Source organism: Colletotrichum abscissum (assembly GCF_030869225.1).
Source record: "Colletotrichum abscissum strain IMI 504890 chromosome Unknown Scaffold_68.1, whole genome shotgun sequence".
NCBI classification, from domain to species: domain Eukaryota; kingdom Fungi; phylum Ascomycota; class Sordariomycetes; order Glomerellales; family Glomerellaceae; genus Colletotrichum; species Colletotrichum abscissum.
Genome location: NW_026850512.1, coordinates 13,958 through 150,520, shown reverse-complemented (window position 1 = coordinate 150,520; position 136,563 = coordinate 13,958). Strand labels below are relative to the sequence as shown.

The 136,563-nt window shown below is 51.4% G+C and overlaps 35 protein-coding genes across 35 annotated transcripts; 18 read left to right on the top strand and 17 right to left on the bottom strand.

Moving 5' to 3' along the window:
• Positions 1-1,117: 1,117 nt before the first annotated feature.
• On the top strand, positions 1,118-2,134 carry CABS01_15530 (inositol monophosphatase; the record flags this gene model as incomplete). Its single annotated transcript, XM_060548865.1, has 2 exons — positions 1,118-1,235; positions 1,362-2,134. The coding sequence occupies 2 exons, from the start codon at positions 1,118-1,120 to the stop codon at positions 2,132-2,134; spliced, it is 891 nt and encodes a 296-aa protein (XP_060391747.1).
• Positions 2,135-3,331: 1,197 nt separating this feature from the next.
• On the top strand, positions 3,332-4,954 carry CABS01_15529 (uncharacterized protein; the record flags this gene model as incomplete). Its single annotated transcript, XM_060548864.1, has 4 exons — positions 3,332-3,385; positions 3,439-3,996; positions 4,062-4,196; positions 4,250-4,954. The coding sequence occupies 4 exons, from the start codon at positions 3,332-3,334 to the stop codon at positions 4,952-4,954; spliced, it is 1,452 nt and encodes a 483-aa protein (XP_060391746.1).
• Positions 4,955-5,149: 195 nt separating this feature from the next.
• Positions 5,150-5,818, bottom strand: CABS01_15528 (uncharacterized protein; the record flags this gene model as incomplete). The annotated part of the gene is made up of 2 exons (XM_060548863.1): positions 5,150-5,335; positions 5,420-5,818. 2 exons carry the CDS (start codon positions 5,816-5,818, stop codon positions 5,150-5,152), a joined length of 585 nt encoding a protein of 194 aa, XP_060391745.1.
• Positions 5,819-6,891: 1,073 nt separating this feature from the next.
• On the top strand, positions 6,892-7,704 carry CABS01_15527 (uncharacterized protein; the record flags this gene model as incomplete). The annotated part of the gene is made up of 1 exon (XM_060548862.1): positions 6,892-7,704. One exon carries the CDS (start codon positions 6,892-6,894, stop codon positions 7,702-7,704), a length of 813 nt encoding a protein of 270 aa, XP_060391744.1.
• An 8,880-nt stretch (positions 7,705-16,584) lies between these two features.
• On the top strand, positions 16,585-26,941 carry CABS01_15526 (uncharacterized protein; the record flags this gene model as incomplete). Its single annotated transcript, XM_060548861.1, has 6 exons — positions 16,585-17,297; positions 17,371-17,614; positions 18,636-19,043; positions 19,096-21,084; positions 21,145-22,702; positions 26,763-26,941. 6 exons carry the CDS (start codon positions 16,585-16,587, stop codon positions 26,939-26,941), a joined length of 5,091 nt encoding a protein of 1,696 aa, XP_060391743.1.
• Positions 26,942-29,217: 2,276 nt separating this feature from the next.
• Positions 29,218-31,002, top strand: CABS01_15525 (major facilitator superfamily transporter; the record flags this gene model as incomplete). Its single annotated transcript, XM_060548860.1, has 3 exons — positions 29,218-29,287; positions 29,446-29,811; positions 29,864-31,002. 3 exons carry the CDS (start codon positions 29,218-29,220, stop codon positions 31,000-31,002), a joined length of 1,575 nt encoding a protein of 524 aa, XP_060391742.1.
• Positions 31,003-31,831: 829 nt separating this feature from the next.
• CABS01_15524 (uncharacterized protein) lies at positions 31,832-33,145 on the top strand (the record flags this gene model as incomplete). The annotated part of the gene is made up of 1 exon (XM_060548859.1): positions 31,832-33,145. The coding sequence occupies one exon, from the start codon at positions 31,832-31,834 to the stop codon at positions 33,143-33,145; it is 1,314 nt and encodes a 437-aa protein (XP_060391741.1).
• A 357-nt stretch (positions 33,146-33,502) lies between these two features.
• Positions 33,503-35,093, bottom strand: CABS01_15523 (APSES transcription factor Xbp1; the record flags this gene model as incomplete). Its single annotated transcript, XM_060548858.1, has 4 exons — positions 33,503-34,371; positions 34,424-34,508; positions 34,555-34,670; positions 34,727-35,093. 4 exons carry the CDS (start codon positions 35,091-35,093, stop codon positions 33,503-33,505), a joined length of 1,437 nt encoding a protein of 478 aa, XP_060391740.1.
• A 4,069-nt stretch (positions 35,094-39,162) lies between these two features.
• On the top strand, positions 39,163-40,773 carry CABS01_15522 (uncharacterized protein; the record flags this gene model as incomplete). The annotated part of the gene is made up of 1 exon (XM_060548857.1): positions 39,163-40,773. The coding sequence occupies one exon, from the start codon at positions 39,163-39,165 to the stop codon at positions 40,771-40,773; it is 1,611 nt and encodes a 536-aa protein (XP_060391739.1).
• A 521-nt stretch (positions 40,774-41,294) lies between these two features.
• CABS01_15521 (acetyltransferase) lies at positions 41,295-41,978 on the bottom strand (the record flags this gene model as incomplete). Its single annotated transcript, XM_060548856.1, has 1 exon — positions 41,295-41,978. One exon carries the CDS (start codon positions 41,976-41,978, stop codon positions 41,295-41,297), a length of 684 nt encoding a protein of 227 aa, XP_060391738.1.
• Positions 41,979-43,136: 1,158 nt separating this feature from the next.
• CABS01_15520 (OPT oligopeptide transporter) lies at positions 43,137-46,261 on the bottom strand (the record flags this gene model as incomplete). Its single annotated transcript, XM_060548855.1, has 2 exons — positions 43,137-44,040; positions 44,088-46,261. The coding sequence occupies 2 exons, from the start codon at positions 46,259-46,261 to the stop codon at positions 43,137-43,139; spliced, it is 3,078 nt and encodes a 1,025-aa protein (XP_060391737.1).
• Positions 46,262-48,136: 1,875 nt separating this feature from the next.
• CABS01_15519 (uncharacterized protein) lies at positions 48,137-48,304 on the bottom strand (the record flags this gene model as incomplete). Its single annotated transcript, XM_060548854.1, has 1 exon — positions 48,137-48,304. One exon carries the CDS (start codon positions 48,302-48,304, stop codon positions 48,137-48,139), a length of 168 nt encoding a protein of 55 aa, XP_060391736.1.
• A 1,463-nt stretch (positions 48,305-49,767) lies between these two features.
• Positions 49,768-49,935, top strand: CABS01_15518 (uncharacterized protein; the record flags this gene model as incomplete). Its single annotated transcript, XM_060548853.1, has 1 exon — positions 49,768-49,935. The coding sequence occupies one exon, from the start codon at positions 49,768-49,770 to the stop codon at positions 49,933-49,935; it is 168 nt and encodes a 55-aa protein (XP_060391735.1).
• Positions 49,936-52,311: 2,376 nt separating this feature from the next.
• On the bottom strand, positions 52,312-55,638 carry CABS01_15517 (copper-transporting P-type ATPase; the record flags this gene model as incomplete). The annotated part of the gene is made up of 3 exons (XM_060548852.1): positions 52,312-55,202; positions 55,251-55,319; positions 55,374-55,638. The coding sequence occupies 3 exons, from the start codon at positions 55,636-55,638 to the stop codon at positions 52,312-52,314; spliced, it is 3,225 nt and encodes a 1,074-aa protein (XP_060391734.1).
• A 1,103-nt stretch (positions 55,639-56,741) lies between these two features.
• On the bottom strand, positions 56,742-58,453 carry CABS01_15516 (uncharacterized protein; the record flags this gene model as incomplete). The annotated part of the gene is made up of 3 exons (XM_060548851.1): positions 56,742-57,385; positions 57,457-58,257; positions 58,345-58,453. The coding sequence occupies 3 exons, from the start codon at positions 58,451-58,453 to the stop codon at positions 56,742-56,744; spliced, it is 1,554 nt and encodes a 517-aa protein (XP_060391733.1).
• Positions 58,454-60,711: 2,258 nt separating this feature from the next.
• Positions 60,712-62,058, top strand: CABS01_15515 (Sec62 family protein translocation protein; the record flags this gene model as incomplete). The annotated part of the gene is made up of 3 exons (XM_060548850.1): positions 60,712-61,177; positions 61,238-61,794; positions 61,855-62,058. 3 exons carry the CDS (start codon positions 60,712-60,714, stop codon positions 62,056-62,058), a joined length of 1,227 nt encoding a protein of 408 aa, XP_060391732.1.
• Positions 62,059-62,406: 348 nt separating this feature from the next.
• CABS01_15514 (ribonuclease T2 family protein) lies at positions 62,407-63,584 on the bottom strand (the record flags this gene model as incomplete). The annotated part of the gene is made up of 4 exons (XM_060548849.1): positions 62,407-62,917; positions 62,996-63,270; positions 63,340-63,422; positions 63,482-63,584. The coding sequence occupies 4 exons, from the start codon at positions 63,582-63,584 to the stop codon at positions 62,407-62,409; spliced, it is 972 nt and encodes a 323-aa protein (XP_060391731.1).
• Positions 63,585-65,185: 1,601 nt separating this feature from the next.
• On the top strand, positions 65,186-66,604 carry CABS01_15513 (uncharacterized protein; the record flags this gene model as incomplete). Its single annotated transcript, XM_060548848.1, has 3 exons — positions 65,186-65,292; positions 65,342-66,234; positions 66,291-66,604. 3 exons carry the CDS (start codon positions 65,186-65,188, stop codon positions 66,602-66,604), a joined length of 1,314 nt encoding a protein of 437 aa, XP_060391730.1.
• Positions 66,605-70,338: 3,734 nt separating this feature from the next.
• On the top strand, positions 70,339-71,929 carry CABS01_15512 (glucose/galactose transporter; the record flags this gene model as incomplete). Its single annotated transcript, XM_060548847.1, has 3 exons — positions 70,339-70,536; positions 70,595-71,599; positions 71,675-71,929. 3 exons carry the CDS (start codon positions 70,339-70,341, stop codon positions 71,927-71,929), a joined length of 1,458 nt encoding a protein of 485 aa, XP_060391729.1.
• Positions 71,930-77,383: 5,454 nt separating this feature from the next.
• On the top strand, positions 77,384-78,275 carry CABS01_15511 (uncharacterized protein; the record flags this gene model as incomplete). Its single annotated transcript, XM_060548846.1, has 2 exons — positions 77,384-77,672; positions 77,734-78,275. 2 exons carry the CDS (start codon positions 77,384-77,386, stop codon positions 78,273-78,275), a joined length of 831 nt encoding a protein of 276 aa, XP_060391728.1.
• Positions 78,276-79,791: 1,516 nt separating this feature from the next.
• CABS01_15510 (alpha-1,3-mannosyltransferase CMT1) lies at positions 79,792-81,167 on the bottom strand (the record flags this gene model as incomplete). Its single annotated transcript, XM_060548845.1, has 2 exons — positions 79,792-80,975; positions 81,029-81,167. The coding sequence occupies 2 exons, from the start codon at positions 81,165-81,167 to the stop codon at positions 79,792-79,794; spliced, it is 1,323 nt and encodes a 440-aa protein (XP_060391727.1).
• Positions 81,168-84,504: 3,337 nt separating this feature from the next.
• Positions 84,505-87,030, bottom strand: CABS01_15509 (ABC transporter; the record flags this gene model as incomplete). Its single annotated transcript, XM_060548844.1, has 5 exons — positions 84,505-86,062; positions 86,146-86,338; positions 86,395-86,619; positions 86,689-86,875; positions 86,941-87,030. 5 exons carry the CDS (start codon positions 87,028-87,030, stop codon positions 84,505-84,507), a joined length of 2,253 nt encoding a protein of 750 aa, XP_060391726.1.
• A 790-nt stretch (positions 87,031-87,820) lies between these two features.
• Positions 87,821-89,173, bottom strand: CABS01_15508 (SET domain-containing protein 5; the record flags this gene model as incomplete). Its single annotated transcript, XM_060548843.1, has 2 exons — positions 87,821-88,686; positions 88,855-89,173. 2 exons carry the CDS (start codon positions 89,171-89,173, stop codon positions 87,821-87,823), a joined length of 1,185 nt encoding a protein of 394 aa, XP_060391725.1.
• Positions 89,174-91,865: 2,692 nt separating this feature from the next.
• CABS01_15507 (uncharacterized protein) lies at positions 91,866-92,594 on the top strand (the record flags this gene model as incomplete). The annotated part of the gene is made up of 1 exon (XM_060548842.1): positions 91,866-92,594. One exon carries the CDS (start codon positions 91,866-91,868, stop codon positions 92,592-92,594), a length of 729 nt encoding a protein of 242 aa, XP_060391724.1.
• A 2,028-nt stretch (positions 92,595-94,622) lies between these two features.
• CABS01_15506 (oxidoreductase family protein) lies at positions 94,623-95,790 on the top strand (the record flags this gene model as incomplete). Its single annotated transcript, XM_060548841.1, has 3 exons — positions 94,623-94,672; positions 94,738-95,083; positions 95,470-95,790. The coding sequence occupies 3 exons, from the start codon at positions 94,623-94,625 to the stop codon at positions 95,788-95,790; spliced, it is 717 nt and encodes a 238-aa protein (XP_060391723.1).
• A 301-nt stretch (positions 95,791-96,091) lies between these two features.
• CABS01_15505 (dihydropteroate synthase) lies at positions 96,092-97,764 on the bottom strand (the record flags this gene model as incomplete). Its single annotated transcript, XM_060548840.1, has 3 exons — positions 96,092-97,058; positions 97,118-97,326; positions 97,465-97,764. The coding sequence occupies 3 exons, from the start codon at positions 97,762-97,764 to the stop codon at positions 96,092-96,094; spliced, it is 1,476 nt and encodes a 491-aa protein (XP_060391722.1).
• Positions 97,765-99,299: 1,535 nt separating this feature from the next.
• On the top strand, positions 99,300-100,619 carry CABS01_15504 (2-nitropropane dioxygenase; the record flags this gene model as incomplete). Its single annotated transcript, XM_060548839.1, has 3 exons — positions 99,300-99,312; positions 99,407-99,668; positions 99,773-100,619. The coding sequence occupies 3 exons, from the start codon at positions 99,300-99,302 to the stop codon at positions 100,617-100,619; spliced, it is 1,122 nt and encodes a 373-aa protein (XP_060391721.1).
• A 1,021-nt stretch (positions 100,620-101,640) lies between these two features.
• On the bottom strand, positions 101,641-103,317 carry CABS01_15503 (uncharacterized protein; the record flags this gene model as incomplete). Its single annotated transcript, XM_060548838.1, has 5 exons — positions 101,641-101,978; positions 102,030-102,739; positions 102,790-102,973; positions 103,031-103,166; positions 103,246-103,317. The coding sequence occupies 5 exons, from the start codon at positions 103,315-103,317 to the stop codon at positions 101,641-101,643; spliced, it is 1,440 nt and encodes a 479-aa protein (XP_060391720.1).
• A 424-nt stretch (positions 103,318-103,741) lies between these two features.
• On the top strand, positions 103,742-104,556 carry CABS01_15502 (uncharacterized protein; the record flags this gene model as incomplete). Its single annotated transcript, XM_060548837.1, has 3 exons — positions 103,742-104,011; positions 104,079-104,263; positions 104,313-104,556. The coding sequence occupies 3 exons, from the start codon at positions 103,742-103,744 to the stop codon at positions 104,554-104,556; spliced, it is 699 nt and encodes a 232-aa protein (XP_060391719.1).
• A 431-nt stretch (positions 104,557-104,987) lies between these two features.
• CABS01_15501 (uncharacterized protein) lies at positions 104,988-105,824 on the bottom strand (the record flags this gene model as incomplete). Its single annotated transcript, XM_060548836.1, has 1 exon — positions 104,988-105,824. The coding sequence occupies one exon, from the start codon at positions 105,822-105,824 to the stop codon at positions 104,988-104,990; it is 837 nt and encodes a 278-aa protein (XP_060391718.1).
• A 2,312-nt stretch (positions 105,825-108,136) lies between these two features.
• CABS01_15500 (uncharacterized protein) lies at positions 108,137-108,718 on the top strand (the record flags this gene model as incomplete). The annotated part of the gene is made up of 1 exon (XM_060548835.1): positions 108,137-108,718. The coding sequence occupies one exon, from the start codon at positions 108,137-108,139 to the stop codon at positions 108,716-108,718; it is 582 nt and encodes a 193-aa protein (XP_060391717.1).
• Positions 108,719-115,580: 6,862 nt separating this feature from the next.
• Positions 115,581-116,254, bottom strand: CABS01_15499 (uncharacterized protein; the record flags this gene model as incomplete). The annotated part of the gene is made up of 2 exons (XM_060548834.1): positions 115,581-115,940; positions 116,048-116,254. The coding sequence occupies 2 exons, from the start codon at positions 116,252-116,254 to the stop codon at positions 115,581-115,583; spliced, it is 567 nt and encodes a 188-aa protein (XP_060391716.1).
• A 412-nt stretch (positions 116,255-116,666) lies between these two features.
• On the bottom strand, positions 116,667-118,521 carry CABS01_15498 (uncharacterized protein; the record flags this gene model as incomplete). Its single annotated transcript, XM_060548833.1, has 4 exons — positions 116,667-116,699; positions 116,767-116,815; positions 116,880-117,090; positions 118,503-118,521. 4 exons carry the CDS (start codon positions 118,519-118,521, stop codon positions 116,667-116,669), a joined length of 312 nt encoding a protein of 103 aa, XP_060391715.1.
• Positions 118,522-128,074: 9,553 nt separating this feature from the next.
• Positions 128,075-129,316, top strand: CABS01_15497 (uncharacterized protein; the record flags this gene model as incomplete). Its single annotated transcript, XM_060548832.1, has 1 exon — positions 128,075-129,316. One exon carries the CDS (start codon positions 128,075-128,077, stop codon positions 129,314-129,316), a length of 1,242 nt encoding a protein of 413 aa, XP_060391714.1.
• Positions 129,317-133,485: 4,169 nt separating this feature from the next.
• CABS01_15496 (uncharacterized protein) lies at positions 133,486-133,750 on the bottom strand (the record flags this gene model as incomplete). The annotated part of the gene is made up of 2 exons (XM_060548831.1): positions 133,486-133,513; positions 133,593-133,750. 2 exons carry the CDS (start codon positions 133,748-133,750, stop codon positions 133,486-133,488), a joined length of 186 nt encoding a protein of 61 aa, XP_060391713.1.
• Positions 133,751-136,563: the final 2,813 nt, after the last annotated feature.

Genomic DNA, 136,563 nt, shown 5'->3' with positions numbered 1-136,563 from the left:
TCTTCGGGAGGGCAACGCGTAACGAGCATCCGTACGGAAAGCGGGCCAGGAAAGTGGGAGGAACTGGGTCTCCGGGACATGTCACGATTGGGAAATGGGCAAGATATGGTTGTCTTGTGAGAATTCAAAGGCGTTTGGGCTCTGCTTTATAACCTCTATTCTCCATGTTTTCTCGCCTGATTCCATCTTTTTTGACGCGGTAGAATATATGAACAGGTTGAACCGCCAGAAAAAAAAGCCTCCCAATGTGTACTAACCTTTGGGGGAAGAGAAAAGTTAGCATGCCCGTTTCCCGGTATCCCGCCGGAGCCGTCGGCCAAGAAATTTGATGGAAAACCCTCCGGGGGAAATGATGAGTCGACCGGGTCTCCACCAGTTGATTACCTAGGTGACGACTTTACGAGACATGACCGATACTGAGAAATCCCTCATATATGGTAAGGTCAGGTAAGGCGTGAATGGCCTGCGCGTATTATGTCGGCCGTTCATCTAATGGGAGCCCCCCGGCCGCATACTCCGTCGACGAAGCGCCATTGTCCCCCGCTGCGGTACATCCGCTCCTCGCTGACCGGCGCAGTGTCCCGCCGAGAAAGCCCGGTCGGTGGGAGACCACCTTCCGAGCTCTATGGTATGGAAGCCGGAGTGGGTCGGGAATATCGGTGACCACTCAGCTCAGGTGATATAAGGTATTTTGGTACCGTACGGAGTACCTGGGTGCGCTCCAATCGCGCCGAGCTGAAGAACACATGGGAGTGGGCAGAGGGTGAGATCCGCCCGCTCTCCCCACAGTGAACCGTTGGAACTTGGACCAACTTTTTGTGACCTCATTCCTTTCTTTCCCCTCCAAACCACCCCGCCATCCATTCCGATTTCCCCCCTCCTCCCATCTTCTGCCCCTCCAAAAAAAAGATCTCCCCATTTGGAGCTTGCTAAAACATTGATCGACAACCTCCATCTTGTAAAGCATTCTTTTTCAAAGTATACAAGACGTCTACAAAGTCTCCAATTGATTTAGTCCTCAATCGGATTTCTTCATACGTCCCGATTGCTCTTCACTAGACGATTATAGCTCGCTAGCTGTACAGATCCATAAGCTCACCACCAACGACAGGACACGATGGCGGACCTCAACCTCCAAGAAATCCACGACACCCTCCTCGATATCGCGACCGAGGCGGGCAAGATGATCATGTCCGCGAACCCGGCCTCGATTGACCAGGACACCAAGCTCAACTGTATGCAGTCCCTCATCCTACCCCTTCACCCCTACATCCATTGAAACGCGCCCTCCCCCCTACCCTCAACACTCTCAAACAAGCCGCAAGATCTGGACTAACTTCTTCCACCACCTCTCAAAACAGCCGTCGACATCGTGACCGAAACAGACCAAGCCGTCGAGAAAATGGTCTCCACCCGCCTCTCCCAACGCTACCCCACCATCGCCTTCATGGGCGAAGAAACCTACACAAAAGGAACCCGCCTCGGCCCCGAACCTACCTTCGTCGTCGACCCCATCGACGGCACCACAAACTTTGTCCACTCTTTTCCCGACGCCTGCATCTCTCTAGGTCTAGCCGTCAACCACGTCCCCGTCGTCGGCGTAATCTACAACCCCTTCCAGGACCTCCTGTTCACGGGCATCAAGGGTAAGGGGAGCTACATGCGCCGCGCCGGTGGTCCGGCACAGAAACTGCCCCTCGCCAAGAACCCCATCCCCCTGAAAGGCCTGGACTCCGCGCTGCTGGCGTGCGAGTGGGGATCTACCCGCGACGGACCCAACTTCGACCTGAAGGCCGAGACGTTCAAGAAGTTGGCGGCGACGAAGGAGACGGGCGGCGCGATGGTGCATAGCATGCGCGCCCTCGGCTCCGCGGCGCTGAACCTTGCTGCCGTGGCGGCGGGACAGCTGGACGCGTATTGGGAGGGCGGGTGCTGGGCGTGGGACGTGTGTGCGGGTTGGTGTATCCTGACCGAGGCGGGCGGCATCATGGCGGGCGGGAATCCGGGGGTGTGGGAGCCTGCTGTTGACGAGAGGGTGTATCTTGCCGTGAGGGGGGCTCCGGGCGGGCAGAAGGAGCTTGTGGAGGAGTTTTGGGGGGTGATGGGGGATAAGAAGTTGGATTACTCTGTTTGAGAGGTGGGAGATGGGAGGGGAGTTTGATGATGGATGAAGGAATGAATGAACGTGAATGAGGTTTGGATAAGGTACCTAGATGAGGAGGAAACAGGCCATAGATTTGATGGGTAGATCTACAATATAGACCATGTCTTGGAGTCTCAAATACCAAACGTCTATTCCCTTACATCACCTGACTGTAATTCCAATATAAGATACCGTATAACCATGCTAGCATCAAAGCAAAGTAAGTTTATTAGCTACATCTAGTAAAAAGAGTTCACCCCCCCGGTGGCGATTGGGGGCTACATCTCTTGGTGCTCATTCCGGGACTCGAACTCGATCGCTAAGCCTGTCGTCGAGTAGGCTGGTTGGCGTTTAAGATTGTCGACCATAAACCACTCCACCACCCAGCCAGTTTGACCTGACCCGTCGACCTAGACGGGCGCCTGCTGGCTGGTGACGGGAATGAGTTTGAGGAGGGGTATATACCCTTTCAGCCTCGTGACGGGCGGTGAGGTAGTGTGTCACGTGTAGAAGACACCTTGTGGTTGATGAGGATAGGAGGGGGAAGGTACGGTTGAGGGAAGGCCCGGTCAACGCCTTAGGCGAGGAAGGCGTAAGGTAGGCGGGCCCTGAATGTGTGAAAGGTACGTACGGTAGACGACACACGTTTGTTTCGTCTGGCCTTATTCATGTGTAACTACCTTGATTGACTTTGCCTCACTCCCATCTGGATGAGAAAAAAAAACGGCGATGAGGCTTGGTGGTTGTGATGAAGTAGATGAAGTCCGCACCATTTTCCCATATCTACTTGGCAAACTTGGTGTAGGTGTTCGTCCGAAGGCTATTTCCATCTCACATTAACCAGAGAGTGTTGCCACATGAACGATTTCAAAGATGTCGCATTATTTTCATCTTCAGACGATTGAACATATGTAATGTAAGACGTACCATTTCTCTTTTACTAAGAAGTCCTATCCGGACCCGGCCCAAAGCCGGCAACCCAACAGCTCCTTAGCGCCACGTGGGGGGGGCCGTAACCGAACGCCGTTAGTGGTCAATGCTGGATGCGAACCCCCGAACACAAAAGGCCCAACAACCCCCGTTGCCGCGCTGAAGACTACGCCCTCCATTGTCGTGGGCCGAGACCAGCATATTTGTGACTGCGGCGATTGGTGTCCACACAATGTCTGGCTACGGCACCGACCAGATATGAAGACCAAACAACTTACAGTCTGCGATGAGTGCAGAAGACGAAAACTTGGCGTAAGAGCCCCGCAAAAGTATGATGACGACCTGACTGACGCTCTGCTTGGCAGTGCGACGGAAAGCAGCCATGCTGCTCTCAGTGTGTCTTCTCTGGCCTCGGTTGTCCAGGGTACAAGAAGCACATTGTATTTCGTCAACCCTCATCACCAGGCTCGGTCGCTTCCGGTCAGCGGAAGAAGCGGGCACGTCAAAGCAGGACACCCAATCCCGCAAGTCAGAGGCCGAAACCTCCGACTCGGGCCTTGACTTGGCCGCTCAGCGACGTACTCTCAATGTGCATACAAAACTTTGTCCCCGCCAACGAGTTAGGTTCGATGTCCAGCACTTCAAAGCCTTCGCAGTCTCGAATATGCGGAGCATGGGTGGAAGTTCTGCCGGGGATCGTCGGGACAGATGGGAGGCATGACGGACCTTTATCCTCCGCCATCAAAGCTCTGGGGATCTCACTGATGGCCAGAGGCCCCAAGGGGCGAGCTCCTGTCCACGAAGCCATTGAAGCGCACTCCTCGGCGCTCAAGGCTGTAGGGTACCTCATCCCACGCGCCAATGATGATCCGAACAACTATACCGAGATATCTGCAGCCATTATGTGCTTGTTCCTGTCAGAGGTAGGAGATTCTCCGTCTCTATTCGGTCTCTTGTAGGTACGTTTACTCACATAAGACTGTCCCAGAAATTCTTTCCCACATCGGGCTCTGCAGCGACAGTCCACGCAAGGGGCATCGGTGAGCTAATTCAACTCCGCCCGCCGCAATTCTACGCTTCTGGAACACCCCACAAACTCTTCGTTGGGTTCAGACCAATTCTGGTACGACAGCCTGTATTCATCGTCACTTCAGGTTACCTGTGCTGATATCTCAGATTCTCCACGCGTTTGACACTCGGAAATCGACCTTTCTTGGGGCGCCTGAGTGGAAAGAAGAGCCGTTTCGGCGTGTAGTCCAAGATCCCCTCCAGGCCCTCTTGAGTGAGGCCTGCGCCATACCCGCTATTTTCGAAATGCTTGATCACTGTAACGACGATAGTGAATCTGCCGCCCGCAAAGCCGCCATCCAGTTTGTGGAAGCTATCAACCGCCTGGACTTTTGGCACAAATCAGCAAACATGGCTATGGGGGACTTGACACGTTTACAAAGCGTTTCACCAGCCGGTACCGCCAGCCTCGAATTCCCAAACATCACCGTGGCTAATTCGTTGAGTCACTACTGGGCGTTCTGGATTATTTGTGCCACCCAGATACAGCGATTAGCAGCACACCACCCAAACATCTCGCAAGATTGTCTTCTGATAGGCGGAGAATACCCCGCAAGCAGAGCGGTGACCCAAAAGGTTCTCCAGCTCGCAACTTATATCCTTGAAAGTACAGGCTATTTGATGCAGGAGGACATGAAACTCTATGGCACAGCATCTGCGTTCTTTCCTTTGCATATCGCGAGGGGTGCGCTGGAAATATTTGGAGGCGATGATGAGGCCATCTGTGAACAGTTGGCGAGAAATGCTGAGATTATACGCCAACAAGGATATGAGGATGTCTTATTACATAGGCGGACAGTGCTTCTTGGTTAACATTTGGTCTACGGTAGACCTCATCAGCTTATGTTATGGCAGACGTAATTATGGTTGCATAGCAAGGACGACAATGGCAGCACAGCACGGACGACGACGGCAACGACGAGAGTAACGGTCCAAGTAATATCCAATGATGGGAATGAACAACGCGCTGCCCGCCCTACCAGAAATATCTGGCCTAATGGCAAAGCGCTATGCAATATCTTTGCTCTTCACCACAGTACCGAATGCATCCGCAATTTCAGCCAACGCGATCTTTGTCAAATCCTCAGCATTTGCCCCGGGGATATCGCGGTCACCGACGGCGTCTTCCACAACGATCACGTCCCACCCCTTTTCACTCGCCTGTCGAGCAGTAGTCGAGATACAAACGTGCGCCTGCCGGAGGAAAAAAAAAAGTTAGTCTCTGGTAACACTTTCTTCCACCAGGCGCCTTTCTCGTCCAATAACAAATCATCGTACCATGTATCCAGTCAAAACCACCTTGTTCCTTCCGGTAGCCTTTAGCAACTCTTCCAGGTTCGTACCCGTGAAGGAGCCTGGAAAATTCTTGGCGACCACGCTTTCCCCCTCGAGCGGCTTCAGCTCTGAGAATTCCTCGGCGAGCTCGGTGCCGGGGGTAAAGAGGGGGGCACCGGCCGGCACTTCGTGGACGACGTGGACGACGGGAGCCCTTGCGGCGCGGTATTTCTCAAGCAGAGAGGCGATTCTTGTTCGGGATGCTTCGACGTTTGAGACTGCCAGCTTGCCGGTTGCGTACTCGTTCTGAGCGTCGATAATGACCAGGATGCTGTCGCTCGTGGAGGTTGTAGACGCTGGCACGCCGAGCATGGAACGCATCGATACTGCTGCAGACGCCATGGTGATTATCTTGTTTGCCGCGAAACTCCGGAAAGAAATCTGAAGAAGGTGTTGTACGAGTGGTGATGTGAGCGGATGATGTTGCTAATCGTCTGGCGACTTGTATTATCGCTGGCTTCTGGGTCATATATTCGTATAGAAAGGTTCCGGGCTTTCTGTGTCTTAGTGTACAAGGGGTCTACAGTGGATGGCGTTAGGCCAAACAAGGTATCATAATCCGCCAAGACAAGAGATCCCCAGATGATGGAGAACGATCGAGGGGCCTCGAACAGATGAGGAATGACCAATCGGAAGCCACCAATGTCTGCAATGACGCCGGATTAGAGATGTCTTGGCGAATTATGAATCCTATTCTGGTCAAGCGCAGAGGTGTTATGGAGGAACGCCTCGTTTACCGCTACTCGTCCTGCAACTACGATGACAGTCAAGCTCGTGACTCAATGTCGGCCCATCCGCAATCAAGGATTATTGTTTCTAAGCTTGATCATCTCCAGGCATCTACAACTGACAAATCCTTCCTGCTGATTAGTGATGGAATGTGACCATGATTCCCAGTTGATGCTACAACAAACAGACATTCCAAATAGTTCGGCATCAAATTTAAGTACTCCGCCTTTTGAAGTTTCTCCCTACGCATCTCAAGATGAAGTCATTTCAATGAAAGGCAATTGACTTTAGCGTTGTTGTTATTGTCAAGCCCACAGGCCAAACCAAGTCAAAAGTGCTATCTACATGTACCTCTGAAGGGACTACCTTACCAATCATGGTATGCATTTAGGTTGGTAATCGGCGTCTTACATGAATTTGTCAAAATGTCTACTGCTGAATCGTGTTTGCCAGTTGTAAGTCTTGGGTTGATCAGACGTGAGAAAGCCTTCTTCCCAATCCCCGAAAGGAATCGGAACTTATACAGCATATAGCCTTCCACATATAAGGAAGACTTTGAAACACTTATTCCAACGAAGATGAACGACAACGACGCTACGCAATAGCTTCTACCTTCAGTCGCATCATCTACCACCAGCCCCTCTCGAGACGTTACAACGACCGAGATTTCCATCAAACCTTCGACAATGTCTTCCAGAACCAACTTCAAGCCCAGAGTGAGCATCACTCACATTGGAACTGCGACGGCCATCCTTGATATCGATGGCGTGCGCTTCTTGACCGACCCTTTCTTTTCTCCAGCAGGCACCACCTGGGACGTGGGTATCACTATCCTCCAGAACACCGAAGATCCTGCCCTCAAGCTCGATCAGCTTCCTCCCATCGACGCAGTGCTGTTGAGCCACGAAGACCACCCCGATAATCTCGACGAGCTGGGCCGCCGGCTCCTCGACGGCCGGCACGTCTTCACGACCGTGGACGGAGCCAAGAACCTCGCTCCTCGCCCGGCGGTCGTCGGCATGGAGCCATGGACAACCGTGGAGAGACGCATCGGCGGAAAGGTCTTCCGCATCACGGCCACCCCGTGCCAGCACCTACCCGGCGGTGAATGCATTGGATTCTTGCTGTCGTCGGACGACTTTGGGCTTGGGCCGAACAAGCTGCCGAACGCCGTCTATTTCACGGGCGACACGGTGTACATGGACGAGTTGACTACGATTGCCGACAAGTTTCACGTTCCCATCGCCATGATGAATCTCGGTTCCGCCCATGTGCAGTTTCCGGACAGGGACGCACCGCTGCAAATCACCATGGACGGCAAGCAGGCGGCTCGTCTTTTCCGAGAGATCAAGGCAGACCATTTAGTGCCCATGCATTACGACAAGTCGTGGGGTCATTTCACGCAGTTTGAGGAGGGACTGGCGAAGGATTTCAAAGATGAGGGTGTTGATGACAAGGTCAGGTGGTTGAAGCCGGGACTTGCAGTTGAGATTATCTGACTAGCAACAACGAGTCCCTTCATGTAGTAGCATATTCTGGATAGCTTATAAACTTTCTATCAATGGAAATGGTCGAACAGAACCTGCAACAAGAATTTGGTCATCTCTCGGTCTCGACAGATGTTAACGATGCTGTGAGTTCGAAACGCCGGTATACATCATGAGGCAAAAACGCCAGTAATTTAGAAAAGAAAAAGACCGACTGTAGCGATCAATTTAACTCTGTCACCGTATCTTTCACTCGCCGGCATGCTCATCTGAGCATGCTAGATAGGGCTTGAGATTAGTGATCTATTCAAGTTCGAAAAAATCTCGACGATTCTATCTTTAGTAAGGTATTCTCATCCCTGTGTACGCCTTTATATGATCCATCAAGAGCTTACAAAGGTTATATTATTAATATCCCTATTATAGGGTAGTTAGTTCGAACCGTAGTTAATAAAGAGATTAATTAAACTATATAAATATTTACGTAATAAGTATAAAAAAGAGGTTCTAACTATAGGTTAGGCTAGCTATAATAATTATAAATAGGGCCCCTAATTAGCCCTTATATAGTTAGCTATATACTATAGTCGAATTAGATTTCTAATTTAATACTAACTTTCTTTTTTTTTTTATTAATTTAATTATTATAATTAGAGATATAATTTAACCTCGGGCCCGTTTACTAAGCTATCTCTTTTTCCTCCTTTTTTTTATTTTTTTTATATAATCTATCCCTCTATTTATATAATAACTTTTCCGCTACTTATAAATTACTTTAACCCCTTATTTAGTACTACTTTTATAAAAGCGTTTATAAAGTTATTTTTATTATTAATTTAATAGATTTTAAGTATCTCGCGCCTTTTATATAATTACTTAAAAGCTATAATATTAATTATAAACCTCTTTTTTTTTATTATTTCTAATTTAATAAAGTATTTATATAGCGAGTATAAATTAGTATAAATAACTATTAAAATAGATAAAAACTAAGTTAATTAGTAATTTTCTTTAGTATTATTAAAATTATATAAGAAAGGTTAACGCTATTAATTATATTATAAACTTTTAACGCTAATATACTTCTTATTACTTACTTATTTTTAGTTAATAAATAATAAATTATATTATTATATATAATAAATTCGCTCTTATTTATACTCTCGTTAGCTAGGATAATAATATATTTTAATTACGAAATAAAGTTATTATTATTTATAAATAACTTATTAATAAAGACGTAAAGCTTATTAATTATAAAGTCGATTAAGTAATAAACGAGGCCTTAATTAAGATTCGTTTATTACTACTTAAACTACTTATTAAATACTTTAATATCTCGTTTAGTTAAATTTATAGCTTATACTACTCTAATATAATTAAAAATTACTTCGGGCTAATAAATACTCGTAATATATACTTTTTATACGAGCTTAGTTTTATATTACTTTTTAATATTAGTTATATTTAGATTAACGAAGTTAATTTTTTTACCCTATCCTTTTTATTAAAAAACGACGGTTTCCTTTTTAATTATTAAAATCTTATTATTAAAAACTAGGGGAGTATTTATTATAAAAACCTCTTTTAGCTTCGCTACGAAGCCTACTTTTTAAAGCTCCTTATTTTCTTTTTTTATAAAATTAATATTAAATAAGCTTAATATATTATTAGTTTATATTTTAACGATCTTAAATTAATTATTTTTATACTTAGAAACTAATAAATACGGGTCGTATATAGAGATAATTATTAATAATTAATTAATATAAAAATCGTAATAAGTAGTTTATTAATAAGTGCCCGATTTTACGAGCTTATATAATAGCTTAAGTACTTTAATAATCGTGCTTTCTAAGTACTTATTAGCTATTTTTTTTAGTAAATAGGCTAGGATTTTTTTTATAAGCCCCGTAGCTAATTAGGTATAGGCCTAGGTAATATTATAGCTCTAAATTTTATATCCCTTTTTTTATAATAATACTATTAGTACTATTATTAATCGCTAGTTATAACGCTATATAATAAGTAATTATATAAATAGCGTCGCTTTTTTAATATTACTATACCTCTAAATTACGTATTTAGACTTCTTATATAGCTAAGATATTCCTTTTTTTTTAATTTTACGAACTATTCGTAATTTAAATATATAAAGGTTTATATATTTTTTTAAGTTATAGAGGATAAATTAATAAACCCCTCGATTATAAAAAGTATTTACTTTAATAAGATTTAATTTTTTATATAGCTTTTTAATAATTATAATTATGCCTTCTTTATATAATTTAATTACTAGCTTAAAATCGGCTTTCTTTTTTACTATATAAAAAGTATTAATTACTTTATTATTAGTAATAAATTACTATATTAGGGCTTATTATTATAGTTTTCTATAACGTCTCGCTAGTAATATTAGTACTCTTTTAGTAATTTCCTCTTCTTTATTATTTATTAGTATTATTATAACAATTTTATTAAAAATAATTTCTTATACCTCTATTACGGGTTATATAGTTTCCCCTAGCTCTTTTTTTTTTTATAAATTAAAAATTACTTTATTAAGATCTATATAATACAGTTTAATTACTATAATTAATATTTTAAGTAGCTAATTATAATCTCTTATAACTATATAAAAGCGCTCTTTAATAAAAATTAATTTATATAGCCTAGCTTATTATTAAGTAATTTTATATTATACTTATATATCCGAATTTAGTAATATATTTAAATTACCCCCTATATTAGGCCTATTATACGTAGTAATTACCTCGTTAACTTACTTTTTTATATTTACTTTATATAGTACCCGTATTATTTTTTTAACTACTTAAGCTCGTTAGCTTATATTTAGTAACAGTAGCGAGGCTAAGGTCGTTTTTAAATATATTTTAAATACTAATAGCGTTAGTATAAGCCCGTTAGGCCTTATAATATTATTATAATATTTAAGTATTATTTAGAAATATTTATTATTAATAAAATCGGGATTTTCTTTTTTAATAATTCTGAACGCCCTTTTTAATTATTAATATACCCTTTTTATTTTTTTAATATTATAGTGCGCTTTAACGAGTAGGACTTTTAGTTATATATTATAAGCTATTATATTTTTTCTAAATTCTACTAATTTAAAACTAATATTAATATCGGTTTTAATACTATTTAGCGGTCCTTAATATATATCGATCTATCCCTTTTATAAGGCTACTTATACTATTTTTATTTATAAATCCTAAAAGAATTGCCCTATTTAAAAAGATATAACTATATTAATTATATATAGGACTAGCTAATTATTTAAATAGAAAATATTAATAACGATTTCCTAATTAAAGTTAAGCTTATTACGTAATTTAAATTTAAATTTGCGTAAGCTTTGCGTATTTATTTAATATTAGTAGTATACTTTTATTAATTATTCTAGCGTCCCTATTTTAATATTATTATTATTTAATTATTTTAAAAAGTTATATAGCCTCGCGACTAACGAGTACCCGAATTTCTAATATAGTCGTTTAAGCTCACTTTCCGTTAAGTAATTAATTAACTTTATATTATTAATAAGCTTTATAAACGTATACCCCTATCGTCGTTTAACTATCTTAAAATACTTATTACTAAAGATTTTATTCCTCGTATTATTAAATATAATACTTATTTAATCTATATTTTTTAAGTATAAGAGAAATAGGGTATTAATAAATAAAATATAAAAAGTTATCGTTCCGAAGTACGTTTTTATTTTTACTATACCTAGGGCGACGATTTCTTTACTTAAGCTAAAACTAATTTTTATAATACCCGCCGTTAATATATTAAGTATTATTAGCGCGATCTTTTATAATACTTAGAATTACCCCTTTTTTTTTATTAACTATTATAATACTCTAATATTTAAAATAATCTTATAAAAATTATCTAGGCTATATTTTTTATTTATATAGAATATTTATATAAGCTTAGTATTTAAATAATTTAGAGAGTATAAAAAGGACCCCTCTAGCTATCTTTAGATTTACTTAGTATTTTATTCTTTTTTTTTAAATATTAAAAAAGATAATATCTTCTTTTTAAACGTTTAAAAAATAGACTTCGGCCCTATTAAATTTATTTTTTTAGCTATTTTTATATTTATTATCTAAGGGACCTTCTCTTACTATCCGTAAATAAAAGCCTACTTATTAAAAGCTTTTATTACTCTTTATTTATTTAGCTTTATATATTTTCTAAAAGTTAATAAAATAAAAAAAGAATAGTTAATATTATTAATTTTATTATAATCTAATTTATTAGTATAGGGGGTAAGATTTTTTTTATTTTTTAAATTTTTTATAGGGGGCGGATACTTTAAGCCGCTATTTTAGTTATTATTACTAAGTTCTATACCCCTAGATCTACTTTTATATATAATAAGGAATTAGTTAAACTAATAAAAACTAGTTTTACTATTTATTACTTTTAACTTTTTATATTATTTATATAATTTAGTACGCTCTTTTTTAAAGTAATTACTTAACTAATATTTATCTTTTTTATAAATATAGTATTATTTTTTTATTACCCTATTTATAAGTTAAATCTCGGCCTATTTAATAAATCTAAGCCTCCTTATTAATAATTATTATATTTAGCCTCTTTTCCTTTTTTATTATACGTTCGATCGATTTAATATTATTAATAAGGGCCGTTATATACCTAGAAGTAGGTTTAATACGGCATTTTTATTTTAATATTAAAATTAGATTTTAGCTTTAAGTATAGCGTTTTATAATTTTTAAGTACTTAGTATAAAGTTATTTTTATTTTTAATATATACTAAATTATAATATAGAAATATTTAATTTTTTATTTATTAGTTCCCTTATTTAGCTAGGTTTTTACTAGCTTATTAATTTAATTAATAAGCTTTTTAAAGATCTCTATTTATAATTTACTCTTTATTATCCTAGTTATAAATATAAAAAAAATCGCTCGTAGTTTAAATAAGAGCTCTAGGTTCTTATTATAAATCTTAAAACGGCTTTAGATTATATTAATAATATTAAAAAAGTCGTTTTAATTAAAATTACGCACCGCTTCGTAATAATAATTAAAGGTTTTACTTACGAGTACGATATTAATTACTAAATAGTACTAATATTTTCTAATCCCGACCTTTTTATAATAATTATAAAATATCGTTAAGGTTTTTTATAAAACCTTATACTTCCCCCTAAAATATAATTTCTTTTTTAAAAAGATCTTTTTAAAATTAATAAATTATTTCGTATTTATTATTATATTTTTAATATTTATATATAATCTTTACATAGCTACGTATTATTAATAACTTTAAATTATTTATTTCTTTTTTTATAAACTAATTAGTACCGAATTTCGTATTAATAATAGTAACGAGCTATAGATTAAAATAAGTAGAATTATTAATTATCGTACTTTTAGTATTATATTTTATTTTTATATATTTTTTTATAATAATAAATTAATATTAGTAATTATAAAAAGGAAATTTGTATCGTTTACCCTTTTTTTAAATTTATTAAAGCGATTATACGCCCTATTAACTTATACCTAGTTTTATAATATAAATCCTTTTTTTATAATCGTCGTTATTAAGATTTTATACGGTTCTTATAATTATAATTATATTAATAATACCCCTTATTTATAAAAGAATTTATTAACTATTTTTATAATTCCTAAGCTTATACTTGCGAACTATTTATCTAGCTAATAACTAAGGTCGTTTACGATTTCGTAAAATAAAGGTTACTCTTATAGCCCCTTTTTTTTATAAACCTTAATTAAGTAAATTAATACTACGTTAATTTACTCGTTATTAAATTAATTTACGATTTTATATATTTACGTCCCTTAATAATCTAAGTTAATATTTACCTATTTATAAGGGATTAAGATTTTATTTAAAATCGGGTTTTATTTTTTATTTTTTACTCTAACTCGTTAAGGGTCGTATTCTAGCTTATACCTATATTAGTAATTATTAATATATTTAATTTTAATAAGGATATATTTAATCTGCGTATTAGCTATAATAAATCCGTACTTTTATTACTTAACGAATTTATTAAGGTTTAAAAAATTCCCGTTTTTTTTTACTATTTTATTACTACTCTCGTTTTTATTATTTTTAACGATTATTATTACTTTTTTAAATTACTAGTTATTATACTTATTAAGATCTTTTTTTTTATTTAGTATAAAAAGGTAGGTTTTAGTAGTTCTTTTTTTTAATAATAGCGGTAGACGTTTATATTACTATAAAACAATATAATAATTAGTCTTAGGATTTTTATTAGTTATTAATTTTTGTTATTTTATATATTTTTAGCTTCTTAAGCTTCGTACTTTTTATAATTTTTAAATAGCCTCTTTTTTTAACTTACTTTTTTTAAAGTAGTATTTTATAAAAATAGTTAAAAATAAATACCGAGCGGCTTATAGAGGAGCTATATAGGTTATTAAGAACTATTTAGGCTATTAAGTATAGTTAACAAAGTTAAGCCCTTTTTTTTATAAAATTATAAATTTTAAGGACTTATTAAAAATACTTATTTATTACTCGTACGTAATAAGGTTAAATATTTTAGAGATCTCGTTTTTTATAGCTTCTTAGTACCCTATTTTATATTTTTTAAGTAGTCTTTTTCGTAGCTTAATTATAGTTAAGTAATTATTACTTATTAATAATCCTTTTTATTACTTAGTTAATTTTTTAAAATTAATAATTTTATACTAAGAGTTAGTATAAAAAGAAGTTTTTTAATAGCCCTTTAAAGGATTTTTTTTTTTCCTTTAGATCCTCGTTTTTTTAACTTTTTTTTAAATTAATAATAACTTTATTAAGAAGTCGTAAGATTATTTTAGAATAGCCGCTTTTTTTTTAAATTAATTTCCGAGATCCGTAATATTTTTAACTTAATATTATTAAAATCTTTAAATCCCCTCTTTTTTTATTAAACTATTTTTTATACTATATTTTTAAATAATACTTAGGGGGTAGTTAAGGGAGCTATAAAGAGGTTATTTAAATTGCGGGCTTAAGGTCGTATTTATAAAATCCTTATAATAATAGACTTTTTTATATACTATAGATTTTTTAGTTTAATAACTCTTATATACTTCTTATTATACTAATTAAAAATATTTACGTTTAGAAATCTTTTTTTAATTACGTAATACTTTTTTATACCGTATTATTAAGCTTACTTATTATACTAATTAATTAGGTAAGTAGTTATTATATAAGTATTTCTTTTTACTAATTTAACTAGTTAATTTTTAATTATAAGCCGGTTATAAAAAAATTATTTAATAAAAGAGCTACTTAAAATAATAATAAAAATCTAGTTATTTAAGCGGTTTTATTAATTAACATAGTTTAATATAATAAACGTTAATTTCTTATAAATAGTAAAGGGCTACGATTATTTAATTCTATATAGTATTTAAAAATTGCCCCTTTTTTTATTTATTTTTATAAAGTTAATTAATATAAATTTTTTATTCTATACGGTATTAAAAAGTCGTCTTTTTTATATAATAAGATACCTTACTAATTTATAATAATAAAATTTAATTATTAATTAGTATTAGTATTTTTATTATAAAGTAGTTAGTTCGAACTATAGTTAACGAAAAGATTAATTAAACTATATAAATATTTATATAATAAGTATAAAAAGGAGGTTCTAATTATAGGTTAAGCTAGCTACGATAATTATAAATAGGGCCCTTAATTAGCCCCTGCGTAGTCGGCTATATGCCGCGGTCGAATTGGACTTCTAATCCGATATGTATAATTACTGAGGGGATAACGTTTGGTTTACTTATAGGAGTCATTAGCAATCAGAGAGAACATTTGCAATACGCACCATCCTTCTTATAATCAAGAACGTATTATTTCTCTAGTCACGTCCACTTACATAGTCCGTCGAACCCGCATCTGTAACTCTATGTCGTTATTAAGAATGATCGTTTCGACTTGTATGCAAAAAGATATGAGTAGCGTAATCCTTTTGTCGTCACTAGTCAAACGACAAAAGCAATTAGTTCAATTGTCTGCTTTCCTCTAACATCATTTCTCTTGTTCCCTTGAAAAAACTCCGCCAACCCTACAATCCACCGATCCATGACCGCTCATCACCCCACTATCGGACTTGGCCTGGTCTTCTAAGAACGAGTCATAACTTCACATCAACCCGATCATGCCTGCGTGGACACTCGTGATCCTCTTCCTTAGCAAGGTTTGCTGCCACTAACCTGAAAGGGGAAGCATATTCCGTCAGTCAAACTTCAAAAGTCGAGGCTGTCATGTTTATCAGCTTGTGGGTACTTGTTTGGTTGTTCAGCTTGCGGGTATTTCAGTTCGATTTGGCAACGTTAGCAGTCTTAGAAATCACAATGTACACTGACCTATAAGCCGTCTCAATCGAGTCAGTTCATGTTCCGGACTCAATTCTAGCTTGTATATGGAATTTCCTTAATCCCACTGACCACTGCGTGGAACATAATGCAGTCCGTCTTTACTCATCGTCGAAACTTTCATTTAGGAGCACCGTTCATTGGCACGAGTTTCAACTCTACCCTTCCCGTCTAGGTCATTCTCACAATCTTTGGAAACCGTGTTGGTCATTAAGTGCTACAGAGCATGGATACCATAGATCGCATCCACGAATCAGGTCGACAAAGCCCGGTTTATGAACTCAGCCTACACGAAACAGCCACGGATCCTGCTTTGGGGGTTACTCCCTATGCTACCAACACCAACACGACACCGCCGTTCAACCAGTGTATACCCAACCTCGATCGAGCTCCCGAATTTGAAGTGAAATGGGACAGTGGAGAAGTGCAGGACCCTCGCTCATGGCCTACTTGTACAAGGCCTTCACCGTCACTAGGGTTAGCCTCGGTGCCACCGTAGTCAGGCTATTCAGCACTATTTATACCTCTGGGATCCCCGGGCTGCAAGGAGAATTTCACGTCTCCAAGCTTGTCGCACTCCTAGGTCTCACCACATCCCTGCTCGGAATGGCTGCCGGAAGCCTGGTCGTCGCGCCCATGAGCGAATCACTCGGCCGGCGACCGCTCTACATCGCATCTATGGCAGCGTTTCTGGCACTCGTCTTGCCGAGCGCTCTGGCTGAGAGTATCGCGACCGTTATCGCCACTCGGCTTTTCGGAGGGTTCTTTGGTAGCACCATGATGTCGAACTCGCCCGCCACCGTCAACGACATCGTTTCAGACAAGCACCGCGTACTTGCTTTAGGGTTTTGGTTCGTAGGCCCGGCGAACGGGCCCGTCTACGGGTCATTGATCGGTGGTTTCGTCTATCAACGTAAGGGTTGGAGATGGACGAATTGGATCGTCTCGATCATTGGAAGTGTGGTCTTTGTCTTGTTAGCCTCTGTGAAAGAGACGTACGCTCCCGTGTTGCTGAAGAGACGAGCCGCCGAAAAGTCCAAGGCAACCGGAGACGATAGATGGTGGACGCGCTACGATCATGGGCAAGGGCTCTGGCCATTGCTGAAGATCAATCTATACCGCCCACTCAAGATGATGTGCACCGAGCCGATCTGGTAAGTCGACCTATACCGACTTCTCAGCAATTGGGAAATTTCATCTATGTCTTGATTGGCTTACTGTCAATAGCATGTTTTGGAACACATACATCGGCATTGTTTACGCGACTCTTTGTCTCTGCTTCGTCGCTTATCTGATTGCATTTCAACAGGAACGGAGCTGGGCGCCAGGGATCGGCGGACTGGCGTTTCTGGGGATCGGATGTGGCACTCTCATTCCCATTGCGGCAGAGCCTCTTCTTCGCCGCATCGTCAACCTTCATCAAAAAGACCCGGCCACGGGCAATGTCAAGCCCGAAGCCAGAGTCAGCATCGTATGCATAGGTGCCGTCCTGTTAGCAATTGGCCAATTTTGGTTCGCCTGGACATGCCAAACCTGGAACACACTGGATCGTTCCCATTCTTGCTGGTGTTCCATACGGTGCCGGAAACGCTTACACTTTCATTTACGCAGACAACTACATGGCTCAGTCCTATGGCATCTACGCAACATCAGCGTTAACAGGGACCATGGTGCTCAGAAGTATAATGGGCGCGTGTCTGCCGCTTGCTGGGCCATCAATGTATGGGACGCTGGGATTGAGTTGGGCTGGGACATTGCTGGGTCTTGTTGAAATGTTATGCGTCTCTGTCCCGGTAGCCTTCTACTTTTATGGCTATAAGATCCGTCAGGGGAGTCCTATGATACAAGAAATCACTAAGCTTTAGATAAATTGAGATTGTACAATAACTCAGGAAACAAAGTAGATCTTAACGCAGTTAATCACAAGGTCAGCCATATTACCTGCCCGGCCACTCTGACCCTGGATCCATATGGAATCATAGTATGAATAGTGGGGAAATTGGTCTCGGTGAGCAACTCATCGCAGTCGGGGCCGTCTGGGCTATGTGTTTGGCGAATTAGACATGAACACGAGATACCACGCATGGGGAGCTGAAAAGCTGGAGACGTCGCGATTATCCAATTGGATCATGTTGCACTCGGCGCGTAGATGCATATGCAATAGCTTCCGTGAACGGCAAGAATGACGGGGATGAGTCCTATTTCGTGCTCCAACAAGGCTATTTGGCGATTGGTCGTAATGCAATAAAATCATGTTTCGAACAGTGGCCAAGATTGGAACTTTTGGGGGACTTTACGTTTCCCCGCAGGCAGCTTGATGCTTCGATTTTCCCTTCCAGACCGTAACAGCAATCAACGAGTATCACCGTCCTCAATTTTGGTTCACGCCATATTTTGGCCAAGAGAAATCGCCAGTCGTCATGTGTCTCGCTTGTTTCAAGTTCAGGCACAAGGGCAAAAAAAGGGATGTCTCCTCAACTCATTCGGCTCAGGCGTCCAATTCTCTGTCGGCGTCCAATTCTCTGTCGGCATCCAATTCTCTGTCGGCATCCAATCCTCTGTCGGCAGACAGCCTGCAGGAGCGCCTGTGGATTGAGGCGTATGATGCCCTTGAGGCCGGGGAAAAAGGCATAGTGGAAGCATACGAGAAACTCCTTGTACACAGGCTTGAGAAGGTCTTGGACAAAACCGAAATTACCCCGGCAATACTGAAAGAACGAGATCAAATGGAGAGATTTGTTGACTCCGGGCTCTCAGAGTCGCAGCAAATTGCAGACATTAAGGGGAATATTGAAGAATTCGGTCGAATCTTATCGCCAGTAAAGAAAGTGATGGACGTCGTCGTTCTGGCGGCTCCCCAGGCTGCTATTGCATGGTCTTGCGTCTCTTTCTCTCTCCAGGTCGGTCGATCTGGTTATTTGAAACTTGGCTTACAATCTCTAACTTCTCCAGATCCTTGCAAACCCTCTGACGGAGTCCAGTATCAACCGCGAAGGCATTACGTACGTTTTGTTGACGATGGATTGGTATTGCAAACTTGTTGAGCTTCTTATCGACGGCGAAGACCGGTCGAAGAAGCTCAGAGATGAACTTGAGAAACAAATTGTCGAACTGTACAGAAGGCTTCTCCTGTACCAAATGAAGAGCGTCTATCGTTACTACCGGTCTCAGATCCTAGTCTTACTTGGAGATGTCTTCAAGATCGATGACTGGACGGGAGAACTCACTGGTGTTAAGGAAGCTGAGGATCATGTGCGGGCCAGGCTAGGCCAGTATCAGAGCTCGTCGATTTGTGACTCGCTCAAAACCTTGGCTGGTGTCATGCAGCATCAAACCGACCAAATTCAAGATCTGTCATCTTTGATTCAGAAGCAGTATCAAGCGCAACAAGACAGAGACAAGCACCGGGATAGGGAAAACTGCTTGATTGACTTTCGTCAGAAGGTTGACCCCCATCACGAAAAGGACCGTATACAGAACGAGAAAGGGGGGCTTCTTCGAGATGCTTACTCCTGGGTTCTGGATCACGATAGCTACGGGAAATGGCACAAGGAAACTCATCACAAGATACTCTGGATCAAGGGCGATCCGGGTAAGGGGAAAACCATGCTCATATGCGGCATCATTGACGAACTAGAGACGGACCCGACTCACACCCTATCATATTTCTTCTGTCAAGCCACCGAGACGACACTCAACAATGCCACTGCTGTGCTACGAGGGCTTATCTATGGACTTGCAAAGAGATATTCGCAGGTCTATCGGCATATCTACGACAAATACAAAGATGGCGGCGGAAAGGCGGCATTCGAAGGAGACAGCGCGTGGGGAGTGATGTGCAGTATTATGAACGCCATACTAGGTGATCCAATGATGAATGGTGTGCTGTTGATTGTGGACGCTCTCGACGAATGCGTGGAAGGTCGCCAGAAGCTTTTGGATTTCATTTGCGAGAGATCACAGGATTCTCATGCCAAGTGGATAGTGTCCAGCCGCAATTGGCGGGAAATCGAGACAAACCTCGAGAGGATCACGGAACGGACGTCGGCGCTGTCCCTGGAGCTGAACAGCGATCTTGTTTCCCATGCTGTTCGCATGTACATTCGAAGAAAGGTTGACAAGCTCGCTGAGAAACAACCTTATCATGACGACTTAAAACTCCGCAACCACGTCGAGAAGTACCTCAACGACAACTCGAGCGACACATTTCTATGGGTGGCATTGGTCTGCAATGCGCTTCGTCAAGACAACATTATAAGACGAAACCACGTCATCGGACCAAAAGGGGTTCTGCGAACATTCCCTAAAGGGCTCGACAAGCTATACAAGCGCATGTTCCAGTACATTTCTGGTGCGATGGATGCAGATCTATGCAAGGATGTTTTGGCCGTCACATCGATCCTGGAACGCTCTGTCACATCTCTTGAACTTTGCTCCATCATGGGGCTGTCGCAGCATTTTGACGGTAAAGTTGAGACTTTACAAGATGCCGTGCGATGTTGTGGTTCTTTCTTGAGTCTTCGAGATGGAACTGTTTATTTCGTACACCAGTCAGCCCGAGATTTTCTACTCAACAAGGAGGAAGACACCTTTGCCAATCTTTTCCCGGGCGGAGTCGAGGGTTTGCATTGGGCAGTGTGTTTGAGATCATTGGATGCCATCTCCAAGGTCATACGTCGCAACATCTATGAACTAGAAGATGTCTGCATTGCCCAAAAGGATATCATCATGCCTAAACCGGATCCTTTGGCCTCTGTTGCATATTCTTGCGCTTTTTGGATGAAACACCTGGGAGAATCAAGTACTGAGAGGGACATCAAAGACTATGAGTTTGTCAATGAGTTTCTTCGAACCAACTTTCTGTACTGGCTCGAGGCCCTTGCTCTCATCGGTGAGCTGCCGCAAGCAGTACAAGGCATACAGAAACTTCAAAATGTGATCGTAGGTTAAACTGCAACTTCCATGAAGTTACGTTAAGATCATAAGCTAACAATAATACAGAGAGGGAAGCCAGTCTCGAAAGACGAAAGTATAGCAAACTTAGTCCATGACGCAAATCGTTTTCTACTATATCACAGAGAAATGATTGCCGAGTTTCCCTTACAAATCTATGAGTCAGCCTTACTATTCAGTCCTGAAGAGAGTGTCGTCAGAAAGCACTTCTTCAAGGATCACGCACCCAAATGGATCTCGATAATGCCAGGCTTAGACTTGACGTGGGATACGCGCTTGCAGTCTCTTACCGGGCATGAATTCAAGGCCTATACTGTGGTATACTCACCAAATGGCCAATGGATTCTTTCTGGCTCTGAAGATGGCACTGTGAAGCTCTGGCAAGCAGAGAGTGGACACTGTGAATACACATATGGTGGTTTCGGCGAAGAACTTTACGTTCTTTACGGTCGGCCCAAAAAACTCCGAAAAGCCGGTGTGCGGTCAGTGGCCTTTTCAGGGGACAGTCAAACATGTACCGCCGCGTCCAGTAACGGAGTCATCAAGGTCTGGGATCTGAAAACCAACCAAGTCGAGAGTTTCAGAGGCCACGAAGAGGAGTTGGTGGTCACGACGATGGCCATCTCGCCAGACGGTCGCACTTTTGCATACGCCCTGGAGGACAAAGGGGTTCATATATGGAGCATGGACAAGGAAATCTCTACGCGCACAATCATGGCTGGTATCGACGATGGAGTCTCGCTAAGCTTCACGACAGACGGTCGATGGCTTGCTTCGTCATCTAACAAAGACAATATCAAGATCTGGGACACATTGACAGGAGACTGCAAGCGAGAAATTTACCATGCGTATGTTTGGGGGGTGGAGATCTCGGGCGACGGACAATTGATTGCGTCATGGAGTCGTGCCCTTTACATTTGGAGGACAGAAACTGGCCAGCTGGTTCGCAAACTCGAAGAAAGCAGCGAAAGATCGTTCCTGTCTGTCAACTTCTCGAATCATGGAAAGCTTTTGGCTGTCTTGACCAGTGAATACATTTCCATATACGACACGGCAACGGGCGACCTTACCTGGAAGACCTTACATGATGGGAGTTATTTAGGCCCGTTGGCATTCTCACCGAATAACGAAAGACTTGTGGCAGGATGTTCTAATGGCACCATCAAAATGTGGGATCTAGCAAAAGGCAATAAAAACATGGCTAGTGGTGGTTTTGTGGAGGGTTTTTGCTACTCTGATGAACATCACCTCGCGGCCTACTACCCTGACTGTCAGGAGATCGCAACTTGGGGCAGGTCGACCGGACATGATGTGGAGGTACAGAAATTCCATGCGGACAATGTGGCTATTATCGCCATGTCCAAGGATCATCAGAAACTTGCGTCGGCTTCTTCCAGCGGTCAGGTTACTGTGTGGGAGACAAAAACCGGTGCCCATACACATCTATTTGGCGCAAACTCAGCGGACGCCAAAGGAGATAACATAAGTGACGACATAGATGAAAGTGGCGGCCGTGTGGAAAAGATCACGTCCTTGGCCTTCGGAAACAGCTTTCAGCTTGCCTGTGGCGGCTATAAGACGATCAGAATTTTGAACACATCCGATGGTACCATCGCGCAAGAAAACTACGAAGCTAATAGATCTATTCATGATTGTGTTCAGCGCATGCAATTTTCGACAGATGGCCAATGGCTCGCCTACGTTTCTGGCACCCTATACCAGCCTCATAGCCTCAGAATTTGGAACACAGCGACTGGAAAACGTTTCTTATTATCCGATCCGTCTTGTGAAGAGACATGGTCACTGAGCTTTTCCATGGATGGCCAGCTGCTTGTGTCGACTTCGCTGGACAGAGTATTTCTGTGGGATGTGACAACTGGTCATTGTATACGTCGGTTGAAAGGGGGTTGGATTATTCAGGCATCTTTTGATGCAGGCATTGACAGACGCCTGAACACTCAATTTGGATCCCTAACTATCGAAGACCCAGGGTCAGGCTGCCTGAGCCCAGACAACTTGAATGCAAACATCTGTGGAGATGCTGGAGCAGCGGCTCAGGGCCTTGAAATAGCACCATGTGCAGGAAAGTCAAGAGAAAGTTCACTGCCACCCTTCCGCGGGTATGGTTTACCTCTCTGGCTCGACTGGCTGGTGCTAGATGGACGTCGATTGCTTCGGATTCCACCGGACTACAGAGCAGTTATACCGGTACACAGAGCACATGGGTCTTTAATAGGACTGACACCAGTCATAAACCAGTCAGCAATCATATGGAAAACCGGGACAGGAAGATTAGTACGACTGTACTTTCCACCACGACACTAGACGTCGAGAGCATTCTGGCGAGGCAATATACGGTCACGATGTGTATTAGAAGCCAATAAGAAATGAAAGGATCGATTGATTTCGCAAGATTGTGATAGTGAATGATAACGTAGACATTGTAATCGCATTCAGTGCCGCGAGCCTCTCGAGAATTCGAGCAGCATAGAGCCACTAACCCAATCCCGTACGGCAAAGTATATTTTATCTCCCCTTTCACTCACCATCGCGCGTCACACGACACAAGACCAACGAACACCACTCCCCCACACCGGAACCCATCAAACAGCATCAACCGCATCATTCACAGCGAAGACAAGAGACGTCGTCAAAGGCGGCTCTGTTCACGACGTCGAACGGGCGTGGGGGTTGACGAGAACGTCAGCGCCCTATAGGATGGCGTGCGCGGGGTGGGTGGGGCGCGCCGCCAGGGACCATGGCACACCCTTGTCTCTGGCCGTTGAAGAGTCTCATTTTGAGAATTAAACATTTGACATCGAAGGATGTCGATGTCGAATGCCGCTCAATCACAATCCCATCAAGTTTCGAGTGGCAAACGTCGAGGTGGCCACCTTGTTGGACAGCGCAAAGTATCACGTCGGTAGGCAATCATGGCGGTGTGTGGTTGCCACCTCGTGATGTGATAGGCGGAGATCAGCGCCGTTGGACGTTTCCCAGAGCGGAAAACTCCTGGAACCTGGGGGGAAAAACACAACAAGACAGACACAAGAGGGTGGCTAACTCTTCTAGCGTTCGCCACAAGCGTTTCCCTCCAGGTAAGCCAGCTTGTGACTCAAGACTGTTGATCTCTACACGTGTGAAAGGGCAACGATAGTCAAAGAGCGTCGTTAGCGACCGAGTGCCACCCACGCCACTCCCCACGGCTTCACACCCCTCCAAGGATTCCAAACGGGAACTAGCGCAAGTTCCCATGAGGAACCCTGTCGTGGGGCCAGCCGGAGGACGATGCCTGCAGATGGGGATGCGGGGCGGCGAAGAACAGATCCAACGTCGCTGAAACGGGGGTTATTTGATGATATTCTGGGTTGAAGGAGCGGTTCGAGAGAATGAGAAGAGGGAGGGAGCTGTGACGAAGCAGCCATCGAGGTGGGAGACGCACTTGGTGGGAGGACAGGTTGGTCGAAAAAGTCGGTGGAGTTGGATGGCGGCCCAGCACTCGTGTTGGGACTTGGGAAGAGGATGGAGGTTCGGCGAGCTTGTTACCGAGGACTGTCCGTACGAAGAAGGATAAGCGGTAAATGCATTTAAGCCGTATTCCGGGATTCTCTAGCGGCGTTGCATGTGGGCGGTGGAGAACTAAACACGGAGCGTAGCGGTGGGTACGGGCTTGCGGGCGGCGCTAACGATCGTGGTGGTGCGTGTCACTCGAGGTGAGTTGCGGAAAGCATAATTTCATGCTGGCGTAAGAATGAGATACCTTAGCCCAGATGTGAGATAAGCTTGCAGGCAGTGCCATTAGGGCGCGAGGACGAGGAGCGTTATCTCGCAGCCGGGTAAAAGGACGATATACCACCTGCGACCTAAGGTGAGGCCATAACAGCCTTGGGTTGACCTCTCTGTCTCTGCCACCGGGCAGGACGCACGCAGGCACGCAGGCATGCAGGGTGCACTGTAGCTAATGTTGATGAAAGAGGTGCAGCTTGGGAGATTTGACGAGCGTCGCGTCGCATCGGCCTCGAGACTGTGGACAGCGAGCTCTTGTTAAACCCGACCTTCCGTAGTGTACGGATAAAAGGGAACGTTGATGCGGAAAGCAGAACAAGGCAGGGCAAAGGTAGGGCAGCTGCGTAGTGCTTCCTTGCCTATCTGAGTACCTTGTTATTAAAGAAAGTTAATTCTTTCTAAGTCATAAGTATAAGAATATAGTTTTAATAAAATAATATAGTACTTATTTAGTACTTAAATTAAGATATTTTTTTAAGTTTATTATAAAAAAAAATAATTATATTATTAACTATTTATTATCGAGGTTTATAAATAGTATTATAGTTTTAATTATTATAGTTTTAATTATAATAACTTTATTTATAATAAGTAAAAAGTCTAATTATAAGTCTTTTAAAAGCCTTTTATTAAGAACTATAAGAGCTTTTAAGTTAAGTTAAAATATTTATTAAAATATTAATAACTAAACTAATTTTATAATAATAACTTTAATAAAAAACTTAAAAAAAAAACGCTAAAATCCTCGTTATTATTAAGTACGATTTATAAAGCGTAGTAATATAGTTATAGAGTATTATTAATATATTTTATATTAAAAAGGGTATTATTAATATTAATAAAATAAATAGGGCCGTATTAATATAATACCTTAGCTTTTTTTTATAATTTAAAAATAATTATTTTAAATAATATTAAAAGTTTATTAAAAAGCTTTTTTAAATATTTTAATATATTTATTATTATTTTTATAATAATAAGACTTTTAGTACTTATATATAAAAATAAGTTACTTATTTTTAAATAATAATATTAGCTTATTAATAAGTTATTAAAACTACGATTTTAGTAATTTTTTAATAAAAAAGAGGGTAGAATAGAAAAAAGGATAGGTAAGAAAAGGGTTAAGGTTAAATAGTGCGGAATTCGAGGGTAGGGTAGCGTCTATATGTACTGCGGCAATCCTCTAGTAATGTAAAACGATGGAGTTAAACAGTGTTCCTTACCTGTTAACAAATGCATCGACGGGGGACTGGGGACCACCGAGGTCGGCGCTGGGGTTGATTGCGCTAAGAGGGCCTGCAAGGTGGATGAACGGGCTTGCGAGTTGCGACCTTGTGCTGGCCCTGGTTTGACTGCCGCTCGTCCACTTTCTGTGTTGCTATTCGCTTTATCCGTACGGAGTATGTATCCGTAGTGTACGATTGTTTTGAAGCTGGGGCCAGGCTTGACTGGGGATGGCTTCTGTTCAAGATCTGCTACGTTTTGAACCGATCGCTTCACTTGTGAGCCCTTGGCCTCGGGCAACCTGAACCTTGAAAGGTTCCACAACATCGTCATAGCTATGGCCCTCGCACACCGCATCTTGTCAGAAAAAGACTGTAGGAGGGCTACCCAGAGTCACAGTCCTTGGAATGGGAGATTGGTATAGTCTGAAGGGGTGGCTCTGCTCGTCCCCAGCCATAAAGTAAGGCAGCAGGCGAGAAGTAAGTGTTGGGTGGCATAGCGGTTTAGACTCGTAAAAAATGACAAAAATGGAATTGGTGGTTGTCAGGCGACGTGGTCTTCGTGGACGCTCCATGTGGGTTCGCAACAATGGTCCGGTGTCGTCTGAAGTGCGCACATGCTGGGTCGCAGTAGCGCATAACACACTCCAAAAGTGGTTGTCGAGGTTGCTGCCCAGGAAATGTGGACGATGCAGTCCATGGTGGCGGAGAAGAAGGAGGAGGAGGAAGAAGACTGCGAAAGACGGCCAAAGGTGGGAACTTTGAGAGTCAACGGGAGTCGGGAAGTGCTGGTGCGACGAGCCTTTGGTCCAATGAAGAGGTCCAATGACTAACGAACTCGCATACAAGGATGCGGCGCACGCTAGACGATGAGAATAGCTGGGGCTTTACACAGTGCAGAGAAACTTGTCCCAATCAGCCGTCCCAAGTGCGTCGGAGCCGCCAGCCAATAGCACCAGCACCCATGGCAGAATTAGGCCATGAATTGGAGCAAGGAGCAAGGAGCATGGAAAGTCGTGAGAAAGTGGGCGACAACGGGCAGGCATCGGCAGGGTATGTAATTTCGCTGTGCAGACGAAGCCGCCCTTGGTGCTTCAATAGACACTCTGGACCGGCCCAAAACTGATGATCCGTGGAGCTCTCAAGGCTTTTGTCGGTCGATGCTGGTCGTGTCATGCAGTATCTTGTGTGCTTGTTGCAATCCTTGCGGTGAAGTCGTTGCATTCAGCCAGGGGGACCGGAAACCAGTCCCCGGCACTCGCGTGGGACAATCGGTAGTCATCCGCTGGTGACGGGTTTCGGTGACGTTGACCGAAATCTTTTGACTGCTCATGATGATGACCGCCGCGGACTGACATGAAGAGAGGAGAGAGGAGGCGGAGTGTGCGTTGGGGCTGGTTGTTGGAGGACGAACCGGCTTGTTTTTCGGTGAAGATGAATTTCCTTTTTGAGTGAGGCTGTCGTGGTTTCGAGAACTAACAACTCATCATCCAATGTTCCGATGGAGGGAGGGGTGCAATGTCAATGACTGGCGGCCGGCAATAGTATGCGGAGTGTCAATAAGGTAGGCGCAGATTGCTTTCTTAGTTGCAGGCGGCAGTAGGTTTGGAAGATCCTTGGAGTAAGCGTGCGTGTGATGTGGTGGTGATGCTGCTGCTGATGGTGGTCAGTTGGGTCGGAGACAAAAAGGAAATGGGAAGGAAGCCGTCGCAAGTGTCTAGTTCGCGCTCCTTCCATCCGACGAACCGAAGACCGACAGCCGGTCTTCTTTCCTCCTCCACCTTGATGCATCGCACTTCACCTTGATCAGCCGCCGTCAAGTCAGAACGAGCAAGAAAACCCACCACACACGACACACTCCCGTCTGAGTCTCTCACACGACACGACAATCGACGGAAGAGCTACTGCATCGATAAGGAATCGTAGTGCAACTTGTAAGCGGATATTCCTCTAGAGCCCGTGCACTCAGCATCCTGGACTCTCTGGAGCTGTGTGGTGGAGAGAACATGATAACTTGGGAACTTGCAACGAGAAAGTGACGGGAGCATAGAAAGAGAGAGAAAAAAAACAAAAAAGGACGCTAAACTAGCGCAAGATCCCTCCCCCGTCACCTGCATGGAGTATCCGTAGTCCTTAGCGGTAGCGGCAGCGGCAGCGCCACTTATGCAACTATCCCAGGCCGAAATCTGCTCTTCTTCCGCATATCTGCATACCCTATCCGTACTACGCAGTAGACTGAGAGTCTGAGGTGCGGTACCTTGGCGCATGAGCTGCGTGAGGTGCATCGTTCAGTCCGTGCAGGCGCAGTCCATCAGTCGAAGCTCCCCCCTCCATGGCTCCTTCCCTGTCGTCGCGCGGCCAGACTTGCTGCTTTCCTCGGATGCCGTCGGTCTGGAAACCGCAATTCCCCTGTTCTCTCCACCTGGCTGTCTCTTGAAGTCTTGCGATCCTTGCAACCTGGATCACTCAGGATGCACTCCATCCATCCCACTTGAGCAGAGAGCCCCGCCACACTGTGTCACTGTGTGCTGAAGGACGGGACGGTGTAAGTCGTATCAGACGAGGAAAGAAAGCGAGACGGGACGAAAAAAAAAAAAAAACATCTCGCTCACGCCGCCCGTCATATGCATTCCTCCCACCAGTGACCTCCGGCAACTCTCTCCCATCCCACCGCGCAACTCTACTGCATCCGCCGGCTTCCTCTCCCGCTTGCATCCGCCAGTCTTCTTTTCTTCTAGCTCCATCAGGCACTCCGGGTTGCTGCAAGCGCTTGTTTCCACCCTCCCACCCTGCGAGACTCGGGAGAAGGCCGTTATCGTACACGGATCCACGTCCAAGAACCAATATTTACCTCCCCTTCTCTCCTGCTTCCGCTCTTTGCCAACATTCCTCTTCTCTCTCCCTCGACAACATCTCTTCTGAAGACGGACGAAACATCTTCTTGTGTAGTCGCATCCTACAAGACGTCACCGCCGCCGGCCTGGACAGGAGGAAACGTGTATAAGCGTACACGCATCCCGACATTTCATTCTTCAAGTTTCCTACGTTCCAGTAGATTCTTCGTCGAGTGTTCTGTCGCATCGTAAGACTTGAACCAAGTCGAGAGACAATGGCCCTAACCATGCAGAAAAGCCCTCGCAACCCAGACGACTTTCCCACCATTCAGCTCTTCCTCCTTGGTACGTCCATCCACCACTGCATTCCCTACTGCCACAACCACATTCCTTCACCTGGCATTCCCTGTCTTGCCGCGTTCCAACCATACACATACACACCCACATGCACACCCAACACCATCTCTTCTCTCCAGCCACGCATACTAACGCCGCACTCTCAGCGATTGTTCGTCTCGCCGAGCCCATCGCTCTCACATCCATCTTCCCCTACGCCTGGGCCCTCGTCAAGAGATTCGAAATCGGCAACGCTGAAGATGCATCCTTCTACGCCGGCCTCCTCATCTCCTCCTTCTCCCTCGCGGAGGCCCTGATGGGCATGTACTGGGGCGGTCTCTCTGACCGTATCGGAAGAAAACCCGTACTTCTCCTGGGATGCGTCGGCACAATGTTCAGCATGGTCATGGTCGGCTTCGCCTCCAACATCTGGATTGCTCTGGCTGGCAGAGCTATCGGCGGTCTTCTTAACGGCAACATCGGCGTCATCCAGACCATGGTTGGTGAATTGGTCACCAAGCCTGAGCATGAGCGTAAGAGTCCTCTCCCCTGACCACCAAGCCTCGCATTGTGCTAATCTTGTAGCCCGCGCTTTCTCGGTCATGCCCTTCGTGTGGTCTATTGGCACAATCATCGGTCCCTTTATTGGCGGTACCTTTGCCGACCCCCACGACGCCTTTCCCAGCATCTTCCCCGTCGACGGCATGTTCTACCGCTACCCGTACCTTCTGCCCAACCTCGTCTGCGCCGGTCTCCTGCTCGTCAGCATCATCCTGGGTTACTTGCTCCTCGAGGAGACTCACCCCGACATGCAGCCTCGCGTCTTCATGCCCGACGACACATACGCTTCCGAGGAGACTCCCCTACTGGAGACCTCGGATGCCATGAAGAGACCTGCCGTTGACCTGAGAGATGACAACTATGGAACTGTCCGCGGTCGCAGCACGCAGACCCCCGCGAAGAAGGCCGACCAGTCCTACAACATCTACACCAAGCCCATCATGTCGCTGATTCTGGCGCTGTGCATCTTCACCTACCACTCAATGACCTACGACCATCTCTTGCCCATCTTCTTCGAAGACGACCGCGCCACTTCCCCGATCACCGTTCTTACCGACGCTTCGAGCCCCTTCTACACCCCTGGCGGCTTGGGTCTCTCGCTCCGCGCCGTAGGCATGATCATGGCGGTGAACGGTGTCATTGCACTCTTCGTGCAGGCCGTCATCTTCCCATTCGCCGCTGAGAAGTTTGGTGTCTACCGACTTTTCATCATCGTCACCGTCCTGCACCCGATCGCCTACGTCATGGTCCCGAGCCTGCTGTTCCTTCCCGAGTCGCTTATATACGCCGGCATCTACTTCTGCTTGGCTGTCCGCAACGTCCTTTCCATCATCTTGTACCCTCTGCTCCTCATCTTGATCAAGGAGGTCACTCCCACTCCCAAGGCCCTGGGCAAGGTCAACGGTCTCGCCGCTAGCGCCGCCGCTGGCTTCCGCATGATCGCTCCGCCTGTTGCCGGATGGCTGTACACTTTCGGAAGCAAGGTTGATTGCACGGCTTTGGCATGGTATGGCAGTGCCGTCGTTGCTGTAATTGGTGCTATCCAGTGCTTCTCCGTGAAGCGTGAGCGCAAGTTGGATGTGAGCGAGGAGGACGCCCAGCCTTGCTTGCAGAAGAAGGAATCCCGAGTCAGCATCAGGGAGGTGTTCTCGGACGAGGAATGAATGTGTTGTCAGATGAATGCGACGAATATGGTCTGAGCGGGGAGATTTCACGAAACGGAGTTCAAAAAAGATTTCACGACCCAACCAAAGCATGAGAAAGGGCTATAGAAGGGGAGTTTGTTTGCTTTTCTTCGGTCGAAACAGTACGGCGTCACGGATGGGGGCTCGAATTTTGGAGTTGGTCTCATCCATGAGTGTCGGATAGACTAGAGACGCTTTTTTGGTCATTGGCGGGCATGGAGTTTTGTTGCATTTATTCGGCGTTGGGAGCGGCTATTACTTGGTCATTTACCATAACTAGTTAATCGCTCTAATAGAATTGAAGTCATTCTGATGAACTTGGCATTTCCACTTGAGTGTGAATTGGCTAGGTGATTTTCATAACTCCAAATCAACGGAATATGTTATTTAATCACCCGAATCAATCATCAGCTGCGATGAATTGTTCAGAGTAACTTCTTCTGCGCTCAAGTGAGGTTGAAGAGTCAGAATTCTACGAGGTTCGCAGCTCCTCCATGAACTCCAGAATTTGAAAGATCTGCCCAATGAAAATCGCCACCGCAAAGCCGACCACACACACAAACTTCAACTCACCTCCGAATTTTTCGCTCAATCACAGGCTCACAAACAACAAGCGACAAATCTCATATGAGACTCATCAGATTCACACCACAACCTGCAACTCATTCAGCTGAGACGAACCGTTGTTTACACAGCCTCTCAGACAGTTTGCGACTTGACCATTGCCAGGCAAACTCAGAAACAGAAAACACTCAGCAACAATCACACCGCAGAAAAGAAAAGCGGGGACGCATCCTCACCCGCAACAATGGTCCAGATGGAGGAAATCACAGACCAAATGGCCGACGCCATGATCGCCGAAGTCCAGCGCCGCGACGCAGAGCAAGCGGCGGCGGCACAAGCAGCTGCCGCCTCCATCCCCGGCGCAGCAAAAGGCGCGGCCCTCCCGCCCGGCCACGCCCTGCTAAGCGGCAAAACAGCCGACGAAGTCCTGGCCGACCTGAACAAGTCCCCGCTCTTCATGACCTCGCTCGAGGAGAACGACGACGTCGCGGCGCTGCAGGCGCTCGCGTACGAGGGGACGGCGAGGGAGAACGGAGAAGAGTTCAAGGAGCGCGGGAACGAGTGTTTCAAGGCCAAGATGTATGCTGACGCGAAAGAGTTTTATGGTAAAGGGATTGAGATTTTGGCGGTGGAGGAGAAGAGGAGGGCGAAGGGGGAGAAGACGTTTCATACGGAGAAGGCCAAGGTTGAGGGCGAGGGCGCAGCAGAGGAGGGAGAAGAAGACGAAGAAAGAGATGTCGAGGTCGAGGACGACGAGGAGGAGATCGCCAAGCAGAGATCCGTCCTGGAGTCGCTGTACGTCAACCGCGCGGCGTGCCACCTCGAGCTCGGCAACTTCAGGTCGTGCTGGACGGACTGCGGCCTCGCGCTGCGGCTGAACCCGAAGAACCTGAAAGCCTACTACCGCTCCGCGCGCGCCCTGCTCAAGGTCGGGCGCGTCGCGGAGGCCGACGACGCGTGCGCGAGGGGCCTGGCGCTGGACGAGGGGAATAAACCGCTGCAGGCCGTGGCGCGGGACATCGTCGAGGCCGCGGAGCGCGCCGACGCCAAGACGAAGAGAGAGCAGGAGAGGAAGGCGGGGGAGAGGAGGCGGGAGATGTTGTTGAGGGCCGCGCTCGCCGCGCGGGGGATCACGACGCGGACGACGGAGCAGCCGCCCGAGATGGAGGACGCGCGGATGAGGCTCGTGCCTGACGAGGAGGATCCGGCGAGCAGCCTGAGTTTCCCCGCGGTGCTGCTGTACCCCCTGCAGATGGAGAGCGATTTCGTCAAGGCGTGGAACGAGACGGAGTGCGTGGGGGATCATTTGGGGTATATCCTGCCTCTGCCGTGGGATCAGAAGGGGGAGTATGCTAGCCCGGCCGGGGTGGAGTGTTACATGGAGACGGCGGCGGGCGGGCTGGTCAAGGTTGGTAAGAAGGCCTCGCTGCTGAAGATTTTGAGCGGCGGGAGTGTGGAGGTTGTGGATGGGATTGTGAGGGTGTATGTTGTTCCTGTGGCGAGGGCCAAGGGGTGGGTTGAGGAGTTTAAGGTGAAGAAGGCTGCGGAGAAGAGGTAGTCTGGCTTCGGGCTGGACTTGACTGCATGATGATTGAATGTGTAGAAGAAAGGCATTTGCTGCGGTTGCGCAGAAGGAAGTCTTGATGATCAGGCATGTTGACTACTTTGTTAAATGCTTCTGTATTTCACCAAACACCGTACTTAACCCCCGACTTTTCGGAAATGAAGCTGGAAAGCAGAGACAATAGACTTTTCAAGTTGATCTGTTCCATCCGGAAACATTATTTGGGCACCCAAGAAACAGAAATACAAAATGAGTGCGCGAGCAAAAACATGGAAATCTAGAATACGTTCAAGTCGTTCGAGTCATCCATCACTTCCCTTCCCGTTCTTTGTCCCGTCCTCCCCAGTTAGTTCAAGCGGACGTGGCCCGCCGCCGCTTGCTGCGGTGCAAGTCAGAGCTGTCCAAGTCGCTCTGGTAGCCAGACTCCTTACGAGACGCCGTCTTGAGCGTCATGAGGCCCAGAGCAGCATTCTGCTCGGCAATCTCGGCGTCCGACTCTTCTTCCTTCCGCCGCGTGTCGAACTGAACGCTCGGCGTGGGGCTGCTGACGTGGATACTCTCGCCAACGCTGCTGTCACAGCCGCCATCGCCGTCGTCGTGATTGACGGGACGCTTTTGTGACCACGGCGGACGAGGGGCCGGCGTGTGCCTATTGTTCAGGGGCGTGAAGCGGGGAACGGCGCTGAGGTACGGATGAGGTGTATGAGCTGTGCGGTAGATCTCGTCGGCCGAGCGGTACGGCTCTGGACGATTCGCAGCCACCCATCCGGAAGTGGGTGGCTGCGAGTGCCGTGCCGGGGTCTGGTGATATCCGTAGCTGTAGCCGACGCCGTCTGAGCCGTTGCTGGACGCCGAGTCTGGGCACGAGCGAGTGCCGCCCTCCCCGTCGTTATCGCTGTACGGGCTCATCAGACGAGTCGTGTTAAGTCGGAGTCTTCTGTCGTCGCGAAGGGGTCGCATGGGGCGCCGTTCAATGTTGGGCATGTGACCGAGGGTCATAGGCGGGAGAGCGCGGTGATGTACTTTTCGTGACCTGTCGGCATCCTTGATGGCGTCTTCGACGATACGGTGGTCTATCACCATGCGTTGGTACTCTGGCGAGCCTGGCGGGACGCACATGGACGGAAATGAAGGGCCAAAGATGGGGATAAGGGCTCCGGCGATATTGTAGCAGAACGTGGCACATACTGCCTTGGCACATTCGTACGGCATCCAGTACCCTGAAACAGTTAGTTTCCAGAATTCATAGTTGGAAGAGACATTTCAGCCAACCTTGAGCTGCTATTGCGCCTCCCGTGATGCTGTGCGTGATATCCTTGAGTCCAGGGTTCAGGCTCAACATCTTTGCCGGAACAGTCTGTATATGTCAGTAGAGTTCGTATCATAGAGTTACGAAGCCCTACCTTGGAATACTTGCAACACTTGAAAAAGGGAGTCATGCGGACGAGACCGACGTTGTAGTCCCACATGACAGTGAAGTCGTTGTCTTCTCCTGGCACTTTGAACTCATACTTGAAAACTAGACAGCTCGATCAGCAAAGGCAGCCGGAGAATCTCGGCATTGGAATCACGGACCTTCAAAGCTTTCACGCCCCGTCTTCTCGAAGAAGTCCTTCTTCCCGCTGTTGTATGGAATATGGGCACATGACTCCTGGATACGTCCAAATGGCGAGACACGAAAGCGATGGACCTCGCGGCGGGATATGTCGTCCAAATTCTCAAAGGGGTAGTATTTGATGACTCCACGAGGCTTGTACTTGGATACTGGAGACGGATCCTTGGACATCTTGAGCTTTGGAACGACGGGTCGGTCAAGATATGGTGACGGAGCTCTGTCTGAGTAGCAGGTTCCCGGCGAGGACATTGCAGGACTTGGGAGGAACCGAGGGGCAGGAAGCGGCCCTGGAGGCGACGGGTTAAGAAGAGAAGATACGGAAAGCATCTTGCCGGCTGTTTGTCGGTGGAAGATGTCTCGAAGGTGGTGCTATGCTGCGATGCGGACAGGACCTTGGTGAGCCGGCGTAGGCGAACCTGTTCCTAAAAAGAGGGGGAACGATGGAAGACTTAAGACAAGTCCTGCAGCAATAGCGAGACCAGGTGTAGAGGTAACTGCTAGGTCTTTGGCAGTCGGCAAACACTTGATGTCTTCGTTCTGGGGATTGGCGACTCAACATCCACGGGCGTGCAGCACGCTGGCAAAGTTTTCCAGGACAAGGGGGTTCGAGATTGTCGCTTTTCTTGGAGACACGGCCAATTCTGCAACGGATCCTGCACTCCAGTACGGGGCTCGGGGCTTCTTCTTGAGTTTCGACGCTCTCGGTGCAGATTTCTTTGTTGCGGTGTCTTGGAATCGACCTCTCAGCATTGAGGTCTCCGTTTGTGACCGGCCACCGCTCTTTCTTTTGCCTTATCGAGGTGAGGCTACAAAGTGATAGATGACTGGTAAGATGGTGGAAGTGGGAGACACGGAGAGTACAGACTGAAGGCGGTCTAATATGTTTCCCTTGGAAGAGAACTCACGAGACCAAGTCTAATGAAGTGATGTTACTGCTGATGCTTGTGTGGTGGTCGCAAGTTACCGCATGTGTCGTCTCGGCGTTGAAGAACCGGGTAGGCCAAACGGCTCCGGGAAAGCTTCCATGCAGGAGGATCCGCAAGTCCGCCCAACTTGGAGAAAACTCACAAAAGCAGCCAAGCTGTGAGCCTGTCGTGTGCTAACATGAGAGGTATCTGAGCTACTGAGCCATACTGGGAGGGCCTATTTGGAAGAGGCCAGAGATCGAAGCTAGGCAGGTTTCATCAGATATCACCAGCTCAAACATTTGGTCCGTTGAGAGGCTTCACAGAAGAATGTGGAGCTCATCCGCCAAAACTCTAGAGTCATTGGGGAAGTTTGCAAGCGCAAATACAGCAGACGCTCCCGCAAAGACCAAACAGGTATGGGTCCCGTTTTTTGGAGGCGCACTGGGGTGGGATTTGCAGAGCGGGTTCGCGGATAGGTGCATAGAGTGCCATCTGGCCGTTGACTCTAACAGCTTGTTCGAGATGGTGGAACAAGGCTGGTCATCCTGCAGTGTTGAAGATCTCAGGGCAACATAAACCTGACTCGGCACGCGCGACCGCGGCCCTGAAGAACAGAGAGTAACCAGAGTACATGCTAAAGACGCCCAGTTGCGGTTTGCCATGACTGAAAGCCTTCGCGTTAGCGGTCGATCGTGAATACTGGACTATTCCTCTCCGAATGGCACGTAATCCTATGAGCGAGCGTGGATGTTGGCCTCTCGTCAGACCGCCAAAGCCGGATCATCTTCTTTGTGGCCTGGCTATGTGCATATCCGTAGGCAGACCAGTGATTTGCTAAGATAATCCTGGTTTCTTCGAGAGAAGCATGATCCGTATCATGCTTTTGTGTGGCTCCTCTTGAAGGGGGTGGCTGCAGCTGTCACCAGAAAGCTCCTTGTTCCCCCACGAGCTTGTCTGCGTACAAGCACGAAGAAAATGTCCGATGGGAAGCACAAGAGTACGGTCTATCTTGGGTGACTGCCCCTAAGATGGCGTAGCGGGTCCATCGGCTGAAGTCTTCCTTACGACAGTGGTATCGACCAGACGGTGGAGACCTTTATTCGAATAGGTTGTCGGTCAAGCACGATCGGCCTGATGGAATCAGCCCTGGACAGATCCGACTGTCTTGACACCTTTCGCTGGGTTGCTGAAGTGATGCTACGAGTGGCAGTACTCACGAATCCACAGCATGTCGAGAATACGGAGAACGGCATTGGCCATAGTCGAGTCAATGGACCCCCTGCTTAGTGCTTCGTTAATATGGTAAGTAGGCATTGGCTTTCTGCGGCCTACCGCGCACCGCTACTTTCGACAAGCATTCAGTCAGGCGTGGTCGCGGCCCCCAGGCTGGGCAATCTTGCAAACGGACTAAATGATGAGCTGGCCGGGGTCATGGACCCTGAAAGACAGCTCATCTACTTTGCAAGGATAGAAGTAGACTTGGACGACAGCCGCTTTTCGGACCCTTGTTGTAGATTGACGAATTGATATCTAGGCGTTTGTTCAAATGTTTCGCAGCGTTAGGCGATGCCGCAAAGAGAGACGGCAACCCCGCTAGATCCTGACGACAACGAGCTGCCTTGGACCGTGGTTTTTGGTTCCAAATGTTCAGGGGCCCAATAGAGTGCCAAATCCGGCGCTGTTGAGGCTCCTGAGGGAAGTACTGGTAAAGATGCCATCGTGGTTTCAGATGGCCATTCCCTGTCTCGGTGACACCACAGTGAGTGACAGGAGAGGGGTGGCGACGTCGCCATGCGTAGTGCGACTTAAGAATAGCAGCGGTGACGGCCGTGCGCATCGTCTTCGGGATACTTTGCTCTTTTTCCATGCAGAATTCGGGAGTAAGTCGTACACAGCGTGGATGAAAAGCGTGATTGTGTAGCTCGACCGACGGATGAGCAGCTCCACCTATGCGGCGGCCAAGAGTAAGGCCATCCGTAGTCCATCAGGCCACGGAGTCAGCAAGCAATGTTAGGGAGTGCTGGTCTCGTCGAGATCTCCTTCCGTTTCGAATCTGCAGTGAAGATTTGGTGTTCGAGTTCTCCGGGCTTGAACATGTTGATAACCGTTGTTCCTGATCACCAGAACCCGATTCTGGTCAAGGCTGTACTCTACGTTCCCAAGTAAGAGAAGCTAACATGAGGCCTCGAAATCCATTTGAAACCAATCAGGATGATGAAGGAGTCCGCTAAGCTTAAGTCGCAAGTAGCAAAGGACATAATTGTCTCTGTGATACTGGCCTGAGGAGGTGACGGCGGTCACCTCTCACAGTGCGACCTGATACCTCGTGGTTCTACGGCTCGCCCTCGATGCAAACTCGTCGTGGCCGGCGCTGCACCACTGCTGCGTTGCACGGCGTCGGAAGGAGAATAAATGTGTGGAGAAGGAAGATACTCTTGTGCGATGTCTGATGATATCTCCGAGAAGCTGTGAATTGAGCGGAGGCTGGCAAGGGTCGCTCTAATGTTGAGGTTGATGTAGAACGAGGGGTTGTGTCACACAACAACGGCTCGAGGACACAAGTATAGCATCCAGACAATTACCGTATCAGCGATTAGGCACCATAGATGCTAAACTGCCTTGAGTAGAGATCTTCTCTTGGCTCATCAAAAAGAAAGCGTCGACATAAGCGACCCGCCTTCCTTAGAAGTCTCGGAGACGGAGAGCGCCTTAGCTAAGCACCCGGGCCCGTCTTCTTCCCCAACGGCCCAAAGACGCCAACTTTTTGGTTGCACACCCTCTCTCATCTCCCGAACCATCTCATGAACAGGCCCGTTTATCCAGTTTCGTCGGCCCGAGTTTAATTAACTCTTTTCCCGAAGAGGCTTTCCATTTTCATCATGACCGGCCGTCGACAGACGTTACTCGAGAACCCCACAAAGAGCCTCCTAGACCACATCTAAACCTAAATCACCAAACTTGCTGCGTCGGGCATCGAGCGCCATGATGGTACGGAGTACTGTCCTCAGTGCTCTGCTACAACTTTTGAACGGGATTTGTGCACAGAAGCCCTTGCCATTCCATCATCACCAGCTAAACTCATCGCCAGGGAGAAGTGGTACGAAGCATTGCAGTGGATATTCTACTGGCAGCAACGCAACTCGACATATTGGTCTTACACGTTTGAAAACAAGACACTCGAATGATTTTAGGACTGTCATACAGCTCAGGCATACTTTGGTGAAGATGTTCTGGGTGCAGCAGCGTTGTGTCTCTGCACTTGGCATGGAGGCGCCATAGTCTACGCGTTTCGCCGGATGTGTGTATGGTGTGTCTCACTACCTCTCACTACCTCGGAGGCGGACTGAATTCCACGCACCATCCCTTTATCGTGGCCTACATTCCTCAGAATCCCCTCAAAAAGATGGCAATGTCCTCCGAATGGGGGGATTTGTTTGTTCGTTCGCGTCAAGTGTTGCTTTTGACAGCGGCCTTGATTTATTGACAAAATGGGCGCCCTTCCACCCACAATGCAGCCCATGTACGCTTATCACAACCATGCCAGGGCATTACACGCGGTAACGTTTTTGCTTGTCCTTCTTTTCATATTGATTCAGGTTGCAAAAAGTCGACAAGATGCTTACGAAGTCATCGACGTCGATCCTCTTGTGCCGGTGGTCAAGACCAGCCAAAAAGAAACTTCTGTACATGGCAGCGACTACCTGAGAGAATTTGCAGAGCGGCACAGTCTTACACAAAACATATCTTGGTACTCTCAGAGGATCAGGGTCGTACCAGAAGCCCCTCAGAGGTTCCCAACGACAAACATCAAGCGCGCGTTTGCCGACAAGGAGTTTCAAAACATTCGTTGGGATGACGAGAGTTTCGATATGTACCCCAAGGGCGATGCAAACGATCTTCCCGTAACCACAAGCATACTACCAGGCGCCGTCGATGCTTCCGATTTGCTGTTCGGCATCTCCACGACTTACAAGCGCCTCACAAACGCCAATGACTCCCTCATCATGGACTGGCAGAGGTGGCTCACGAACGGCCATGGCAAATCGAACGGGGCGACTGTCGTCGTGACGCTTTACCGAGCCACCAGTGGAGAGGCGTGGGAAATATACGAGAAGCTGCAAGCGTTCGGCATAGACGCTACAGTGGTGCCACTAGAAAAGAAACGGGACAAACCTTCGAGATATCTTGACTTGGTCACCGTTCTCATGGATGTCAACGAGGCCTTGACCGAGCAGGAACACGGCAAGAAGTACTTTGGCCTCCTGGACGACGACATCTTCCTCCCCACTCCAGGACAGCTCACCCAAAGGCTTTCCAAGTTTGACGCCTCGAGCCCATACTACATCGGGCTTCCCAGCGAGCGGCCAGACTGGTCCGTCGAGAACGACACAGCAGTCACCCACGGCGGCGGTGCCATCTTCCTCACCCCGCCCGGTGCCCTACTCGTCTCTCACCTGCCGTGCCGGCCCGAAGAAGGGTTCACCGGAAACCACACCAAATGGGACAGCATCCTCCACGACTGCGTGACGACCCACACCGACCTCTCCTTCCACGTTCTCCCGAGCTTCTACTCCCCCACAGACGCCCTCTACAACATCCAAGCAGCGACCTACGACCTGGGCGTCTCCCCGCTGACCCTCCGCCACTACAAGTCCCGCCACCGTTTCGATCCCAGCCAGGGCCACGCGGTGACGTCCGTCTGCGGCGAGGCCTGCTTCCTACAGCGCTTCCGGTTCGCCGACGACTGGGTGCTGGTGAACGGGTACTCGCTCACGCACTACTGCGCCGGGTCCGAGGTCGTGCCCATGGAAGCCGATGCGGATCTCCAGGGGGCTATGCAATACGGCCAGGAGGCCGAGATGCCGCTAGGTGAGGGTATCGTGCTGCACGACTCTACGGAGGATAAAGAAGTCGTGACGTGGAGGGGCACGAGGAACGTATGGCTGTTGCTGGATTCTGTTGTTGGGGAGAAGGGAGAGGTCTGGCAGGTGTATGTGAAGAGGCGAGGCGGTTCGGGCTTCATGGATGGAGAGGAGGAGGGTGAGGATGGTGATGGCGACCATCTTGATTCTGTGATTGTGCTTATTTGGGAGTCTTGAGCTTTGCGTAGGACGCAAGTAAACAACTGACATTCAACTTCACTTCAGTGATGTGTACTCGATGTGATTCGGGTGTTTGTAATCATGCTCTTTTCCGTGATTAATTCCGTGTCCTTCCAGAAACCGCCTACAGATCTACAAACATGAGCTTACAGGCCTGGGTTTTGGAGGCATCGAAGCCAAGACACCATAGGCGCCTCGTACGATCATACTGTAAGATGACTCTAGTCTAACCTTGGAGCCCGCCCAGTAGAATAGTACACACGATTCTAGGTCTCGGATGGGCATCAAATTCCATGATAATCAAGAATGATTTCTGCCGCTATTTCTTTCTGGTTCGACAGCTCCCTACTCAGGGGCAACATCACCCTTTCATTCTTGAATAAACCCGAGCAAGACACTCAACGCGAGCCGCCCCTCAACCAAGACGGGAAACAACAAAGACAGAACGAAACCAAACCCAGATCTCCGACCGCTCTCAAACAAACCTCAGATACCCTTCCCAGTTCATCAAACCCCGTTCACCTCCTCCACGTCTCCCCCGTAACCTCGAAAAACACCTCCCCATCCCCCTCCCCCTTCCCAGGCTTCACGACCCCCGCCCACCCAAACCTCTTCTCAACCAACCCCCTCATCGGCACATTCCTCTCGCTCATCGTAGCGCTCACCCTCTCGAGCTGCAGCCCGCCCTCGGCGACCCTCCTAAATCCCCACTCGACGGCCAACCGCACCGCCTCGGCCGCGAACCCCCGGCCCCGATACCCCGGATTAACCATGACGCCCACGTCGCCGACTCTGATCCTCTGCCCGTCCTCTCCGTGCTCGTTGATGCCGCCGTACCCGCCGAACCCGATGACCGTTCCCTCCTCCCCCCGCTCCTCCTTTCCCCCCGACGATTCCGTGTCCCCGCTACCATCACCAACATGAACCACAACTAAATTCACCCTCCCCGGCCCACTCACAACCTTGCCGCTCGCCTCGTCGACGACGCTCGGCACGGAAGCGCTCTCCCTCATCCTCGCAATCACAATCTTGGCCACCTCGGGGGAGACAGCCGAGGCGTGCGGGTCGTACTTTGTATTTTCCGGGTCCGAGAGCACGGCCGAGACGGCGGCGAAATCGGATTCTTCCAGGGTGCGGAGGAGGAGTGGGTGGGTCGGCGAGCGGAGGGTCGTGGGGAGGTGGGATGCTTGTGTCGGCGCCATGGTTGACGAAGATATTTGGAGGAGATTTGTGTGAGAGGTTTTTTTGGTGGGTAGATGGGTTGTCTTGCTTTGTTTGAGCTGGTGTTGATGGTGGTTGCGATATTTGCTTTGGGTTTGGTGTTGAGATGAACTGACGTTCAAGTTGGAGCGAATTGAGTTTCTGGGGTTGAGATGTTTGAGCTCAACTGTAATTCGTCAAGAACGAGACTTCAAGCAGGACAAACAAGACGAATGGGATGAAAAGTTATCAGCGTCTTTTCAACTCTCGAATCGCCGTCCTACAGAGCCCTCTTAAATCCTCAACTTCAATGCCCCTCACCCCGCGAACCTCCAACCCCTCTCAATATCAACAATCCGATACTCCAAGCCCCCTGCCCATCGCAATCCTCTAAACCGAATCCTAAATGTGCTGACGGCCGTCAGAATACAGGACGAAACCACCCCCCACACTCGCTTCCCATGGAACGTCGCAATCGGCAGCGGCTCCAACAGCACCCGTCAGCCAATACGAGAGTAGCGTCAGCCGCAAAGATCAATCCACCCGAATTTGGCCTCACTGTTCATTCCAACCCCAAAATCGCCTAGCTTAACCTATCCCAGCAAGGGGCAGGCTGACTCATTTTCCTTCATGGCAATGTCAATCTCGCATACAGTTCTCCGACTTACTTGCGCCCACAACGGAAGGATTCAGATGCCGCCCCCAATCCGTTTCGAGAAGGTCGGCAATGTCCCGGCACGGACAGCACCGAGTTGGGTCTTGGCGAGGGGGCATCAAACGGTCTGTAGCCACGATGACGGATTTGATCTTCGTAGTGTACGAAGCTTACGCGCGGGAATAAGAGTCACTGGTTTCTCTATTTGGACCCTGTGACTCACTGTTCATTTCAGATTGTATTCATCAGCACGAATCGAGGCAGGCATAAACCGAGACCCAAAGTGGTCTTTGCATCAAATTTCGCGATGCAGCATCTCTCTATGACGTGCTTCTAAATACGTGAATGATTATCCCTAGGGCTTGAATCAACCCCGGCCAATGGCAAAACTCCATCTCTTGCATCTTAATCCAAAAACTATGCCATCCCTATACCTGCTTGCCATGCCGAAAAATGTATCAAAGAATTTCCATAAAGTCGTTTCGTTTCGTGTCGCCAAAAAGCATCACCACTTGTCGGGGCCGAAATGCCCTCCCTCAGGCACTGTGTTATACGAGCACGCTTGCCAGTCGCAGCCCTGTTTGTACACTTCTGTACCCCACCATTTGAAGCCCTTCATGTGCCCAGGGTAGACGAAGCCAAAGAACACCACGACGATGCCGAACGCCAGACTCGAGTCCAACGCCGCGCTCATAGTCATGGTGTACTTTGCCCACCATGCGCTCTTTCTCCTCTTGACCAGGTAGTTGAACACATAGCATACCACCGCCCATACCGAGAAGTTGAGCCCCGTCGCTGGTGGGATCCACGCCATGGACCCGAAGACGACCGGTAGGTTAATCTTTCGGAGAATGCTGTGCCTGTTTTTGCGCGCGTAGAGCCACAGGGGAATTGGCGCGATGGCTCCAATCAGGAAGCACCACACAAGTCCGCGGTACGTTGCGTTCGGTCCGAAAAACTCGCCCGGTCCAACCACACCCCAGAGAATGGAGCCGTTGAAGTGCACACGCGCGATCGGGCATGTGAACCCATTAACAGCCTCTGGCGTACAAATACCCTTGACGTTGGCAAACATCCAATTGAGAACGCCAATCTGGGTCAGGGACGACACGATCGTGGCCACCATTTGCACCGAAAACATAATGCGGGGCGGAATCTTCATGTAATGGCCGAGCTTGAGATCAGAGGCAAACTTGATGCCTTGAGCTGACGAGATGTAGCCATAGGTGACAAACACCATGTTTGCGATTGGGCGACCAGGGAACACGGCGCCGCAGATGAGCTGGCAGATGAGGTAGATGCTGCTGTGCTGATTGGTCACTGCCATGATGATGCCATTAGGGATGAAGAATATGGCGCAGATCCCCAGTGACATGAGCAAGCCGTACCACGGGAGGTGGATGGGGTAACTATACTGTTAGCCTATAATCGATTCAATTTGTGAGGGGAGTCTTACTATTCGACGACAAAAATGCCCACTGCCAGCATCGAGACGAAGGTTGCTAGATACCAGGAAAGGGGAGCATCCTTGTACCGCTTCATCAGCCGGCAGTGAACATCTTCTCGGAACATCATGCCCTCGAGGTTGGATGAAGATCTTGAGAGACCTCCGTGGCTGCTGAATGATCGCTGGGGTCTGATGTGCTCAGAGCTGCCCGAGACAGGCTGGTAAGCCGCCTGGCCTTCATTGCGAGCTTCCGCCATGGCCGTTTTCCACGTATTCCACATATCCTTGCCATGCCAGCAAACCGTGTGCGTCAGCAGCGCCGCCAGGGCAGCGAACTGAACACCATAGCTGAGCACATAGGTGATGGGCAGGAACACTCGACTGTACTTGCTGTATGCATCTCTGTCGAAGAGGAACTCGGATGTCAGGATCTTGCTCACATCGTAGACCTTGCCCTTGTTGTCGAATACCGCAGAAGACAAAATTGGCATATACGATGAATAGAACACATTGGCGTAGTAGGCGATAGGCGCAATGAGCCACATGACGATAACGAGACCGCCAATGACGTTCATCGCAGCCCAGAAAGGGACCAAAAGGGGAGATCCAATATACGTGACCTGAGCCCAGTCGAATGTCAGGGGGAACAGTCCCAGGCCAGAAACAGTGCCAAATAGGTTGGCAACCACCACGTTTTTCGGCGCAAACCACGTAATGACGTTGAAGTAGCTGAGACAAGGCATCAGAAGGCCGGGAAGGAAGTAAAAGACGAAACCGCCGAACCAAACGAGGTAGAAAAACTTCCACCTCGAGATCCTCCAGCCGTCCGCGATCCTGTTCTCTTCCTTGTGGAGAGTCCCGAACATGGCCGCAGACATCAAGGTTCCGGGCCAAATCATACCGCTGGGTCGAACCAGAAATCGACGCGTAAGGCCGGCAAAAGCGTAGCCGAGGATTTGAGTCGACAGGATCAGGAGAATTTGATAGGTGATTGTGGCTTCCTGGTGGTAAAACCTAGACTGCTCGACAATGACGTCGGTAGCAAAAGCGAAGCCGAACGAGACGTTGCTGCTCACGTAGACGCAAGTATGCTCCTTTTCGTTCCACCGACCTTGCGCAAGCCATCTGCGAAATCGGGTCACGGATCGTTTCGCTGGCGGCCGGTTCACGGCATCAGTCTGGAGAACACCATCCAGAAATTCCTCCGCAGGATCGCTGTGATATTTGAGGAGGTAGTCCCACATGAGACCAAGTGGGTGGACAAGCAACAAGGCAATGACGGGCGTAATAGCAACACTGGGGTATCGTAGCGAGAAGAACAAGTTGGTAGAGGAACCAAGCACTGAAAACAAAAACGACAGCGTCCACATTCTCGGAGTGTTGATGGACAGGGTGATATTATCCGTTGGTGGCACCGAGGCGCGGACGACTTCGTGAGGCGAATTATCAGCCGGATCCTCGTCGGGTTCGCTGCCTGTGTAGTCATCGTAGTCCACCTCATCCTCGGCCGCGTCTGATTTTGCATCCTCGAGCATGTTTGTCGTCACCGGAGCTTGGGTTACACCAAAGCGCCCCTCCAGCCCGGTTGTAAGGGCGGCAGCATCCAACTCCTCGGACAGACGAGAGCTCTCCCTTCTCGAGGCAGTGGAGAACCTCGAGGAAGCTGATCTGGTGGTGTCGGATACATATCGCATTGGATGTGCGTTTCCCGTCCTTGAATCACTCCCGGTAGGTGATACATTGCGGCTGGGATCTTGGGATACGGCGCCGTACGAAGGGGCGTCGTCGCGCGAAGAGCGCAAGAGAGAAGGTTTCGAAGGCATTATGCCGTCGTCTAGATGCGGGACGGGAGACTGAGGGATCGGTTCGATCGTATCGTCACCATGTTCGCCGGCGCTGGAAGCGTGGGAAAGGGTAGAGGGTCGGCTTCGCAAAGTGGAAGGGCGAGATCGAGGGTGGCGTGCCGTGTTATATGGGTCAGAGGCGGTTTGTACGGATGACGAGGTAGTCGAAGGGTTCGCAACATCAGCTTCAGCAGCGGCAGTGCTGTCGTTCGTGGGACCGTCTGCAGGTGCAAGAAGAGGCAGAGGTTCTAGAGCCAAAGCAACCGTATCGGCGTCGGGGTCGGGAGGGAAAGGTGCCTTTGGCTTGCTTTTGTGGCCGGATGCCCTTCTTTGGCTCATGGCTCCTCACCAGTCGAGTGCCAGTGGCAGTAGCCCAGACAGGCAAGAAGAAGCAACGAGTGACGGGTCAGAAACAGAGACGACAGGGAAGCGCGAGTAGTGTGAGTGGACTGTGGACCATGGACCTTGACCGTGGGCTCTGGATGGAGGGATGGAGGGGGGCACCGCGGCGGACTGGTCTGGAGGGAGTGGGCGTGGGCGTGGGAATGGTAGCTTGGTGGGGGTGGCTATCGTCGGGGGTGTGGACGATAGAGGGAGAGAGACTGAGAAAGAGAGAGACTGAGAAGTGTACGGATAGTCTGTTTGTGTGCTGATTCAATGTGTGATGTGGCCCAGCTGCGTTAACGGAACGGCACGGAACCTTGACTGGCCAAAGTTGACACAACTCGGACGATTGAATGGAAGCCTAGACGTTGACCGCAATAAGAGGTCCTGTTCCTGTGAACTGGCCTACCCTGCCCTGCCTTGATGCTGCTCCCTCTCCCTTTCGTGAGCTGAGGCGTGGCACCGGGTTTTGTTTGGCAGTATTGGGCCGCTTGTCTCGGTTGGTAGACGGGGGAAAGCCACTTGGTGGCCAAGAAAAGGAACACTAGCGGGTTTAGAGTGGAATCAGATCGGTGGGAACCCCAAGAAGCTGGAGCGGCAAGTTGCAACTACTGCGCAGGTAGGGAACCACACCGGTGTCGAATTGTTGACCGGCGGCGGTTTCGCGGACGTCTAGGGATGACGGACGTTGTGTGAATGGGCTGAAAAGATGATGCAACGTAAGAGGTGCAGATGGGATTTCGCTGGCGCAGGTTGAAAGCGAGAGAAAAAACGAGTTACGGATTGGTGGACGAATGACAGTTGTCCGTGGGGGTTTAGCCTTGCCCAGAAAGGCCAGTGACCCGGGCGCAGCTCCAAGTTCCTCCAAGTTCCTCCAACCCATGGCCCTAATCCTGGCTGTTGGGTCCATGCTTGGGAGGCCTGGAGCCTGGAGGTGAGGATGCCAGTCAGCGCTCGGATGCGATGCTTGTCAAGGACTCAAGGGGCCTAGGATGAGGGATGAGGGATCAAGGGTCACTGTTTAACTCCATCGTTTTGCATTACTAGAGGATTGCCGTAGTACATGTAGACGCTACCCTGCCCTCGAATTCCGCACTGTTCAACCTTAACCCTTTTTATAAGTTACCTATCCTTTCCTCTATTCTACCCTCTCCCTTAAGAGATCGCTAGAATCGTAGTTTTAATAACTTATTAATAAGCTAGTATTATTATCTAAAAATAAATAACCTATTTTTATACGTAAGCGCTGGGAGTCTTATTATCGCAGAGATAGTAGTAAATATATTAGAGTACTTAAAAGAGCTTTTTAATAGATTTTTAATACTATTTAAGGCGATTATCCTCGAGCTATAAAAAGAAGCTAAGGTACTATATTAATACGGCCCTGTCCGTTTCGTTAGTATTAATAATAGTCTTCTTAGCGTAAAATATATTACTAATATTCTATAACTACGTTATTATATTTCGTAAATTATACTTAATATTAATAAGGATTCTAATATTATTTTTTAGTTTATCTTTTAGTTTCTTTATTAAGGCCGTTATCGTAGGGTTAGTTTAGTTATTAATATCTTAATAAGTATTTTAACTTAGTATACTTAGAGGCTCTTATAGCCCTTAAAGAGAGGCTTTTAAAGGACTTATAATTAGACTTTTTACTTATTATAAGCAAAGCTATTACGGTTAAAGCTATAGCGTTATAAACCTTAATAATAAGTAATTAGTAATATAGTTATCTTTCTCTTATAACGAGCTTAAAAAAGCATCTTAATTTAAGTACTAGGTAGGTACTATACTATTTTATTAAAACTGTATTCTTGTACTTATGACTTAGAAAGAATTAACTTTCTTTGATAACAAGGTACTTAGAGGGATCAAGGGTGCCGCCTGTGCCCTGTATCCGATTCTTGTGCGTCTGTGTGTTTGCGGAGGGATTCCCGTCACTCTTCTCTCTGTTCGTGCCCTTCTGGGACCGTGCCGTACGAAATGGAGCAACATTCCTGACTCGACTCCGCAGTCGGTGGTGTTTTGGCCGTGAATCACTATGATCCAAGGTGCTTTTGGAAGGGGAAGGGAAGCATAGCAGGAAGCTTAGTAGAGCAGGAGGCATGCAATCTCTTTCGACACGGCCAAGTCTGCGGCCAGCCTACCTCATCCCATTCCAGGTTCATGCTGCGTATGCCGCCCGCCGGCTGTCAATGTCATGTACACTATCAACAACCTTGCGGTGTGTTCAGCACAGCGGATTGTGAGAAATGATGGTCATTACAAATGCAAAGACGGTGAATGGTCCCTTGAGAGCCGGGCTTGTGTGCAACTAGAGCAAGGCACAGCAGAAGTTCCTCTAGACCCCGGTCTCATTGGAAGAGCTGTAACGGTAAGGGTGTGCTGCTGCCGCCTTAGCGATGGGTAAGATGGGCTTTCCAAGGGGGAATTGTCGATTTGCGGCGATCCCAGGCTGCCGCGACTTGCAGCTTGCCTCGCACTGCAGGCTGCAGGACGACGATCCAACGAGCAGCCTGGTCCAACGACACGGCATGCAGGCAGACTGGGCAGCCCCAGAGGAGAGGTTCGGAGGCCGCAGGACGTGGTGCAGGCGTCACAGACACGGCACGTAAGCTAAATGGGCAGTATCTATGAAGGTCGAGCCAAGACCCGATCAGAGTTGGGATTATCGAAGCTATCGACGGCTCGGGCGGGAAGCGAAGCCCATGTCCTTGGTCCCTTGGTCTATCAGGATCGGTACGGATACGCCTCTCCCATTACTAATTAGTAGCTCGTGGGTCTCTGGCGGGTAGAATGGGGGCATCAGGCGGACATGGCGGGATGACACCACTCTAACGAGCCGATTCGCATCTGCCATGGCATGCTGCATGGCCTATCCAGAAGAGAGCATGGTACAGAGTATTTGGGCCTATTGGCGTTTGGCTAATAAGCCGATGCAAAGTAGTCGTTCCGGGCAGCCCTGTCAAATGATGGAACCCCCAGAGGCCGTGCGCAACAAGGGGACTGCGGCGTCAGCAGCGGGTAATAAACCATAAGCAAAAGTTGGAGTTGACATACTATAGGTAGTGTACTACGTATGTACGAAGTAGTGACGGACAAACATTGGACAAACGTGAGGAGGCTGAGCTTCCCGTCTGCGGCGACCGGCTGCTGGAAAAGGGCAAGATGAGGCGCCTCCCGTCTGAGCCCGAACAAAAAATGTGCAACGCTTCCCGAAGGATAAAAAAAAGACAAAGACAAAAGAGGAGTCCGGATGGTTACGGAGCTCAGAAGGGCATGATCAGATTAGATAAGCGTTTAGTCCCTCGCTACGTACTGTATTACCTAAGGTAAGGGTACCTTAAGGTGAGGTGAGGAAGGTGAGTGTTTGGCAGTCGCATTCTCGTGCCGGTCCGCGCCTTCCATTGGGTGGGCAGATCAAACACAAACAGCAAGAGCCGTGCCAAGACCCCTCCATGCCTTCCTTTTGCTGCTCAATCTGCTGCTTATGTTGCTTCAGTCCAAGGCACCGGCAGGCACGACATCAGATCGATCGAGCTGCAGTTGCCAGTCAAGTTACCATCCCGAACCTGCCGTCTTCCTGTATGGTGGCCGTGCCTGCCTGCCTGCCCGGACCTGAGTGAAGCGCCGATATACGGAACCAGAAAGTTCCACTCGCCGACCTCGAAACTTCAGACTTTCACAGTCGGGTGTGTTCGCAAACTCTCGGTCAACATCCATCGCCTTAGTTCTCTATACCTTCTCGTCTATCTAAAGGACCTACCACCACTGGACCGACTGACGACGGTTCAGTTGCCCAACGAGTACCCTGCATTAGACGGTCATCCTTACATCCAGTCCACGTACAAATGGCCATCCCTCCTCAACTGCATGGGAGCCCGAAGCCAACAAGCGCCAACGCACTTTACGATCCGCCTATAACCCAAGGAACCGGACGCCAAAAACGCTGCGGGCTTGGCCGGTGGTCACACGTCCGTCGCCAAACCACGACATGTGCACAAGAACGAGATCCGCCCCCACTGCGCATGACGATGCCACTTGCTGCACGCATAAACCCTATTTCGCAACTCCGAGTTATTTCTCTCCATCGACCATGGATGAGACAGCCTGCCATTCTCAGCCTCTTTCACATCGTGGCTCTTGTTGGCATCCAGGGTCACTGCCCTGTCCCCGTGCAAATTCGTTATTTGTTAACTTCCAAGGCAGAGAGTGTCACTCAAAATAAAAATGCCCATCACTTGCAAGTCGCGCATGCGCTTAGAGCGGGTATCTAATCTGTTGGCCAAATCTGTCATCGCAATGCCGACGAGTCAAACCTTGAACCCTGCCCGCACTTCCTCTCGCGTTTGTTTCTTTGCTTTTTTTTTCTCTTCCTCGCCGCCCACAGACGTCGGCCGGACCAACAGCAACCCTACCCTTACCGGCTTACACACCGATCCGGCCCGGCGGTGACTGGTCGGTGGTCTCAAACCACCTCCATCGTGGAACTTACCCAACCACGCAAGTCAGCCTCCGTGGTGCATCAAGACCAGAATCACGATCCCGACGAATGCAGTCCATCCTCCCGGCTCCATGTCACATCCGCACCTTGACCACTCACGTGGTCAACTCGATGTGCCAGGCTTTTGCATGTTGTTGGTTTGAGTTAGTACGGTCTATAGCGACGATGCCACACTTTTGTCGCCACCCAGCCTCACTTCTCGCATCACGACGCCTCATACTTTTCTCTCACCGCTCAGCACATGACATATGCTGTCATCGCCTGCACGACATTTGCACCCTAGCATCGACTCCCATGGCAGCTGTGCAAGGATGCTGACGTTCTTGTATGCTTTGATACGCTTACTCTCATGGCAGGACGCAATAACTTTATTGTATCCGTACACCCCGTCTCGCAGTGGACTGCGCTCGATTCGAGAGTCCGAGATCACAAGCTGGTCCTCCGGGCTCCATGTGGCTGGTTCACATCGTTGCCCTCCGAGTCTTGGTGGCTGGGCTCCTGCGGGGCCGTTCACCGTTGACAGCACTTCACGGTGGATCCGGAGCAAGTCCCGTCTTTTCGGCGGGGCGGTAAGATTTTGTTTGGTAATGCACGTCTCTGGATTGGGCAATGCAAATACCAAAGTGCGAGGATTATTGTTGCAAGACGTCATCGGCTGTAGGTAGGTCTATTCCGATATGGCCAATGAGTGAGGTTGGAGAATGTGTGAATCGTGATTCGCTGTGCAATCCAACATGTCTGTACATGGCACTGGCAAGGTACGTTTGGCGAATCAACTTTGATGGAATCTTCCCTTGAAGAGAATGAAACAACTCTCAGCAGACCTCACGTCCTAAATTTCACAAGACGCTGTTCGGTCACAGTAATAAGACAACTCTGATGTGCTGAGGCTCTTCAGGGCTCTGCGTTCCCCCTTCCCCACACAAGCCGCCATGTCAGGTTCAGCTGAACTGGAAGAGATGGAAAGAGATTAGTTTTCAGAGAATCTGTGAAAAGCCTCATCCCGTGTATCCCATAAACACATCTTTCGACACATGAATGACAATGAGGCTATTTTCGCATCGAGGGCGTAACTTGGCAAGAAACCGTCACACAAGCAAAAGGAGGGTTGGACAAGCAATTGCAGTCTCTTGTATTCATATTCCCGTAACCGATTGGTCACCTCTTCTAGCCATGCACCAGAGTGGCAGACCTCGGCACGTTAAACGTCTTCTTGTAGTAAGAACCTCCTCAGAGCGAGCGGAAGTGAGAAGCCCAGTGGAGCAACCATGTCGTGGTTGCTCTAGTGACTTCATCGCACTCGTAAACGAAGCAAAGTAAGCAAAATCCCAGACCAGACTTCGATCCCTTTGCGTTTGTCGGTGGTGTTGAATCCCTATCCCCCAGAACAGCCGTCATCAACCAGTAATGACGAGAAAGAAAAAATCGACCTATGCCTCAGCCCGCAGGTGTTGAACGTGCCAGCCAGGCCTCACCACACGTGTTCAACACCTGCCCCTTAGGTCTCGGTTCGGATCTTCTTCCCCAACATTGTCAGGGCAGCGACGATGACTGGGATCACGCTGACCATCTCACCCAAGCCCGCATATGCGGGAGGGATCTTGAAGTGGACAGGCTCGAATGCGCCTCCGGCAAGCAAGATGGCGAGCACGTTGTACACGGCCGACCAGACAAAGTTGAACACCATGCGGTGGAAGCTGGCGCGGCTGACCTCAAGCACGAAGGGGATACCCTCGAGGCCTGCAAGGAGAACTACATCTGCAGCTCCGCGTGTGACATCGCTGGCTGAAGCTGCGCTGCCAAGTTGAACGCCTACATCAGCCTGGGTGACTGCCACCGCATCGTTGGTTCCGTCGCCGACAAACATGACGATCTTGCCCTCTGACATTAACGAGGCAACATAGTCACGCTTCTGCGATGGGGTGCGCCGAGACGCCACATTGTGGATGGTAACTTGGGCGGCGACAGATTCAACGGCCCGAGTTTGGTCACCGGAAACCAAGTGAACGGCAATGTTTTGACGTGTGAGCTGAGCGACGACTTTTTTTGCTTCCGAACGAAGACGAGTGCGCAATCCAAATATGGCAATAGGGATAGAGTCACTGGTGATGACGAGGATCGTCATGTTCGACTCTTGGAAGCGGATGACGGAAGGCAGAGCATTGGCGTCAGTCCACGAGGGGTTTCCGGCGCAGACTTTGTGGCCATTGTAGCTTGCTTCAACACCTGCGCCAGGGATGACTCGAGGATCGGTAACCTTGACCTCGCGGGTTGCCCGTGAGGCAAGGTATTTCGCCAAGGCCGTAGACACGGGGTGGTTGTTGCCTGCCACAAGGGCTTTGGTGATGGCACGAGCCTCGTCATGGTCGGCAAGGAGAATCTGTTCCTCGAGAACGTCAAGATCGCCCTCAGTTATGGTCCCAGTCTTGTCGAATACGACATCGCTAACCTTTCGAGCCCTCTCGGTGCACTCGGCTGATTTGATGATGACACCTCCTCTGGCGGCAATGCCGCCGGCCACAACCAAGACCATGGGCACCGCAAGGCCGAGTGCGCAAGGACAAGAGACAGCGAGGACAGCAATAGCGTAGGTGATGGCAGTGGAGATCGACTTCCCAGTCGGTTCGCCATGAACTCTGACACCGATGACGGTCCAGACAACAAGGACAACAATGGCAACGGCCGTGACGACAGGCACGAACCACCCTGCGACACGATCTGCAATGTCCTGGATCCTTGGTTTGGAATTTGCTGCTTCCTCGACTAGTTCGGCAATGTCGGTAACGGTGTTCTTCCCAGGGAGACGAGTAAGTTGGGCGATCAGAGTGCCGGATCCGTTGATGGTGCCTGCGATCACAGTGTCACGCGATGTTTTGAAGACCGGGACGCTCTCACCAGTCAGCATAGACTCGTCGACCTCACTCGATCCAGTGACCACAAGGCCGTCTGTAGGAACAACCGAGTGCGGGAGAACTTTGAACTTGTCGCCGTACTGGAGGAGGCGGGCGTCGATTTGAATATCCTTCCCATCTTCAATAACAACTGCAGTTGACGTCTGTAGCGAACGCAGGGACACGGCAGCAACGGCACGAATGCGTGCGTAAGCAGCAGTCAAGCGGCCGAGAAGCACAAGTGTAATCAGGAGGGTGCTCGTTTCGAAGAACTCGCGGGGATCGAGTGGCCGGTCAGCCATATGAAATCCAAATCCTACAACCGAGTAGACATATGCAGCCGTGATGCTGATGACAACCAGCATGTCCATCTCAACAGCGCCGCTGTGCACGAGAGATGATATGGCTGGTTTGTAAAAGTCTGGCACGGCTATGAGCTGAACGAAAGTCGCCAAGACAATCGAAATAATCGAGCGTGTCTTGGGTTCAAGCTTCTCGCCCCAGGCGAGAACAACGACGGGAATGGTGAGAGTCGCCGCGGCGGCCGTCTTGATCAGTTGATCATACATCCTCTTTCTTCCACTTGCGATGGACGGGTCATCGCGAGGGGGAGCTAGTCCAGTCGAGTGCGGTCCTATTTTGTTGAAAAGCGTTCGAGCTCCAATAACAGCTGGGTCGTAGATGACTCTCGCAGTTCTTTTGTCAATCAAGCTCACTTCGCTTATACCAACGATCGCCAGGTCAGTCAGCGCCTTAGCAGACGGGCCCGAGGCGAGAATGTCCAGCGTCTGATCGTCGCTCGACATTCGAGTGCAATGGAAGCCCGTCGCCCGTTCGGTGTTGCGGATGATGTCGTCGGCCTTTCCTGCAGAACCGTCAAGAGTGAACTCGGCGTTGCCCATGACAAAGTTGACTCGTACACCAGACACTCCAGGTATCCCTTTGAGGGTTCGTTCAAGTTTGTTCCCGCATCCAGAACAGGTCATGCCGTCGACAACGAGGGCAACGTGCTCGGATCCAGCATCCTTCTCGATATCCTTGTCCATGTTGCCATCAATGGCAAGGTTTCCTTTCTCGTAAGCGGATCCAGGAGCTTCAACGTCGTGGCCGCTGCAGCAGTCGGACTGATCATCGCGAATAGGCTTGATGGCCATGTCATGGTCGTGAACGGCTTGCGATTTATTGCCACGTCGCTTAATCCCGTGATGATGATGATGCTTGTGTTGGCCATGAGCATGCGCGGTCGTGTGCGCCTCGGCAGGTTCGCGGCGCTTCTTCCCGGCGGAAGACTTCACAGGAGCGGCTGCGGCTGTGACGGCGGGCTTTTGCTCGCTGCAGCAGGCGGTTGGAAGACCGCGATCAAGAATGCTGCTGCAAATGCAACGGGCCGATTCGAGATAGGCGCTGTACTGCTCGAAAGCCTTGGAGAGATGGGTGCTGCAAGCAGAGGCTGGATGGCGACCGTCCTTGTCATGGGAATGCTCGTGGGCACCTACTTCTGTGAGCTGTAAGCACACTTGACGATGACCAGGATTTCATAGCATACCATCGTGGGCTGTGTCGTCTTCGCAGGATTTCTCGCACTCGACGGCGGCAGCAGCAACGATACACTTCTCTGTCGTACGGTGTTAGACAATGTACACATGACATCACGGGGAATTTCTCGTACCATCGCAGTGCTCTTCCTTGGAGGTGCAGCACTCGAGCTTGATGGAGCGACAGGTCGAATCGTCTTCGGAATCGCAGAAAGTTTCGGCATCGCAGTTCTCATCCAGGCAGTTCACATCCAAAGCATCGTCGCATGCTCCATCGCCAGCACAGCAGTCGTCAAGCCTGGGATTATCTTCATGTTCGTGCCCATGGTCGCTACCGTTTGCAGGACCCGCGCATCCATGGTCCTTGGTAGGCTCGTCGGAGCAGCATCCCGCACCCATCGTGTTCAAATAAGGCTGCTTTATTCGATAGGTCTGTCGATAAGGAGGAGGGTCATGTGAGGAGAGTAAGAAAAATGTTGAAGATGTTTGGGAGAGGAGTAAAATGCTGCCTCGAAAAAGTGTCCTATTAGACGTCCAAAACGGGAGAGCTCCAACGCAGCTGGGGTTTTACCGGGGTTACATGCAAGAGGAAGGCGTGGTGACTTCGGCAGTGGGCATTCCCGGACCGAACGACCCCATGTCGGAAGTTACCATCGCAAACACCATTCGTCCATTTCCTGCTTGGTGACCCTTTGCTGGCATTTGCCGTTTCTGAGTGTCCCGAATATGTGATCATTACGTGATGAACATGCCAAGCTCGGGAACACGTCTTTTGAGATGGCCATCAGTAATACCCACCTCAAGCAGCGCAGTAGCATGAATCATTGCATTTCGACTGAAAAGAATCTGGCTGAAGGTTTTATCTTCGGCCGAAGACCGAACGAGTTAAGATGGACGGACGTAAGAGATGGTGCTCAAGATCTGACTTCAGATGACGCTTCGTCGGAGCATTCGAGAGAAAAAAGACACGGGAGAAAGCAATGTGCACGGAGCTCCAATAATACAGTCTCAAGAAAACGACATTGAACTAATTACTCTGAGTCTAATTATTTGCAGCCAGAGCTTTTGGTCGCCTATAGGTCGTTTGATCGCCTCGGCTGGGGCTCCTCAAAAGGCCACTTGAAATCCACTGCGTCTCAACAACAATTGCGTGCGAGCGATCGTACGTATAAGCAGGTATACTACTGATCGAACCACCGCAGTGACTCTTAGAGTAGCCTCTCACGTAGCCTTGAGAGAGGCGGTTTTGACACCATCAGAAAACGTCTCATCATTCCAATAATTCCCCGAGCCCTGCCCGATCCTATGCTGCCGTACCGTAGGCGCCACTAGCATCATCAGATATCCAGAAAACAAACAAAGTCCGCCTCCAACCCCGTCTAGTCCATAATATTTACAACATGGTATCTTGTTCTTTCCCAATAAAAACCGTTGGTATCATGCAGAAGAAAGAAAATAGGTGGAAACCAAGAAAAAAAGAACCACCGCTTCATCCCAAGGTTTCAAAACACCGCCGCGAAGCCGGTCCTTCTAGGACCACCGGCATCTTTTTCCTTCCCAAACGTAGTGACGCGCTCCAGAGGTGGTTGCTGCTCCTCCGCTCTAGTGGCGAGGGTGCTGCCTGGCGACCACGTCGTCGTCGGGACAGTCTGGCCTCCTCCCGTGTCGTCGTCCGACTCCTCCCACGTCGACACAGTCGACGCCGTGCCCACGCTCGTGCGCCTGTCCCGCGGCGCATGGACACACTGGTAGAAGCCCTCGCGGCCCTTGACGGGGCGGGGAAAATTAGTGATGGAATCGTGGCTGATGCTCCGTCCGTGGTGATTAGTATGCTGCTCTGCTGCGTTGCCTCCGCCGGGGAAAAGCCAGCTGGATACCCGGGAGAATGATTTCTTCTTGCGGAGGGGGGGTCTCAGGACGAGGGGTAGTGGGGGTGGGGGCGGCGGCCGGTTGCTTTCTCTGCCGCGGCTCGGGGGTGGGGTGATGAAGGCGGCCGATGCGTCGGCGAAGGCCGTGCCGCGGTGGGGAATGTGCACCGGCGGCCGGGGTGGTGCCGTGTGAGGGCGCTCGGCCCCGGGGTTGAGGCGCTCGGCGAAAGAGGGTGCAGATGGCGGGAGGGCGGGGACCGTGGGGATGGGTTCCAGGTCTAGAAGCCTTTTTGTTAGTTACAACGCACGCGTGAGAAAAAGTGCTAAATTTGGTATCGTCTGAGCTTACCGTGCGCTGTCAGTGCCATCGAATGGGCAGTCGAAGGCCGGCTGCTGGCGTAGATGCTCTGACGCTCCATGACTAGCTCGATTTCGCGCTGGAGCTTGTCGACCTCAAGCATGGCTCCGGCAATCCGCTCCTTCATCCTCTCGGCGCTCGCGCTGGATGACGTCTGAGACCGGGCCCTCGACTTTGGCGGAATTTTCGGGGGCGTATCGCTGGCCATGGTAGCGAGGGTGGATGGCGACGCCGACATCTTCCGGGGCAAATGGAACGACATGGGGGAATAGTTGGGCTCATGCGAGGGTCCGAATACATCGTCGTCGGGATTCGGCCGGACATGGACCTGAGCAGCAGGCCGCGGCGGCGGCGTAAGCATGTCAAAGTGCGGCAGAATCGGCGAGAGCTCCCTCTTGTGCACGTATATGCTGAGCTCCAGCGGCCTGAAGGAAGAAGGGCGAGGTCGCGGCATGGGACGCGGTGGCGGGGTCCGGCCGACGTGCTGGAGGTTCGAATACTGGGGGAACTGAAAAGACTCTGAATGCAGATGGCGAAAGTTGCTGGGGGCCGATATTTGTAGTCGGCGCGATGAGGAGGACGAGGAGTCTGAGCGAGATCGCTTTCTCACAGAGAACCGCTCCCGGAGCGACGCGAAACTTCTCTTCACTCCTTTCGACTTCCCCTGCGGCTGCGGGCGAGGTCCGGCTGACCTTTGCATTGTTGTCCCAGCAAAAGGCGGCGGCATGGGCACGGGCTGGTTGCGGGTTACGGTGTGTGGTGGTGACAGTTTCTCAGAAATGACAAAGGTGTCTAAGCGGAGTGTGCGTGTTAGTCCCACCGGCAGTTGGATATTTTTTTGTGTGTATTGCTACCAGGAACCCAAAGAGCACAACTCACTTTGACGCGGCTTCTCTTCTACGGAGTCAGAAAATGGAGCGCAGCAGTTTGTGAGGGGCGAAAGCCATGTCGCATAGGCGTCTGCAAGTATGCCACTCAGACCCTTCATACTACCTGGTTTACAGATAGCTTCATGCCGGACATTTGCTGGAGACGGGGGGTAAAAAAGACAAAAAAACGAGAGACGGCCAGCGATTTGACAGGACGAAAGAAGGGAAGATGCAAAGAGGGCGGCAAAGCACAAGAGTCAAGAGAGCGAGCGATCCGATTGAGTTATAATAGAATGGGTACGGATGACCTTGAGGCAAAGCAAGGTAAGGTATGCAAGTACCTTGGTCGTGGAAGGCGAACAGTTCCGAACAGGTAGTAGGCAATTTCAAAGGAAAACCCACTTGGGGTGTGGCCGACTTGATGTCTTTTTTGTCACGTAGTCGAGGCATTTTGAATCCCAATTCCCACTTTGGGCAAGAGATTTGAACAAGTGCTTTGCTTCATAGGTCCAGCTGAGAAGAAGATGGAGGGACATGGAGGGGACATGGGCCTAGCAGTTGTCGGCGAGGTGTGCAGTCAAGATGCAGACGGACCGTTCTGATAGGCCGGGGTCGCAGAACGGGCCAGACACGGCCGGCCAACCGGCGCTTAGGAAGCTGGGGTCTTGTCGGATTCGGATGGCTGGCGGCACACCATCATCCTGCACCAGATTGCAGGGCTCCACCAGTCGTGTAAGATGAAGACGATGGCTCAGCGAGTCGATGTCTCACCTCTGCCTTGCTCTGTGTTGCTGGACTGCCCAGCTTGACCAGCAGTTGCTTGCCACAAGTGCCCCTCCAGAGAGGGCTCCAGAGGGCTAACCAGAGGGGTGTGGAGGGGAGGGAGGCAACGAGGGTCTCGTGCCAGTCAAGAACCGTCATGCTGCGATACATCACACCTTACCCGTCACCGCCCCTTGTCATCTCTTGGGGCGCCGGGCCCACGAACACCTTTGTCGAATATCATTGACAAACAGGGCAACGGGCTGAAGCCTGGGAAGTGAAGGGTAATTCGACGCCGTGTGTGCGTGTTTCCAGTCGGGCAATTAATAAGGCCCTGTGACCAATCACTGGGCGATGGCTGACTGTCTATCCAAACAGAAACCAACAAACCTAGCCTAGTCGCTCAGTGACATGTTCCAACCTGAGCGAACGGGAAGCAATGAGAAATCACTGTTGCATGCAAGGCACCGCGGGTGGCAGGGAGGGTAACGCGGGAAGCCTACGTGCGGATTTGGGGATGTGTTGTGCCGTCACAATTCCCATCGTCGCTCAGCATGTCTCCGGTTTAATACTGCAGGACGCCATCGCCGTTGGATGGTTGTACGGGGAGGGCGAAGCCGATGGGCTGGCCGACGGATGGCGACTGTGGACAATATGCAAGGTAAGGTAAACAAGAGAGGGTGTTGTGTTCTGTTTCTGCTCCGCTCCGCTTTGCATTTGCCCCAGTACTTGCGAGTTGCCCCTCTCGATTTTCTCTGCATCTAATAAAAGCCTCTCGGGCAATCAGCATCACTTGACGACTGTCGCGATGAATCTGACTGTAGTGGTTGCGGGACCCAGCCGGATCGTGAGAAAAGAAGTCTCCGACGTGTGATGACTCGAGTCTAGCAAAATAGTGTCGGGAAGCCGTTGCTGGGAACTGTGGCGGAGTCCCTCGTCATCGTTTGGTCTGAAGAAAACTGGTGGACGAGAGACTTTGGCAGAGTTGCTCGTGTTACTCTAGCGCAAACAGAATGTCTCGGGCGAGCCGCCACAGTGGAAAGAGGAAAAGAGGAGATTCGGTAAGTGTCTTGCTGATGTAAGATAGCTGACATAAGATTCATTAAGATCCATAACATGATAGTGGGTCGAAGGGAGGTCACATGATATGATGGCTGACTAAGGCAGCTCGACCGTTTGAACCCGCGTGCCTGCCTGTGATGCAGAGGACATTTGAGTTTGGGTGTGGTCAAAGCGCCTTCCACTTAGGTGGGCTGATGGGCTTATCGATAACGGGTGTCGGAGAAAGAGATTACCGAATTTCTATCAATGGACGGGAATTGGACCCAATGGGTGGAGGGGACGGACCTTAACCCCTGCACGGATTTTTGGACCAGAAGTGAACACCTGGCTTGCTTGCTGGTCACTTTTTGTTCAAAGACCCAGCCCACGACCGCAGCTCCCACGGTCAAACTCCCGCTCATCCAACAAAAACTGATCCAGCAGTCAGGCTTCTTTCCCAATTGTCGCCGGACTCCTCCAATCCCGCCGACAACCTTGGCAGAGAACATTCAGAGTTCTTCCTCACGTCTTTCCAAAACACTGGTTGCCTTCGAGCACTAGCCCACATTCAAAGATGTCGATGCCAATGCCCGGCCCCATGGGCCCTATGCAGATGGGCCCCAACGGCCAGCCCATGCCTTCGCCTGAGCAGATCGCGGCCATGCGCAGACAAATAGAGGCTGATGCCCAAAAGGCCGGCATGAGTGTTCCGGATTTCCTCAACCACCTCCGACAGCAGGCCATGCAGCAGCAGCAGATGGCCATGCGTCAGCAGCAGCAACAACAGCAGCAGCAACAGGGCGGCGAAGGTGGAGAGGGCGGCCATGATCACGCTCACGATCACGATCATGACCACGAGGGTCATCAGCACCCTCACCCTCATCAGCACCAGCAGCAGCAGCCGCAGCAGGGCCAGCCGCAGCCCATTAGGCCTGGCCCGCCCAACCCTGTTGCGCTTGCGCTGGCCAGCTTCCTGCGCGCCCAGGATTTGAAGCCCCGTACCTGTATTCTCAATGGCGAGCGCAAGGACATGTTCAAGGGTAAGTACTGAGTAATCGTGATTTGTGTCATTCAAGCCAGTCCTGACATTCGTATTACAGTCAAGCGTGCGCTCCGCGCTCTCCAGTCCCCCGCCTACGAGAAGGCGCGCAAGAAGAACCCCGAGTTGCCCGAGATCACCGATCGCGCGTCTCTCGAGAACACCTTTAAGCTTCTTCCCATGTCGATGCTTGCCCTGCGCGTCACAAAGACCGACCCCCACGAAGGCCACGACCACGGCCCGAAGAAGACGAAGCGCATCAAGGGTCTCTGGACCGTCCGCATCGAGCCTCAGCAAGAGGCCAAGGAAGAGATGTACTACGCGTGGTTCTGGGAGGGCAGCCAGGTTAAGCGCAAGCTGTACTCCATCCTCGCCCTCGTGCTCATCTTCATCGTCGTCTGCTACCCCCTCTGGCCCCTCAAGCTTCGTCTCGGCGTCTACTACCTCAGTTGGGGATTCTTGGGCTTGCTCGGCCTGTTCTTCCTCATGGCCATCTTCCGTGTCATTCTCTTCTGCATCACCTACTTTGTCGCATCTCCCGGCCTTTGGCTGTTCCCCAACCTGTGGGAGGACGTCTCATTCATGGACAGCTTCAAGCCCGTCTGGGCCTGGCACGACGTAAGTGCCACTTTCCCTGTGCGATGAACGCCATTGGACAATGATTAACAAAAAAAATAGACTGCTCCCAAGAAGGGCAAGAAGAAGAAGGCCTCAGCTGCCGGCGCCTCGAGCGCTGGCGGTACCTTTGCCGCATCCACTGGCCAGCCCCTCCCGGCTTCCGCGACCACAACAGCTACGGAGACGCAGATTGCATCCCAGCCCGCGCAACGCCCCGGCTACGTCGCGCCAGCTGTGGAGGAGCTTGGTGATGATGAGGAGTAGATGCATTTTCGAGGTGGACAGTTTCGCATCAAACAGGCGTTGGGGATTTTTTATTAGCTGAAGGAAGGACTGTACGAGTAGAATACCCATCGTCCAAACTAGCTGACGCGTGGGGTTGGGAAGGACAGAGGCGATCTCGGTACATAGCATTTTGGTCACCTTGGCTCTCCTAAGCTAACTCAATGGACGACAAAAAGCTAGATCGGCCCTGCGTAGTTATTCAACGTGGTTTTTTTGCATCTAGTATTCACATCATACACTGAAGTTCAGAAATGGCAGCGCAGCAGGAGATTACTGATTACTAGTATGTTTATATGCTTTTCACATGCTCAACACCATACGATGCTCCTACTGGACCGAACCCTCAGAGCGCTCATAGTACCAGATAGCACCAGGCGTAGTCGCGCAATTCGTCACGCGCCCGCCATTAGCATCAGCAGCGACGGGCACGGCGTCCCCGCGCTGGGGCTTGCCGTGGACGTGGAAGTAGTACCAGGCCTCAGTGAGCTGGGTGTACCCGTTATCCAGAGAGCCCTTGCCGGCCTCGGTGGCGTTGTACCGGGGCCCGTAGCAGCCCAGGTAAGGGACGGCGCCGTGGCCCTCCTTGAGGGCGGCCTGGAGGTCCGACAGGGAGTAGGCGGTGCTGTTGGACGGGGTGATATCCTTGGCGGCGAGCCACTTCCAGGTCGGGGTTTCTTGGTAGTAGTGGACGGCGGTCTCGAGGAAGTCGACGACCTCTTCGTGTTCTTGGTACTTGGGGCCGTAGCATTCCACGTCAAAGGTACTGAAGCAGGTTGCGTGCTTGGAGAATTCGTGGGCCCAGAGGACCCAGTTGGGGGTGTACTGGGCGATCCAGAATCTAAAATACGGGCAGTTTTGTAAGATTATATATCTCTGTGGAAAGGCGAGGGTTTTGTTCATGAACGAGGGTACCTACTTCTTCATGTACTCGAGAAGATCAAACTTCTCAAAGGGCTTGACGAACTCATCCAGGGAGACGCCGGTCCAGGCGGGGACCGGAGTGCCATCCGCCTTACCGGTGGTGGTGTTGGGGGAAGGTGCCGGGTCGTACTGACGGCTGAGGTCGCAGTACTGGGTGTACGAGCCGTTGCAGAAGTCGGGCCACAGGCCGTGGATGCCCCACGCGTCGGCGGGCAGCTTTTGGCCCTCGGCCTCGAGACCGGTGTGGGTGTTCCAGAACTGCGTCGCGAGCTATTGTCCACCACAAAAGTTCACAGTTAATTCACCAACATCTTCAAGATGGACAGGATTCATTCATACCACCAAGCCTCCGTACGTCTCGACGCAGCAAGTGTCGACCTTGTCGGGGTTTGCGCCGCAAGAGCAAGACAGAATGGGTTCGACTGTGAGGCGCGCATCGTCAGTTGAGTCGCAGGCCCTCAAGGGCTCACCGAGGTCTTACCGAGAGCGCAGGTGTGGTTGGCGGTGGTCAGTCCCGGGTAAAGGCCGGCAGCGGCCGTGCGCAACAGGCCGGCGACGGCAAAAAGTCCAATTGTTCGAGACATTTTTGGGGGATTGACTGATTTTGCAGTTTTCTCTCACAAAAGCTGACGGAGACCGGAGGCAAGGGGACAGGAACGACACAACGACACAACGACAATTGGATCAACTTGCGCAGCTTCGCGACACTTTATATTCACAGTCTCCTCTCTATCTATCTTCCCAGCTGGGGCCAGCATGGTTGGAAAAAAAAAAAAAAGGTTCCAATCTCCACACGGGAAGCGATGTTGGCAATGCTCTTGACTTGAAAAGGAAGCTGGCCAACAGTTAAAAGTGCTTGTCAGTCTTGTCAGCCGTCGTTGCCGTCGGCGGACCAGGGCCCATTTGTGGGGGGTAGCACTCCCACCTGCTCGAGATACGGGACGTGAGAGGTCAATTGGAGCGCGGGGCGATAATCGGGAGAGTGGTTTGCAGTAGCGCCAATGCGATTCGACAAGGCGTGTTGACTGTCGCGGTGTGTTTGTCTGTTGACCAAGGGGAATGGTCCGCGATGACAACTTTTTTGGGAAGTGTGGCCGTTGACTACGGCGAGCTCCGAGGATAAGGAGACTGATAAAGTCCAATACATGCCTGCGTGCCTGCCAACCTTCGATTGCGAAGCCGAGTTCCTGGGACGTGACAGGATGCACTCGCACTTTCCGTTCAGGTACTGATGGACGGTCGATCTCGCTTAGCCATGGCCCTGCAGCCGGGGCAAGAGCGGAGGATTGCGAAGATCCTTGATGAATCGATGACAGCAACGAGCAGGAGGTGATGGAAGAACCTTCTTTGGTTTACAGAAACCTTGAGATGGAAACGTCCCTACCTTCTGGTTTTCATGGTCAAGTGGCGGTGCACCGTGACAGCAACTGTGGCGTAAGCTGGCCTTTCCAGGTCCTCAATTTTGGCAGGACCAGGGCGCCGGGGAACACGTGAACAATGGGCCTGAGGAAGCTCCCGCACAGGCCACCTACAGTCACGGGGAGCCACAGCAGGTGCTGTCGTTTCACACCTTCCCGCTTCATTCTCAAGGTTGAGTCTGTCTGGCAAGAACGTCCCAGGGAGCAAATTTTCAACTACACGCTTTCTCTTCATCCTTTGGATGCCATCAAACACACCATCTTATTGTCACACATCTTCTCCCATTGTCTGCGTTGTATTCTATTCACTTTTTCGTCGCCATTACCCGCGATTGTAAGACCACGGTTCGACCACCTGTCCCTCGTCAGCTACCTCGTTCATTAAGCTCCGCATTGTATCTCATCATATTCGTCGACACCTGAACAACATTGTAAGTTGTCTTCATCCCTCACATCCCTGTATACGAGAAACTTTCTTTCCTGCGTGTCTGCGTCTGAATACACCCCGATTGGCATCAGACAGGCACCACAGCTTGGCTCATGCTGTGATTCACTCACACAACCTCACTCTCATGCCGACGATTCACTCCCGTGAACGACGACAATGTTATAAAGCAGTCTCTCTCTCATCACCTGGACGCTCATATGCCCATTTCCTTTTATGCATCCTTGCTTGATGACATCCATGAGTGGCTGTCACGAATCGGAGTTTTTCTTCAGCTCGACTAACACCATCTAGGTCGATCCACATCACCGTACAGGCCAGGATGTCAACCGAAGCGCCGGTCGCCGCCTCGAATGGCATCCCCGAGGCTGCCACTCCGGAGGCCAAGCAAGAGCCCACGGAGGAGCAGGAGATGCCGTTCTCATGGCTGTAGGTGATGACATTGATGTCACAAGCCCATTGATCTAACAACTCCTAGTCAGCCACACTCAACGTTCGCCATCGTCCTCGTCGGAACCGAACAGAAGCCGTTTGGCCTTCAGAGAGACTTCTTGTGTGCCAAATCAAAATACTACCACGATTACTTCAAAGGACAGAACGCGGCCTCCGAGGCCATTGAGAATGTGGTGAAGCTGCCACAGTACACACCGGAGGTCTTCGGCTTGGCTCAGCTGTTTCTCTTCACTGGAGAAGTCTCAGAGGATGCCGAGACGTTTCCGTCCTATGAGGCACTTGTTGGTGTATGGAAGTTGGGTCACGAACTGGGTATTGATGGTCTCTGCGATACGAGTCTTGACGCAATGAAAGAGTGCAGACGTCTCACGCAGAACATCCCCGCCACTCCCCTTCTTGTCCAGGTTTGGAAGGACACCCCTGAGGGCTCAACTATTCGGAAGCTCCTTCTTTCGTGGGCAGCAGAATATATGCGCTCATCCGACAAGAAAGCCGAGTTTGCCAAGTCTCTCCCTCAGGAGGTTCTGAGCGAGCTGGTCGTGACGATGAGTTCACTCGAGAACCTGCCTACGCCGCCTGCAGCACCGGCCGATACTGCGTCCGCCGAGCCAACTCCTAGAAAGAGTGTGCACTATCTGGAGGAAGACAGTGAAGAAGAACAAGAACACATGTCCAAGAAGAACAGGCGGGCCTCTGCGCCGTTACCTGCGTCTCAAAATAGAGACAAGGCGTTTTCTCGCGCGCCACCTCCCCCGGTCCGCAAGGCGGCGGCTGTAGCGGCAGCAGCATCGGCACCCCGCCAAAAGCCCGTCATTCAGAAACGACGCAGCATTGCTCCGGGGCCAAGTGGCGAAATCACGACCCAGCAGAAGGTTGAGTTCTGTTCCGATCTGCTTGATAGAATGTTATCAGGACCTGGTAGGTCAAGCATTGGCGAATCATGACATGTAGGCATACAAGCTGACTCGCCACAGGCTTTTGGACGAGACTTGTTGGTCCATTCAAGGAACCTGTCGACCCAGCCGAGGATGGTGTACCCGATTACTTTGACAAGGTGAAGAAACCCATGGACTTGAACACAGTCAAGCTCAAGATGTCGCAACATCAGTACCAGACAGAAGACGAGTTTGCAGCCGACGTGCGCCAGATTTTCGAAAACTGCTACACGTACTGGAAAAAGGGCGATCCCATGTGGGCGGCATGTGAGAAGTTTCAACGGACATTTGAGGACAAGTATGCCCAAATGCACAAGAACATCTCCAAAATGCTGCGCGAGCCAGTGGACTAGACTGTCATCGTCAACATGCTTCTCCCGCTGGTGGTACTTTTCATGATATGGATTGGGGCTTTACGTGTATAATATTTCATGAGAAGACGGACGGTGGTTTTCTTATCCTTGGAGCGCGCTGCTGAGGTTAATCTTAATGGGGGTTGATAAGAGCGTGCTATATAGTGTGTATCGTTAGGAGCAAGTTGCAAGGAATTGGGGAGGAGGAGTGGATTTGGTTTCGAGGAGGACAATACCCAGACCGGCCTCGAGCAGCGCAAGACAGACAGACCTAGCTATGCCATATCACATGTATTCGTACGCAACCTGAGGTAAAAAGGACACTTTGGCGACATGACTGATGCAAAGCCGGAAGCTTGTCGCCATGTTCAATCTCACGTGTCCACGTGCCAGCGTGGCAGCAATGTTCACGTCTCCACTACACTATGTCGATTGCGAGGTGAACCCTGCTGCCACTTTATTTTCTTCATCAGCCGCCCATGTCGCAGTTCGTGTCGTTTGCCCAGATCTGTCCAGTTGTCAAAGTACTCCGTGACGAAAGAAGGTATACCGTTCTCTTGGAAAGTGTGTCCCTGATGGTGTCATGAGAGTTGGGCATCGACAATCGAGGGACTTATTCTGATTTAGATCCCAACAAAACGTTTGGGCTTGCGAATAGTGCAATCCCAGAGTCCACTACTCATTCCCATCCAAATCGTTGATTCAGTACTCTCTGGTCCCATCCATCCATGAGGTATTTTTTGTGGTTCCCCCGAAGATTAAAAAAAAAAAAAAAAGGAGGCGTCTGGCGTCTCTCCCTCCCGCCGGCGCGGCTGAGGCTCTTGCGAGAGAAACCATCGTACGCTGCGACTCCGTACTACGCATACCATTACCGGCAGGCTGGGCTGGGCAGGGCAGCGGGCGACCAGACCTCGCATTAGCTGCCTCAGCTGTTACTTACTACCTTTAAACTGCGTAGCTACGTCTTAGCCCGCGTGATGCATCGGACCGAATATCCACGGCGCCGGCACCTGGATTCGCGTGGGGAAGGGGACGTTAGTCTCGGCGTTACCTCTACGTCAGGTGGCAGCTAGTCTCGGTCTCTGTTTCTTCTGCGAGTCTTTGGGTGTTGGTACGCGAGTCGAGTCAAGGAATCCAAATCATTATTTTGGGTTGGGGGGGTTTTTTGATGGGGCTCTTTAGGTTTAGTGAGAAACTGCAGAGTCTAGGCCATTGATTGCGGTCTACGGTTTTACCCCAGTTCCCACCTCGCCACTTTTTTTTTGTCCCCTTTTTTTTGGTTCTCCAGACTCCAGACTCCAGACTCCAGATTTCTGCGTCGTCGCGTTCTGCAGTCTGGAGGAGTCTGGAGAATTGGAATACTGGAGTTCCTAAAAACCCCAGGATCGACAGACGTGAAGCAAGAAGAGTCCCATCATCCCCCGCATGACCCAAATGTCTCTTCAGCGGGGAGGACCAACTTCGAGGTCATGATCTCATCACATGATGCATGGCACCATTGAGTTTTTTTTTTTGGTTCGTTGTTTCTTGGTATTCTCACATGGAAGGGCTGTTTGGTGGAGCGGTCCCCAATTTGCCAAGAGAGGTTGTTTGATAAAGACTTCTCACAACTCGGTGTTACAGAGAGAAAACAGACATATTGCAGGCTTCTGATGTGATACGCACATAACATGGCACGATCCTTCGGAGAGATGTCCGGCAGGGGCCATGTTAAAGCCTCATTGCCTTCACAGCAGACGTGCGGCGTATAGGATTCGGCCGAGTGTCTGCTGCTCATTCCCAACGCTTTCATGACATTTCGTGTGTAACCGTATTACGCTCAAAAAGTTTTTCTCAATAACGCCATCATCCCACCGCAAGCGAAATAAAACACCAAAGGGGGGGGGGGGGGGAAAGCCTCAACAGTCATACATGATACATGCCCGTTAACCTACAATCCTAAAAGCCCACTCGCAGAGCAACCCAATAATTCCAGAGACCACTGCGAAGTAGACTAGACCGTCTCTTCTTCCTTTTTCTGCGAGATAGTACCCGTAGCGCCATACTAGATCCGGACAGGGCGAGCCAATCGTCCCCCCCCGCGAGTCCCCCAGTCCCCGCGTCAACAGTTGGAACCGTCGATATACTCGCTGAATTTGTGGTACAGGGTACCCGCCCCCTCCACTCTCTCTCTCTGACCGCGCGCGGAGAATGTCTCGTTCTCCACGCGAGCTTATGTTTTTCGGGTGCTTCCCCCGCACGCAGCGCCCCACTCTTTTTCCCCAAACCCCAAACTTCCCTCCTCCCCTTTCCGAGTGTCTGCGGGCGAAAAAGAAAAAAAAGCTGGAACCTTTCAACCTCCTCGACACTCTTGGCCCATGGGGGATTCGAACTAGCGGCGTGGGCCGCCGTGCCCGCCCACCTCCCGCGACGCTTCTTCTGTCAAGCTTCTGCGGCGTCTCTCGGCCTTTTTATCTTTAGCTCCCTGCCCCCCCCCCCCTGGCCGGTTTGCCATTCTTTCGCGTGCTTGGCTGCCGCTGCCCAGGCCGAGATAAGGCATGTTGGCGGCTGTCTTGCTATTGGAATGCTTTTGCAACTTGAATAGAAAGGTTATGCCTCAAGTGCCGGGGCACCTTACGCCGTGGGTACGAAGCCCGGAAAGAAGCGCGAAGCTGAGACTGCTTGGGCCTGAGAGAGAGAGTTGCAGATTCTTTTCTCTTTCGCCTCAGTTCGCTACCACTCTTGCTACTGCAACCGCTACCGTGTGCCTGCCCCGGGTGATCAACATCGTGGTCTCGCGTCTAGAAGGCCGTCAAGAAAACGACTAAAGAGCTTGCAGGTTGTCAGTTTGTCTCCAAGGGAGGCTGGAGCACTCGAGGGTTCGTGCGCTCCGAGGTTTAGCTGTGTTGATCAGCACCATCGCTTGCTTTAGCTACCTACCTAGCCCGGCCACACATTCGATGGCAGCGGCTTTTCTGCTAAGCACAGAGACTACCGAGTTGATCGATGAAGCTTGTTCTGGTGTTTGAGCGAGATCTCTGCCGTCAGGGTGGTGTGGATCTCACCCCCCTTCTCGCATGCTGTGAAGGTTGCCTGCACTATACAGAGTACTGTAGACTTGGGTTGCTCAGTAGTGCGCCTGGGAAACGTGCCAACGTTGGGAACATTCCGTAAGGGCGAAAAGAGAGTCGAAGTGAGAGTCGTATGCGACTAGTTCGGACCAGGGAAAAACTCCACCTTAACCACGACGTCGGATCCAGCCAGGCCTAGTCGCTCAGTCTACGGCCTATGGTGCCCCCCCTCCAGCCAAGTGGCGTGGATGCTGGGCACGACGGTTTCGCCGAGTTGGAGATTTCCCATATTCTCTCTAGCTCCGGCTAGTTCTCCGCATCATCGTGGTCGCGTCGTAACCCCATGGGCCCTTGGGTCTGGGGGGGGGGGGGGCTCACTCACACTCACACACCCCGGCCGGGGATTTCATGAGTATATATGAATGCGACAAGCCGCACCGAGATGAAGGAAGAAGAATTTCTCCATCAGCCAGCAGGGAACTTCCTGAGCAGTAAAGCATCTGACTCTTCTCACTCTCAAACATACACACTCGCATATCTAGCGGGGGGGTTTCCGAGTGATTTCTCGTCTCATCTATATATCACCTCATCCTCATCTTCTTTTCTCTCTCTCTCCATCCTTCTCCTCCCACTCTACCTACAACCGTCCAACACCTCCCGACTCCGATCACCACATCCGCCACAATGTTCGGCAAGAGACAGGAGCCAGATGTCAACGAGGTCCTCGAGCAGCGCCGGCCCAGCACGGCCGAGGCGACGGCGCAACAGCACCGCAAGAACGTCTCCAACAAGGGCTTGACCGGCGCGTCGGCCCTGACCGTCAAGCAGTCCATCGTGCCCATCACCTTGGTCACCGTCCTCTTCTTCCTCTGGGGTTTCGCTGTAAGTCCATGGTCCTTTTTGACGTCAAACACCCACATACTAACACGCTCATTCCCAGTACGGCCTCCTCGACGTCCTCAACTCAAAGTTCCAAATCGCCCTCAACATCACCGCCGCAAAGGCCGGCGGTCTCCAGGGCGCCTACTTCGGCGCCTACTTCATCGGCCCCCTGACCTACTCGGGCTGGATCGTCCGCAAGTTCGGCTACCGCTGGACCTTCATCACCGGCCTCTGCATCTACGGCGTCGGCGCCCTCATGTTCTGGCCCTCCGCCGTCTACCGCTCCTTCCCCGGCTTCTGCGGCTCCCTCTTCATCGTCGGCTCCGGCCTCTCCACCCTCGAGACCTCCGCCAACCCCTTCATCGCCACCTGCGGCCCGCCCCGCCTCTCCGAGTTCCGCCTCGAGCTCTCCCAGTCCTTCCAGGCCGTCGGCTCCGTCATCGCCCCCCTCCTCGCCGCCCGCGTCTTCTTCTCCCACACCGAGCCCAACGACCTGTCCAAGGTGCAGTGGACCTACCTCGGCATCGCCGCCTTCGTCTTCCTCCTCGCCGTCGTCTTCTTCGTCGTCCCGCTCCCCGAGATCACCGACAGCGACATGGCCCTCCAGGCCGAGATGGTCGCCGGCGAGGAGGGCCACGACGACAAGCCCCTCCGCAAGCAGTACCGCCTCTTCTTCGGCGTCGCCGCCCAGTTCTGCTACGTCGGCGCCCAGGTCGCCGTCGCCTCCCAGTTCATCTCCTACGCCGTCGAGTCCGCCGGCCTGACCCACTCCGAGGCCAGCGACCGCTACGCCATCGGCCAGGGTCTCTTTGCCATTGGTCGCTTCGCCGCCGCCGGGCTCATGATGGTCATCAAGCCCCGTCTCGTCCTCATGGTCTTCATGACGGGCATCATGATCTTCATCGCCTTGGCCATCGGCATCAAGGGCGAGGGCGGCATCGCCATGCTCTCCATCGTGCTCTTCTTCGAGTCGTGCATCTTCCCCACCATCTTCACCACCGCCATCCGTGGCCTCGGCAGACACACCAAGCGCGGTAGCTCCTGGATCGTCGCATCCGTTTGTGTAAGTTTTTTCCCATCCGTCATCCACCGCTCCTGGTACTCCTCCACAAGACATTGTTGCTGATTCCTTCCATAGGGTGGTGCCCTCTTCCCCAGTCTCACTGGTCTCGTCGCCGACACCAAGGGATACCACATCTCCATGGTCGTGCCCCTCGCCGGCTTCGTCGTCTCCCTCGCCTACCCCATCTTCCTCAACACCGTCTGGAAGAAGGACCTCGACAGCTTCAGCGCCTCAAAGATTGGAAACACGGACGAGCACGGCGTCATTGGCGACCCGGCCAGAGACGACGCCTACGGCGACAAGGCCGCCTCCAAGCACCTGGAGTCATAAATGCCTTTTCCTCCTCTCCTCAATACCCACCCCCATCCTCTTAAATCTTTACCCCTGGATGAAATGAATGAAACGAATTTGGTGTAGATAATAAACAAACACATCGGTTATGACAGATAGAAGAGAACTTGTATATACCCGTACCTTTAATCAAAGTTTCTCCTACTTTCACACTGTTGTCTCTTTCGATATTGGTGAATACCGCGCCTCCCTGGCTTGTGACATGTGTTCCTAGATGAGGGTTTGGGGATTTAGGAACTGTTATCCGAATATCAGTCTGAAGTCGAGGAGAGACAGGTGTAGTCTTCTCATCGCTGTTTCCTCGCTACATCGGAAAATCAGCTTAATCATGATTCACGCCATGGTTCACGGTTGAGGAGGAGTCTACCAGCCCAATCTCTCCTCCCTCCCCTCTCCTTCCTAAAGTAGGCAAGGAATCGGCCGATATTCATCACGGATTCCTCGTCTCCCCAAGGGCACTGTAGGCTGAGTATCTTGATGGGCCTTAACTTTCAGATGATTGGCAACCCTAAGGAAGGAAGCCTATATACCCCCCTCAAGTCCATTCCCGTCACCAACAGCAGCAGGCGCCTCAGCAGGCTTGCGAGGTCAGGTCAAAACTGCCGTTTGGCGGGATGGCTACGGGTGAGCCTGTTCAACCGGCTTAGCCGGTGTACAGGTTCGAGGTTCGAGTCCCAGCTTGAGCACCAGAGATGCAGCCCTCAGTTCACCCCCGGAGGGGGGGGGGGGGGGGGTGAACTCTTTTGGTTTCTGGTAACTCTAGCGTTTCCCCCCCTCACGAGATTAGCAGTTGTATCACCTACGTATGATATGCCACCATCTGCCATACTATGTATGGGTTAGATGATAGGTAGAGTGAGTGTTCTAGCATGGTCAAGTCTCCCGCCCGAGGTCCTCCTCCTTCCGCTGTTTGGTTCATTGTAGTTAGATGGGTGTTTTGTTATCCAAAGCGAAGGAGTACTCCTTTGCGGTCATGTGATCAAGTCACCTGTATGTAAATCGGTTGCTCTTCTCTGCGTGACACTTTACATGCCATGTGAGTCCCTCCTCACAACTCACTGCCTCCTGCCTTCAATCCGAGACCGGTCTTGACATATGAGGTCGAGGGTATGCCGATGCTACGAAACACATCAAGTCTGCTACCGATAGCATAAGAATGGAACAGGATGCTTGTGAAGTATCAACTCGAGATGCGCCTTCCATAAGGTGTAAGTGAGCTGACTGCCAGCAGAGCCTCAGACTTCAGTACCTCACAAGAAATATCTTGGCGCTGGCGGAGCAGTCATGCTAGTTGCGAATGGCTTCAATGGCAAAAAAAGATATTTGGGCCTGGCGAGCTCGGAAACTCGGATCGCAATGGCCAGCAAACGACGCGAAGACACAGTCATAACATACCGGTTTCAGGAGCTTCAGCGACCAAAACTTGCAACGAAGCATTCGCCTTCCTCTCAAAAGATGTCGGGATGATCGACGGCTCAGGATCGCCTCGGCTACGGACACAACCCCCTCTGCTTTCCCACTCGCTTGCCCGAAAACGGCCGACAGCGCCAAGAGTTCTCGCATCGAAAGCAACAACCCAAAGCTTCGGCTCGTCTTCTTGCAGCAGCTTCAACAGCGATGTGTCAATAATGCGCACAGCCAATGATACAGTCAAAGCTGTCCGGTTTACCAAAGATAGGCTGCGGCGTACGTCTGTTCGTGTGAGTCCGATAGCACCATCGTCCAATGTCCGATTGAGTTTGAGCCAAATCCGCGCTGGACCCCTTTTTGGTTCCCTTTTCTCGAGAAACGCCTCGTCCTTGGGATTCAGGTGAGTCTTGAGCCCACGGTGTCGACGAGCGAATAATGTTACAAGGAAATTGTGTTTGAGACTTGTCCATCTGCTACAGCATGCTTCTCGCCAACTTTTGTTTCCGCGCTCTACCTTGGATATGGGCGCATACGCAGCTCAGAAAAAAAGAGAGTAATAATCCGATAATTTGGAAACACGACGAGACGTTGAAGCTTAGCGTCGTCACGCATCTCACGTCGCGTTACCTTAGTAGGCCAGCGACAGATTCGAAAGGGCCGGCCACAGTTTTGGGTTTGAGCCGGACCCGAGGCCATCCGGCGGCTATCGACCGTGCTAATTCCTGGTGTGGTGGTGTACGGGGTATTGTTTCCGTGATCGCTGGTGCTCTGGACTCTGGGGGGTAATGTGCCACGGATCGTGAAGTTGTGGTCCGTTGGTACATTAGATTGACCGTTCCTGGATGACGACGAAATTGGACGTGATGATAATCGGCGGCGCTTTCCCTTAAGGGAGAGTGAATTGCAAAAAAGGGATTGGGTTGGACTTTGGGGGGGGGGATCCAAGGATGGGGAAACCTGGCAAAGGCAACGTCATGTTGCAATTTCCGGATCCCTAGGTGCATAGAGCCATCTTCTCATTTGCCCACTGCCCATTGTATCCGTACACGATGTACGGAGTACATTCCTAATAACTCTCTTTGCCGCGGCTAAGAAAGTACCTACGTTTAAAGGTGATGCTTGTTGAGAAAAAGAGTTGACCTAAGCGAACGGGCGAATCAGCAACGGGATGCCATCTGAAACGGCGTCCGATGGTTCGTCAGATGGCCGAGCCGGTGGGGGCCAAGAAAGACGAGAAAGAGGAAGGAGGGCCTTGCCGCCTTTCTCAGAGGCACAGAGATAGGACAGAGACAGAGACAGAGACAGAGAGGTTCGCAGCCGATACGTACTGGAGAGTGGAATAGTGCACGTGAGTGGGACAATGGCTGGGGTGACTAAGAGAATCTCATCCAGACGATTGGCGGATGATGCACGTCTGGGTTGGCCGCTGCAAGGTACCCGATGGTGGCACTAGCTTTTTCGGGACTGGATGAACAGGGGCAGCCGATGGGATCCACCGAAAAAGGAATGGGTCAGCTCAATTGGCAGGAAGGGGGGAAAAACTTGTGCGACTCTGAGGTGAGGAAGGCGCACGTTGGAAATCTCCTGGAAAGAAAGATTGGCTGGCGCGCGCCACCTGTCTCATTTCCCAGGCGCGGATTTCCAGCCGTTGGTCTTTCCACTTCTGGTCTCTAAGTACCTTGTTATTGAAGAAAGTTAATTCTTTTAAAGTTATAAGTATAAGAATATAGTTTTAATAAAATAGTATAGTACTTACTTAGTACTTAAATTAAAATACTTTTTTAAGTTTATTATAAAAGAAAGATAATTATATTACTAACTACTTATTATTAAAGTCTATAAGTAGCGCTATAGCTTTAATTACTATAGTTTTAATTACTATAACTTTAATTATAATAGCTTTGCTTATAATAAGTAAAAAGTCTAATTATAAGTCCTTTAAAAGCCTTTTTTTAAGAGCTATAAGAGCCTCTAAGTATATTAAGTTAAAATACTTACTAAGATATTAATAACTAAACTAACTTTACGATAATAACTTTAATAAAAAACTTAATAAATAATACTAAAAACCTCGCTAACGTTAAGTACGATTTATAAAATATAATAATATAACTATAGAGTATTATTAATATATTTTATATTAAAAAAAGTATTATTAATATTAATAAGATAGATAGGGCCGTATTAATATAATACTTCGGCTTCTTTTTATAACTTAAGGATAATTATTTTAAATAGTATTAAAAGTTTATTAAAAAGCTCTTTTAAATACTTTAGTATATTTATTATTATTTTTATAATAATAAGACTTCTAGTACTTATATATAAGAATAAGTTATTTATTTTTAAATAATAATATTAGTTTATTAATAAGCTATTAAAATTGCGATTTTAATAATCCCTTAATAAGGGAGAGGGTAGAATAGAGGAAAGGATAAGTAATTTATAAAAAGGGTTGAGGTTAAATAGTGCGGAATTCGAGGGCAGGGTAGCGTCTATATATACTGCGGTAATCCTCTCCTCTAGTAATGTAAAACGATGGAGTTAAACAGTGCCACTTCTGGTCTCATCGCGACTTTTGTCGTTTCTCTCTCTTTTTCTGGGTACTGGAACTGGATTGTCTCTCCCTGCCAGTGTCTGTCTGACCTCGCCCCTCTAAATGCCCCCCGTCGACGCGACAAGCCTCCCTGCTGCTTCTCTGCTTCTGGGGGCGGTCACGTTTGCCCGTTTCTTTCTCAAAGGCTCCAGGGCCTCCTCTCCCACCTTCCAGGGCCCCCGGCACCCTCGCTCGGTGGAATCGTGGAGGCATCGGAGAGGGACCGCTGCAACTGGAGTCTGTATTCGTACGAGTGGACGGACTTGTTGTTGTTGCTGTTGACACTTGACAGTGGCGGTCAGCGAGGCTGGGTTGAGGTCGTGAGAATACTGCGGTGTCACCAAGTTTGCGCCGAGAGAGAAGAAACCAAAGGTACGAAATACTTTGGGCGCATAAACGACCACCAGTTCATCCCCTTTTTCTTTCTCATTGCCGTCCACTTGAGACGCCGCACGAGGGCCAGTGTCACCCTCTCCAAACACTTCCAAACAGGAGCAGGAATCAACCTGGTGGGAACAAGGGCAAGCCGCTACACCACCAGTCAACCACAACCGCGTCCACTCTTCGCCCAACATGATCCATTGGGGGCTGCCGATGCTGGCTAGCATCAACACCCCCAGGCACGGTCTGTTCACCGACCAAGCAAGCGACCGCCGGCCACTGGCTGCTCTGGAAAGCCTCTGATCCGAATGGAAGCGCGCTCCCCTCCAAGCCGGGGTCATCGTGGCTGGCCCTGTCGGCCAAGCGACTCCAAGTGGTTGCTGTCCAGGCAAATGAAATTAAAAGGAGGATCCTTCCGAATCCGTGCTGAGCGCACTTGGGAACAACCATCAGCCATCATCTCTGTCTCCGTCTCTCTCTCTCTGTCTCTCGCCCAGTCTAGGTGTCCATCTGTTGGATTGACAGACTGTTAGTGTTGCCCGTAGTGTTAGTGTTGGTGTTAGTAACGCTTTCCCAATCCCAATCCCAGTCCAGGGCTGCCCCGTGCCACCCTTCGCCTGTCGCCGACTCATCCCCATGTCCTACTGCCCCCCGTCTCGCGACTCAACTCCCCGTCTCTCCCACTCTTTCTCTCCACTTCATCTCCAGTCTTTTCGCCGTCCCTCGCTCTGCCTCTGTCTTTCTCCCGCAACGCTCTTTGCATCGTCGCTCGCTTTTAGGTCAGGCTCCTCCAGCCCAGTCACTCTTTTACACCTTCCCGTCACGATCCCACGTCCAGAGTACTCGTCTCTCTCTCGCTCCGTCGATACTCTCGTTGTTCGTCGTCGATTCACTCGTTCCGCGTCGACTTTGCGCTCACTCTCAACATACGACCACCATTGAGTCTATTGTCCTCCGGAAATTTCCAGGAAAGACTCCAATCGACCGACTACCTGATCGAACCATTTTCAACCACCACTGAACCCCCCGGCAAATACTCTATCGCAATGCATATCCGCTCACTCGCCTCTGTGGCCTTCGTGGCCTTCGCCGCCCAGGCTTTCGCGCAACAGCAGACCAAGGTCTTCAAGCGCAGCATCACCGCCGGAAGAGATTTGGGTCTTATGCGCCGTGCCGACGACGGTTACCAGCCCGCCGACGAAGTCTGCAACAAGGGTGGTAACACCTGCGCTGAGGCTTGCGGAACCGGCTATGAGCAATGCAAGTCCACCGACCAGGCCGTCCACTGCTTCAACCCGGCCGCCGGCGAGACTTGCTGCTCAACCACCACCGGAAGTGAGTCGACTTTAGTTCTTCTACTACAGCCTGCATCCTGAATACTAACACCTACCATCAGACTCCTGCTTGTCATCTTTCTACTGCACCCACGGCAGCAACAGCGACACGACCTGCTGCCCCAACGGCATGAACCTCGCCGACTGCGCCGCAAAGCACGGCGTTAGCGGCCTCACCTCTGACCCACCCGTCGTCGCGAGCACTTCCGTTCCTCCCACCACCAGCAAGACCACCCCTCCCCCGACCACCAGCTCAACGCCGGCGCCGCCCACCACCACGTCTTCCGTCGTCGTCACCACCTCCAGCACTCCCGCCCCTTCGTCCACCCTCGCCCCCTCCACGTCTGCAGTGCCCAGCACTACCGAGGTGACCACCGAGGTCTCATCTACCTTTGTTCCCAGCGCCGGTACCAGCACAGCCTTCGCCTCCAGCAACGGCACCACCCTGGCCACGACATCGACTCGCTCTAGCGCGAGGAGTACCGTCCTCCCCTCGGCGGCGACCACCTCGGCATCCGCCCCCAACCAAAACGCCGGAAGCAGCAACGGGCCCGCCGGCATGGCGGTCCTCCTCGGTGCCGCCTTCGTCGCTGCGCTGCTCTAATCCTTTACGACTGGCCCAATTGGAAGCGCTGACCTGGCATTGACTCTAATATGCTGCCTCAAGCAATCTCATCTGTCAATACCAGCGTCAGTGTGCCATGTGTCACGAGTATAATGAAAACGAAAGCAGCCGGTGGAAGGCAGTGGATCCACGTGCTCTGTTGGGATGTTTAATGTTGGCCGGAATTTTTTGCTGATGCTTATGATTCCCCTGATCTACTTGATATGTACGGAGCGGCTTGATGAACCTTTGATGTGTTTTTTTTGCAATGGTGTTTCTGGAGAGACGAAAGAAAAAGATGGACGGTTTGGAGATTTGTACTCGATCAGCGCCTTATATCCTGTTTTTGTGTTTTGTGAACAGCGTGCCTTACTTTGCGTTGTTCACCCTGTACTTACGATTCCCCCCCTTTTTTTTTCCATTTTGGGCGAGCTTGGGAGACGCATATAATATCCCGAGCTCGATGAAAGACCCCAAAAAAAGTATCATAAACCTTAATATCCTTCTGGGACAACACAATAACATCACAACATTGCACGCAACTGACTTGGCTTTCTATCCCTTGACTTGCTCTTGAAGTGTCTTTTTTTTTTGGAGAATATCTACGTACGATATCGACGCCGTGCGGCATGGTTTGCCAAAAGCCTGTAGGTTGCGTAGCAAAATTCGATAATCCCCCTCCCTCCCCTCCCTCTTTTCAAACCGCGCCGTGTTGGAAAGACGAGATCCGGCCGACGACTCGGGGTCGTGGAAAATCGGTGCCGGCGGTGCCGGCGCTGTTTGCGTTATTCGCTCGATCTCCCGTTCCGATACCAGTAGGTACCTAGCAACACAGAGCCTGGCTGTGCCACTTCCTGATAGCGAGGCCCGGTTGAAAGTTGAGGTCAACGCCGCCGCCGCCGGCCGGCCGGGCTGGTAGGGGGCCGGGCCCGAGGTTTCGGTACCGGAGCCGGCGGGAGGTGAATTGAAATTTCTCAATCGGCCGGACCCCCGGGAATTGAAATCACGAGGGGGGGATGTGGAGTGCCGGCTTATACGTCCCTACCTGCGTTACTTTACAAATACGCGCTCCCCCGCCCCCCGTTCCCCCGGATCCGTCGTGTGTGGTTGGCGCTTGTGTTCGGCCTTTGGGACCGACCTTGAGATATGGTTCGCATGCAGCATGCAACGGCGTCCCGACGCAAGGGGGGGACGGAACCGATGGGAGCGACGGGACCACGGCTTGGCAGCTAGCATTTGTTGTGGCTTTCCGATCAACGGCCGCCGCCCTTTGACGACTTTGGACTAGACTCTACGCAAATGAGCAACCGTGTGATATATACCATGAGAAAAATGCTCGGAAACCTATCACATCAATGTTCAGAGGTGTCGTCGGATACGGAGATGCAAAGTTCAAAGATAGTTGATATTAGCGCCTGCTATCCCAAAACACTATGCTACCGGGTATCATGGTTGATGCTCTCTACAATGAAAATTCCACCACTTCTCCTCCTATAGCGCCTCGAGCTGGGTTCCTTCAAAGTCCTTCATTCCAGGGCCGCCAGAACTGGTTCCTGAACGTCGGCATACACTTGACCATCGCTGGCGGCTCCTCTTGCCAGTTGATCTTTGGAGGCTCCCCGTTGTTCTCATTAATGGTCCAAGCCGAAGCAAACCCCCTCTCTTCTTTGATTTGTCGTCCGTCTTTCACATTATACGCCAAGCTGACGCTCGGCACGACGGCGATTTTGCCGTGACCCAGCTTCCACAAATCCTTACACAACAGTGTTGGCTCGCCGGTATGGCACTCCCCTTGATATGACCTCCGGAAATCAATCTGCTTCTTCAGGAAGGGCTCTCCAGTCACCGCAACGCCTCCATTCCAGCACGCAAACACCTGCAGTGGCTTACGGCTGAGGTATCGATCCTGGGAGTACGGGTGGTTCCAAAACATGTTGGCCACATCGCTCCATTGTTCTCCCTTGGGTGTTCTGTCGGGAATCGGCAAAAATGTGTCGCCGTTGATGGCGCGAGAGATCCACGAATCGTAGAACGAGGGTTCTCCATTATGCGGCGCAAATCGAAGGAAGTGGTAGTCCATCGCGCAAGTCATATCGGCTCCCTGCGTTTGCTTCTGGTACGCCAACTCTAGAATATCCTCGGTGCATGCAGCAACGTCGTTGAGGAAAATAATCGTCGCCTTCGGGTCGTAGGCATCCGCATCTGCCATCATGGGTTCCAAGGCCAGATTCCTCAGCTTGGCGAGCTTGCCGATACGATCGCCACTGTGGGAATCAATGCTGCTCGTCTGTAGGTGATAAGAAACTCCCATCTGGTCGAGGTGTGATTTAAGGCGGTATAGCGTCTCGTATGTACCATCGGTGGAGATACCCTCAACAATGGAAAGGGCGCAGTTCTCCGGCCCAATGACGTTCATGGCTTCCAGAACAGCTCCTATCAACTGGGGCAGGAGATCTCTAACCTGTCGCAAGTCGAGAGCAAAGAAGTAGTGCCTCTTATCCATGTTCATGGTAGGCCGCAGAACTTCGTAGCGAGTGACATTTGTCGCAGGGCAGTTGACAATAGGAAAGCCACCATTTTTGGGGTCTAGAATTGCCTGCACGTATTGACTTGCTTCGCCAAACTTGTCTGGTCGACCTTCGTAGAGAGCTGGCTGAACCCAGTTTGGCGTTGAGTCGTTCATCCAACTGCCGCCATATTCTGAACCCAAATCAGTACACCGGGTTGGCAAAAGGGCGATTGGCTAGACTTACGTTCTGCTGTCCAAGGAATTACAAAGTATTGGACTAGCGGCTGGTGGAAGAGCAAGAAGAATCCGGTGATGAGAATGAAAACGATGATGGCGATAAAGGGCGTCCGAAGCCGCCTAGGGTTATGAAAATTCGCAATCATTGTGTGTATGTACAGTGGTCGTTCGACGAAGTCGCAATGTGCTGAGTCAAGTTTGGCTGCCTGACGTTTGGCGATGGCATGCGAGTCTTCTTCGAATAGAGCAGCAATAGCAGTTTTGGCGAACGATGCCAAGGGAACTATGAGCGTACGCCAACGAGACTGGATCAAGCGATTATGCAGGTTGATGACTCTAATGCAGTAAAAGAGAAGATGCCAAGATCGGTAACCTGAGAAATGGATGAAGGTGGGAGGAGGGTGGCTAATAGTTCATATCAGGTCCCGGTGGGCAGAAGCACTGACGAAAGCTAAAGCAAAGGCGATCTGGAAGGCGAGTCGAACTCGAAACCTCCCGACAGTTCGTTTCTTTCTGTTTCTTGATCGGAACTCTCGGCGACCCTGCAGGAAGAAGAAGAGGTTATGGCATGAGGGCCAAAAAGAACAAAAAACAGAAAGGACTACTGTTGGGATTATAGAGTTCGGCGTGGTCGTGACCCAAGAGCAAGACAGCTCACATGGCCGGGAATGGCGAGTGCAGCTGAAGCCTGTGAGAGACCAGCAGTTCCCGCCGAGCTCCGTTATAAAAGGTGTTTAGGAGAAGAGACGGAGCCCGAGCGATGCGAGGCGCAGCGATCCAAGAGTCGGGATCAACTAGGATCTTGGTTGGGAAAGGGGGAACGCAAAAGGCATCGAGCGGTAAGGAGAGAGAATAGGTGAGATGGAGGTCAAAAGTAACGTGAATACCTTGATGCTGATGGGACGGGGGGAGCATCTGCTTTAGTTTATGTTGGACAGCACGCACTCGTTGGCCCTTAAGGTAAGGTAGGTAGGTGCCTTCCTTACCTTACGCACGCACAGAGAAAGAAGGCGGAGTCTTGACTCTGGAAACTTAATAACCAAGAAGGAAGAGAGACTCCTGGCTCCTCCTTGGGGCGGGCCAAGTGGTGTTCCTGGCTGTGTCCGGTATGTGTCAACTTGGCAGGATGCGCCTCACACCGCACACGTAGCTGCGGATACCCGTACCGTCTTGGGGCATCTGTAGCCAAAAGGGTACATCCCAAGGCAATAATGGGAAACTCAGACTGGGCTCGCCCTACCCGGATGCACATCGCACTATGTGACCCTCGAAAAGATCTCCACGAGCCAGGGCGGGTAAGGAGGGAACGGACCCAGTTCCGTCGTTGCAATTTGATAATAACCTGTCAAGTGCCCACATGCGAATCCTTCAATGGCACCATGCCAGGTACGGATACTCTGCCCACTTCATCTTTTTTCTTTTGTTTCTTCTTTCCTATCCGTGTAATTCTGCTCTTTCGGTCTCACCGTAACGTATGGAGTATGGCAATGCCTTGTTGTTACTCTGCGACGCTCATGCTGCGCTGTGCCTTGCCACGGTCGTTGTTCCGAGGCCGGAGCTATGTGGCAGGAATGCGTTCTCTGTTAAGGCACGGCGAATACTCCGTACACACGGTTCCTGAGTGAGAGTTCCACGCCCCGTCACAGCTTGTTTCACCCTCTGCCTCTCTCTTGCTCGCAGCCCAAGTACCTTACAGTTTACCTTAGTCCGGATACCTCATCAAACAAACAATGAGAACAATCGACGGCATTCACGACGGGGATGTTGTGATCTGCAAATTGGTTCTGAAGACAACATCATCATGGCCACTGTTCCAGAAGTTAGAACCCCCGTCTCTGAGGTGCAAAAACCCCCCAGTGTAACCCCAGATGACCAAAGTTAGCCAACCAGGAAAGCTAACTAGCTCATTGTGGCTTACCCTGCTTTCTGGAGTCGCCCGGTCTAGCGGCAGCATCGCCCGGCCAAGCCCCTAAGACACGCATCGGCCCCCGGAAAGGTACAATGTTAATTTGGAGTTTGGACAGTGCCATTACAATTCAGTATATGCAGTAATTACGGCTACCACGGGCTACGGCTACCGGTGGGAGTATACTGCGTAAGAATCTCTCAGCTGTTTCGCTCGTGCTCTTGACACATGCGCAAACAAGATGCGCGACGAGGTCTCAGACACGCTGCGCATACAAACTCAACCCAATCAAACTTCGGATCACCAAGAGGCACTGGTCCAGTCAAACACAATTGTTTCCGTCCGTCTGTGCCTCTTCGCAAGGGCCAAACCTGGAGTTCTCTCTCCGCCAATGCAGCAGTGCGTCAGCAATGCACCCTCCTGTTCAATGTTATACCGCAGTATATACATTTGACTTCTTTCCGGGATCGACCACGGCTGATGGTGCCGATCCTCCCGCCCACAATCTCCCGAGGTTGCAGCTGGAAGTTTTTGCAGAGGATTGCAAGCAGCTTTTCTCCTTCATGGGGCCTCCAAGCTACCGATCCTATCCAGTAAGAAGAAGAAAAATGCTGCAGCCTGGCACAGGTAGCCGGCAAGTGTCATGACATTCCTTGTCATACAACCACAATACCTTCTCTCCATGCCATCTAACCCTTGTCTCCAGTCTGCCGAACAACCAGGCGGCATTAACCAGCCATCGACGCGACACCGATCGGCTTTCGTCCACGCTTTTTCTGACGAACTCGCATTCATGTCGAGTTTCCCAGCAAAGCCATTGGCCGGCTTGGCTTGTCCTGCTGAAACTAGCCGTCTTCGACAGTCGAGAGTGAGGACGTGCCTCACCTCAAATCCTTTTGACAGCCTAGGCGGCAGCGGGGCAGTCCTACTTCCAAAAACAAAATAAAAATTAGTCGAGGGTTGACGTTGAGGCAACGCGCCAATTTCGCCGCGGCCGCTATCCCGACCCGACTGGACGGGCCGGCGCAGCGGCAATCAATCGACCAACATGTCCGAAAATAGCGCTGTTCTGTGTTGGCTCTCTAGCAAGAACTTTGTACCTTTACTGGCCTATGCGTTTCACGCTGTGAATACGCAACGGCCTCATCTTTGAACACTCTCTAAAAGTCTTCACAGGTGTTCTATTGCGGTCGGACTGCTTTTCAGACTCGTCGAGTCTTCGGCTTTCAGCATCGTCAGATTGGAAAGCCAGATACTTCATGCGAATGAAGCTAAAGAAACTTGAGCTGGATTGAGACACTAGGCAATTGTACCTACTCGACGCGCGGATTCCGGAACCCCCACATGTACGACGAACTACACGTATACCGGGCGGATCAAGCCTGACTCGCCAGTCCAATTGACTGGTCCAGTATTCTTCTGCCTTGGACACCGGTTTCTAGTGTATTGGTATTCGGTACCAATGCGCCATCTTCCTACGCAATCATATTTCATTGCAATTTCCTGAGTAGCTGGGACTTTGGGCACCGTCCTAGATTTTGGCCGAGCCATGGTGGGCCTAGGCAGTTTGTTACCCTCTACAGACTGAGCAGCTTCGTCACCCTCTTCGCAACGCTCTCCTCGAATTCGGTCACGCCGCTCTGTAGGCGCGTCATGTTCCCTTGTCTCAACTTGTACACAAGCCGTCGTCTGGGTACCCCCTTTTCATCTTCATCCTCTTCGCTGTCAGAGTCCTCGGCGAGACCCTCGACTGCTCCGCGCATGAACCACCGATCGTGACTGACGAGCACCACTGCGCCCTCCCAGTCTCTGAGTGCCTCACGCATAGCAGTTACAGTCTCGTAGTCGAGGTGAGTGGTAACTTCATCGAGGATGAGACAGTGTGGTCTCCGCCACAAGAGACGTGCGAGCTCGCATCGCACAAGCTGCCCTCCTGATAGCTTCCCAAGAGGTACATCGGAAGCAATGCGACCAGGCAGACCGAGGCTGCCCAGAACGCCACGGACTTGCCCCTCATCCAATTCCCCGGCTACTTCCTCCGTGAGCATCGACAACGCCGTCAATGAGGGATCGCCTTGGCCCTTCTCTTGCAGAACATCGACGGCATGCTGCGAATAGTATCCCAGCTTCAGCCGTGGGTGCGCTGTCACTGTCCCTGACGTGGGCTTCGTCTCGTCGACTAGAAGTTTGACCAAAGTCGACTTCCCGGCACCGTTCAACCCGAGGATGCCAATTCGATCACCCATGTGAACAGACAGGTTTATATCCTGCAACACTGTTGGCGCCGCTAGCTTCGTCTTGACCCTAGTCGGATAACGGAATGTCGCATTCTCTACCGATATGAGAGGCCCCGGGAATCGGAGATCTAGAGGTTCCGGCAAGACGAAGCTTACGGGCCGTTCATCTTGGGGGACGTCTATATCCTCGCGGGCTGTCAAGTGATAGCCAACAAGGTCGCGATTCAGCTTGAAGCGGCCGCCTTTGGCACTGACTGCAAGGCCCCATCGATCGTCGAGCTTCTTTTGGCGGGACTTGGCCTGCCGCAGCTTGTTCTGGTCATCATTGGCTTTGCCTGCCTTGATGTTGTTGGATATGCTTTGCTGGATATGAGCCTTTTGCTTGTCTTGAGCATCCTTCATCTTTGTCAACCAGAGTTTCCGCTCCGACTGCGATGCCTCGTATGTCGGAAGGTCGCCGTGGAAGTACGTCAACCCCTTTTCCTTCAGGATGAGAAGATCACTGCAAATGGTGATGAAGTCTCTGTCGTGCGACACGAGGATGAGCGTAGGGGCATCATCCATGTCTTGGAGGGACCCCAGATACCGCTGAAGCCAGATGATGCCAAGTAGGTCAAGGAAGTTTGTCGGCTCGTCCAAGATGAGGATGTCGGTCTCCTGGAGCAGCGATATGCAGAGCGCCGTGCGCATCCGCCACCCGCCAGATAAGCTGGTGACGGGTTTTGACATGTATGCCTCGGAGAACCCCAGGCCGGTCAGGATGCGCTTGGCTTTGGACTCCGTCTCGGCAACTTTCGACGGCTCAACTTGTATTTGGAGATCTGCGAGCATCTCTAATGCCTCTTGCGTCTCGCTCTTCATGGTTTCGGCCGATATCTCATCTTGCGGCTGGTCGACCCTGGCTTTTGGGTCAGTCTCACCCACGCACGGAATTGGATGGGAAAGGAGCAAAATAAAATCTAAAAAAAAAAAAAAACGTACAGTGACTGAGACTCGGCGACCTTTTTCTCAAAGGCCTTCAAAGCCTTGCGTGCTGCCAGGCCGCGGTCTCCGCTGCGCAGCCTTGCATTCTTGTCGACTTGGAAGAGATGCTTTTGGTTTCTTTCATGACGGAGAGCGCGAATGGCGCGCACGGGGCCGAGGGAGTCTGCGCTGTTGATGCCATCGGACAGAGCTACGAATGTTAGTTCCGGGTCGATGGGGAAGATACAACGGCTATGTCGGGCACACCTCTGATTTCCTGTTCGACATCTGACCGCGCAGTCGCCTGTTCGATAACGTGCTCCAACACAGTACGGCTGCTCTGGACGGAGCTATCCACTGGAGAAGTCGAGTCGTTGTCTTCGGGGCGCACGTCCGAGTCGGTATCACTGATACTGGTTTGCTGGAGAAGAGATATCCGAGTCGCCTCGGGTATGCCGGGGATTAACTTCTCAGCAATGGCTTTGAGAAGCGCTTGAACGTCGCGTCAATCATTTGGGGTTCGAAAGTTTGGTCTCGCGCCCTCTTTCGGTATGTACTTACTCGATTTGCCCGAACCATTTCTTCCGACGAGGGCGTATCGTTGGCCGGCCTTCAGACGCAGCTTGGCGTCGACCAGGATCTCGGTCCCCTCGCTCCGGGCTTTGGACTTGCCCTTGGCACCACCACTACCACTACCACCGGGTTTACGTGCCGAGGTGACGGTGATGTTGAGACCATCAATTTCTAGCTACACGAGACTTTTTGTCAGCCAGTCTGTACGCTTACTTTAGGTAAGTGATGAAGAAAAATTACTTCTCGATAATCTGCTGTCTGGATGTTGAAGCGCGTCTGTTTGCTGGTGCAGAGGATCGTGGCCACGGACTCGGACGCCATCGACGTCATTGCTGTGACCTTTTTTTTTTCCCCTCTCTTCCTCGGGTCGGACAGTTGATTGAACTCAAATAAAGAAAGGATTGATCGCGAAGGGATGGATAATCAAAGCGAAAACCGCCGAACAAAGATGATTGAATTCGATGCCGTGCCTCGAATTTGAGGTGTTTGGGGCATTCTTCACATTATATTTTGATTCTTGTTCGGTTCTCTGGCCTGCGCCAAGAATACCTAATTAAGGTGCTTATCCTATCGGTGCTCGCATCTGCTTCCCAAGCATCTCTCAGATTGAAATACCATGCATGGCGCTGGAGGATAAGCTCGTCTAGCTTGGTGGCGTTGTACCTTTTCCCTGCAAACCTGAAGGAACTGCGCGGTACGTACCCCTCTCGCCTTCACCTCGAAGTGACTTGGAGTCGCGGTTCAGGTGAGTTGGTCTGGCTTCCCAGCTTGCGTTGGTGTGTTCTCAACCACCCCTCCGCACAGAGTGACTCACGCCGAACACTGGACGGAGCCCTTTTGAGACGCCTGGTCGGATCTGCGGGGGATCCACTCCCCCTAAAAGGAGGGGGGGAGCGGTATCCGTACGGATAGCCAAGTCTGCGGAGTGGTCCGCCCCCCTTCCCTTCCATCCCCCGGTTACGGTTTCCGGCCGCGTCACAACCGGCCGGGGTGACTCAACCGCGGGGACTGGACCGGCTCGCAACCCCCTTTTCTATGCCGACCTTGACTCGGTTCCGAGAGAGGTGAACCGGCAACCACTGGTGAAAATCTTCGCAAACTGTCCCACACAATCGCCCCTTCACAACAACGGAAGCGACGCCAAAAACGCCCTCGTCTCCCTCGCATACTCCGACTCCTCATCAGCAATCTCGTGAATCTTCAACTCCTTCCTCGCCCACTTCCTCGCCGCCCCAAACTTACCCGACCTCGACGCCGCGTACGAAGCATACTTGTACGCTTTACCCAGGTAATCCACCAACCCGACCTCCTCAACGAGCTTCGCGAGCCGCTCCGCGTCGGGCAACACGTCTCCGCCAAACGCATCGCTCCCGAGTTCCCGCTCGATAAGCCCCATCAACCTCTTCATCTCGATCCTCTTGCCGTCGTCGTCCCGCGCCTCGCACGCCTGGCAATCACACGTGAACCCCCACTGCGCGAGCCTCGCCCGCCGGCTGTCCGTATCCTGCACCAGCGGCGCGTACGTGATCGTCACCTCCTCGCCCGGCGCGATATCCCGCCCCGCCCAAATCACCCTCCGCCCGCCGACCGAGGCGGACCCCGCGTTGGGGCGGCACGCGTGGTTCAGTTTCGCAATGTGCGGGAAGATGCCGATCTCGCCAGAGGACATGGTGAAGCCGTTTGTGCGGAAGATGAGGGCTTCCCTGCTGGTGCCTTCGTCTGCGCCTCCCGGGTCGCGGTGCGCTGGGCAGGAGAGGTAGGCTGTGCGGCTGGAGGCGTTGAGTTGGGCGAAAGCTTCGTCGACGAGGGCTGCGATGGCGGCGAAGGCGAAGCCTTGGCCTGGGGTGAGGGCGCCTGGGTTTATCGTGAAGAGGGGGGTTTCGTCTATGATTACGGTGCCGCGGGGGATGGGGGCGAGGGCGAAGATGCCGAGGCCTTTTCCTGGGGAGGGGCGGACTTGCCAGAGGCCGGATGGTGATTTGAGATCTGGTGGTTGAGTTAGTGAGTGAGCCGGTGTGAGGGTGAGTGAGGTGAGGTGAGTTTATGAGTGAGGTTATGTTGTGAGATGAAGTGAAGTGAGGTGAGGTGATGGGTGAAGTGAGATTGTGAGTGAGGTAAGGTGAACGGTGATGTGACATGTAAAGAAGGACCTACTCGTTCCATAACGGACCCGCGCTTCTTCCGAGTCACCAAGTCCCTCAGGTACAACGCCTTCCTCAATAAGCGGTTCGCCTGCTGTGTCAAGGACGCCGTACTGAGATGTGTCGTTCTTGTTAATGGTGCTCTGCAATGATGCAAAAGTCAACGGGTTCGAGGCGCATATGCTATCTTGAAGCTGCTGCTGCTGCTGCGCGTCATTGTTGTCTGTCGCTGCCAGGCCGGTGTCAAGGGCGCTGATGTCGTCGTGCCCGCCGTCGCATGCGAGCGCACCGGCTGCGATTGATAGCCACACGGCGATATTGGATGATCTCATGATTTGGGGCTATTGATTTGGATGTTTGCAGAATGTGCGCGGCTTCGGTGGGAGAGGGGATGAACACGCGCACGCCACGCCGAAGTTCAGATGAAAGGGACTTGAACGTGTAGATGATTTTACGTCGTGGTGTTTTGGTGTTTTGGCCCTTTTTTCTCGGTATGGAGCTGTAATCTGTACGGAGTGCTCACGGCCAATATGCGCCGTGCTGTGCGTCTGACACTTCTGTTCCTTCATTTGGGGCTTGACGTTACAGGGACAAGAGCAAAAGAGTCGAAACAGATCTGCCGTCGCAGGATCGTGTCAATGCTAGGTTCGTGGCGTTCAAGGGGCCGTTGCTGAAACGAGCAGCGCTTGGTGGATAATTCCGTTCCCCTGCCCCCCTCTAAATTTTCAATAGCAGAACAAAACGGAAACATAGAAAATTCTGACAGATATTGGTGGTTGCGTGCCCATTTCACTTATGAGTTTTTGTCGTTCGATAATGAAATGGAAAACGAGTTCTAGATATAAAGAAAAATTCCTTCCCAGCCTTGTGGTTGAGGGGACGTCTGTCAGGGGCATCAGTTGTTTCATCTGTCAGGGCAGGCCTCACCGGGGGGAGGGGGGGGGGAGGGGTCCTGACTTCCAAACCTCTCCTATTCCTGCTTCAGCGATACGAAGCCGCGAAATAAAACTGAAAGCTGGCCATTCAGTCTTGGAAAATCTCGTTGTGCCTTTCCAGCTAGACGGCGGGCGTAAATTGAAGTAAAGTCATAGCAGTTCTTTCACTGGTCGCAACACTCTATAATATCACCGAAAGGCATGTGAATAGAAGGGTGAAGCACTCCTCGAGTTGTTGCACTTGCACATGATGTAAGCAAGGGTTCAGATCCGGTTGTCTAAGTATGCGACTTGGGTCGAACACCGCGCAGGCTCTCGAGAAGACTGGGCATGGGTCGAGTGGCCGGCCGGGCTTCTGCGGCGGCTTTCTCGGCGCCGGACAGACCCATTCCCCGAAATCCGGAGCCGCAATTGTGACCGCCCGGGCTAGAGGTGCGTCCGCCGCAGACCATGCGTCAAGAGTTCTGGCTCTGACCTAAGAAGATCGCCTATGGTTTTGTAGGATGCTATGGCCTCCGATAACAGCAAGCTCTATTTCCTTGATGACGGTCGTTTACACTGGCGTGTCCATCTTCACCAACACCCTTCACCGAACCTCGTCCTTCACTCGTTATTTCGGGTATTATTCTCTCATACGAAGATAGGATGGTGGTTCTTCAACTATATGCGGAAATCGATCGGCCGATATCAGGGCTCGTCTTGTTCCTGTCAAGCCTGGCAATGAGTTTTGGCTTTCATAAGATGCCTAGTTCGGGAACGACGGTGTATAAGTCAAGAGCTGATGGATTCGACTACTATCTCTATAGAAGTCTATTGTTAGGGTGTTCATAATCGTAAGATTATGCCCAGAACTACGATGGTAACGTCAATATCGGAACTGCCGTGGGACGCTGCTCCCGACGCAAACTAGACCTGTATAGAGTGGCGAGAGCGACGTACCTGTGAGCAATAAGAGAATGGTAGGTGGATTTGTCTCCTGAGTATTATATATAGAGTTCCTGAGTTTGACCCTGCTTTTGATGTTATCGGTCAAACATAGGAATTTGAGGCTTTAACACCATCATGCGTAACGGTCAGCGAATGGCTGCACAACCACCTACGAGATGTCTCCCACGTCGTTGAAACTACCAGCGTTGTTCTATTGAAAATTGTTTCTGATGTTGTAGTGATGTGTCAAGTTCTAGCCATTGTATACCCCATCTCAAACCCACTGCTTTCAAGTATATCGTGGTAGACCTTCTGGGCCAAGTAACAGATGAAGCCATTGGTTCTCCGAGCCTGGAGCTGCGATGTATCAATCTACCTGGTTACTCGCTCTACCTGATATATTCTGAGTAGCAGGGAGGAGTTTGTGGATAATTGTGTGGCTCATTACAAACCGCTGCCAGAAAGTTTGTTTGCGCGAGGAGATAGCCAACGTTCGTTCTGTCCATTCCTATGAAGCCGTATACCCTCAACTGCTATGGCTAAGCTTTTCTGCTGCTCATACCTTTATGCTCAGCGAGGCCTTTTTTAGGCTAGCCAGAAATCTGGACCAGACGCTTCTTCAGTCTCGTGGCAATCTCCGTTGAAACTATAGGCTTGACTCCGATAGATTTCAATAGAGGCCGGAGAAAGGGCCCTTGGCCTTACATCCTCAAGGCTGACAGACATACCCGCACCGCTGGTTAACCTTCCGTCAAGGTTTCTAACAGTCGTGTTTATTCCGAACGGAGGCCATGGCTCTCAACCTTGATGCCGAAATTTTGGTGCAACGGGCCGCCCAGGAACATGCTCACACGGTGAAAAAACCTCCTTTGGCATCCATCAATCCCACAGGTTGAGCCTTAGGTTGAGCACGTTAGGGCACGAAGAGTCGGAATAGACTCGCGAATGCAGACACCGTGACGGCCTCGATCTTCCAGAAACCTATAAGTTCTGGCCTTTTTCCTCTTACAATTTCTCTTTTCTATTCATCCTCCGTCCATCTTACATACCACTCTCATCACTGCATCTTGTCAAGAAGTCACCTCAACCACTTACATACAACTACCCAACCAACTTACAACCCAATTACACATACACAAGCAACCCAACTTCAATCGTCAAGATGCAGTTCTCTGCTACCCTCATCGTTCTCGCTGCCGCCGTCTTCTTCGGCGCTGACGCTGCTCCTGCTGGCAACGTCCGCCGAGACAAACCTGTCGTCAGTGAAGGCATCCCCAACCTCGTCAAGTATGTTGGCGCTGGCGAAAAAGACAAGGCCTTCATCCCAGAGGGTGCCGGTGTGATCAACACAGACAAGGTCGTCCCTCTACAGTATGTCCCCAAGGCCAAACCAGTCCCCCCCATCGCAAAAGAGGGCGACGGCAAGGTCGACACAAACGTCCCCACCACCAAAGATGGCGACGACAAGACCGACGCAGGCGTCCCCACCATCAAAGAGGGCGACGGCAAGGTCAACAACACAGACATCGCAACCCCCGAAGCCCCCGACTCCTCAGTCGACGACTTCGTCCAGCACGGGGGCGCACTCTGTCAGCACCAGGAGATGAAACGCCGCGTCCTCCACGCCTACTCGCTCAAGGCCTACTCGGGAGTCGACGACGCCCCCAAGGTCTGCGGCGATCTCTGGCGCAACCTCAGACGCTTCGGTGGCTGCTTCGCCGCCTCGGACGCTTCCTGCCGCGCGGGCACCGACAAGGGCGAACTGATCTGGCACTTCGTCGCCTCCACCTTCTGCAACGTCGGCATGGTCCAAGCCGCCTGGTACGAGGCTACCCAAAACAAATATGGCGCCGCTGAGTGCAAGGATGTGGAGCAGTTGGGCTTCCGTTAAGGGGCACGCACACACACACACCTCAGGCTGAACGGTAGAGCTCGTGTCTCTTGCAGCCTGGGAGAGGTGTTGGGTTATGGGAAAGTAACCTTGGTGGACTGGCGCCTTCTCCGACTGACAATGGAGCACGTGACTCTTGATGCCTTCGGAGGTTTGGGTGATGTGAAAAGGACATTGAGGTCTAAGGACCTTGGGAGTTAAGATACCCTGGCATACTGGCTTAGGCTTTCGGCGTTGTGGAAATGTGTATGGGTAGTCTCTCTACTTTGTGGGGGACAGTAATAGGATGTCCTTGAGCCTTCGGGCCTTGGTGGGCGATAGCATCCACATCAGTTCGGTTTCAGCAGATTGAGATCGTGTATGGCTAGTATCTCATTCTTGTGAGCAGGCAAACAAACAGTCTGCGGCGTTGACAAAAACAGTTCAACGCGATACATGGGATAAACAATACTGAAGTAGTGTAGAACAACCACATTAGTTCTAATACACTACATCCATCCAAATTACATGAGTTGAATCATGGCCGTTATTGCTGTGACACGAATAATCTCTGACATTGACCACCCAGAACATAGTCTGACAGATCGGCATGATACTTCATCTCATACTTACACATGCTGGGTCAAAGGGTTGGGCGAGTGCTGAAGGTCTCTCGTCACTGCAACACATCTGGCAATAGCACTCAAAGCGCCCTATGGGCAAATTTCTGATTGTAGGTAAGCATACTCGTGTCAAATACTCATGTAGAATACTCACGGAATACTCAGCCAGAGCATCCACGCACAAGGCCTTATATACCCCCTCGACCCCGTTTCCGTCACCAGCACAGCAGGCGCCCTCTAGGTCGGGGGTCAGGTCAAACTGTGGCGTGGGTGGTGGAATGGTTCATGGTCAACAATCAATTTATACGCCAACCAGCCTACTCGACGACAGGCTTAGCGAGTACCCGAGTTCGAGTCCCAGCATGAGCACCAGAAATTTCCCAGTATGAGCGCCAGAGATGTAGCCCCCAGTTCAGCACCGGGGGGGTGAACTCTTTTGCCTGGGCTGTTGAGGAATTATGCTTACTCAAATTTTGTGTACTAACTTATTCGTAGTGACAACGACTATCTCCCACAGCAACAAGTCATGCACGACTCTATATGTCTCCTCTCCCAAAGCTTGGGAACCAGATGCCTCTACCTTTCAAGGGATGACACTGGATATTTCGATTATCAAAGGCTCGATCAGGGGCTTCAAAATACCTTGCATAGGTGGAAATTCTGCGAGACATGATTGCCCTTTTCAGTCTCCTTAAGCACCGATTGGAAACCTTCTCTTGTTTGCCCGTCGACGGATAACGTGATGGGATCCATCGCACCTGCTCTGGATCTTGGTCCAGCAGCTGGGTTGACTTGCCTTGCATCAGATGGGCCCTGCTCCCCACTTCGGATTTATCGCACAGAGAACACCTGTTTCCGATCTGGAGCTGACATTTCCCAAGTTAGGGGCAAGTAATACGTTATGATCTCTCAAGTTTTGTATAACAAGTGACTAATCGGATTGAGATAAACATGTCGCACAGAACCGTGATGCCCACTTCCGGGTGTGTAAACTTTTTATAACGCAATGGCAATTTTGATATCATCTTGGCTGACTTTGCGCTTCTGGTATACAGCGGCAATCAAACCGACTCTGTTTTGAACCAAATTCGAGATGGCGGATGAGTTGGCGGACTTTTATATAAGCTGTTGACTAAGCCCGGCGGATGGTCTACGGTCTAAACCAACAATTTAAGATGACAAATTTACCCACGAACACATACTGCATAATGGTAACGTTGATCAGTGTTTGTTAGCTGACGAAATCCGCGAAGACGAGAATGGGGATTCTCGCGATGAATGAAAAAGTCGTGGCATATATCTCAAGATGTAGTACATATATCAAGACGAATCGCTCTTAGACACTTCTCTCTGTAGTTCATTCAATCCGTCCAACATCCCATTCTAGCATCTCAATCACTCCAACAGCGACATCCCATCTTCCAAAATGTCCCCTCAAGTGACCAACGTCGGCTTCATCTGCCTATCCTCCCGACCGTACGTACCTTAGCAGCCACGCTTGTCATTCCTTTGAAACTCACAGATACTAACAACGAAGATAGCGAATGGTCCTGGGCCGTCGCCGCTCACCTCACCTACTTCATCAACTCCAAACACTACAACTTCGCAGCCCTCCAAAACAGCTCCAGAGAAATAGCCCAGAGAGCAACCCGCCTCCACAATCTTCCGCAAGACACCAAAGCCGACGGCGACATCAGCGCCCTCGTCTCCGACCCAGACGTCGACCTCGTAGCCGTAACTATAAGAGTCCACCTCCACGCCGCCGCCGTCGAAGCCGCCATCCGCGCCGGGGAAAGCGCCGTCTTCTGCGAGTGGCCCCTGGTGCGGAACAGCATCGAGGCAGAGCGCCTGACGTCCCTGGCTAGAGAAAAGGGAGTCAGGACCTTGGTGGGGTTACAAGGGCGTCAGGACCCTGCTACCCTTTAAGCCAAGGAACTCGTGGAACGCGGGGCATTGGGGGATATGCTGCAGACCACGATGTTGTTCACGAGCCCTTGGTTCGGGCCTACGATGCCCGAGGCGGTGGGGTACGGCGCCCATATCGAGAATGGCGCTAATCTAGTGTCCATCTCGGCGGGCCACGCGCCGGACGCGATGTGTTTTGTGTTGGGGAGTTGAGGGGAGTTCAGGCTACGTTGGTGAATAACTGGCTATGGGTGGTTACCATTGACAGCGAGGGGAAGTTGAAAGGTGAGGTTGAGAAGACGGTGCATGATTATACCTTTGTGGTGGGGAGGTTTTTCGGCGGTTGGGTTGCGACTGCGGTTTGCTAGGACGGTATGAGCCAGGTTGACAAGAATTTCTTTTGGGAGATTACGGGGACAAAGGGGACGCTTTTGATTGAGGGTTTGATGGGGAATAACCAGGGATTCCCGCCGACGATCAAGTTCGTCAAGGCTGAGCCGAGTGCCGTGCTGGAGGTTGTTGAAGTGGATGAGGTCAAGGGGTTTTCGAATAACACGGGCAAGGCGTGGGAGGCGTTTGCCGGGGGTTCTGGGGAGGCGCCGGATTTTGACGTTGCTTTGATTAGGCATCGTATGTTGGATGCTATCTATAGGAGCAGTGAGCTTGGTACGAGGGAGGAGCACTGGTGAGTAGCCAGGCTATTTTGGGCGTATCTGCCAATCTTCGGAACCGGTTTAAGTAGAGCGCGGATGTTGACTGTTATTGCAACGATGGTCGAGATAGTACAGGAAGAATTCGTGGCCTTCTCTGTGAATCAAGGTTGTTTATTTAGTCAAAGCTCAGCTGAAGATGAAGTCGAAGAAGTTGGCTCGTGAAACCAAAGCTTTTGTTGCCATCTTATCATACAGGAAGTCTATACCCATCGGTTATTCCCATTTGTTGTACATATTCTATTTTATTATCCTTCTATTGCCAAGCAAATCAAGTCGCTCAGTGTCTGTAAATGGCGTCCGCCATCTTGACAATCTGGCACATCTCAACGGCATCGTGAACTCTGACAATGTCCGCGCCGCCCTGGACAGCCGAGACGACCGTGGCCGCCGTGCCCCAAATCCGCTCCTGCGGCTTCGACACACCAGTGAACTTGCCGACGAAGCTCTTCCGGCTAGACCCAACCAGCCAGGGGAACCCCTCCAGGCCCGGCCAGGAACGCAACTCGTCCATGTGGCGCAAAATCTCGAGGTTCTGCGGCCCCGTCTTGGCGAAGCCCAACCCGGGGTCGAGAATGATGCGCCACCGGCGCACGCCCGCGGCCTCGGCCTCGGCGACGCGCTCGAGAAGCTCGCGGGCGATGGTGGGGATCAGGCCGTCGGGGTAGTCCGTCAGCGAGTTCATGGTCGCGGGGGTGCCGCGCATGTGCATCAGGCAGACGGTGCGGTTGCTGCGCGCCATGTAGGGGATCATGGACGGGTCGAGCTGGCCCGCGGACACGTCGTTGATGATGTCCGCGCCCGCGGCGACGGCGGCCTCGGCGACGGAGGCGCGGTAGGTGTCGATGCTGACGGCGAGGTGGGCGAGTTCGGGGAGGGCGCGGACGAGCTTTATAACGGGGAGGACGCGGGCGAGTTCCTCGTCGGCGGGTACTTCGGGCCGTCCCGGGGCGGTGGAGCAGCCGCCCACGTCGACGATGGTGACGCCGGCGGCGGCGAAGGATTTGAGGGTCGCGACGAGGTTTTGGGCGTTGTGGACGCCGCCGTCGGAGAAGGAGTCGGGAGTGGCGTTGATGATGGCCATGACGTGGGTTTGGCGGCTGGAGGTGAGGGCGGCGAGGGGAGGGTGAGAGGCGGAGATGGGGGTGAGTGGTGAGAGGGGCGCCGCTGAGGGGGGAAGCTCGTTGAGGTAGTCCAGGGTGAGTTTCCAGGGGTTGGATGCGTAGAGAGGCTTTTCTGGGATGAGTCTGAGATGGAGTGTGTTAGTCGCCATGTCATGTGAGAGGACGTTTGAGAGAGGACGGACTCAGCCAGAGGTCGCAAGACGAATTCTCTCTCGGGTATGCCGATGTGAGGCACGTTGAGACGAGGATGCTCAATCTTTTCATCACCATACATGAGAATGTCGAGGTCAATGTTGCGGGGGCCCTTGTCTATCAGCTTCTTACGGCCCAGGGTGCGCTCAATGTCCTGGAGTTCATCGAGAAGAGCCAAAGGTTCGAGTTCAGTCTCGACCTGTATGTCATCCGATCAGTCAAAAGTTAATTGGCATAGCTACACTTTCAAGAAGTGCATGAATATCACACATAAAACCTTGAGCTCATGAACGGAGACAGAGTGAAGGAGAGATTTCAAAGAATGAGTGTCACTAACCTCACAGACTCCATTGACGAACCTATCCTGATCTAACACATACATGGGCTCCGTCTCCCACAAGCTGCTGGTGCGCTTCACCTTGATGCCGCGGCGATCCATCTCGGCGCAGGCCTGCTCGATCCAGGCCACGCGGTCGCCGAGGTTGCTGCCGAGCGCGAGGTAAGCCGTGCTCGGACCTTTAGGTTTGGCGGCGCCGCTGCCGCATCCACCGCCGCCGCTGCAGGCGCATCCACAGGCCGACCGGGTCTGGGCGGCGCCGGCGGACATGACCGGCGACGGGGTCCGGCGGGAGGGCATGGTTGCTGCTGACCGGGGGCGGGAGCGGGTGAGGAGTGCGGTGACAGGGTTGGTGGAGGAGGAGGGACTACCCCGTGACGAAGAAGTGCAGAACGTGCGCGAGGAGGATGAGGCTATGCAGGATGTTGCAGCTGCTGGTGATGCCGTCGTGAGCTGGAACCGGACAAGTCGCGGCGTTAGGGGCTGGCGACGCGCATTGTTGCTCCGTGCTAGGGCGCAAGCTCGTGGAAAGAGGGAGGGTTGGTGACGGAGGGGGTTTGGGGGTTTCATCACGACGGAAGGGAGAAAAGGAGGCCAACGGCAAAAAGCCCACAGTCCAGTAAGGTAATATCCAATGGGTTTGTGTGTCTTGTGTGTTGAGGGTCACTAAGAAGGAGAGAATCTTTTCTTGCAGCCAATGAGGGTCGGGTGTGCACCGTGGTGGTCCCTTTACAATCCAGTGATTAGGTAAGACGTGGAAAAGCGCGTAAAGTGGCTTTGGAGGGGTTCGACTGGAAATCAGTGTACGAAGTCAGGTATCCGTAGAATGGGCTGACCTAAGGCGAAGTAAGCTATTCCAAGGCGGGTAAGGAAGACGGGGGTCGTCGTCTAGGATACTAGATTGATAAAGAGGTGCAGACACTCGTCTGTGTTTCTAGGGAACCAAAGTCCGAAGTGCCCGCTTGTGGTTGCAACGAGGTTGGAAGATGGTTAGATCATGACATGATTCGAGCCGAGAGAGAGTTTACGGGCTCATTTCCAAACGTTCTGGAACGGATAAAAGCGCCTGGTTGACTCGGTGCTCAGGCCCGCTGTCACTCTCAGTAGAGAGCACAACTGTTCAATTCACCCGTCGCATTCGCAGTGCGATGTCAAGATGGGAAAAAACGACCGTGTCCGAAAGTGAGTGAGAGAGAGAAAAAGGGTAAACGTCAAACACAACTCCTACTTTAGTCCCCACGAGGCTTTGCAAAACGACTCCATTTTCACAGTAGATGTGAACACGGAAAGCTCAGACCGAGGTCACCGGTCCGAGTCCGATCGATGAATCAATCACTCTCGGGGTGGAGGGAGGGATGCATAAACGGGTTATGCTTTGGCCTGCTTATGTAAGGTACACCAAACTGTACTGTATCTTGTGCTCCTGTGGCCCTTGTGAAATTGTCCCGCTTCTGGGCTGGAGGCTGGTAAGTGACCCTCGGCATCTCTCAGGTTCCCCAGATCCACCCCGCTGGACTGACCCGCCTTGCCCAAACAGGATTAGTTGCTGAGGTCACAGGCGAACCTCGGCCCAGGACTCCCAGCAGGGGCGCATGGCAACGCTACTCCGCCCCTTCTTCCCCAGAAACCAAAACTGCCTTTGATGCCGAGCGCTACTACCACCGGAACCCTTTAAACCGCCGATTGCCAGATCTCACCTCTTCCCCCCAGATTTACTTGCTCTTCCTTTCATCTACCACTCTTCTTCCCAGGCCAAATTTCTTCGTCTGTACAGCTTCACGACCCGATATACCCAGATCTTTTTAGCATTTATCACATCCAGGAACACAGGCACAATGGCGTCACCTCGTAAGTAACCTATCCCGCTATCCGCACCTTGCCTGTCACATGGGACAAGATGGTCCGCCTCAGAGCTACTGCTGACACGTTCCCGCGATAACAGAGCAAATCCGCACTCCCATCACCGATCTTTTCAAGATCAAGCACCCGATCCTGCTTGCCGGCATGAACGTCGCTGCCGGCCCCAAGTTGGCTGCTGCTGTCACCAACGCCGGCGGTCTCGGTGTCATTGGTGGTGTCGGATACACACCGGACATGTTGAAGGAGCAGATCGCAGAGCTCAAGGAGTACCTGGTTGACAAGAACGCCCCCTTCGGTGTTGATCTGCTTCTTCCCCAGGTCGGTGGCAGCGCGAGAAAGACCAAGTAAGCATCGAACCACTCAACTCCACACGTCTTCTGGAGTGAAGGGCGCGCGGGCATGTGCCGCGTCTACAGCCTTTAACCGAGGCTAATTCCTTGTTCTTTAGCTACGACTACACAAAGGGAAAGCTTGACCAGCTCGTTGACATCATCATCGAGTCCGGCGCCAAGCTCTTCGTCTCTGCTGTCGGTGTCCCTCCCAAGCACGTCGTCGACAGACTCCACGCTGCCGGCATCGTCTACATGAACATGATCGGACACCCCAAGCACGTCCAGAAGTGCCTCGACCTCGGCGTCGATATCATCTGCGCCCAGGGTGGTGAGGGTGGTGGCCACACCGGTGACGTCCCCACCACCGTCCTCATCCCTGCCGTTGTCGACCTCTGCAAGAACACCAAGAGCCCTCTCCTCAAGGGCCCCGTTCAGGTCATCGCCGCCGGTGGTATCCACAACGGCCAGCTTCTGGCCGCCGCCCTCATGATGGGTGCCGGTGCCGTCTGGGTTGGAACCCGATTCATTCTCACTGATGAGGCCGGTGCCCCCGAGGCACACAAGGAAGCTGTCCGCACCGCCGGCCACGACGACAACATCAAGACCCTCATCTTCACCGGCCGTCCCCTTCGTGTACGCAAGAACCCGTACATTGAGAACTGGGAGACCGAGCGCCAGCAGGAGATCAAGGAGCTCACCGCCAAGGGTGTCATTCCCTACGAGGCCGACCTTGAGAAGCTCATGAACTCAGGCGACGGTGAGGGCAGCGGCGAGAGCGGCAGCGACGATAACGCCGCCGAGGTCGACATTGACGATGCCCTCGACCAGTTCCGCCCCTTCCTCATGGGTAAGGCCGCCGCTGTGTGTAATGACAAGAAGCCCGCCAAGGCAGTCATGGACGAATTTGTAAACGACGCCGTCGCATGGCTCCAGAAGGGCAACAAGATGATTGCCAAGTTGTAATTGTTAAAAAGCGTAATGTTCTTTTTTTTAGTTGGTCGCATATTTGGGTGTGCGCCAGGAGAAGCCTATGTCTGGCGCCTCCCCAGGGCCTGGAGTTATGAGGCTCTTGTTTTGTATATTTGAGATGAACTGAGATGGATGATTGCTAGCATACCATGAAATGAACTACAAACTTCTCTTCATATAAGTTGACACTATTTTCCTGTGACGCCATTGCGGCATTCCCAATCTGGGGAAGCCGAAAAGACGAACAATTCTCCAGTTCCAAATTCCAGAGAACTTCCGTCTGTGCTCGAGGTCTGATTGAATTTTTTCTCCGACAAGTGGCCAGTAAGGAAATGGGACGTGACTGGAACGGCTGACCCCCCAAAGTCGCAACGTGTTCTCGCACTCTCTTGCGCCCAAGTTTTTTTGTAGAGTTTCCGCTGCCAAGTCACACATGAACACGACGGACCCTTGGAAGGCTAAGCGCCAAGTGGATACTTCACATGCTTTAACCTCTCTCCCCGTCTCTCCACAACGCGTTCTCGGCCGCAGATCAACTCCTCAGCGCCAAGACAGAACACGCTAGACAACAGACAAGAACATGGTGACGAAGCTCAATTCTATTCATTCATACTTATGTATTAGACCCAAACCAACCAAGCAAGTGTCAATCCACTCCCCCGTCGCCGGCTTCTGTCTGTACGCCTCATGTGCCGGGATGCAATTCAAATCTCAAAAGCCCTCAGCATGCGTCTTTTCCTCCCTTCCCGACCTCGAGATCCCCACGATGACCCTCCAGGCTCACTTGATAAGCAGTCCGTTGTGAAAAAGCACACAAGGTATCCTTTTTTCGCGTCCGCCTGCTGTTGTCCAACGTTCTGCTTTCGTTACCTTCCGACTCCCCTGGCGTAAGGCATTCGTCCCTCTAAACGGTGTGAGGCGGGGACCTTGGGATATGGCCGCTTTCTATATCTCAATGGCAAAGTGAAATTCCAATTTCAGTTCTGTCGTTTCCAGTGACGTCATGTCGAACCGCTCAGCTTCCGAGGTAGGCGCGGATGGCACCCTGCAGCTTCTGGCTGGCCTCGCCGGCCAGCTGACCAAGGTTCTCCAAATCGTCGCCCGCGGTAATACCGAATCTACGAATGAAGTCCTTGGCGGCGCCCTCGAGGTCGCCGTATTCCTCTTGCGGCTCATCCTCGGGGCGGCCAAAGTATGCGTTGGACGAGATGGAGGTAGCGCCCTCGAAACCTTGCAGACGAGTCTTTGCCTCGGCCTGTTGGTTGGGGTCGAAGGAGCCCTTGCCGAAGAACTCATCAGAGGAGATTCCCTTCTGGGCGCCAAACTTGCTGCGTGCGTAGTTCTCGCTCTCATCTGCATCGCTGTTAGTTGCGCATTCGTGATTTAGGAAAGCGGTCTTCTTACCCTCAGTCTTAGCCTTGATGGGGCCAACGGAGCCGAATCCACCAGTTCCGGCCTTCTTGGGCGCTGCGGCGGCACCCTTGGCTCCACCAACCATGCCGAAGCCCAACTTGCGAACACCCATGCCCAAACGCTCCATCTCGGCGTCAGACTTTTGACGGGTATGGCTGGATGATCCGTATCCACCCGAGGGAGCAGCAGGGGTAGGAGCCGCGACAGCATCCACCTTGGCGGCTTTCTTCTCCTCCTCAGCCTCAGGGTCGTAGCCCAGCTTCTCGATGCGCTCCGCCTCTTCCTTAGCCTTCTTCTCAGCCTCGTCGAAGTCGATGATATCAGCCGTGACCTTCTTGACTCCAAGCTTGGGGGCCTTCTTGGCTCCCAAGATGTTGGCCTTACGGGGTCCGGTGGAGGTCGTAGTCTTGCGCAGGGCAGCAGAGGTGGTTACGCGGCCGGTAGTGGGCTTGTTATCGCCTTCCGTTTTGGACAGGGGCGAGGAGGATCGTGCAATATCCTTGCCGGCACCGTTGTTGGCGTTGAGGAAGGGAGAGGCGGTTCGGCCGACGGTCGGAGGAGTGGAAGTGCGAGAAATCGGGGGCGTAGGCTTCTTGATAGAGGGCTTATCCCAGGAAGAGAAGAAGTCATCGTCAGGCTCGCCAGCGGGAGTAGAGGTATCGGCGTCGGTAGCGTCGGTGATGACAACCTCGCCGGGGTATCTGTCTCGTCAGCTTATCTGGCACTCAAGAATGACAATTTGTATACGTACTCTTGAGCGTCTCTTGCCGCGCGGCGCTTCAGCTCGTCCTTGTACTTGGTGGCAGCGCTGGATTGGTACTTGGTCTTGGGGTCCTTGCTGTTGAGGGCAGCAGTACCTCCATTCTGCTGGAAGAACTTGGTAGCTGACTCATTGCCGCCAACCTTCATCACACGCAGCTGATCCCACTGCCATTCTGTCGTCAAGGTCAGTCAAGGGAGGGAAAGTAAGACGGTCTTCCGAGTACACGTACGGTCGAGGTTGGTGGATCGGACGAAGGAGATATGGACACCGAGGTTTCGGTGGTTAGACGAGCAGTCGAGGCAGAGGTAGATGCCAAAGGGAACTGAGGTCCATGTCGGGTACTTGGCGCCGCAATCGAAGCAGATCTGTGGTGTGCGCAAGTCAATCAACACTGCGCAACATAGCAAACTTTGGGCATAAAGGGGTGCAGGGTATTGGGCATACCTTGTTCGCAGGCTTAGTCTTCAATTTCTCAAAGATCTTGAGCGACTGCTGCTTGGAAGCGAGTGCAGCCATCGTGACGGTATTGGCAAAAAATCAGTTGTGTGCTTCTAGTCCTGGAGCTGAAAGCGCAACCTGTTGCGAAGGCCGTGATATCAAAGGGAGCGAAAGAGGGTGCAGGTTGCGGGTACAGAAATGATGCGCAAGCGAGAGCGAAGCAGGGAGCGGAGTTATCTGAATTTCGTGTCCAAAAGTTCAGGAGGCAGTCGCCGCCCTTGGGTGAAGTGGCATGTAGCCAAAGCGCTAGACCTAAAAAGGCTAGATCAATTCCCCCACAGTGGGCTGGCAATTGGGATTCTGCCAAGGGCGGTCAAGAGGCTTTTGCAGAGCTCGCCCAGACCAGCTACATGGGGAGCTCCAACTCTCGACTGCCGAGCTCTTTTCGACCACTACCGTACCCTGCTTGCTGCGGTTGTACGATGGCTGACGTCGAACCACCATGATGAAGACGACTACCTGTTCGAATGCGATCCGCGCAACTGCGAGATTAGGTCTTGCGCCCCGACTACAACCTCTACTACTCCAGCGAAGCTATGCGACGCAGTACGGTCTCGGAACCACCGCCTCGACAACTAGCTCAAAACGAAAGAAAGTCACACCATTCAACGACAATGGGTCGGTACCTTGGTCGCAGCTTTCTGGGGGAGAAAAGGCAGCCAGGGCGACCCAGCAGACCTTCAACTTTGGACTGATTTTGGCTGGTATCGCAGTGACGGCAAGTCAAATGACTTCTACCCCGCGGCAACTAGTAGCTAACGATGGGGGTGGTCTAACAGGGCGGAGTTGCATATGTTTTGTGGACAGATGTCTTCTCTCCGGACAGCAAAACTGCTGTCTTCAACCGAGTCGTTGACAAGATCAAGGCTGATCAGAAGTGCATCGAAATGCTGGGAGATTCGAAGAAGATTGTTTGCCATGGCGAGGAAACGTATAACAAGTGGCGACGAGCACGTCCGATTGCGTATGTCGCTTCTCCCATGACAAGGATCATATAAGTCTGACTTGATTAGCTCTACTATCAACACGGATTCGAGAGGCCACGAGCATATGCTCATGCATTTCCATGTCGAAGGGCCCCTCAACAGGGGTGTGGTTTACCTCCACATGATCAAGACGCCCATCTCCGGCGAATTCGAATACAAGTACCTCTACGTTGATGTGAGAGGGCACCAGCGACATTACCTTGAGAACGCAGATACGGCGACCGGTTCTGGAAAGAAAGGCGTCAGGTTCCTCGGCATCAACTGGGGATGATCCCGATATGCAAAAGGGCAGTGGGTTGAAGTGAGAGCATGTACGAGAAGCATTTCCTTGTAGTGTAAGATATCAGCATCCTTGCCAAAGCTTGGAGGGCGTGTAGCATACGTATTGATCTATTCGAATGCTTTCAGCTTGGCATCGTTATACCGTAATCCATGATTTTGCCCCAAGAATCTCGCTTTCGCCACCTTCAGGCAACGCCGTTAGATGCAAATGTGACTTAGTCTAAGAATGCATGTTTGTCTTTGTTCATCCCGTTACCGTTCCGATCAGACACAAGTTGCCTATCATCTACTACTGCCAAGGTCATGCCAAAACTGTAACAGGCACCGTACGCCTTAATCTCCTTCCTTACCACGATAATTCAGGGATAGGTAACACAAAATTCACATCAGCCCATTCTCTCGCCATGCAACGAGGCCTTATCATCTCTCTTCAATGGCCTGTGCCTCACTTGTCTTTGGTGATGCCACTGAAAGTCGGGTTGCAATGACGCCACTAGCAGCGTTGGGTGTTGTTGGACCTGTGGCGCTAGATTTCTGAGGCTCACCAACCTGCTGACCAGCTCCGAGAACCGAGCTGGGGGTGTACGTTGCAGGAATATTTGCCGCTACGGTCTTCTTAGCCTCGTGGTAGAGACTGAAGCAATGGATGAGAGCCTGGTCAACAGACATGTTCTCTGGGACAATGCCAGTGTCGAGGATCTCTTTGAGGTGGTCTTCGACCTCGTCGAACTCCGCCTGGTCGGAGCGGTAACGGTCGGGCAGTCCGCTATTGTGCAAAAGTGCGAGTATTCCAGCATTGATAGTGTTCGTAGCCGCAATTATGGTGATGGGAGTGCCGTTCTTGAAAGACATGGAACCGATTGCGGTAAGGATCGCTCCGAGAATGATCTGAAGAATGTAGGCAACCCATCGAATGGAGCTCATGCCATGGTACATGTAGAAATACTTGGTCCGATGCCAGATGACATCTCTGTACAGTCCATTCGGGATTCCTTTGGGTGGATAATACCAACATGAAGGATGAAGGGCAATGTGGCCTTCGGTATCATTGACACCGCCGATTCCATGAGCAACGATGGCCCATTCAGAGGGAGTGAGAAAGCGATATCTAACCCGATGTTGCTTCTGCTTCTTCAAGCGAGGCCGAAACGAAGACTGGTTAGGCTCGTCTGAGCTCTTCGAAGTGTCAGGCCGTGTGTTGTCATTATCCATCTCGGCTTCAATGCCGTCGAGCTGCAGAGGAGGGAGTTCTCGCATGACTGTAGTCTAGGTGGTGCGAAGAAGAGGTGAGTGGAGAATCGAAGAGGATCTGATGCAGCTACTGGTCTCTCAAAAGAGTCAGTCTAGCTCTGTTACAGATCATCATTGATTAGAAAGACTTACAGGACGCCTTCGCAGAGAAAGCTGGATTGCGAGGCAACGGTCTAGAGACACAGCCGCGACTCGACAAGGGGAACCTAGGATGATGGAGGAGGACAAGTTGGAATGGTATGGAACATCTTCACCGTGGGAACGTTAAAAACAGCAGGTTCCATATTTGGGAAGGTGTTGGCCGGCGTTCCTTTCAGCTGCCCTCGTATGTCTACCTTCATCGGCAAGAACAACTCAACATCACCTTCCCTCAACCGACTGAGTTCTTGCCGATTGCGGCTCGTTCACGAGACGGCAATAAGCATGATCATAACCGGAAAGGATCTCAACTGCGTCTTTGCGACACCTGCCAAGGGATAGTCAGGGATTGGAATGGTTGTCTGCTTAGCAGGAACGTCTCTTCTTTCCATCAATTGACTTGCTAGTCTTACTTTCACGGAAGGAACTGAAGAAATTGTGATTGTTTGCCAGAAAACAGCCTCGAGACCTGTCAGGTATATACCTGAGGCACCTAGGATTTCTCGTAACCGTCTTTCCCTGTCGTGGGTTCAGGTGAGGCCCTTTCACGCTCGCTTGCCGGGTGACTCAACACACCGCCCACACCCAGGCTTACACCTCACATCTTCAACCTCACCCCGAACACAGATCACTCACCTTTATTCCGATTGCAATTGAAGCTATTCCATCAAGAATACATCAACAGACAGGCCGATTGGTCAAGTGGTAAGATCCTTGCTTTGGATTCAATGAATTATCTGCAAGAGTCCCGCGTTCGAACCGCGGATCGGCCCCTTTTTGTTGGCTATATCTCCCTATGAACCCGCCGATCATTGATCTAAGGCATGGCGAGCATATTGAATTGAGTAAGAGGGTCTCTAGCTTCTCTAGGACGAATTAGTTTGTGATCAACTTGACCAAGCAGTATGATAAGAGCATTCATCTTTCTCAAATAATGAACGAAGACTGCCTACCTAGAGCAACAGGTTATTGTTAGGAACGAGTTAAGAGTATTCACTGATCTAAAGGTGAATATTTTATGGATAAACACTATTCTTTTAAAATGATTGATATGAAATCTGGTTTACACTGTATTTGCTGTCTTCGGCTCCTGAAAAGTAGTGAAGTCGTTGCTCAGTTGGATAGGGCACCGAGCCTGGCAATGAGCATCGTCACTCGAAGAAAATTTGTAGTTGCAAACATGATCCTTCATTCGAAGGGGCTGATCTTCGAGAAGACTAGGCATGCATGGTATGATCAGTTTTGTTGACGGAAGATGTGCACATGTGCTTCTTCCAGCCGAATGCAATAGTTGGGTAGATCTACTAATAGCAGTTCCAAGAAAGCTTTACACCAGTTATACATCATTTCGCTCAAAATGAATAGTGTTCTATAGCTTTTCTCATAATTTTACATGAAGGTCTACCTTGGTGTCTCGGTGCTAAGACTCTGACCAGACAGTCAAAGACTTACTGTAGCCTAAAATCCCATCACAAACTTCGATGCACTTGCACCAGAATCCGACGCGCATGCTTCACCATAAATCCAACGCTCGGCACAATCCCTTCCAATCCAGGCTTGATCTGATGCAAATGGTCAGACGAGTGCTGCGCATCTCACTGCTTGGCTCCCTCACGGCCGCGTAAGCGCCGTGAGCAGCGCGGCTGACACAGACACTCCTGATTTGCTGTCGCTGCACTTCAGCTCTGTTGCCTAGAGGCAGGCCCCTCCAAAAGCCCAAAGAAACAACTTCACAAATTCCCCTCTGCCATCCCTCCAGCACGCTTCCGATGCAACGTGCGTCCATATCAAAGGGAACTCCCTCAGGCAGCAACTTGTAAGAAGGAACGGCAGGGGTTTACAGGTACATTGACGTCAAAACAAAAGACCCTTGGTGCGAGGCATATTCGGTGGGTAGTGGCCCAGAAATGGTAGGGCTGGAAGAGAGACATATATGTGATGATGTCCATCCCGTGCTTGGTCAGGCAGACTCTCTGTACAGCCACAGTCTACTAAACCGCTTAGAACTTTCCCATCCCACTTGCCTGCCTCTTTAACTTCGTGTTCCTTGGTGCCCGCTAGTCGCATTTCGTCTTCTTCCAATGTGCATCCCACGCCCACGCAGACACACAACGCAATCCACCTCACCCATCACAAAACTCCCCTACCAACGCCTCGGTTCCCCTCCCCCAACGCCCCGCATGGTCCCCAAACCCAGCGCCATCGGAACCGTCGCCGCCATGCCCACATCGCCGGCCCGGACACCGGCTCTCGCCAACCCGCCAGCCTCCTCCTCCCGCGTATCCCTCCAGCACGAGCGCCTCCTCCTCGAGCTCCTCCCCTTCAAAGACGCCACAAAGTTCCACGACTGGCTCGACAGCAACTTTGTCCGCGGACCCTGGAACGAGTTCAACGCAGACTTCCTCTCCCGCGCCATCGCCGACGTCGCCGCCGCGGGCCCCACCGGCGGCCTACCGCCCGGTCCCAGCGCCGTGCCGGAGCCGGACAAAACCCGCACGGCCCAGGCGGCGCGGGAGGCGCTCAACGGCCGCAAGGCCAAGTTCTGCGTCTACCGCCCGGACAAGAGCGCGTGGACGGCCGAGGACCACCACGTGCGCTTCATCGTCACGCTCGTCGCGGACAACATGCTGCAGAACCTGTGGTACGAGTCCGAGTGGAAGAAGAAGGGGCTCGACATTGCAAAGGCGGCGTACGAGGTGCTCATCTTCCTCAAGGCCACCATGGTGTACGCGGACCCGAATCCGCCGAGTTACTCGGCATGACGCCCCCGTAGTTTCAGGACTATGGTCCGTATTGTTGGCAGCTTTTGGTCTCTGTCTCTGTGCATTAGCGTGGGGTTGAGAAGTGTGGTGTCTGTTAAAATCGTTGAATGAGGCTGTAATCGGTGCAATGGCGTTTTTCTTACGGCGTATCAACGGCGTCTTTTGGTTATCTGGCCTATGTTTCTTCTTCCCTGGCAAGGATTGGGAGCGGTTTGGGTTTTTGGGAGGGTTCGACCAATCGTAGTCGTCCTATTTTGAGTACATTAAATCTACAAAACGAAACTGTCTCGAGAAACATTTCACATGCAGAACACATCATCGGCTGATAAGCTAATCACGCCAACGTTCGATTCTGATGTAGAGTTCGGAGCCCCTCCCCGGTCTTGGTTGAAAGCACGTGATACTTCCGTCTTACAGAGAGAGAGGAACTTCCTGACTGCCTTTCCGATACGGCGCTATGTCGGCCTGAACAATCCGGAATGTGCTTCCGGAGCCAATGTGAAGCTGTGATGCTTGGGTTATCCCGCTAGGAAAATGATATATTACCCTTGCGTCTCGAAAGGGACTTAGCAATCATCAGCCCACAGTCTCTATTGCGATGTAAAAGGATTCATGCCATACTGGCCACTACTGCGTACATGGCGTCGACATGTGCTTGAGAGACAACAGAATGAGTACAGTTGACTTTTGATAAAAGCCCATGTTCGTACCCGTATCTTAGCTTCCTCACATGAATGCTCTCCAAATTCCAATCTCAACGCCGAGGCCGAAACGAGGGAATGCCGTCGTATCCTTAGCAGGAAAGCTTCTCCTCAACACATGGCAATTATTCCGATTGCTAGCGAAGCCATCAATCATGCAATTGACTTGCCGAGAATCGAGCACCTGCCACGAGGGATTCCGGGAAAAAAGGTCTCGACCTTTCCTTCGCCGGGAAGTCTGTTATTTTGTTCTTCATGCAGCATGAGCACACTTCAAGGAAGCATGAGCATGAGCATGAGCCAGCTCTAATATTGCGGGGCAAACGGATTGGTGAAGGGGAAGGGAGGGGTCAGAGACAGCAATCAGCAAAAGAAAATGCTGTTCAATTGACATGTGAAGGTGTTGATAGACACATTTCACCCTAGCAAAAAAGGGCACTGACGTAAGGTTTCCTCCGTTGGAAGTGCGGAGGAATAGAGAGCCGCAACCACCCACACCGGCACCGCCCAGCCCTCTCTCTTCCCGACTTACCGTAGACTTCCCGAGGCGAAACATGACAAACTGTGTCCCGACGAACTCTCTGAAAGTTTTCGATCCAACCTGGAAGAAAGCAAAAATCCGTTGGTCTCAATACGCGCACGCCCCTTCGCTCCCCTTCCCTCTATGAGTCGTCAAAGAAGGGATAGAGAAGCCGAGCATACCTGCCGTGGCCACTCAGAACAACAGGCTCAACTTTCTGAATACCCTCGGTTACTTCTGCGTTTGAAATGTCGAACGGAATTCCTTCTGGGTAATATGTGCGAAAGACAGATTGAGCCCTGTGTGTTCGTACTCTGTGCGAAAGCTTCCGAGAAACCCAAATGATCAAGGAAACGGTCGACCATCTTCCCATTCCGACGTTTGTCGTGATTACCGTTAAAAGAGCAGTCCACGGTTACACCTGCAACTGGACCAATGCCTTTCGGGCCGGAAAGAATGTTGCAATTGCGACTTCAGCTACAACCGTTGCTATTGTATATTTGCCTCCTTTCAGTATCACGGGAAACAGCGGTCTAGAATCTCATTGTCCTCCCCGTATATGCAGGACGATAATCCGAGAGACGAGGGGGAAACTCAAGCCACAAGCAGCCAAGATGTGCAAATGAGCAAACGTACGCAGCATTGGAATCCAGTTTCGGTAAGAGAAGACGTCTCTCTCCCTCTCTCTCCCCCCGTCTCGCCGAGCACTTAGCGAGCTGCTCCGGCGGCGATAGAAGGAAGGGACTCTTGGGAGTAGAGGGGAGAAAGTAACTTGAGGGTGTGTTGACGGGCGGGCGGGGGAAGCGGGATGTGTGCATGATCGCTGCAAGTCATCCGCTGCAAGGTTTGCAACTCTACTCATCCTACTGTTACGCAAGCAAGTCTGTCCATTTATCCTAAATACGAGTTTCTGTTTCTGTTTTCTCTTTCTTGTCGTGCGTGTGCTATATTCATCATATACTTACACCCCACACTCTCATAGGTCTAGGCAATCCTTGGACTCTACCTTTCTCTTAGATCAAACCACTGCTGAGTGCTCAGAGTATGTGTAAAGTAACAAACATGCACCCAATCTAGAAAGATAACCCGCACATGAAGATCTCGGCATTGGTCGCGGCAACGCGGGCCAGCGGGAGCGGCGGTGTGGGGGAGGTGGGTGGCACTGGGGCCATCGAACGACTCTAGGCGGGGGTGCCACAGAGCCAAACTGCGGAGAGACAACTGCGGAGACAACAACGAACGAGAAGGCAATGTTGTCAAAGACTTCGCGGGCATCAAGCAGAGGCGCAACGCGTATATCGGTACCTAAACAGCCTAAATCGTGTGATGGAAAGACAAGGAACGAGCCGACCTTGTAGGTTAAGTCGAGTCAAGTAATGCTGCCCATCGATGCATAGCAACATGGGAGGGTCTAGAACGAGGTTCTGTAGCAGAGTTGCGTGCGTTGTCACATTGCGGCTCCCGCCAATGAAGATCAGAACCCGGGGTTACTACAGTCGAACTTGGTGCTTAGTCTTGCCTTTGCTATGTCATTAGGTTGTCCCTCGAGTCTGAAACTCGCGGCTCTCGCTCTTTGGGGGCTACTATCTTGGGCTGTGGTCGGTGGTAGTTGTTCGTCTTCGCCGCCGCCGCCGCCGCGGCGGAAAGCCGGGAAACATGGAGCCAGTGTTAGACGACGTCCGCACGATTAAGCGGCGTTGTGGGCTGACCAAGGAGCGGGAGACGCCTGCAGTCCTGCAGCAGGAATCGTCTCAAGTCCCTGATGTCACCCTGCGCTCCTCGAGTCCTGATTGCTTGCTGCGCGCTATATTCGTATGGAGTCAGGTCTCCAAGTGGGCTGGTAAAGAGGCCGTTTCTGCAGGACCACGACAATCTGGGACCGCGCATACAAGCCCGGCCCCGTCCGCAGGCTCTGATAGGCACGAATAGCTATGCAGAGAGAGAAAGAGAGAGGCCTTTGCCACCATCTGCCCCCGCGGTTGCATCGGTGTATGCGACCCGCGGCGAATGGGCGATCTGTGCAGTAGCTTCTCCCGCTGAAGGTCGCTCGCCCAGTTGTGTCTGCAAGTTTTGGAGGCTCAGAGAGGCTGAGATACGCGTTCTGCTTGTTTGAAGGGGCGTAAGTACCTGCTTCGCGTTGCTTTTTGTACACGCAAGAGTGCTGTGCCACCGATTTCCTCCGCCGGAGCAGAAGGTCTGTAATTGTATCTTGATTCAATCAACTTGTGACGACGTGAGCCTATGGCTGCAGAGACAAAAGAACACTACGTGATTTTTGGCCGTGATCGGTTGTAGACGGTAGTTACGATGGAGGTCATGATGGTGGTGGTTGCCATCGACGATGTCATATCAAATATGTGACTTCCTCGATGCGGAGAAAGAAGAACGGAGGGGAAAGGACACCAGTGGCACGATCGATCTGCTCCCCCAGACCAGATCACCCAATCTAGACCTCCCTCTTTTTCCCCCTTAGATAATGCCGCCGCTTGCCTTGTTTGTGACATACTACAGAGCGGTTCCGCTGTCTGGTGCGGTTAGAAGATACATCATACATCACACACAGATAAGGAAACATCGGCTGATGATGGGTAGAAACATAGTTTCAGGCGGGCCGCAACTTGAGATTTCTCCTGTTTCCTTCTCTCCGGCGTCAGCCGATAGGACCTCGGCCTGGCTCAGCCGACCGGGGAAGGGGGGGTGCTGCGGCGGCGGCGGAAGGGGAAGGACGGCATTGTGCAGTAGTTTGGTTGGGATTTGCTCCTCTGTACGAATAGGCGCACCTACTATTCTACCTTGAAGCTGGAACCTCGCTGCATTTGGGGGCTGTGGGTGTTGGCCTAGGATCTGGATGGGCTACCTGGCGTTTGATGTCTCGATTTTCGGCAAGATCGTAAGATGGAATATGGCCTTAGGACTCCAATGTTGTATTCGTACGAGCAAAGAAAACAAGCGGAGAAGGGAAGACTGGCTGGGGCAAAAGGGCGGGGAACGCGGGAATTACTTGCGGCTCGCGAGGTGCGATTTGGACGTCTGTTCAAACTTCAACGTCCCATCGACGCCAGGTTCTTGCTTCGGTTCAAGTTTGTAACTGAATCCAGCAGTGATGCAACCGCAGAGGGCCCATGGTATGTATGTATGCCACCTTGCATTGGAGCGATGCCATGGATGCCATAAGTGCAATACACAATTGCGACAGGTCTTTACGCAACTTGTACCTACCCTCCAGAATTATCTAATTGCTCGACCGCTTACTTGCTGTGGATTACCGCGTTTGGCTTGTAGAGCGAATTGATGCCAATAATTGCGTGAGAGCCAAGGGTAGAAATGGCATCATTACCTAGAGACAAGTACAAAAAAAATCTCACTTGGTCCGTACGTTGCAGGGTTGAATAACAAACACCTAACAAACCATTGCAGATTCTCGGTGCGGGCTCGATAGTGAAGGTGAACCCTGCTGCGCCTGCCGGAGAATAATAAATGAAAGATGTACGTACAATATACGTGAGTTGCAGCCCGGGCCATGTGGGAATAACTTCACAAAAGCCAGGTCTAATACCTACCAATGCCAATGCCCAATGCTCGATGCCAGTGGTTCCAGACGGGGAAGAGATCCACTGGCTTATGTCACCCTAATTGGGTGGAGAAGGAGGCTACTTCGGTCTGGAGTCGATAAGCAAGGTACACTAGGTGCGGATCCGCAGCGGCATTAAAAAAATCAAGAGGCTGAAAAACAGACCAGAGGGTTGAAAATGAGGTACCTCAGACTCCAGAACTCCAGTCTCCATAGAGGGAATTTTCACCTGCCAGCGCGAGAGGGAAAAAAAAAAGAAGTAGGGGAGACAGGGGATCACCCGTCGCAGGGCTGTGACTTGTTCATTGTAGGGACCAGGAAGCAGGGTAGGTACCTTATGCCGTGGACGGGAGGGACCAGGAAAGGGGGGCGTGGACGTAGCAAAACGTGCTCGGAAGATCTGGGGCGCCTCAGATACCTACCTACTGGACACTTTACTCCAGAGGCTCTGACGGAGCGCGAGATGGTCGCGAGAGTGGAATGCGACCGGGGGAAAACACCTTACTCGAGTTTACCACAAAATCTCAAAAGTCACTTCTTCTCCAGGAATACTTGTGTAGGCTCTGTGCCTGGCCCTCCCACCATGCCCGCTGAGGGCCGTTTTGCTTGGCATCTCGTCAATACTGCACACCCACGCAAGGGACGAGAGCGAGCGATGTGGAATCTACCCTGTGTGACAGTTCTGCTGCAAATACTTTACCTTTCCAATAGCACCGAGTCCAAGGGCCGATAGGAGACCCGTAGAAACCCAGCTCTCCAGCCTGTGTGCATCTCTATTGACCCTGAATATCAATGATACGGCGGATAGGCACCGTAACCTCCCCCTGAAGGCCAGCGCTCATGGGAACCTGGCAGCGCTTGGCGCGCAGCTGAGCCCTGCAGAGGTGCTTAGCCAGCGCAAGCAAACAGCGCGCACACCTTGGCACCCTCCTCTGTGACCAATGTGCACAGGGTACAAAATTACCTCGACGAGCTTTGAGAGACCAGTGTGTCCGCGGACTGCAGAGCCCGGCGCTGCAGAGCGTGTGGGGTCCCTCGATCTGACGCCATTTTTTCCTTCGAGAAGAAACGGGGCTCTCAAGGGGCGGGAGAAAAAGATTCCCCCACGAAAACCCGTCACTCCTCCCCAGCAAAAATAAGTATCCTGAATCTCAGAGTGGAAAGTCGCGCTCCCCGATGAGTAAGCCAATGGCTCCCTCCACCTCACCTTCTCACCTCAGCCATCATGGTCCTCTTTTTTTTTTTTTTTTCTTTTCCTCTTCCCCCTTGATGAGCCAGCTGCATCCGGACTTGCCCGGAGCACCATGACAACACACACTCACCTTCGCTCACTCACTAAACTCACTCACCCACTCACTTAGATCTCACACACTACTCCCTAGCCGGCCAGCTCCATCTCATTCCGCACTCCCAAACTCACTCTGGGTCTCCTTGCGACTTCCCAAAGAGCGCTACCGCACCGCAGCCACTGCGGCTCAACCAAACATGTGGGCCCCACGATGCCCAGGTCGGGGTCGGGGCCCCGGACGAGCCACGGCCTATTATCCCCATCTCTGCCCCTGAGCCCTGGAAGTGTCTCTGAGCTGGTGCTTCCAAGCGGTCCGCGTCAAGCCGACATTTGGCCGATGGTGACGATGGACTTTTCATGCTCTCGGTGGACCCGGCTCTTGACCGACCATTGCTTCTTATCGGTCCTTAACCGCTGAATCTCTACCTGTGGCGGGTCGCCCGTCATATTTGGTGGAGTTGCACTAGCTTTTCCTTCCTCTGTCTTTTTCCTCTCGCCTCACCCTCAACTGTGAAGCTTGAGTATTCGTAACATGACACACTCCGTCAGTCTCGGAATTGGCTCCTGGTTGGGTTCGTTTTTTTCATGACCAGTCTCCAAATTCGTCAAAGTCTGGGGCTGGGCAGCCTAGGCTGAGATTTTGCCAGGGCCGCCAAGGGGAAGGCCGTCAAGGGACCACATTCCGTACCGTATTATCGATTCATGCTCGTCCTATCTGTCGGCCAAGCTCCGGTCCTTCACCCGGAAATTTTCCACCATGGTCCCTTCTCCGCCATCCCTCTTTACTGCTCGGCCAAAACCTGGTCATCTCGGCCGCTAGTCGCTGCCTCACCCACATCTTCTGCCTCGTCGTCTTCGTCATCACCGTCGCCGCCATCGCCGTGGCCGTCTCCGTTGCTACCCCGGTCATCCTCGCTTTCGGCCGCCTGGGTCCCCAGAAGGATGTCTTCGCTGCCTTGCCACTGCGGCGGCGGGCCGGGAAGCGCCGACTCGTCTTCTCGTGCCCATCCGTATTCTTCGTCATCTTCCTCGCTATCGGGCACCTCGAGGCCAGCCTCTGCCAGCTTGCGTTTCGCTCGTGGAGCCGTTGGAAGGAACACCGATGGTTGGCTAGTGTCGTACTGCACGCCAACCAAGCCCGTCTGTCACGATAACGAGCCATGTCAGCAAACCACATAACCTCTTGCCTTGGAAACTCCGCTTTTGCGAAATTATGCCGGAATCGTGACTGCCCAACGAAAATACTGACCGCCTCAACTCTAAACGCCGCTGCGCTCTGCATCATGTCCGGCCCAGCCTTGCCGTCTAGCTTCTGCACACCGGCGAAGCATACAGACCACGGTCGCTCTTCCTTCCATACCCAGTCTCTGAACAGCACTACCCGCGTCGACATGCCCTGTTCCCATACCCCAGCATTAATGGATGGAATCAATGTCGCGCTCCGTTCCAACTGCATCTTGGTTGCACATTGCGACAGGACCACCACTGCGCAGTCGCGTGTTGCTGCTAGTTTCTGTAGGGCACTGGTAATATACTGCAAAGCTTGCAGCCGCTTCGCTGATAGACCTGGACCTGCATAATATGAGTAGACAACTTCGATCTGGTCCAGGACAACTGACCTTTACCGCGCGACTGATCTTTTCTACCGTCGGGCGCTTTGGGAAAAACGTGATTCACCAAAGCTGATAAGGAGTCTATCACAACCACAGCCGAATTTGCTGGCACTGTCGCCGCCGTAGGACGGCAGAGAAGTGCTATCAGGTGAGGCAGGCTGGGGCAGCTATAGTGTGCAAAGTGGTTCGTGGCCGATTTCACCGCTTCGGGGTCTTTGGATGGCCGAGTTGATTCCACTGCCTCGATCACCGCGTTCAGTCGATGGCCGCAAACTGAATACGCACAATCTTTGATATGTGTGTCAGTCTCGTCGTCGTCTTCCCGTGCATGGTAGTATTAGATGAACCGACCTACCCACACAGCGCCATGCCTCTCGCATAGCGCATTGGCGACCAGTTGAATACTTTGCTGATGGGTCAGTCATGACTACATGGCGTCGTCTGCAGGACAGCATAATGGCAACTCACCCTAGGGCAGTCTTGCCTGAGCCTGGTGGTCCCCAAATCTCCGTAACCTGTCCTCTCTGGAGGCCCCCCCCGCTTGTCGGATCTGGTGCCTGAAGAGATGAAGAAGATATGAGAGCCTCATCTAGTCGTCCAATACCTGTAGAGACATATCTAGCGACACCGCCATCTAATTCTTCCAGTGCGTCAGCGGCGGACACTGTAGGCAATCGATCTGCACTCTGTTAGGAGCTGTGATGTTTAGAGGACGGGGTCATACATGCGTGTGGAAGGGAGGTCGAAGCTAGAGATATCCTCCTGATGTATGGAGTGGTATTTCTCCATTGCTAGGACCTCAAATCTTGCCTGACGGGGTTTGATATGTCCCGATTGAAGGCGTGAAGTTGAAAAAGTCGCACAGTACGAGTGCGTGAACCTCACACGTGTTCGACATGAGGTCATCAGCCACACCTGTGGCAGGCAGACATGTGGCTGAGGGAATCTGCGCACCTTCTTGCTGTGCGATGACAGGTTGCCTACCTTGAGGTCTACCTGCGTTATTTCAAGATATCTTACATCATCTTTTGGTGTTTTCCCAACTTCAACCCAAACTAAATTCCAAAGAACAAAAGACCAGCCTTCATCATTCCGATGAGGAGCTGCGCTGCGATCCTCAAACCACAGTCGAGTAGACGTACCGAGTCGCATCCAACCTCATGACTTTGACCGCCAGACCAGCGGCTTCAATCAAGCACCGACACCTCCAGAATTATCGTGGTTTCTGCATCTCTTTCTTTCTGAAACATGTACCAGTCATGGGAACGATTGGCACAAGATACCTTCCATTGGGAATCCTTCGTTGCCGCCTGAGTCCGTCGATGCTACTCAGTAAGACAAGACGTCTAATTCGAGCCGCCTCAGCTTTTGCAGCCTTCTGGTACCGACCATCCGGAACGTTCAGGACCTTTCCGGGGCCTTGGCCAAGTTTCGGACGACAAGAATCGCCAGCACTGACGGCAGTGTTTCCGGGCCAAACGGGTGGAACGTGGCCGCCAGGGTTCATTGCTCGAGTGTGCCGTTTTGCGTATGCATTTCCCTCGATTCCTCATCGACGGCTTCGCGAGTCTATTTTCACAGCGACTCGGAACGTTCTAGGACCCCTACGGTTTCACATCTTTCCAGACCGATAAGTCTAGCGAGCTTGGGCTCTCTGGTCTGGTATCACCTCAGACTCGTTATTGCTTGTAACCCTAGCGCTCGATTCTCTTCACTCGTGGTTTCACCTACCGGACCATATTCGATCCTGGTATCGACACTTACTACTGCCGGCAGGCACTGTGCCTGAATATGAGAAGGGTTGACTAGAACGCTGCTGATGGTAGCACTCGTTCGGGGAAAATGCCCCGGAAAGAGCCCCCAATCGCTTTGGCTCAATTATGCTCAATAATTCGGATTAACCTTCATCTATCACGGCATGATCCAACCTGGGGTTTGCGGGGTTTGACATGCTCAGGCTGAGGAAATTTCCGACTTGAGGCCACCCCCAAGTATCCAGGTGAACGCAACTACGTGTAAGTCGGGCCGCGAAGTGGAAAGCTAGTCTTCGTATTTGTACGGATACCCGGAATCTGACTCCGTACTACGTACTGACCGGTTGAATAGGCATTGCTCGGGTCGGAAATCGGAACGGCTAACCACAGAAAAGCCGGGCTTCTCACAAATGCACAGCAGGATCCTTGCGGAGATCAGAGATGTGTCCTACATACCCGACAGCGAGGGCCCGAGGTGCCTTACATGTATGCGTACAGTCACGGCTAAATATTGCCCTAAAGCCTGAGCCTCAACACTTCTCAATGCAATAGACTTCAAGGGTCTACCTGGCGACGGTGCTGCCAACTGTCGAGCATGATGGTATTCCGCACTAGGAGAGCATACCGGCTTAGCTGCCAATGCCCACAGCCTAAGGGCCATAGGTGGAAGTGTAAGCCACAATACCTTTACCTCTTCCTCTTTCCCGATATCCGAGCTCGGGTCGACGGATCACGTTATATTCCAGGACCCAGAGGCAACGAATCCTCATTCCTTCGCTGGCATTGACACCGCACACATGTCGTTCATCTTGCAGGCTGGTGTAAATTGCTGATGAGGACCCTTGGTGGCTGCTGGGGTCACTCGTCACGAGGTGAAGAGACCTGGGGTCGATCGTGGAGGGTAGGCGGAGTTTCTCTCATCCGCGGTTTTCATTCCACAGATTTTGTGGAGAGACGATATTGGGGCTCGGGCTACAAGTCTACGGCGCTTCAGATTGCCTGGAGTCGCCCGCTTACAGGTGCGGCTAACAGCCACCATCAAACTCTCGTTTTCGAACGGCAATTCTGGCCAGACCCTTTCCCCTCTGCATGTGCGATGCAAGGTACGCGCTTCTCCAGAATTTACATGTGGAAGAATGTTACCGTTTCTCCAACTTGCTGAATGCGGTTCCAAGCTTTACCGCTGACATCATGCTAAGGTTTGTTCTCTCGCGAAAGGGGACAGATTGCTTCTGGGGTACCCCCCTCTCTATCTGCTTATCTTTCACATGTGATAGGAACGAGGGGCAATCCAGGGTTCAAAATCTCCTGGGCGATGTTCCGTTGAGGGACGACTCTCAGTGCCGTCAATTCGTCTGTTTGCATCTCACCTAAGGCATCTAGGATACAACAGAGATTTCATAAGCGCCACTCACATGCCGCCAGCTATTACCAAACCAAACCTCTGCTTCATGGGATGAGCAGTTGGCTTAATTGTTTGCTTGTGCTTTCGGGGAATCTCGGGATCTCGACCTCCCTCAGAAAACTGGGACTCGGAACCAAATCAACACACCACGTTCAACTTTCACACCTCTGGGCGTGCTCCCTTCTCTCCCCACACTTATATACATACCCTGTATATCAACCCCCTAGTGCAGCGCCATCCCCGGCTCATTCCCACGCCTTCAGATATTGCCCTTTTCAGGAAGCTGGTTTCAAACACGGGCGTGTCCCGGCAAAGAAACTCGGGTCAATCTTCACCCAAGGCAGAAAGCACATGATACCGGTACGACCCTTGGCCCTTGGATTCTAGCTTCAAGAGCTACCGCCTTGGCCTCTCCAAGTACTTTGCGGGGATGTTCAAAGTGAAGGGGAGTCTGGGGAAGCATTGGCAGATCCAATCTGTCTCTGAAGAGCTCGGTTCATTTCCGCTCGACCGTCGAACGCAGGAAGCAACAACTGACTCATGCTGGGCGAGTCTCGCAATCGATTCTGAGGACAACTGCGGAAGCCCACAGTTCCCCCGAGAAAATTGAGCGATAATGCGCCCGCTGGCGGCATTGCGAAGTCTTACAAGAGCCAGTCATTCCGACGCTTGTCCAGAGTTTTAACCAGTGCACTCTTTGAGTTTATAGCCCCGGACTCTGGACTCGCAGGTCTTATCTTTCAGCCGTCATGAACCCGGTCCAAGCGAGACACGGAGGTTTGTAAAGCAACAACAGAAACGCCCAAGTGAGGGTGTCCGCCCGCGGTAGAAACAGCGAACCAGCCAGCGGGGTTCTCCCCGCGCGAACAACAACGGGCCTGTCTCATACAACAGCACGATACAAAGCAAGATGCAACTCAAGCTCCAGGACTATGCATTATTGCTATTGTTGCCGCTGTTAAAAATGTAGAGGTCTCGCAACCCCCGCGCATGCGGTACATGCGTGGTAGGCAAGTTCGTCGTTGCAGCCCCGCGAGATCCATCGGAAATTTCGAACATATTTGGTGGAAGCCTCCACAATCATGCGATGAGCGTATGATTCTTCGCATGTCACAATTGCGTCCCAATCCGGCCGGAGGGCGACGCAAGCTATGCAGATACATGTGCAAATTGGAGTGGTCATTTTCCAATGGCGGTCGAGATATGAAAGCTTTTTCTAGGACAAAGACGGGAGTCCATGTTAAGTTGCGGGCGAGCCTCGGCGACATGTTCAGAGAGAACTCACGAGCAAACCATATCAATTTAATTGTGGTCTCGACATCAACAAGGATAGCCGTGAAAGCTATCTGTCCACTGCATAAGCTTTATCTCTTTGCTGGGTATGCTGGGGAAGGGGACGAAGCAAAGAGCCGCAGGCAGAGTCGACGTCCAGCTAGCTGATACCCGACTCGAGATTGGCGCCTTCCCGTTTTTTGATACCCCTGAGAAAGTCACGACTCGACCGAGCACCCTGGCTTGTAGATTGGACAACTTCCATTCGCTAGTCCGCTATCAATGCTCGTCAAAATGAACGGAACAATACACGACATTCGGGATTCTGCACGACTAACCAATCAGCCAGAGAGGGCTTGGTTTGGCGTCCATGGACATGTCTGCGAATACCTAGATATCTTGCCATCCCTGGAAATACGAGTAGCGCAGCAATCAGACGTACCGGCCAGCCAGATCTAGACGTGGAGAAGTCCGGGGGCGGGATAGAGGTGTGTGTAGCGGGAGAAGAAATTCGACAGATTTCTGGACTCTGGACTTCTAGAGCAATGGGGCGTTGGAACTGTTTGACAAATCCAATAGTGGAGGTGTCGACTCCATGGCAGTTTTCCCTTGCCAAACACATTTGTTTCCATCAAACGAATCACCTCATTCTGTCGACCCATGCCATCACAGAGTGCCTAGGCGCCCCGAGTATCAACAGCCTGACTCGGTTTACACACGGGTACATCGCGATAGCAATGCTATGTTTGGCGTACCGGAGCATGCTTTACGCCATGGCTCACGGGCTCGGAGCCTCTCGTCCGACGAAAATCAAGCAATCCACCGGTGAGGAGAAAGAATCTGGGGATGAGAGATCTCACAGCACTGGGTACCCCAAATCTTGGGAACATGGTCAAAAGGGTCTCCCCCGGAATTCCCGAATCGAGCTTAGCGCACCTCGCAGCCCGAGGGACCGTACGGAGTAGGCACCTGGATAGAAGGAAGTTTGAAAGGCAGTTCAACGCCCGGCTGACAATCTGGCCAGCTGGGCGCCCGTGGCACCTGGGGTTATCGCATGCAATTACGGACCTGGCGCTACTACGCAGGGAGGCAATAGAGGATGTGGCGCCGCTCGAAGATCACAGGTCTTGCGACGCCAATGGGAGACCTGGTGGCTTGATGGCGATATCCTAGGACCAGAGCTTCGGATGGTTGTGGTGACACGACGCCCCCACGTTCTGTCCCATTTGGATTATGGGGGAGGCTCTTTTCTGGCTAAATGAGGGGTCCTTGGTCTTGCAATTACCGCAACGAGGACACCCTTCTCCGATGCTGGATCCTGGAGGAGCGACGCCTCTCCTGTCGCTAGAGAGGATGCATTCCCGCTTATCCGTCGAAGACAAAAACGGAAACCCGAGGCTGGGAACATAACCAGTGCTACATAGCGGCTCATGGAACAACGATATAACATAGGCGGGACTAGAGTCTTTCTGAATCTTGCTCCTGAGAAGGAAAGAGTCAAATGTTATGATTCCGACGAAGGTCCGAAGCTCGGCGGCGATAGCTGGTGACTCGGTGAGCGCGGCTTCACTACGCAACAGCCAAGGGATTGCGGAATTTCATACGGAGTACGCCATTGCGTTTTCGCAGACCGAGAGGCGAGCCGAGGGCCAGCGGAGCCTGTTGTCCTCGGCCAGTGACTACCGAGGGCTGCCGAACCGCAGAAGCGCCTACCCTGTGTCAAGCCTAGTGCTCGGTGAACATATGCACAGGGTGGAGGAACAACAACCAAGCCGAAGAGAGTCCAGAGAGCCCCAGCGATTACGGATACTATGCGTCTTATCTATTGAAGATCACGTCTCGCGCTGACGAGCGCTGAAGAAGTCACGATGCGATGCGGAAATTTGACTCATCTGCGACAAGGCTCTTTTCTCGCGCTTAACGCGCTGCGGAGTCGTGACAGGAGACAACCGAGACACACAAGGTTGCAAGGTCGAGAATCGCACCAACGAATGCTGATTCTCTTGTTGGCCTCATTCTTTGACTGGGTCGGCTGAGAGGTTTGAGATTTGAGACTCATCTTGGGCGGCCCGGATGACCAAGGCCCCATTCACATTGTTGTATTGTGGTGAGGCAGATCAACTTGTGTGGAGGTAATTCTCTTGTAGGGTGTCTGGTGATTTGGACGCCTGGTGGCTTTCATGGTGAAGAGAGACAATGTGCGCAATGGCTACTGGGGATCCGGTACCGCTCCAGACTCTTATCTCGAAGGAGGGAAGCTAAGAAGCAGCGGCCCCCACACCCCCGCCGGGACCCCGGTGTTGAGGTAAGGGCTCGGAATTGCGATCCAAGGACGCTCGTAAAGACGGGCCAACACATTGCGATTCAAACGAGCCGCTCTCGCTGGGCTTTGCTCGGCCCTCTGAGTGACAAGGCAAGAGCAAAGTAGGGCGACGAGGCGATGGGCAAGAAAGCAGATATCTCGACTTGGGCCGCAAAGTTACATCTCAAAGCGGCGCTTGTGAGTTGGTACAGTCACCATTTGCTGGCTGCCTCTCATCCGCTGGCCAACAGTTCTCATCGTCTTACCAGTGCAAGCACAATGAAGCGAGGAGCCCCCCACACCGCGGGGTTACAGTCCGACATCATCTCATGGTGAGCTGAGGAAGTCGAATCGCGGCACCGTGCCAGCTCGGACAGGCTGTCCTGCGCCCTGTGATACGACCTGCACAAAGATAGGTCTACCTATAGACGCCTGAGGACCTGCCGCAGGCTCCGAGCAACGATGCACGAGGACTGCGGCTTGGGCGAGGAAGAACAGCATCGAACAAGCTTATTGGGCTCTGTCTCTTCTCTGTATGCGCTTCGCCTTGCTCAGGCCTGACTGACAATGGCGGCCATGCCACGATGCGGCCTGGATTGGCACCGCGGCAAGGGGCATGGGCGATCCCCCGGTCGGGATTGAGGCGAATTGAATGCCGGCATCCTCTCTCCTCAGCTGATACTCGTGAGTTGAGGGCATGATTGGGGATTCCCCGTGGAGAAGAAAACGAAATATTGTCTCTGTTTGGGCCGACATCTTCCCCCAGATTTCTTTCTTGCCAATAAATGCAGGCGCCCGCGGGTCAAGGTTGTGCCTTCATTCCCACGGGGTAAAAACTGGCGATGAGCGGAGAGCCGGGACAATTGTGCCATGGGCGAGGTGACTTGGGCGGCACATTGCGTGACGAGGGGTCTCTTTTCCCCCTGCATTTTTCTTCTCCTTCGTCTGCCTTCGTCGTCTCTTTTTTTTCTCTACTTCCCTGAATAGCTTCCCAAGAACGTGGCGGACCAATCAGACACGAGTATGGTGGCACAAGCTTGGGGTTTATCAAGAACCAAGCCACCACTCACTTCCGTTGCCTCACCGCCCCCCCGCGTCCGCCCACACAGAAATTGCAAGTCAGGGTCGTTGGTGAGGACAAGCCGGGACCAGGCTGGGGGATGCTAATCTCGGTGGCCTGGGGAAAGGAAAGCGGGATGGCCAAGGGCCATGGGATGAGATGGGCGAGGCGTGGAGGGAAAAAAAAAGTCTCTTTAAGATTACTGACGATTGTGCTGCCCACGTTGCACAAGGGCCATGTCGTATTATTCACGATGCTCGCCCCATCGATACTCCGTCCTGAGCAGATATCGACCGCGGAGAACTAAGCACGTGTCGGCAATAGACCGAGATGTGGTTCACGATGTCTTTAGAAGATTGGTGTTGGGTCCTGGAGGTCAAAGTGGTGTGGGGATTCTCGAGCGGCGGGAATAGCGGCGGCGATGCCAATACGGGGGACCACGACTGAAGTGCTGAACCACGAAGGGGGCGGACGGATACGTTGGGTGGATAGGCAATATTGCGAATGAGGCCGAGGATTCACCACGGCCAAGCTAGCAAGTCAGGCAGGCCGCAGGGCACCGTTTGAGCATTCCCACCACGGCCGCCATACCAAGACGGACTACGCAGACCCGGCATGACAAAAAGGAAGAAAGAAGATTTTTTTCTTTCCTCACAGTCCTACGACTATTACGGAGCACCTACTTCTGCTGAGGATAAGGGTCCCTATGCCTCTGGCATGGAACGATGGTGTAATAGTGCACCATGATTTGGGCCTTGGGCGGGAACGGTGAAGGATGAGGGTGTGAAGAGTCGGAACACACGATGGGCACCAACGGAAAGAAAAAAAAAATCCTGTCTGCCTGCCTGATTGCGCACTTTGCTGACCGACACGGCGGTATGGTTCCGTTCCCTTCTTCTTGTCTGCCTGTGCTGACTACTACGGAGATAATGGTGATGGTGGTGGTGGTGTTGGCAATGATGGCGGTGATGATGATGCCACCACGATTTGCCTTTGGGTACTACAGCAGAGGTGCTTGCCTTGTCGGATGGTGCCAGCAGAGCCGGGCATAGCACAAGGTAAAAAGCTAATGATGAGCACAACTGTACGGAACACAATCCGTACTCCACACAGAATCTGTATAGATTGACAGGTGAAAATTATGGACCGGAATACAACGAGGCGAAGGAAGAGAAAGAAAAGTGTGGGTGAAGGGAAAAAGCTGAAGAGAGAGGGTACGTACTGATCCCCAGTTTCCCCCGACCTGTCGCAAAACCACGTCGGTATCTGATGGTGCGCGTACCTTACCTTACGGAGTACCTCTCGCTCTGGTGCGGAGATACCTGATGTGCTTCAGGTCTTGAGCTTGGATAGAGGTACTCGGGTACTTCCTCGTCCGAGGCGGGAAAAAAAAGAGCATTGGATCCATCTCTAACAGGGCCGATACGTACCGATCTCTCCGGGAGAGCAGAGCACGTCGCTCTTGGCTTTTTCCTAGAGTGGGGTCGGAATTGTGGAGAGTGGAGTCCAAACCCCCGGCTGCGACACGCCCTTTCTCTTTCCAAAGTACACGCCTCTTCACTCCCCGTCCTCTCTCGGGCTCTTCCTCTCTCCCCTTTCACCCGCGTAAATAACGTATGGGAACAGAGTCAGTATCGGTTTACCTCACGCCCCCCCTTCTTCCCACCCACATGCTGGACTCCCTGCTGGTCATCATCGTTGACTTCTTGCTGAGATTGTAGCGGCGTGGCTTGTGGTTGACGACACACACTCGCAGTTTCACACACACCAGCGCGCTCTCGCGGTATCTTTCTCTGCCTCTCTCTTGGCTCCTGGCTGTGAGGTAGCCCTCATCCACACAAGTCTCACACCCGGTCTATTTTCTTTCGCAGGTGCTCGCTGCCGCCTCCTACCACGGTAAAACATCTATCCCTACCTGGCAGTCATGACTGGCCTGGTCCTCCCCCCGTTGTCACTTCATCACGGATATCTTCCGTCTACGACGTACCTCATCCAGTCCATGGCGGTTTAGCCAAGCCTTTCCCCCCGTCTTTTACGCTCGTCCTTCTGCGAAGCAACCAGTACTCCGTACTTCGTCCCCGTACCTTACATACCGAGCCTCTTCCAGCCCTGTCCGATTACTCCACGGCTGCCGCGGCCGGTGTGAATCTGACAGTCTGGGATTCTGTGTTGAGTGTCGACTAACGAATATCCAGCCGGTAGGTACCCCATACTGTACACCTCCATACCTACCGTAGAGAAGTTCCGTACTGCCGCCGATGCGCCCACAAGGTATAGCTGGGCCCCGCCGCGCAAGTGCGCTTGCTCTCTCTGATGCTGGCGGGTTTGACGCTGAAATGGGATTATGGGGTGAGAGGAAGCCATGGGGGCCCGCATTCGCACCCGCACCCAAAATCGAACCCCGTCATCCTTTCCACAAAGTACCGCCCACTTTTTGGTGTACCTTCCCTCTGCGCCGGTATTGGATCCGTATTTTGCGTCGTAGTTGGTGGCTCCTGGGCTTCTTCTGGTGCCCTTCTCTGACTATTCGTTAGGTAACTGGGGGAGACAAGTTTGTATCAAGAGCCCCGTTTTCTTCTCTTGGGGAGCCCCAGAAGGGCGTAGAGACACGGTTACAAGTATGGCCAAGCATGAGCACGAGCAAAGAAGACCGGGGGGGAAGATTCCAAAAGACAATGGTGCGAATTCAGTAAAGAGTAGACTTCCTTAGCAAACCTTGGCTGGCTGAGGTCGAAACTCACACATGGCAGATTGCAGAGTGTATCTACACATTTCAGTACGGGTTATTCAGGAGCCAAGCACAACTTAGGGAGTACTTGTGCGGTGTACCGTCCATGGGAAGCCAGTCAGGGTCGGGACCGGGTCCAGGAAGTATTCGTACAGGGACGACCAGTTTCCAACAAGGCCAGGCCGAGGAAGTAGGTGAGAATGAGAGTGAGAAAGAGCGTCCGAGAAACTGCCCACGCCCTGCTCTGAGGTTCCTTCCCTTGCCCTTCTTCCTCCCCATTTTGTCTGGTCTGGGATTGGGACTGCGATTGGGACCGCCCACACCCCATCCCGTCATCCACACCGTCCACACAATCCACACCCTCCTCGCCGTCTCTCTCCCACCTCGTAACTTGAACTGGAGGTGACTTGCACACACACCTCACTCCCCACGTCTCTTTCTCTCTCTCTTTTTTCTTCTCTCTCTCTTCCTTCATTACCTGCTTTCCCTCTCTCTCTACCTTGGGAATACCGTAGCACCCTGTGCCTGTCTACCTCCACGCATCTTCCTCTCCTGTCTCTTTTAAACCTATTGCCCCGTCCCTCCCTCCTTCCCCAACTTTTACTCTGTTCCTCTTTTTGGAAGAAAATTATTACGCCAACCTACTGTCATTGTCATCTCTCCCAGGACCAGCCAACTTACCCCGGGCCACCCCCCAGTCCCCCCCCCCCCCCCCCCCCCCCCCCCCCCCCCCTTTCCCCCCCCCCCCCCCCCCCCCCCCCCCCCCCCCCCCCCCCCCCCCCCCCCCCCCCCCCCCCCCCCCCCCCCCCCCCCCCCCCCCCCCCCCCCCCCCCCAAAAGCCGCCAAAGCTTTTTTTTTTCACACACCCACCCACCACCACTGCCACTCAACCTCGCATAACTTATATATCCAGCCGACCTCCCACACCCATCTCATCCGCACTCTCTCGACTCCCTCATCCACGCCCACTTATCACACCACAAGCAACATACAGCAACTCGGAACCGCACTCACGATACTCGAGTCCGGTTATACAATACATATCGACGACTATCATCGTCGACTACCATTGGAAAGGACAGAATAGGAGAAAGGGTTCGACTACTCCCGCAAAGCGGCCCAGCTCTGGATTATCAGGGCAAATGGGCGATCACATGCAGCAGACACAACCATCTCCTTTCAACTTTTCAAGTTTACTCAACCCCGATAAGAACGACACAATGATGTCCGGCGATGCCATGGAAACTACGAGGCTTGGTCCTCTCAACGAGCTGAAGCCCAAGGGTCCTCTCCCCGGCCAGACCGCCGAGAACCCGAACGAGCTTCCGCGTCCCTACAAGTGCCCCTTGTGCGACAAGGCCTTCCACCGCCTTGAGCACCAGACGAGACACATCCGCACTCATACTGGAGAGAAGCCTCACGCTTGCCAGTACCCTGGCTGCAGCAAGAAGTTCTCTCGCTCAGACGAGCTCACCCGCCACTCAAGAATACACAGCAACCCTAACTCAAGGAGAGGCAAGAACCAGTACAACTCTGGTCCTCAGCCCCATTTGCCCCAGGATGGCATGATGGCTCCTCCTCCCGCACCCAAGACGATTCGTTCTGCGCCTACTTCGAGCTTGTCCTCGCCCAACGTCTCGCCGCCGCATTCGTTTTCTCAGTACGTGTTGCCCGCTCACCCGGGACACGGCAGCCCCTTTGGCCGCCAGATGCAGGGCCAGTCCAACATGGACATCTCTATCCTGGCAAAGGCTGCGAACCAGGTTGAGCGTGAGACGCTCACCGCACCGCCTTTCCACGGCTCTTCTGCCAGACATCACCCTTACTACTCCCACAGCCTGCACAACTCGCGCGGCCACCTCCCCTCTCTCTCGGCTTACCACATGTCGAGATCGCACTCAAACGATGAGCACAACGATGACCACTACGCTGGCTCTCGCCACGCAAAGCGATCTCGCCCCAACTCGCCCAACTCCACGGCACCATCCTCCCCTACCTTCTCCCACGACTCCTTGTCGCCTACTCCCGACCACACCCCTATCGCTACACCCGCTCACTCCCCGAGACTTCGTCCCATGGGCTACGAGCTGCCTTCTCTCCGTAATCTTTCCCTGCAGCACGCGGCACCTCCTGCTTTGGCTCCTCTCGAGCCTCACCTGGAGACTCCTTACTTGCCTCCCCCTCCCGCGCCTACCAGCGCCGGAACCCCCACTCGGAACGGTGCTTCTCTGGCAGACATTATCAGCCGGCCTGACGCCGGCAGAAAACTGCCAGTCCCCAAGATTGGTGTTCACCAGCTTCTGGACGGAAACGACGGTTTCCAGAGCGGCAGGAGTTCCACCACTGGCAGCGTTGCCGGCGGTGACCTCATGGATCGGATGTAACGGGAACGACAACCTTAAAGTGGCATGACCTGACGACCTGGGCAATAGACGGGATAGAAGAACAATGGCGTTTCCGGGTATTTTCGAATTGGCAGAGTTGGCCGACCACGACTTCTTTATCTAATCACCAAACAACAAACAAACCAAAGAATTCGATGGGCTCCTCTTTTGCAGTGGCGGCTACACTCAATCTTATAGACTCACTCCTACCTCGATGGACGAACAACCAGAGATCGGAAATACGACTGCACCCTCACCCCTCAACAACAACGAAAAGCAAAACTCATTTTTCTTGTGTCTTTTTTTCTCCTCTCTTTCTTGTGTGTGATGGATATAGGGATTTTGTGAGTGTGTGTGTGTGTGTGTGTATGAGAACGTCAACGGGTCGTTACAAAACCCGTCCTTTCTCATCTGTGTCACGGATTTGCTTGTATCGGCGATGGGACGGAGACAAACCAAGATATCAACCTATAGACGGCGGGAACAACTTTGGGCGGTGTACGCGAGAGGATTTTCTTCCTCTTTGGGCGGGTTTTTTGTTTTTTTGAAGCGCAGAGATAGCGCTAACACTCTGGTCTACTGGTTTTTTTTATGTCTGGATTTTCTTTACGACGAACGTCGCCGCCTAGGCTGGCTGGACGAAAGCTTGTTTTCCTTGACAACTGTTCTTAGAAAGAGATTTACTCGATAAACCCTCGACAAACTCGAGAAGGAGAAATCCAAACAGATCTTCCCCCCCACACTTTCAACAGCGTTCCAACTCCTCGCCGTTTGATGTGATGAATCTAGTGACCTAAAACGGGACTCTATCTGCTTGTGTGTGTGTGTGTCTCTCAAACAGTGGACTGATTTGTTCCCCCCCCTCGTGTTTGCAAATGTGATGTGTGCGAGGGTGCATCTGGGGTGTGACCAAGAAACACCCACCACCACCGACGATCGGAACCCGTGCCCAGGCGGCCGTTTGTTTCCCTCTCTCTCTCTCTCTCTCTTTTCCCTATGATGGGTTGGAAAGGGGGGGAAAGGGAGGGTGTGGTGGACGGTTTTTGGTGGTGTCCGGGGTTCGCGGGCTGCTGCGCGGGCGTTTCCCCTCCACCATCCCATCCCTCTCTTACTTTTCCCCCCGGGCCCCCCCACCCCCACCCCACACGCTTTAGAGAGAAGGTAGGTAGGTACTAAGGGGTATGACGCCGTACGTAATCTGCGCAACTTTGCCCCAGACGGGACTTTACAGAAATGGGGCAAGTTCAGAGTCAGAGTCGCTACGCATCGTCTTTTCCCCCACAAACAGCTGCCAAACCACGAGAATGATACGTCGAATCATCATGGAGAGGCCTCAAGCCACACAAGAGGTTCGACCCTTTTGGGGGGGGGGGGGGGGATAATTCAAAGGGGGGGTTTTTTTTTTCTGGGGTTACGGTGGCGGACTGGGGAATTATTTCTGGGGAAGATGAGGCGCCTCTTTTGATCAAGGTTACCTCAAAACTGGCGGCATGGTTCTGGGGGAATTGGAAAAAAAAAAAGACAAACCAAACCCCTCTCTCCCTTCTCTCTCAACTCCTCTCAAGATCTTTTGTTTGCCCAGATCCGTACATCTACATGCCTTCCCCACCGGAGTTTGTGGAACAATTCTGATGGAATTTCGCTCGACTATCACTGAGTTGCAAAGAAACAACGGGGGGGGGGGGGGGGAATAACCTCCCCCCTTGTTCTAGTTCGTTCAAGTACAGCTTCTGGTACACTCACACCCTTTTCATAAAGCAAAAAGTTCGGGTACTAAATCGGAATACTATTTAATCTTGATCCCGCCTATTCCGCAGGACTCGGTTGTATTCGTTCCCCGGGGGTGTTGCGTACGTGCCTGTATCTCTGCGCGGGTATGCGCGGGTGGGTGTCATCGAAAGGGCCAACGCAACGACACAACTTTCTGTTCTCTTGTCAAACTTGTCATTACCTGACCTAAAGTGAGTATAGATGGCGTAAACAGGTAACAACTTTACGTACGGATACTCACTCCCCCCCCCCCCCCCCCCCCCCCCCCCCCCCCCCCCCCCCCCACCCCCCCACCCCCCCCCCCCCCCACCAACCACCCCCCCACCACAACCCACCCCCCCCCCCCCCCCACCCCCCCCCCCCCCCCCCCCCCCCCCCCCCCCACACCCCCCCCCCCCCCCCCCCCGCCCTTGCCAACCAACATTAAGCCCTGTGAGGCAGAACCCTTCATACAAAAAACCAAGGCACAGATGGGATCTTCCAGCCCCCCAGCCCCATCTCCGATTCCAGCCCCAGCTTTCCAACTCCATTCGTATGTAAGAACACAAGAAGAAAACTATAGGGGATTTGTATTTTTCCAATGTTTTAGTTGGTGTTATTTGTCCCATTCAGGCCCTATCTTTCACCCATTTTCCTTGGCACCATGTCGCTCCATGGCTGGGGTTGGTGGGCTCTTGGGCGGTTAACTGACACGTGCATATACACGCCCCCATCGAGGTAGGAGACACCACTCAACTTTCCATACCTACCTACCCCTTTGGATCGTCGTCTGCACTGAACGGGGGGCTTGTCACTTTGAAGCGGATAGATACGGATACATTGATCAAGTCGTATCCGCAATCTGCAGTTTGTTAACCTGCAGGCTGGCTGCATCCAGCATTTTCCCATCTTTTTGCCTGCCGGATTCACTCCAAGCGCGCGTTTTCCCCGGACTCTGAGCCACCAAAAAAGAAAAAGAAAAAAAGGAAGCCTAGGATTGTACTGCTCAGTCGTTCGACATCGTCATCAATAGTGACAATGCCTAGGTGGTCCGCCTTTCCCCCCGACTCATGAACGCTAGTAGATCCTGATCGACCGAGACCCGTGGAGATTAAAAAGATAGGGCAATATGGGGGCGTTATAGAAATCTCGACCAAGACGTGACTTGACTTGAGAGAACGGGGCACACGAGACCCCATCCTGCCAGTCACCTACGTCAAGATGGGTTGGAAGGAAGGGGAAAAGGGTAGGAAGCAAGAACCACTTTCTCTGCTTGTGTCGTGCCATATCTCGGCCAAATCCCCCATGCCAACTTGCACGAACATTTCGATAAACCTGATGGAATGATGCGCTGGTGTGGAGTTTCGGGGCAGGTGCAAGAGTCAGTTCCCCTGAAGGCCCAAGGACCCCTCCAGCAAAAGTCAACAACCCTTTCTCATGCCGCACCCCTCCTCCGGCTCTCGAGCTCTCTTCCCTACCATTCTGTCCCTCCTCGCCAGGGATTCAGGAGAGGGAAAAAAGGTCTGGAACGGACGGCATTACGTATTTCTCTGGGGGATGATATCACACCCGGCCCCACTGTCCCTGGCATGAAGGCGTTGCGTTGGCACCAACTCTGACACTTTGCCTCGTTTCCGTGGGGAAAGAAGAAAAGCCAGAAGAAAATTGTTTGACAACTCCATAGGATCTTCGTGGCCGGAAGGATGGAGTTTTTTTTTTTTTTCCTCCCCCCTCCCCGACTAGCGCCCTGTGTATATCAGATCATTGCGACGACACAAGCAAAATGTTGTCGGCCAAGAATAGCATCATCCGGAGCCTGCGGATGCTGTTTTGTGCAACGGAGGGGCCAAAAGGGGGCGCGGCCAAGACAGTGACATTCAAAAATTCCCTGAGTGTTCCCCAGTTTCAAACGGAGGTCGGTGAATGATGACTCAGGAAATGTCACTGTCATTTTCCCCGTACTATGGCGGGGGGGATGGTGTGGGTTAGCTTTCTGGGGATGGTTGCTTTTTGCCCTTGCCGTATCCCATTTTCGGCCACCAAGGGGTGGTGGGCTCGGTAGTTGGGTGGCGAGATGCTGTTGGGCCAGGAACGCAACTCGTAAACTCTTCCGGCTCATCAAAATTCAGCTCCTTTGGTTTGTGCGCCGAGAGAGCAGCAGCAGCAGCAGCAGCAGCAGCAGAAGCCACCAAACAATGTTTCGTGCACAAGTCTGACTGCCAGATTGCGTTGCGGTTCCTTTCCGTCCCTTTCCTCAGACGATGACAACTCCGGCCTGATTATCATGCCCCAAGGTTTTGGGCTGAATCGTTGAATGCCGCCCACTTGTTGTCGGATTCACGAGTGAGTCAAGGCACATGCAAACTGCCAGTCCTTTTCTCCCTGTCGCAGCTGAGGCGGCGCGCGAACCACCTCGCCAGCTAGAGTCTTTGAGCCAGGTCCGGTGTACTGTGTAGGTCGCATTTACGAGAAGACTCGTCACATGTGAGAGCGTCAGCCATGGCTTGCTCACCGGGTATTGGCATACCAGCCCTTATTCGCAAGTCCTGGCGCATCACCACTTCCGACGCCGTAAAGCAGTCCTGTAAGTATGGTTTCGGACGCGGTGCAACGTTGGCGTTTAGCCGTCGCGATGTGTCCTGTAGAGCGGCCTCGAGGAGGCGTCCACCGAGCGCAGGGCGGCATTGCGATGAGGGCCGCAATAGCGGTAGTCCGTCCGCTGCAGCTCAATGGTGTTATCTTTCGGTATCAGCTACTGGAAACCTATCCAAGGCAACGCGTTTCTGTTGTGTCTCTTCTGAGCGCCTCCAAATGGCTGCCTCGATGCGCACGACTCTTGTCTGTGCCTGTTTCTCTAAACAGAATTTCAAGGCCACGCATGCGTGGTTTACCTGCCTATTTCCTCACCGCCATAACATTTTGAAGCGATAGGTCGAACTGGACACACCCACTGGCACACGAGATGGTGTGGTAGATGCAGGCCTCTCCCACAGAGGGTGAGAGGATAGACTATACGGTACGTACAGCCTATGAGAATGGGCGTGGTGATTTCTGAAAAATCGATCGCCAAAGCCACGAAGCAAGTTGCAAGAGAAGTGGAGACCGGGGGAGTCTGGGGGAGAGCGGCATGGCGTCTTTGGCCTACTTGGAAGGCGTTCCGATTCGAAGAGCCCTGAGATGGAATTGCTTTTCGAGACAGCGCATGCGGGCGAGGCCGCCCTTCAAAGGATTGTGCACTGTCGCCTGCCGTGTAAGTTCAAGCGGCCAATGCTCCCGGGGAAGGGCGGAAGATTGGCTGGTGCGGGAGAGAAGAGACGAGACATGACGCGGATATCCAGGTGAATGCTGACATTTGAACAATCGAGTAAATGAGATGTGTCCAGTCGTTGGGAATAAACCTGGGTTGCTTGGCTTGTGACAATGCTGGCTAGATAGTTTGCTTTCTAAGTGACGGCCCGACGCTCATATTGCGCCCCCGAGAAGGATGAGAAAGTCAAAGAGAGTGAGCACTGCTCGGTGGTACACCGGTATCTGTTTGTTTGACTTCAGGAGCCAGGTCCTTTGCTCGATGAGCTCGTCGAAACATGATCTCGGAGTTGAGACACCCTCGCGGGGCGCTTAGACAAAAGGACAGATACTCTTTCCTCTTGATCGTTCCGCCTGACGCTGAACCAAGGACTGGGGTTATGGTGTGATGGCGCTAATCTGCGCTTCCAACAGACCACATGCGCTAACTTCCTGGACAAGAAGGCCAGCTGAGATGGGAAGTTGTCTGGTTCTTCACTTGGCAAAGCCTCCCGGGTTATGAGAAGAGGGTGTCGCAATTTGTCGCGGTTGCAGGGAGACGCAAGCCAGGCTGACCAAAGTGTGGGGGGATCTGGTTCGAATCTCGTCGATGAGGCGTGTGAACGAAGCAAAGAAGATAGGAGATGCTGCGCCTGTCCGATGACCTCCAAGGAGCGCATGACTTGGTTCCCTCTTTACTTCGATATGTCATCGCTAGTGATGTAGGCGCCGCTCACGCCTGTTCCCGCAAGCAAACGCCGTGCTCTCTCCGGTTTCCGGGGGTTGCTGAAGACTACATTCCGATTGCGCCCGAAGTTGTTCTTATCGTAACTCCGAAGGACGTGGCTGGGCCTCATCTCTCTTTCTTCGGCATTAGCCATCATCGTATGGCACACCACACCCTCTTCAAGCGGCGCGGGCAGGCTGGTGTGTCGGGTTTGTGTGAGCCCCCACGAGCTGCCCCACGAAATTTACCCCGGTATCTAAAGCGCGTTTTGACGTCGTTTTATGGAGTTGTGGGGGAAAAGGCGTGCTCTCATGCAACCTTGTTGGGACAGCCGGAATCTTGCGCCAGAATGGGCGATAAGCAACCAGATCCATCCATGGATCTCTTCAATGACGCAGCCGCCCCATCCAAGTTATCCCAGAGGATAACACGGAGTCAAGACTTCTCTGAAGAATATCATATGTATCCGTACGCCCAACTCTTGTCCTCTTGGCCTCTCCCACAGGCTTAACCGTAGTTTCGTACCGTGGCCTCGGCCCTGTTTGCTGACAGGCCAGCATGCCCCGTGTCAATCAGACTCTCCCGCTGTGTGTCAGCGAGCCAGGGCTTCGGTATGCCGATGACAGGCTGACAGTAAAATCAGGACCATCCCTGGATTGAGGCGAAGCTGAAGCCTGTCCCGTCCCATCCGATCAATATCCGTGCCGTCAATCCGCGGGATTGGAAACCAACATAGTTGATATCCTCGCACCAAACAAGCGTACGGATAGTCTTTGGGACTTGGGATGCTTGGTGCCACGGTGCCTTGGTGAAGGTTTCGCCCGCAACTCCCGCTTCATCTAGTAATTTGTCGGACCTGTTTCCCTGTCCGACCAGCCGTGACTGGTTAGTATGATGACTTTTTCCCGCTGTTGGCGTAGCTACGAGTCTATCAGCACGCCATGACTATTGACAACGCAAAATCGGGTTGTATCTCGGCATCTCTCTCGGGCACCATGCATCCGCTGTGCTTCGGGAGCTCGAAGTAGACGCACGCTCCGGCTGAAGTTATGGTGCGACGGATCGGCAGGATGAACTGGCGCTTTTGTGCTCTGCAGTGTACCGGTTTTCCGTAGATATGTCAAGTTGTCACTCGCACGCTCTAAATACCACCCAACGCCCTAGAGCCCATTGCCTATTGTTTTGGCGTTGTGTTGCTGCCGCAAGATTGATAGATCAGCATACCCCATCGTGGATTCCAACCTGCTCAATAACTTCAATCCTGCGGGCGAGGTGCAAATTGCCTAGCTGAGTGTGGGGGAGAGTCATGGCATGTTTGAGATTGATTGCCCAAGAAACGTCTGGGGAATCGGGGATTTGACAACCTTCTGAAGTCCCTAATGATGCCAATTTGGCGCAACGCATAGTCTTTTGACGATTCTAGGTTTGACGCCTAATTAGCGACTAGGACTATGGCGAATATTTCACCGTTGGCCAAGGCGGTTGC